Genomic DNA, 144,179 nt, shown 5'->3' with positions numbered 1-144,179 from the left:
CCCGTTAAGGTAAGCAATTCAATTACCGCAGGATGTACAAAGTGAAACAGCAAACCCTTGGTGTGATGAGAAGGCACGTAACGTGGTGGCTGTGAGGAGCCTGGTGGAATCAATAAAGTTTATGAAAATGAAATTAGTTGTGCATGAACATGGGGAACAAATACAGAACATGTTCTGCATTTAAGAAATGAGCATAGGGCCTTTTATGGTTGGCGGGCTTGTCTGGAGTTTAAAAAGGGCTAACTATACTCACATGTGGCTGGTTGTGTAGCTCTGGGGTGAAGCACATGGCTAGCATACATGAAAACGGCCCTGGCTTGGTCCTCAGCACCACAAAATAAACAAGCAACAAAAAGCCATATGCTGCCTAAGTTGTTTTTATTATGCCCAGAACTGTTTGTTCTATCATGAAGGCTCTATTTTTGTCCGTGTGTCTGTTACCTGTCCCTCTGCCTCCTAACGGGTCCCATTAACACCACCTAGGATGCTTCCTGTTATATCTTCATCAGTAATTAATTGCTTTCCTCATTGCATTCTGAAGACAATTTTCGTGTTCTCAGAACAGCGGCTCACCCTTTCTTAGTTCCTGGTTACTTGATATATAATTAGGCAGCAACTACATCTTTTTTCTACTTGCTGTGCTCTCTAAAGGGTAAAACATTATTGTAGATAAGAAAAAAAAGTTACGCAGTGGGTACTCGGTACTTAAAAGGATAGAAAATTCAGTGGATGGGTGGATGGATGGATGGGTGGATGGATGGGTGGGCGGATGGATGGGTGGGTGCTCCTTAAATTCTAAATCAGTAGAATACACAAGACAGGAGGGGAAGAGTTAAAACAGGAAGGGTTAGAGCATGGCAGTACTGTTGAAAACCTGCCCTCCTCCAGCGATATTTTTTTAGATTCCATGTTTGTCTGGGGGTACATTTACTATTCTAGATTATGAAAAAGATGCTGCTGCCCCTTGGTATAGTCAGTGGAAAGGTTACAACATTAAGCCTGTTTGATTCTTCGAAGCCCTTTACCTGATATGTCCAAAAGAGGCAAACGTAACTGGGACCATGATGCTGGGTTGAAAACTCTGCCACTGGGCAACAGCAGGAAAGCTTCATGGTGTCTCATAGCACTAGGCAGAGATGTCTAAATTTCTCCACATTCTTGGACTCCATTCCTTGTAGACAGATTTGATGGATTTGAAGGCAGATGCTCCTGCCGCTCTGAAATCTCCCCAGGCGTTTCTAATGGGCAGTCAGGGCTAGCTTCCAATCAGTGCCCTAGAAGTTTGCGCTCTGATCCAGACACAGTGATAAGGACCACAGTGTATACAGGACACTGGCAACAGAACACAAACACTGTCTGCCTATGAAGAGAGTCATGTTGTATAGGCATTAAACCCACTGACGTTTACGGGGTGCCTATGATGTGCTAGGCCCATGCCTGCAGGGTCTGGACCAGAGGGATAGGCAGTTCTCACCGAACTTATAAGTATACACAGGATCTCAGGCATTAAATAATAAACATATATATAATTACAAATTACGACACATTCTGTAGAGGAAAGGACACGCCCAACTGAGACACAGCAGGGCCAGAAAAAGAAAAATAAGAATAAAAGAAGTACTATTTGAGTTAAGAGTGAAGAATGAAATGTATGTGAGGAATTGGAGGTTAATATTTAGGTCAAACCTCATGAACTTGCTGATATTTAACCATTTATGGCCATCACAGTGGCACCGTGAATGGTTTAGACTAATAGGCACGAGCAGAGGCAAGAGCTTCAGTATTCTACTTCACCGGAGCAGGGAGGAGCAGCTGTCAATGAGAAATATTTGTAGACCCGGCAAGATGGTGTCATAGGTAAATATGCTTCCCACACAAGCCTGATGACTTGATGCCCAGATCCCACACATGAACCATGGTGTGTGCATGCCCACACTCTCACTAGTCTCTCTCTTCCTCTCCTGACTGCCTCGCTCCCTTTCTCCAAGTAAAATTAAAACGAGAAAGAAAGAAATAAAGAGAGAGAGAGAGGAAGGGAAGGAGGGAGAGAGGGAGGGAGGGAGGGAGGGAGGGAGGGAGGGAGGGAGGGAGGGAGGGGGGAAGGGAGGGAAAGAAGGAAGGGAGGGAGGGAGGGAGAGAGAGAGAGGGAGGGAGGGAAGGAAGACAGAAAGAAAGAAAGAAAGAAAGAAAGAAAGAAAGAGAGAGAGAGAGAGGGAGGGAGGGAGGGAGGGAGGGAGGGAGGGAGGGAGGGAGGGAGGGAGGGAGGGAGGGAGGGAGGGAGGGAGGGAGGGAGGGAGGAAAGAGAATAGAAGAGAAGAGAAGAGAAGAGAAGAGAAGAGAAGAGAAGAGAAGAGAAGAGAAGAGAAGAGAAGAGAAGAGAAAAACTGTAAGAAGGGGAAGAAACCCGTGCTACTGAAGTCACTCTGGGATTTGGAGCTGTACTTTTTGTCTCAATTATCCTTTAGGTTCCAAACACGCATGCTCTCAAATCACTGAGTGAATGATAGACCCTTGCTGCTCTGAACGTTTTAGACTAAAGGTGGGACAGGATGCTGTGGCGTGGGTCTTAGAGGTGGGTGTGTTCTTCCATGAGTCAGTGGGCTCCACTGTTGGGTGACTGCATGTGCTGGGCATGGAATACACTCAGGAACCAGGTAGTAGGACTGGCCACAAACCACCCCAAGAGCAGCAGTACAAAACAGCACCCATTTGTGCTCCCACGGCCAAAGGTCAGTATTAAAAAAAAGCATGCCACGTTACTCTTCTCTGTCCTACTCTGGGACCTAAGATGGGATGCTCTGGGCTGTCAAAGGCAAGAAGAGTTGGAGCTGGAAGTTCTGCTTCTGAGGTGGGGGTTCACTAGGTTTCTGGTGCCTGCGCTGGGATTCGTAGAAGGCTGGTATACTATTTGGGCTTTTTATTGCTCTGACAGAATCCCTGATGGGAAAAAATGAAGGGATGATGGATTTTTTTTTCTGGGTCAAGGTTCAGAGAAAGGCACTGTGGTAGGGTGGGTCCTGGTGATTGTGGCAGTGAGAACATAAGTAGTTTGATATATTGCAGTAGCAATCAGAAAGCAAAGAATTCAGATAGAAATGAAGAAAGCGGCCTGTAAGTCCCAAGCCCCATCCTTGCAGACCTAAGTCAGCCAGCTTGTCCAGAAGACCCCACCCCCCAAATCAGCACCCAGTGTACAGACGTAAGAACCTGGGGTGAGGATGTTTCACAATTAAACCACACTAGGTGATTCAACTGGGACCAGAGCCTGGAGCACTCTCCATGGTCTGCTCATCCCACAGCCTGACAGCTGAATTCTACAAAGGGCCCCAAGAGGGAGCCTAGGCAGAATGAGTCTCGAGAACAGTCCAAACTGTGTGGCCTTTGCACACTTAATTCCAGAAGTCACATCACTTCTTTGCTGTACTTTATGGGTAGGAACTATATGGGGAAAATGTGTGAATGAAGGCCACCCCTCAGTGGGCGGAGTGCCAAGGTGACATTGTAGAAGACCATGAAGGGTGGGGTCTGTTAATTCATCCAATCTTTGAGAATGCAGCCCCCCATGGACTGATTAGAGAAAAACTCCCCTGAGGCAGCAGGTAAGTGACTTGCATAGAATGTCAACACAAAGGGAAGTGAGGGTACCCCTGTTCTAAGGGGGCAGTGACTTCTGGGAAACACCCACCCTTTTCCTGTCAGACATGCAACAAAATGTTTGGCTCTTCCTGGGAAGATGGGCACACCAGTTTGGAAAGACAGAGACCTTGATGGGAGAGCACAGGAGAGGGACAAGGCCTAAAGCAATGGAAGGTTCTGTTTGGAAAGGTTGTTCTCCAAGCGAGTTGCATGAGCGGTTCTGCGTGTAGTGACCCCAACAAGAAGCAGATGTCCACACTTGGACACTGAGAGAGCACAGTTTGGAAGGAGGGAAAGTAGAATACATACTTGGATCTTTCTCAGGTCTTGGCAGCCAATCTTCCCCTGGCCAAACCAAACCAGAGCTAAGGATCAGGAAGCCAGTGATGCAATACTCAAGACCAGCTTTTAGAAGCACAGAGAGCAGAGGAAGTGGAGAGTGATGTCGCCTCAAAGTCCCTATGAAAGAGCCCCAGACCTGAAGACCCCTGGGCCAGGCAGAGCCCATCCAAGGACTGCATCACGAGTTGTCAAGGTTTATTTATGCCTGCATTTGCTAAGGCGGTAGTAGAATTCTACAGAGATCTTAGTGGGCACACATTCTCAGCTCCTGGTCGGTGCCAACAGCGTAGGCAGGGCTGCACAAGGTTGAGATGTGGGCTCTGGAATCACAGTCAAGGGTCAGCCACTCTGTGTGTGACCCTAGGTGAGTTAACTTCCCTGGCTGGGCCTTCAGTTCTCTCATCCAGACTCCAGAGGCGAAGGTTCTCCCTGTGGGCATTCTAAGGGTGGAAGACCCGTGTGGTGTGCAGTGGAGTTGCCCCTGGGGAGCATCAGAGCTCTCGTTCATGACAATGTAAAGTTGCTTAAGACATATTTTTCAATGTCACTTTAATAATATGACTCCTAATCATAATTTAACATTTACTCTTAATAGTCTCAGATGGACAAAAACCTTTGGAGTCAAAATTTCCAGTTTTGATTCAGCAACTCTAAGCTTGGAATTCTGTTTCAAGTTGACTTGATTTCTTAGAGTTGTTTTAGATTCACAGTGGGACTGTGCAGGAAATACAGAGGTCCTTATATGCCTGCCCCACCCAGGCATCCCTCTCTACTGCCAGGACCCCCACCAGAATGACCCATTGACTATAATTGGTGGACTGTTTGAATGTATCATTCTCACCCACAGTACACAGTTTAAACCTGGGCTCACCCTGGGTCCTGCACATTCGTAGACATGGCAAACAAATAATGATGAGTATCTATCAGTATCATATTACACAAAATCGTTTCACTGCCTGAAAATCAAATGTCACCTTTTCAGCCCCGGTCACCCAACACCAATCCCTGATAATTACAGACCTTTTATTCTCTGTAGATAAAGTTTTGTTTTGTCAAGAATGTCAGATAGTTGGAATCATATAGAACATGGCCTTTTCAAATCGGCTTCTTCCACTCACTAATATGCTTCCTCCACTTCTTTAAAAACATGTCATGCCTAGGCATGGTGGTGTATACCTTTAATTCCAGCAGTTGGGAGACACAGACAGGCATACCTCTATGAGGTTGAGGCCAGACTGGTCTATGTAGAGAATTCGAGAACAAACCCCTGCTATGAAACAATCTTTGTACACTGTAAAAATGTATTACTCTCATTGTTAATAAAGAGCTGACAGACCAACAGCTGCACAGAATTAAGGCTGGGGAGGAGAGTCAAACTGAGAATGCTGGGAGGGAGAAGGGTGGAGTCCGTAGTCACTAGCAGACTGAGTTCGAGGCCAGCCTGATCTACAGAGCGAGTTCTAGAATAGGCTCCAAAGCTACAGAGAAACTGAGATATTGGTTGAGCATTTATAATTAATATTAAGCCTCTGTGTTAGTTATTTGTAAACTGGTGGGCAAGAAAAAAGCGTCTACCAACAACCTCCCCATAATAAGCAAAAACAACAAACAAGAAACGTTTTAAATTTTATTCTTTCTCTCTTTCTCTCTGTCTCTGTCTCTGTCTCTCTCTGTCTCTGTCTCTCTCTGTGTGTGTGTGTGTGTACCTGCATGTGTGCACTTGCACAACACATATGTGGAGGTCAGAGGACAACTCTTAGGAATCAGTTTTCCCTTTCTCTCTTGGATTCCCATCGGGCTTGAGTCCCAAGTGCTTTACCTGCAGAGCATCTAACAGCCCCTTCTACTTCTTTTCTTAACTTAGCCCATTTCCTTTCCGTAAGAAGAACTCACATTGCCTGCTGTAGATATAGGCTTATTTCTCACATTACTTGCTGGAAAATATATGTTTTGCTTCCAAGCTTTGGCACTTATGAACAGAGCTGCTACACATAATCGTGTACACATTTTTGTATGGGCCACAGTTCTCAGTTCATTTGGCTAAATACCAAGGAACACAATGGCTGAGTGACAAGGTCAGAAAACATTTTGTTTTGTAAGAAACTGCTAAATCGTCTTCCAAAGTGGCTGTGCCATTTTGCACCCCTACCAGCAGCGAGGGGACACTCCTGTTGTTGCACATCTGGCCAGTGTTTGGTGCTGTCAGTGCTCTGGATTTTGAGCATCTAAGCCACGACTTCTTGGTTTAATAATGATAGATAGTGTGAACCATGTTTTCATATGTGTGTGGGTCATCTGTACATCTTTTTTAGGCAAGCATCTCTGAAGGTAGATGCAAAAACAATAAACAAAGCAAAAATTTGGCACATTTTCCGATCAGGTTGTATAATGTCACACGGTTGAGTTTGAAATGTTCTCTGCACATTCGGGCTAATAACACCTTATCAGACAGGGATTTCACGAGTACGTTCTCAGCCATGCCTTCCTTTCATTCTCTTGACAGCATCTTTTGCAGAGAAGAATCTTTTAATCTTACTGAAGACCATTAAAATTCTTCCTTCCATGGCCCCCGCATTCGGTATTGTATCTAAAAGTCATTGCCATATCCAAGGTCATTGAGGTTTTCTCCTAATATCCTTGAAGAGTTTTACAGCTTCATGTTTTATAATGCTGTGATTTTTAACAGAGATAAAATATGCACAAATACATTCTCTGAAGTTGATTTATAATTCCAAAAGATAAGGAACAATCCAACTATCCAAAAATAGGGGACAGTTAAATTACAGTACAGAGAAGGAAGCAGGTCTATACAGTCTCTAATGGGTTTAAAAAACAATAAAGCCTAAAGTTAAAAATGCAGAGCCCACTACTTGCCCCCCATTCCTGTTTTTCAGTACAGTGACACATTCTTACATCCAACTAAGTGGAGGAGACTGGGTTAAAATCTACTGCCAGTGCTTTGCTCAGCTAGAGAGCCACCACTGCCCACTGCTGCTCTCCGCCACCATCTATTCTGGCATTGCCTACAGAGGAGATTAGTCAGGGAGCGAATGTGACGTCTAGTGAGAGGCAGCTCCTCCTGGGAGACTGGCAGTGTGTGCAGGGAGTGTGACTGGCAGTGTGTACAGGGAGTGTGACCAGCAGTGTGTGCAGGGAGTGTGACCAGCAGTGTGTACAGGGAGTGTGACAGGCAGTGTGTGCAGGGAGTGTGACTGCCAGTGTGTACAGGGAGTGTGACCGCCAGTGTGTGCAGGGAGTGTGACTGGCAGTGTGTGCATGGAGTATGATGGCAGTGTGTACAGGAAATGTGACCAGTAGTGTGTCCAGGGAGTGTGACTGGCAGTGTGTGCAGGAAGTGTGACTGGCAGTGTGTACAGGGAGTGTGACCAGTAGTGTGTACAGAGAGTGTGACTGGCAGTGTGTACAGGGAGTGTGACCACAGGGAGTGTGACCAGCAGTGTGTACAGGGAATGTGATATACTTCTGGATGTGGGGATACTCCGATGACCACACCTGCTGTCCACCCTGGCTCAGGCCACCAGCTCCTCCCTAAGTAGGTCTTCTGTGGGACTGTCCTTGAGCACAGCTCCACTCAGCGTCTCCCAGCAGGGAGACCACCTGCTTTCCTCCATCTCTAATGAGGTCCCTACCTGACTTAACAAGACACCAGCGCTCTCCCCGTGGTTCCTGGAGTCTTTACAAATCTTTGCTTTGCAATCCCTGGAGAGAAAGGAAGGTGCCTCTCACATCATTTTGTGTTTGATGGGGTGCCTGTCCAGCATCCTCTCCGCTCCCCTCCTTTTCCACATAAAGAGAGGCGAGCTTTACAATTCCTCTAATTAACAGTTTGTTTTTATTCTCAATATCTGGTCGTTGATTTAGCTTAAGGTCCATGGGGATTTACGCTACCTGGATTAAAGGGGAGCAGCTGGAAGTGGCGAGGTTTCTGCAGTTTCTCCTCTCCCTCTAATTGGTTGCAGCGCATGCTCTAACAAGGTAAGTCTAATTCCATTCTGCTGAGGGAAGAGGAAAGTTTGAGTTTTATTATCTGTCCAAGACTATCTAGCACATTGGTTTTTTTTAAAAAAAATAATTGTTAACAATCAGAAAAGTTCTAGTTTCTTCCCATTTCTGAGATAGAATCAAGTGTGTAGGGGGCTATCCACTGAGGAAACAGACAGGTCCCTTTGGTCAAGACTTTGCCTTGCTCCAGAGTCCACTTTGGCCTGTTTTATCTGGAACAGCACAGGTTAGCCACCCTATCTTCCAACATCCACAAGCTAACAGCTGTCTAACTGCTCACATGTGCTGGACCAGGCGAGCAGGTCTCTGTTTCACACAGCTGTCTCTTCCACCTCCGGACTAGTCAGCCACCTGCCCACCTAGTCAGTCAGCCACCTGCCCACCTAGTCAGTCAGCCACCTGCCCACCTAGTCAGTCAGCCACCTGCCCACCTAGTCAGCCACCTGCCCACCTAGTCAGTCAGCCACCTGCCCACCTAGTCAGCCACCTGCCCACCTAGTCAGTCAGCCACCTGCACACCTAGTCAGTCAGCCACCTGCCCACCTAGTCAGTCAGACACCTGCCCACCTAGTCAGCCATCTGCCCACCTAGTCAATCAGTCACCTGCCCACCTAGTCAGCCACCTGCCCACCTAGTCAGTCAGCCACCTGCCCACCTAGTCAGTCAGCCACCTGCCCACCTAGTCAGTCAGCCACCTGCCCACCTAGTCAGTCAGCCACCTGCCCACCTAGTCAGTCAGCCACCTGCCCACCTAGTCAGTCAGCCACCTGCCCACCTAGTCAGCCAACTGCCCATCTAGTCAGCCAGCCACCTGCCCACCTAGTCAATCAGTCACCTGCCCACCTAGTCAGTCAGCCACCTGCCCACCTAGTCAGTCAGTCACCTGCCCACCTAGTCAGTCAGCCACCTGCCCACCTAGTCAGCCAACTGCCCATCTAGTCAGCCAGCCACCTGCCCACCTAATCAGTCACCTGCCCACCTAGTCAGTCAGCCACCTGCCCACCTAGTCAGCCACCTGCCCACCTAGTCAGTCAGCCACCTGCCCACCTAGTCAGCCACCTGCCCACCTAGTCAGTCAGCCACCTGCACACCTAGTCAGTCAGCCACCTGCCCACCTAGTCAGTCAGCCACCTGCCCACCTAGTCAGCCATCTGCCCACCTAGTCAATCAGTCACCTGCCCACCTAGTCAGCCACCTGCCCACCTAGTCAGTCAGCCACCTGCCCACCTAGTCAGCCACCTGCCCACCTAGTCAGCCACCTGCCCACCTAGTCAGTCAGCCACCTGCCCACCTAGTCAGTCAGCCACCTGCCCACCTAGTCAGCCACCTGCCCACCTAGTCAGTCAGCCACCTGCCCACCTAGTCAGTCAGCCACCTGCCCACCTAGTCAGCCAACTGCCCATCTAGTCAGCCAGCCACCTGCCCACCTAGTCAATCAGTCACCTGCCCACCTAGTCAGTCAGCCACCTGCCCACCTAGTCAGTCAGCCACCTGCCCACCTAGTCAGTCAGCCACCTGCCCACCTAGTCAGCCAACTGCCCACCTAGTCAGCCAACTGCCCACCTTCGAGATCTTCGAGTGTCACCTCTCCGCGAAGCCTCAGCAGCTGAGCCCAGGCCATCGGGCTTCTCATTTGCTATGAATCCCTTCCACACAGCAGCATGACATTATGCTACTGGGACTAATTCTGCAGGTGTGGTCACTGCTGCACGGATGATACGCTTCGCACTGTCACAGGCGCACACTGCACACTATTAATCCAGCCCTGAGGTATCCCGGACACTCCTAACCTGCCAGTTAAAAAGCAGCCAGTTCTAACCTCCATGGAGGGCAATTTGGTAGCATGAATCCTAAAACTTCATATTTTGTGGGCTCTTTTGCCCTCCCTTCATCCCTCACCACACCCCTAGAAGTACTCAAGGAAAAAAAATGCATGCAGGAATGTTCACTGGGAGATTTAATTCCTTCTGAGTGTTGGAACTAATCCAAATGCCCAACAATAAGAAAATGGCTAAACAAATTATAATACAACCATACAACAGGCTATTCTACAAGCATTAAAATATTATAAAATTATATTTGATGACAGAAAAGATATTTGGGTTACATTAAGTAAAAGAAAAAAACCTTCACATTAATGGCAAATTTTACTTTTAATCATCTATCTCCAGCTTATAAGAGCTAAAAATGGAAACAGACAAGTCATAAAATTAGAAGGCAGAGTTCCTTTGATGGCAATAGCCCCTTTCCCACATGTTAGATGGGGGAAATTAAATATAGATAATGTTCTGGGTAGTTTTATGTCGACTTGACGTAAGCTAAAGTCATCTGAGAGGAGGGAACCTCAATTAAGAAAATAAGATAGGGCTGTAGCGCATTTTCTTAATTAGCAGTGGATGGGGGAGGGCCAATCCCTGGTGGGTGGTGCCATCTCTGGGCTGGTGGTTCTGGGTTCTCTAGGAAAGCAGGCCAAGTGAGTTAGTAAGTAGCACCTCCCCCATGGCCTCTGCATCAACTCCTGCGTTCAGGATCCTGCCCTGCTCAAGTTCCTGTACCAACTTCCTTCAAAGATGTACTAAGATGTGTAAGTATAAGCCAAGTAAACCTTTTCCTCCCCAGTTTGCTCTTGGTCCTGGTGCACCAGCAGATCCATAGTCACCCTAACTATGACAGATAAACAAAGGAGAGGAAAAACTGTCCGGATGCTTCTAGCCACCTGTAAACACAGTGAACATTCTGACAGTCCTCCCTGTTCTTGTCATCTCCGTTGCTATGACAAATAACCCTGACACGAAGCAAAACATGGGAGGAAAGGGATTTTGGACGGTTTAAAATTTCAAGTCCATCAATAGGGGAGTCAAGATGAGAACCCAGGCAGCTATGCAAATCAGACCCACAGTTAAAAACACAGGAGAGAATCAGTTCACCCTTGCTTGTTGTTCTTTCTCATCTAGCTTTTTTTTCTCTTTTATATTTTAACTAACTTAATGTGGGATTCCCTTCTGTATGCCATGAATATATTTTATTACCTTTAGTTATTAAAGAAGTTGTTTCAGCCAGTGGCTGAGTAGAGTAAAGCCAGGTAGGAAATCTGGACAGAGATATAGAGAGGAAGTAGGCAGAGTCAGAGAGATGCCATGTAGCTGCCAAAGGAGAAAGATGCCAGCCACCAGCAAGAACCCTACCAGTAGGCCACAGCATTGGTGGCGATACACAGATTAACAGATACGGATTAATTTAAGATCTAAGAGTTAGCTAGAAATATGCCTAAGCTATTGGTCAAACAGTGTTATAATAATATAGTTTCTATGTTATTATTTAGGTCTGGGCAGCTGGGAAACAAATAAGCAGTCTCTGCCTATAAAACAGCACCCTACACGGGACAACTACATCCACATAAAACCTGAGAAAGCTTGGGAAGGAATTCTAGACACACACACACCCCAAAAATAAAATAACAGAGTTAAGGATGGCTTCATGGTAGCAACATTTTCTCAGGTGGTCTCTGTTTGCTAGACTCAAGTAGAGGCACAATTCCTTTAAGAAAAGGCTTCTTGACTCAGCAGTAGCAGCAAAAAGTGTGTGGCTACTTTAAAAAGGCTTTCTTGTTCGTACTAGCTGCACAAACAGCTCTGGCTCTTTCAGGAGGCCAAGCACTTGAATAGGACCTGTGGGCAGTGAGCTGCAAGTTACTTGGTGGCAGCATGGACCAACTACTTCCCAGAGTTGAGGTGATGGGCATGATTCCCACCCTACAGTCCCAGAGCTAGCGGTAAATGTACCACAACAGCTTCAAAACTGATGGCTCAGATGGACTAACCACACAGGATACCCAATAAAAGGCCCAATTAAAAGTACCCCCAATCAGCAGGAAGTAGCCTAAAAAACTTTGCCCAAATTCTCAAATATTGTTTATAAAAGATTGATTTCACTTAAAGGGAGTTGACTTTAAGTGATTAATAGTTGCAGTCAATTTCTGTTAAAAAAATAAGGATGATATGATATAGAGATAAATACTTTGCATTGGTATGAATCTTGGTCTATTAATATAAATTTAAGGTCAATATGTATATGAATTTCTGCTCTTATTTAAGGTATTGTCTTTGTGCAGCTCATTTAAAAATGTAAAGTATAGTTAAGAAATACAGATTAATAGGTAGTCATCTATAATAGTCAAATTTGTAGTCATATTAGTTAGGTTTTCTAGATGTACAGAGATACATTTCAGATAGATAGGTATATTTAACACTTTCAAAGACCTACAGAATATGACATTTAAATTTTTGTTTTGTTTTGTTTTTGTTTTTGTTTTTCAAGATGGGGTTTCTCTGTTGTTTTGGAGCCTGTCCTGGAACTAGCTCTTGTAGACCAGGCTGGTCTTGAACTCACAGAGATCTGCCTGCCTCTGCCTCCCAAGTGCTGGGATTAAAGGCGTGCGCCACCACCGCCCGGCGACATTTAAATATTTTAAAAACTTAGACTTGTCCTATCCTCCTGCAACCTTGGGGGAACTCTGAAACACACCTTGCTACAATACCTGAGGGGACTAAGAGGTGGGTGGCGAGCCGTGTAGTGGGACACCCTACTCTCTAGGACGTCTACAGTAGGACAAAACGCTGGGCCCCTACCCCAATGGCCTAGGCTTCTCTAGCTAGCCAGCAGGAGAGTTTCCTACAGGTAGGCTGCCCTGATACTCACCCCCATCCACCAGACCCTACAAGCTACTAGCCCCATCCTGCCCCCAAACTGTCCTATCCTTCTGCAACCTCAGCAGAACTCTGAGAGACAGCTTGCTACAATATTGAGGAACCAAGAGCTTGCTACAACACTGAGGGGACCAAGAGAGTGAACCAGGAGCAGCCTTAAAAAGACATCAGCGGCTGCCTGAGACACAGGCATTGACAGTACAGAGCAGACAAAGAACAATTCCCAAAGACTCAGCCAGCCACTACAAGGATTGGACCAAGACATAAAGACACTGCCAGCCTCATCTGAAGAAAGAGACAGGTAGGTGCCAATACAAGAATTCATTTAATAACCTAAAAAGCAACATGGTAACATCAGAACTCAGTGGTCACACAACAGGAAGACTTGATCATCCTCACCCAGAAGAAGCAGAAGAAAATGACTTTAAATGTAACTTTATGAAGACAATGGAAACCTCTAAAGAGGCTCCCTAAAAGAAATGGAGGTAAAGACAAACAAAAAATTAGAAGAAATTAATAAATCCTTCAAGGAAATCAAGAAAACTAAGAAAAAACAGTCAAACAGGAGAAACAAACAGTTCAAGACTTGAAGACTGAAATAGAGGCAATAAAGAAAATACAAACTGAGGGAATTCTGGATATGGAAAATCTGGGTAAACAAACAGGAACTACAGAGGCAAGTATAACCAACAGAATATAAGAGACAGAAGAAAGAATTGCAGGTGTTGAAGATTCTATAGAGGAAATAGATTCATTGATCAAAGAAAACATACATCCAACAAATTCTTAACACAAAACATCCAGAAAATCTGGAACACCATGAAAAGACCAAACCTAGGAATAATAGGGGTAGAAGAGGGAGAAGAACTCCAGCTCAACGGCACAGAAAATATATTCAACAAAATCATAGAATAAAACTTTCCCAACCTAAAGAAGGATATCCCTATGGAGGTACAAAAAGCTTATAGAACACCAAATAGACTGGAACAAAAAAAGTCACCTTGCCATATAATAATCAAAAAGCAAAACATACAGAATAAATAAAGAATATTAAGAGCTGCAAAGGAAAAAGGTCAAGTAACATATGAAGGTAGACCTATCTGAATTATACCTGACTCTCAATGGAAACCACGAAAGCCAGAAGGTCCTGGGCAGATGTGCTGCAGACACTAAGAGACCATGGCTGTAAGACTACTATACCCAGCAAAGCTTTCAATCACCATTGACTAAGAGACCATGGTTGCAAGCCCAGACTACTATACCCAGCAAAGCTTTCAATCACCATTGATGGAGAAAACAAGATATTCCATGATACAACCATATTTAAACAAAATGTATCCACAAACCTCACCTACAGCAAGTTCTAAAAGGAAAACCCCAATCCAAGGAAACTAACTGCACCCACAAAACCCAGCAAAACCCAAAGAAAGGAAACAAACAAACACTACTACCAGAAAATAACAGGAATTAACAACCACTGGTCGTTAATATCTCTTAATATCAATGGTCTCAATTCACTTATAAAAAGACACAGGCTAACAGGATCCAGCCTTCTGCTGTATATTAGAAACAAACCTAAACATCAAGACAAATCTTACCTCAGAGTAAAGGGTTGGGAAAAGGTTTTCTAATCAAATGGACCTAAGAAACAAGCAGGTGTAGCTATCCTAATATCTAACAATATAGATTTCAAACTAAAATTAATCAGAAGAGAGGGAGAAGGACATTTATACTCATAACAGAAATAATCCATAAAGATGAAGTCTCAATCCTGAAAATCTATGCCCCAATACAAAAGAAACCCCATATGTAAAAGAAACATTACTAAAACTTAAATCGCACATCAAACCCCACACACTAATAGTAGGAGACTTCAACACTCTACTCTCACCAATGGAGAGGTCAACTGGACATAAATTTAACAGAGAAATCAGAGAACAAACAAATGTCATGAATAAAATGGACTTAACAGAATATTCCACCCAAACACAAAAGAATATACCTTCTTATCAGCACCTCATGGAACCTTCTATAAAACTGACCACATACTTCGTAACAAAGCAAACCTCCATTGATATAAAAAAAAATGGAGTAACACCCTGTGTCTTATTGGATCACCATGGTTTAAAGTTAGAATCTAACAGCAACACTACTTTCAGAAAGTCTATAAACTCATGGAAATTGAACAGTGAACTATTGAATCACCCCTGCGTCAAGGAAAAAATAAAGAAAGAATTTAAAGACTTCCTAAAATTCGACGAAAATGAAGGCACAACATACCCAAACCTATGGGACATTATGAAAGCAGTGCTAAGAGGGAAGTTCATAGCACTAAGTGCCCACATAAAGAAAGTGGAGAAAGCTCACACCAGTTACTTAACAGCACACCTGAAAGCTCTAAAACAAAAAGAGGCAGACTCTCCCAGGAGAAGTAGAAAGCAGGAAATAATCAAATTGAGGACTGAAATCAACAAAATAGAAACAAAAAAAAAAATCAAGGAATCAATGAGAGTTGGTTCTTTGAGAAAATCAACAAGATAGACAAACCCTTATCCAAACTAGTCAAAAGGCAGAGAGAGAACATCCAAATTAACAAAATCAGAAATGAGAAAGGGGACATAAAAACAGACACTGAGGAAATTCAGAAAATCATTAGGTCATACTACAAAAACCTGTACTTCACAAAATTGGAAAAAGTAAAAAAAAAAATGGAAATTTTTCTAGATACCATATACCAAAATTAAATCAAGACCAGATGAACAATTTAAATAGACTTATAAACTGCAAGGAAATAGAAGCTGTCATCAAAAATCTCCCAAGCCCAAAAAGCCCAGGCCTGGATGATTTTAGTGCAGAATTCTACCAGAACTTCCAAGAAGAACTGATACCTATCCTCTTCAAAGTGTTCCACATAATAGAAACAGAAAGAACATTGCCAAACTCTTTTTATGAGGTTGCAGTTACCCTGATACCAAAACCACACAGAGACTCAACCAAGAAAGAGAATTACAGACCAATCTCACTCATGAACATGGATGCAAAACTACTCAATAAAATACTGACGAACCGAATCCAAGAACACATTAAAAAAAAATCATCCACCATGGTCAAGTCAGTTACATCTCAGAGATGCAGGAATGATTCAACATATAAAAATCTATCAATGTAATCCATCATGTAAATAAACTGAAAGAAAAAACCATATGATCATCTCATTAGATGGTGAAAACTCATTCAACAAAATCCAACACCCCTTCATAAGTGGATACTAGCTATAAACAAAGGACAATGAGCCTATAGTTCATGATCCTAGAGAAGCTAAGTAATAAGGTGAACCCTAAGAAAAACATGTATGGGTCCACCTGGAAAGTCGAAGTAGGCAGTATCGCCTGGCAGGGGGTGAGGGGGAGAGAGCAGGTTGGAAAGGAAAGAGGAGGGGAGGAGAGGGGCAAGAAGAATTTGAGGGAACGGGATGGCCGAGATGGAGGAAGGACAGAGATGAGAGCGGGGAAAGAGATATCTTGATTGAGGGAACCATTATGAGGTTGGCAAGAAACCTGGCTCTAGAGAAATTCCCAGGAATCCACAAGGATGCCCCTAGCTAGGACCCTAGGCAATAGAGGAGAGGGGGCCTGAACTCACCTTGCCCTGTAGTCAGACTGATAAATATCTTAAATATTACCTAGTACCTTCATCCAGCAACTGATGGAAACAGGGCAGAGACCCGCATCGGAGCACTGGACTGAGCTCCCGAGGTTCAGTTGAAGTGTAGGAGGAATGAGAATATGAGCAAAGAGGTCAGGACCATGATGGAGACACCCACTGAAACAGTCTACCTGAGCTAATGGGAGCTCACCAACACCAGTTGAACTGGGAAGGAACAAGCATAGGACCAAACTCATCCCTCTGAATGTGGGTGACAGTTGTATGGCTGGGGCAGACTGAGGGGCCACTGGCAGTGGCACCAGGATTTGTCCCTACTGCATGTACTGGCTTTTTGGGAACCTGTTCTCTTTGGATGGATAGCTTGCTCAGCCTGGATATAGTGGGGAGGGCCTTGGACCTTCCCCCAAAGCAATGTGCCTTGCCCTCTCTGAGGAGTGGATGGGGGATGGGTGGGAGTATATGGAGGGAATGGGAAGGGAGGAGGAAGTGGGAACTTGGATTGGTATGTGTAATGAAAGGAGATGCTTTGTTTTCTTTTTAAAAAAAATAAAAATAATGAAATTAAAAAAGAAGAAAAGGATGCATGAGAAGACGTCAGGAAATACTAAGGTGAAAGCAGATGTCTGAAATGTCTTGCTGAGTGAGGCCAGACTTTCTGACATGGTACTTTGTGATGAGACCATATGGATTTTATAGCTCATATCACAGGGTGAGCCTATAGTAATGAATTTTTTTCTTTGCTAATAATATCTTGTTAATTCATAGAACTCAAAGAACTGCTACTTTAACCTCAGGCTTCTTTGTTGTTTTATTGTTTTTCATATCTCTCTTCTCAGGCAAGCTTGAAGAAAGAAACTTCACTTTAAATAGATTTGGGGGAGCATCCAACAAAATAGTGTAAGCCCACAGAAATAAAAGCATAGAGGTCATTAGAGGAGCAATACAATAATCGGGCCAGACTGAGAGCAACAAAATTAGTTACCTAAATGGAAAGAAGCCTGTGGCTACTTTTGCTTTTTACTTGATGGCTTATCCTAACTCTCACCTGCTGACCCACTCCCTGACACTCACAAACGGCTGTAACCTGTGCTTTTGGGTCTCTGAATTTCTAAGTCTCCATCAAAGCAAAGTCTAAGAAGAGCTTTAGACAGTTTCTCTACAGAGGGTCTCATGGGGGTTGGAGGTAAATTTCTCATGATGATCTCCTGCTGTTGTACATGTCAGTAAATTTGTTTGAAATAAGTTGAGATTATTTATTTGGTACCAATGCAAACTGAATTAAAGGATGTAATCATTAATAATAATAAAAAAAGAACTCAGGCTTTTCTCAATAAGGAGACAGTCTGTTCTGGCAGCACCAGTTACTTCAGAGAGGCTGATGGGCATCAAAGAAACTCTTTATGCAACTTGCCTTTAACTCTTCTTGCCTAGACTGTTCAATATATGCTGTATAACCTTCTGGGGTCTTTGATGGAGTTGAAGAATAGATATATTTATAGTTTTCCTTAGTTATGATAAAAGATAAAGTAGATACAAATATTGTAACTGTAATTCTTGCTTTATATCTGTTTTGTATATGTAATTTTACTATGTTAAAGTTAAAAACCTTCCTTTTTATTTAGAAAGAAAAGGAGAGGTGATGTGGGATTCCCCTCTGTATGCTATGAATATATTTTATTACCATTGGTTATTAAAGAAGCTATTTCCATCAATGGCTTAGTCGAGTAAAGCCAGGAGAGAAATCCAAACAGAGACATAGAGAGAAAGTAGGCGGAGTCAAAGAGATGTCATGTAGCTGCCAAAGGAGAAAGACACCAGACCCTTACTGGTAGGCCACACCCTTATGGTGATACACAGATTAATAGAAATGGTTTAACTTAAAATGAAAGAATTAGCTAGAAATATGCCTAGGCTATTGGCCAAACAGTGTTGTAATTAATATAGTTTCTGTGTTATTACTTGGGTCTGGGCAGCCAGGAATAAATGAGCAGTCTCTGCCTTCATTAACTCAATGATTTATTTACTGAAATGTGCAGTGGAGATCAGGCTGGGCTCAAACTCACCAATATCAGGACTGCCTCTGCCTCCCGCATACTGGGATTAAAGGTATGTACCACCACACCCTCAAATTTGGGGTCCAGCCCACAAAATGGTGCCACCTACATTCAGGGTGTGTCTTCAACAGTTAAGACCATCTCCCACAGATATAGTCACAGAACAACCTGATCTGGACAATCCCCCATCTAGACTTTTCCCAGGTGATTCTGGGCTGTATCAAGCCAGCAGTCAAAACCAGCATAGTCTCCATGTTTTTCCTGGTATGTTCTGGATAAAAGCCTGATGGTATGTTTACTGTGTTTTTAACCCTCTCCTAATAATGTGTTTAATTTACTTAATCTGCCCTTCTTCTTACATGATACTATTGCTGTACATTTTAATTGTAGAGATGCTAAAAATGTCACAAGTCAAATCCCACTTGGTGTTCTTTGCATCCTCTACATTCTATCCACTGTCCCCCATTCTTTTTTCATTTCCCATTGGGTTGATGTGGGATTTCTCTCTGTATGCTGTGATTACTGCTTTGAGCCTGCAGCAGAGCAGGGCAGGGTCAAGCAGAGCTAGGCCGGGAGGACTGGACTGGATTCTGGGAGAAAGAAGGGCTGAGCCAGAGCCAGATGGAACTTTACCTGGTAAGCCACAGCCACATGGCGATACACAGATTACTGGAAATGGGCTAAATTAAAATGTAAGAGCTAGCCAGTAAGAAGTTAGAGCTAATAAACCAAGCAGTGATTTTAATTAGTACCGTTTCTGTGTGATTATTTTGGGGCTGAGCAGCTGGGAACTAACTAGCGGCTTCTTTACTACATGGGGTTTTGAACTATTTTCCTTCTATGTAAAGAACATGCTTTAGTATTTTCTTTAATGATGGTCCACTGGTGATACACATAATTTTGGAATGAAAATGTACATATCTACCTTTCATGGGTGCAGTATTTTATCGAGTGTATGATTTTTGAACAGTTCTCTTCTGATATTCAAGGTCTGGGTCTCTTTAGTCCTTGGCATTTGTAGCCCATCTTGACTTTGTAGCTCAATATCTTTTTGGTTTTTGAAAACTCTTATCTACTCTCTCTTTGATATTGATTCTGCCCAGTCTTTCTCTTCTACTTTTGGGACTCTAGTTGTACATTATGTTAGACCTCTGCCACGAGATTGGAGGTTTAGCTCATAGGTAGGGCCCTGGGTTCACTCCTTAGCTCTGGGATGGGTGTGGGGAAGATCTCATTGATCTCTATTTCTCCTTCTTCCATCTTTTCCATCATTCAGGTTCACTGATCTTCTAATTAGCTAAGTCTAACCTTCAATTAGACCCACTCAATGAGGTGTTTTATTGTGTTTTTTGGAGACAAGGTCTAACTATGAGGAACTCTATGAAGGCCAGGCTAACCTCAAGTTCATAGAGACACACCTGCCTCTACCTCCCAGTGAGAAGATCTGATCTGCAATTCCACACACCAAAGCCCCAGGAAGCTCTGGAAAGCAAAACTGTTAATATTAATAATTAATACCAGCATTTATTCACTAGCTTAAAATACAGCTATTAATATTTAACATAAATAATTGAGATTGCTATTTTAATCTGCCTCTTGCTCTCCTCTCACTCTCTGTGGCAAGCGCTGTAGCTACCAGCCCTTCTGTCAGGGACTCACAGAATCTTACTGCCAGCACTGAATTTCTCAGCTACGAAGAGGACCTAATGTTTCTTTTTCAAAGGTCAAGCCTATCACAATTATTATTTTTCTATTTCAGCCGTTTTTAAGAACAGCCTTTGGAGGAGAGAGGCTGGGATGGCATTCTCAAACAGTGTTTCCCTCTGCAGTGCTCTGATGAACACAACGGGGTTCTGGCAGGAGGTTAAGGCAGCCTGTCAATGCTTCTGTGTCCTGCTTCTTGGAGGGTAGGGCACTGTGGACTCTTGGAGGAGAGAGCGCTGTAGGCTCTTGCTTTCTAATGGAGTATCAGATGCACTGGGTTTCCTGCATCATGAACCCTGTGTGAGTTAGTGACATTTGGGCACCTGCTTGACTCATGGGTACCTAAAAGCTTTCCCAGAACCCAGAGTTTCTAGGTCTGACAGCAGGCTGGGACTTCGAACAGTGCCTCACTCAGCCCTCATCAGAGAAGTTTCCTTTTGCAGTAGATAAAAACTAACACAGAGACCCACGACTAGATAACATGCAGAGAGAGACCTTGGAGCCTCAGTCCTAAATGAACATCTTCATTAAACCCCTCCCCTCAGGGCTCAGGGAACTACGAAGAGGAGTCAGAATGATTGTAAGAGCCAGAGGGGATGGATGATTCCAAGGAAACGGTGCCTTCCTGACCCAACAGGACCGACACACATATGAACTCACAGAGACAGCAGCAGCGCGCACAGGGCCTGCACAGGTTCAACCCACTCACAGAATTCACCAGCGTGTTGGCATTGTTTCCTGTCCATGGAGTGTAGACCTCTGTAACTGCTGAAATCTGTATATCCTGTTTTTTTCATGTTAAAGTCATGCGGGACCCAGACCCGCAGCATCACCCTCATCTGAGAATTAGAGACATTTTCAGCCTCTGCTCAGACCTCCTGAATGGAATCGCTTGCTCACAGTGGGACCTGGCTGCTCCCATAGCCTGCAGGTGGTGACTGTTGCTTCCTAAAGCTCAGCACCATTGCATTAGGGTGCGTTGGTCTGGCTTTTCAGCCCTTAAGTAAGTTCTGTCTCACAGCCTGAACTCACGTTCATCTTCCAGAAAAGCAATAGTGTCGGGGTCTCCAAGGAACTAGTACCTTTTGGGTGAAATACTCTTTCCTATGTGAGCCCCATTGGCGTACTCTGCGCACAACATCAAGAAGCACGCTTCAGCTGATCAGTACAACTCGGGATCCTAGGCCAGCCTGGGAAACGGGAAAACCCTGTCTTAATAATAATAATAATAATGATAATTTAAAGGAAAAAAGACAATACTGACTTTATTTATCAGCCACGGTCAGACTTTAGCACCACAAATAGTTGGGGGCGTGGGCGGGAGGTTGGGGAAAGAAAAGGGGCATCGAGGCAACAGGAAATAGGAGAAGATTTCTAAAAGCTGCCTGAGCCAGAGGTCATTTAGAAGGTGGAAGAATTTTCTTTCGGCGGTTTCATCTAATTTGAAGATGGAGGATGCTGGAAACAAGGAGGAAAATACCAGTTCCTCCTCTACCGGATTATCTGCCCCCAGTGAACCTGATTCACCAAGACATTTTGCGGGAATGGTGCAAGAAGCAGAAGCTGAGCAGCAAAGGCCAGAAATTAGAGACTTACAAACGACTCCTTGCAAGTTCTTACCCCAAACAAATGCCTGAATTAGAGAACATTCCTGACACACCGAGAGAGGCTGGGGTGAAGATATGTCGGAAAAAATTGAAGACGGAGACGGAGGAGGGACAAGAGTCTTGTCCTCAGGTGATAGTTCCTCTTGAAATGGTCCCTGTACCTGAGGAGCAGATGCCCGCCCTTACTGAACCTTGTTGGACGGGGACAGGTAATACAGTGGGCTGAGTCTGGAGGCTCCAGTCCCATCCTGTGGTCTTCTAGTAAGAACTGACAGTAATCACCAGAATAGTTACTGGGTCACCAAGCACTTTAGGTCTTTGGACATGGTTGAGCCTCCTCACAAGCCCCTGAGGTCTATAGGATCCCTTTCTGGCTTTATAGCTCTAGAAACCAAGGCTGAGAGAGGCAAGTGACTTTGACCCAAGGGTCATATGGACTTCAGCAGAAATCTGGGTCCAGGTATTTAGCTTCACCCCTCTATCTTGCTACCATTTTCATTCTCAAGTGACTCTGACCTAGTGGTAGATGAATGGCATCATGGGAAGGAAATAGCACAAGAGTTGCAGTTGCGCTAAGGATCAGTCAGTACCAAGTCCAAGCCACTTCTGGGAAGCCAGGGATGTGCCTGGATGGGGGAAGGCTGGTGAGGTAGGAAAACTGGGCAGATAGCAAAGGAAGTCAAGAAGGAAGCTCTGCAGAAAGAAAAACAAGAGGAGGAGGAGCACGGCCAGTCATGGGCAGCCTGTGAGTGCAGGTGCAGAGTTGGGGACCCAGCCTCTCCAGGATAGGCCAGAGGGGACCAGGTCACAGGGGAACAGTGGAGGAAACAAGGCACCAAGGAGCAACACTGTGTTCACCCCACTTTCAGCTGCGCAGCAAACTATAGGAAGGGCATGGAAACTCAGGCCCAGGTTTCCATGATTTCATGTCCCAGACGACTGATGCATTCATCCTGGGATTTATAATCTTCTAGAAATGCTCAAATCCCTGGAATTCTTGAGAACTTAAAATCTTTCAGTAATTTTTAAACACTTATTTATGTATGTGTGTATGTTCGTGTATGTATGTGTAAGTACATATGTGTATATATGTGAGTATGTGTGTATATATGTGTATGTATACATATGTGTATGCGTGTGTATGTATGTGTATATGTGTGTATGTATATATATGTTTGTGTGTGTGTGTGTGTGTAGTCAGTTCTTTCATTTTCCCAGCTGGAGCCCAGGGGGATCAAGCTCAGGCTGTCAGACTTGGCCTCAGGCGCCTTTGCTCACTGAGCCATCCAGCTAACCCTCAGTATTAACTCTGAAGCGGTTTCTTGCAGGCTTCACAAACCCAGCTGTGCTACACAGTGTGGTAAGGAGCTATAACAGAGGTCCAGTGTCTTATGGATAGGAATGCAGACAATTTCACCAGTTAGACTTTCTCTCCACAGGCTCCCAAATAGTTATGTCTGTGTCTTAAAAAAAAAACCCTGAAATTAACTGACTGTTCAGGGGCTGGGCTTGGTGACAGGTGCTTTAAGTCTTGGGGAGGCTGAGGCAGGAGGAATGTGAGTTCAATGCTATCCTGGACTATGTAGCAAGACAGTTTTTCAAAATAATAATAGTAATAGCAACAAAAACAATAATAAATGTTTTATTCACCTTATTCTCTTTCCTGCCCTAGAACAGATCTGGCAGTAAACAATTCTACAAACCTCTCAACTTCCTTGGCCCAGACAGGAGCTTTCTTCCGAGTGGTGCTGGGATATCATCTGTGGTAATAAAGCAAGCTTAGATTTAGGGGTGCTTGCCCTCCTCTTGGAGTCCTCTGCCTCCTTCTTGAGAGGTGATGGTCCTTGTGCAGCTCATTTGCATATTACTCAGCAAATCTGAGTCTGGTCCTGAGCTGGCCTGTGGTAGGATGGGAGGATGTGGATTGTGGGACGCAGATTCCAGCTCTTGAGAACTTGGTTTGAAAAAGAGCCACGAAGTCAGGCATTGGTGTGAGCTGAAGCCAAAAGGCAGTTATGATGGAGAAAGTGCAGGGAGAGTCATAGCTATGGCTGCAAGGTAGCAGGAGCCCTTAGATTACAGTCAGAAGAGAGTGTGCTGGTCGTTGGCTTGTTTTCATTATATTGGCACAAGCTGGGTCACCTGGGAAGAGCGACCATTATCTGAGGAATTGCCTCCATCAGACCAGATTATAGGCAATTTCTATGGGAGCATTTTCTTGATTTATGACTAATGTATGAAGATCCAGCACACTATGGGTGGTGCCATACCTGGGAAGGTGATATTGGGTTGTCTAAGAAAGGGGCAAGTCAGGGGGAACAAGCCAGTAAGCAGTTTCTCCGTGGTCTCTGCTCCAGTTCCTGCCTCCAGGTTCCTGCATTTGAGTTCCTATTTGGACTTCCCCTGGTGATGGATTGTAACCTGTAAACCAAATAAACTCTTTCCTCCTTGAGTTGCTCTGTGGTGTTTTATCACAGCAATAAAAAGTAACTAAGACAAGAAGAGAGTGGGGCAAACCAGGAAGAAAAGATGGGTACAGAAGACAGTCAGTCCCTAGAGCTGCCTAAAGTCTTGCTTTCTGAATCCTTGTATAGCCCATCAGCAAATCTCTGCATCTTTAAGTTTCTGGTTTTCATTTGGTTCTGCTGACCAGCTTTCCGAGAAGGGGCAGGGTTGGGAGAGGGAGGAGGGGAGTTGAGGTGTAGCTTCCAAGAGAACAGGGACCATCTAGGGACTGGGCTGTATTGAAGACTCTGAGCCAGCATGCTCGCGAGTGAGGCCACTCCACTTGTTCCCAGATTAAAGAGTAAGAGGTTTGCTGACACAGAAGCAACACTGATGTTCACTGGAAAAGGAAAACAACAAAACCCCAGTGCAGTGAGGGCAAAGTTAACAGTCTCTCCAAAAAGGAGGCAGCAAAGAGTAAAATAAAGTTATACTGCCAAGTGTTTTCCTTTCCTGTGGCATTTAGGAAGACAATAGAGGCAGGTGCTCAAAGAGACTTGATCAGACTTCAGAAGCTTGAAGGGTCTGTAGTATCTTAAGGCAAATCTTTTCTGTTTTTCTATTCCCTAGAGTTGAACTCTTAGGTGTTTATATAAACATATTCTCAGATATCAACAAAGGTTTTTTTTTTTTTGTTTTTGTTTTTTTTTAATTTTAATTTTAATTTTTTTTTTTTGGCTTTTCGAGACAGGGTTTCTCTGTAGCTTTGGTGCCTGTCCCGGAACTAGCTCTTGTAGACCAGGCTGGCCTCGAACTCACAGAGATCCGCCTGCCTCTGCCTCCCGAGTGCTGGGATTAAAGGCGTGCGCCACCACTGCCCGGCATTCAACAAAGGTTTTTAAAAATGGCATGCACACCCCCTTAAAAAGTTTGGTTTGGGCTCATTTCTATGGCCCTCAGAAGAAAGAGTAAGATTTCAGTAGCTGGTGGAGGAATTGGTGAAAGCTAGCAATCATTCTAGATTTGGAAGTCGGCTTCCTGATAATGGAGTTTCCAACAAGCTGCTTTCCATTGCGGCTGAAGCCTCTCCTTGAAGTCCCTGGTGCAGACATTGCTATTCAGAGGAGGGGGTTGACTCTTGATGAACGACTGAGGGCAAAGGGTAACATCAGCTTTCCTTGCTAAGATTTTCCCATTCTAACTGTAAGACAACAGCACACCCCAGGAAGATCCCTAGAGCCCCTGAGGGGTAGAGGTGACAGCGAAAAGGGAAATAAAATCAAAGGGCGCATTACTGCAGACAGCAGGACCAACCCTAGGTCTGACCTGAAGAAATCCAAGGTAGCGTATACAAATAAAAGCTCTAAAGTCAAACCCTTGGTCATCCTGAGGGAGAAATAATAACACATGTTTTGTGTCCATGGTATCTTCTCAGCGATGGCCTTCTAACTGTAGTATAATAATTTGCTAGTATTTATTGCCCATGATAAATTAGGAGTCCCCCCCCCCATGCTTTTTACTGCCTCAAGTAGGCTGATCGCAGCTTTCCCAACTGTAAGTGACTTTGGCAACTACTTGGAACAGAAGGAAGTGAATTGGAAGACCCCCTCCTGCAGCCCCCTCCCCACATCTCCCACACCCACGGCCTAGAGGGTCAGATTTTACTCTCCCCTTACCCTGGTACTTATCTGCATAGGACTCTTGGCAGGAAAGCAGGTTTTACCACACCCTGGTTAGCAAGGACTCATAATAAAAGCTTCCCTCCCTCCTAGAGCAGTCACTACGTGGCAGACCTGTGCCACGCAATGCAAGTCTTCTTCCAGGTGCCCTGTGGGCCACAGCCTGCCATCACTTTTTTGTTTCTCTGCCTTTAGTAGGACGGAGGCTGTAGGTCTGTTGTATAAAGCCTTTATTATGTTGAGACACGTTCCTTCTTTTCAAAGTTTCTTCAAGATTTTTTATCATGGAAGGGATGTTGGATTTTGTCAAAAGTTCCTGTGTTTGTGGAGGTCACTATGAGATTCCTGCCTTCAAGTCCATTTATACGGCTGATACAGTACAGAAACAGTACAGTCTTGATTGGGTTCATTTTCTTTGCCAGTGCAATAATTAAAGACAGAAATCTGAATTGCAGCAGGTAGCAGCAACAGAATCTCAGACAGAATCAGCAGGTAAGAAAGGTTTGCTGGGGATGGGGAAACACATATAATCAGCAGACACAGAAAATAATACCCTCTGGGAAGTGGAGGGGGTCCTTGGGAAGCAGAAAAATCCAGTCTCTTCTCACTGGACGAGTGGCTTTAAGGCCTTAAACAGTCTTCCCTCCTACATTAGGGCCATCAGGTTGAAGACAGATAGAAGTTGATTGGTCCAGAACTGTTGAGTGGCATGCCCTGATCTGGCCTCAAATTTGTTGAGCCGGTCCAACAGCAGTTGACTTGCTGATGGAAGACAAAAGCTGCCAGACTTTTATTTAAAGTCATGAAGCTGAGGAAGAAACTGGCCATCTTTATTACCTAGCCAAGGTCCTCTCCCTATCCATCTGCCCACTGAGGAGTCTAACACCTAGTCCAGTGGTTCTCAGCCTTCCTAATGCTGCAGCCCTTTAATACAGTTCCTCACACCGTGGTGACCCTCAACCATAAAATTATTTTCACTGATACCTCATAACTGTAACTTTTCTACTGTTATGAACCATCATATAAATATCTGTGTTTTCCAACAGGGCCATTCAACTCCTAGGTTGAGAATCACTGACCTAGTCTCTCATAATTATTCGTATATAATAACTTCAGAAGACAAAATGAAGCAAAACCTCTTTGTCCTGTCACTGTGGGACTTTGTTCTCAAGTTGGGCCAGCGCAGTGAATGCTGGCGTTATGGATAAGCAGAGTCCAACTGCCAGCATTCGGATGTCACTCTGACAGTGGGACACTTACCAAATACCCTTTACAGATCAGAGGTGGCACTAGCAGCCTTGCCCAGGAACTGGGTATTTGGAGGGAGGGGATTATCTGGTGCCTTAGGCCTTTAACAGCAACAGCCTTATTTCTAACTCAAACCCTGGGATAAGGCTTCCTTAGAGCTGGTAACCCTCATACTTCTGAAGACTGGGTCAAGCTGCCTTTCCATCCTACCACTTTTCCAGAGCCACTAACTCATGGCCACTTTGACTCTTGTTCTTTTTTCTAACAAGACAAAAGAAGGGGAACACAAAAAACAACAACAACAACAACAACAAAACCAAAACCCAGAAACAAGAAAGGAAGAAAGGAAACATTCCAAATAAAAATTGGAGGTAACAAGACCATTGTCCCTGCACTATTGGAGCTCCTATCTGCCTCATGATAACCTGTGGTGAAGTTGCAGGTGATGGTAAGTTGCAGCTTTTTTGGACGTGTTCACCTAGAGAACTTGTCCCAGGCAAGGGCAATTTATCTGTAATAAGCAGGAATGGGCCTACAACAAGCAGAGAGATTTGGAAAGGTGAGCTATTAAGAAAAGGTGGCATCCTTTCACGAATATGTCCAAAGGATGCTCAATCATACCACAAGGACATGTGCTCAACTATGTTCATAGCAGCATTGTTTATCATAGCCAGAACCTGCAAACGACCTAAATGCCCCTCGACCAAAGAATGGATAAGGAAAATGTGGTACATTTACACAATGGGTACTACACAGCAGAGAAAAATAACGACATCTTGAAATTTGCAGGCAAATGGATGGAGCTAGAAAACATCATTTTGAGTGAGGTAACCCAGACTCAGGAAGACAATTAATATATGTACTCATTCATGAGAGGTTTTTAAACATAAAGCAAAGAAAACCCGCCTACAAATCACAATCCCAGAGAACCTAGACAACAATGAGGACCCTAAGGGAAACATACCTGGATCTAATCTACATGAGAAGTATTAAAAGACAAGATCTCCTGAGTAAATTGGGAACATGAGAACCATGGGAGAGGATTGAAGGGGGGAGGGGGAGAAGAGAAAAAAATGTAGAGCTCAATAAAAATCAATAAAAGAAAAGGTGGTGTCAGAGAAGGCATCAGCATTGAGCTGCAAAGCTTTTCCCCAGCCCAGGACTTCATTCATGTTCCCGTGACAGAGGATTCTCATGACCCATTTTTCCTACAGGTGGTTACTGGATCTCAGGTGAACGTAACTACTAGTGGAACACAGTCTCTACCAGTCTTCTTTTAAATTTCAAAACCCAAGGGGAGAATTTTCCCTAGTTACTGATGGGAAGATTATCAATAATCCTAAAATTCAAGAATACAAACAGGTGCACGTGTTGACACACACCCACAATCCCAGCACTTCCCCTACCAAGCAGGAAGAGTTTCGAGTTCAAGGCTAGCCTATGATAAACCAGCCTGGTTTCATTTTAGGCTCCAAAGCTATCTTATAACCAAGACAAACTGGACTCATTCCTGTTTATGATTAAGCCTCTGTTCTGGAAATCCAGGCCTTGCCACCTCAAGCAAATTGCTGCCACTTGTCAGGAGCTTCAGAACCTGGGCTTAAATGGGTTAGATTCCCTCTTCCACCAGTCCACTTTCTGCTGTGCAGGCCTGGAGGTATGCAGGGAGAGGGCAGAGGCTTGTCTGCATTTAGCACCACGGGGTTCCTGGCCTTCTGAACACAGCACGACTCCAAGGACAAGCATTTGTGTATAAATATTTGTGGTCGGAGTCTGTAGGCCATTTGCCTTTTCCATTACAATTCAGATTAATCCCCCTTTCCCTCTCAAACAACGAGAATGGAAGAAAACCCTTGTGTGTAACCTGGTAACTCGGGTGGAACTCCTGTTCTGCTTGCTGTTTACTGTGAGTCAAATGAGTCTTCTGTCATCATTTTCCCATTAACAAGGGACAACAAGGGACTTATTTCATATACATATTCTTTTCCTTTCCACGAGATAATTATGTAAGATTTCTAGCTAAAATAAAAATAAATAAATGGCACTCTTTCTGATCTGAAACGGGCATTGGTCATTAAAGTTGAAAAAGTGACCAGGGGCTCACGGACTCCTATGCAAATCAGTCCTGATGAGCCCTTAACTAATCTGTTTACAAAGCAGGCCTGCTAGACAGGCCTCAGTGATTTCCTATCAAAGCAGAGCAGGGCTCTTTATGGGCATCTGGCTGTCCCTGAATGGGCAGTTTAAACAGAGACTCTTTCCTTCCAAGTAGGATCAAAGGCTTTATTACTCCTAAACGAGTGCATTGTTCCCCTCACTACCGTCTTGTTTGCAATTTGTGTTTATTAACAGCACTGTCTCAGGTTTACTTTGTGAATTACTGGTTTCTGAAAACAGTATGGCAGTTTTATGGAGCACAGTATGCATTCGTGGAGATTATGTGGCATATAACACACAGAATGGCCCATCAGATAGGACATTAGGCAAAGAAAATCCTCTGCCAAGATGGCAATACCTGACCATGCAGAATTCACTTAAAAAGGAAACCATCTGGCCTAACAGAGCTAACACGAGATCCTCAAACTGAAGGGGCTGGGGTTTGATAATGCTTCAGCTTCCCTCGGAAGACTCTTCTTTGATGTTGTGACTTGATTTCTCCCCAAGAGTCAGAATGTAAAGCTAACCAGTAGATGAGGGATGTTAAAAGGACACACAGTTCAAAAAGCAGAACCAGGTATTCCCAGGCAGAGACAGTCGGAGGGCCAGGAAAGGCAAAATTCTATCTCCTAACTAAGGGCACGCCACAAATCCTTCTCTTGTGGTCCTTTGGCTGCAGCTTTATTTCTCTCTCTCTCTCTCTCTCTCTCTCTCTCTCTCTCTCTCTCTCTCTCTCTCTCTGTTTTGTTTTTTATTTTTATTTTTTTGTTTGTGAGAAAGGGTTTCTCTGAGTAGCCTTGGCTGTCCTGGGCTTATAGCTTTCTTCTGTGAAACACAGGCCTCCGCCTCCCACAGCCCCAACACTGAGATTAGAACCATGTCCTTCACACACACCTTCCAATTCATCGCAGGAGGATGAAGCTGCCAAGAAAATTGCATCTTTTAAGATTTGTGGTGACACAGGTATCCAAGCTTCAGGATGTCACTGACCTATAAAAGGAGCCAGGCCAGACTGCTGTGAGCAGAGGACCCAGCCTCCAGAGGGGCAGCTTTCAATGTTGCTAGATGGAAATGCGACAGCCAGGGAAGGCCGTAATCAGGGACCATGCCACTGTTCAGGAACCATCACTTCTTCATGCCTTCTCTTTTGACAGGGAAGCAGGCATAAATTCATGAGGGTAGAGAAACATTCGTCAGACCCCATGGACAGACTCATCGCAATCCAAAGTGAACGGGGCTGAAAGTGGCACACCCCACCCTAGGGAGAGCAAACTCGCCATCAATGTAGGTCTCTAACTGCTTATCACTCTCTAAGTGTCCTTGATGGCCCAGTGTCCTCGTCGCGACGTGGGGGGAAAAGCCAGACCGAGTTCAAATTATAAAGGTTATAAATAAATAAATAAACAAACAAACAAATAAAGCAAGCATTTCTGCCTCCTCCAGACAAGATTTGAACTCATGCTTCTGAAGTAGAAGGGATAAGACCAGACCTCAAGGCACAAACAGCAGCCATCAGAGATGAGAGGATTCCTAGAAACCACGGGAGGATGATTGGAACGGTGAGCCTGCCAGGCCAGCACAGCGTCCCCTCACCCAGCAGGGGCTCTCCCCTTTATTCCACCTGAGTAGCCTCTCTGCCTCTCTCCTGTTTACCTGAGCTGTTCCCACGGCTTTGTCTAAAACATGGACTTTTCATCTCGGAGACAGCCCAAATAAATGCGTTAGGAGTGAACTCAGCAGAACGGCTTTCGTTAGTGCAAATAAGCCACCGGGTCTCCCTGGGCATCTCGGCTCATTAAAGGAACTAAACTAAACCAAGCAAGGAGAATGAATCATGTTTGGCACTTATGGAGAGCAGGCCCGGGGTCAGGGTTAGGGTCATTAGGAGGAGACAGAGTGAGGGGGACGCAAGATGAAAGGGTCCATTTGCTCTTAGCATCTCCGAGATTGGAACTCTAAGGGGAAATTTCTAGATAGTCAAATAGTCTAAAATGACCCAAGGATGCTTCAAATTCTATCCGTCGGTGGGCTGCAGTGAAGTTTAAGAGGCTTGCGGACGGCAGGCACGGCGGAGATGGGCATTAACTCTTCCAGGGCATATTGCTATCACTAATGAAGCTAGGGAAGTCTTCCACTTTCCCAAAACCAGACTAGTCTTTTTATTTTTAACAAGGAGCAACAATTATGTCCCATTTCATCTGATTAAAAAGAAACTAGTGAAAGATTTTTAATTTTCCGACTTGACAATTTTAATTTGAAGTTTTCTGCTCTGAAATACCGCTTCCGACTGAAACAATATTTGTTCTAAACCTCCAACAACCCAAATGCTAAAGTATTTTAGGCATTTATCATTTTTAATAACCATGGCAAATGCCAAGTTTTGTCCTTTTGAAGATAAAACGCTATACTCAAAAAGTCACAGGATTTGCATATACAGCCAAGGCTGAGAAACTGGCCCCAAACCTGCCCTTTGGTTTTATGAGCCTGGCTGTGAAGAAGGTTTCCATAGCCTCCCCTCTGCCAATGTCATTACTTTACAGAGCGGGGCGAGCGCAGCTCGGAGCTCAGCTCTGTCAGGTTTATTCAAGTGGCTCCTTCTGGATGAGTTCTCTTGCCACCTCTGTACCAGGCATGACAGAGTATCATTAATAAAAATCTATTGATCTGGGAATCTATTCCTGGCTATAAAAAAACTTCTAATAAATGGGATGGCTATATGAGCCATAAATAATACGGAACAAGAGAGAGGCCAAGAACTGTCAAGAAACACGCCTCATGTTTTCTTAAATTCTCAAGTTAGAGGACTCAGAAATTTAAAGCTAAAGCAAACCTTTGCGAGCCACACAGTACTTCCCTGGGAAAAGCGAGAACCAGATTCCCAACATACACAGCTCAGTCGTGACCTTGTGACCTCAGACCGGACTTCAAGTCTCTGGTCCTCTGGTCCAGGGATGGCTCTTGTATCCCCTACAGGCTGGCTGCAAAGGGCTTCTGTTTTGTTCTGGTTTCCTCTGAACGTTTTGAAGGAATCTAATTCCAATCCGAAGAAGTCTGTTTTCCTTTTGAGGTACTCTTGAATTATTAAATGATGAATACAATTACATACTAAAAGGTCATCTTCCATCTGTCTGCTGCCAACAAGAGACAATTCCACGTGCGTCCAGTACGACAGACAAGCTAGTTTATGGGTCTGACACCTTGCATGGAATGTTACTAATCCCTATGATGTCCTTAAGCTCCTTCTTCAATTGAACTGAAAGATGGCTAAAAACCCTACTTGGGCTGATGACTCCCCACTGGCTAGCCATTTGAGAATGCTCCCGGGTGCAGTTTCTGCAGCTGAGGCAGGCGGTAACTGTGGCCGTTTTCCTGAGCACAGGCAGCCTTCTGACAGTAGCCTGACTCAAATTTATGAACACGGATAAAGTTGCTGGATTCACCTCTCCTTGCTCAGCATGGACACATCCTACACGCTTCTGACTGCTTAGGAAGCGAGTGAAGGTAACACACGCACGGTGGGAGCAGCCAGAGAGGCACCTTGTCTGCAGGGCAGCCATTCCGGTCAGGACTCTTCTATGTTGGACTCTATGGTGTCAGATCGGTAGGACAGGGTGTCTCAGACGCAATGCTGTAGAGTCCCTTAGTGAGCGAGTCTGTGCTAGCATGAGATTACCTGTGCACAAATCAATGGTTAAAGCCACGTAGGAGGGACTTGCTACCAGAAATGCATATCTTTCACTGTAAAAACTTGATTCAGTTTTTATAAAAGTCAAAGGTTTACAAACTTTGGATGAAAAAGAAAAACTCTGTGAAAGATCCAAATTCTGTAAGATTTTTTTTATTTGGAAGTTGCGTGCTAGGAAGTATAATCATTAATAAAATAAGCGTGGACCCAGGCAGCTGCAGCACACACAGTAAAAACCTAGAGATAGAATTTAGAGTTCCAGCTAAGACCCTAAGCAACAGAGGAAAGAGTGCTCGAACTGGCCTTGCCCTGTAGTCAGACTAATGAACATCTTAAATGTCACCATAGAGCCTTCATCCAGCAACTGATGGAAACAGAGGCAGACACTCGCAGCAGAGCACTGGGCTGAGCTCCCAAAGTCCAGCTGAGGAGTAGGAGGAGTGAGAATATGAGCAAAGATGTCAAATCCATGATGGGGACAGCACTGAAACAGCTTACTGAGCCAATGGGGGCCACCACCTCCAGCTGGACAGGGAAGGGACCAGCATAGGTCCAAACTAGTCCCTCTGCATGTGGGTGACAGTTGTATGGCTGCAGCAGACAGCGGGGCCACTGGCAGTGGCACCAGGATTTATCCCTACTGCATGTACTGGATCTTTGGGAACCTGTTCTCTTTGGATGGATACCTTTCTCAGCCTAGATATAGTAGGGAGGGCCTTGGACCTTCTCCAAAGCAATGCGCCTTACCCTCTCTGATGAGTGGACAGGGCTTGGGGTGGGGTGGGGTAGGTAGAGAAAATGGGAGGAGGGGAGGGAGTGGGAACTGGGATTGGTATGTAAAATGAAAAAAGATAGCTTGTTTTCTCTTTAAAAATAAAATAAATTATAAAAAAAAAAGAAGAAAGAAAAAAAGAAATTAGGATTCAACCTGAAAAGCAGAAAAGAGAAGCGACCAAGCCACTAGTCTTACCTCTTCCAAGGTTGGGCAACTGCAGACTAAGCAGAATAAACAGACTAGGCAGCCAGAGCCTCTCTCCCTCCCATTTTATATTCCCTCTAGTGCTGGGATTATAAGGCACCACCACTTGGGTTTGTTTCGCATTGATCTTCTGTAGCCCAGGGTGGCCTTGAACTCACAGAGAATCCATCTGCCTCTATCTCCCAAATCCTGGTATTAAAGGTATGTGCCACCACTGCCTGACCTCTAGTGGCTTAGCTTTTCCCTTCTGATATTCAGACAAGCTTTATTTAATAAAACATAAATAAAATATCACTATAGGCAGTGGTGGTGCATACTTTTAATCCCAGCACTCGGGAGGCAGAGGCAGGTGGATCTCTGTGAATTCGAGGCCAGCCTGGTCTACACAGCTAGTTCTAGGACAGCCAAGGCTATACATAGAACAAAACAAAACAAACAAATATAAAATAAACTTAGCACTAAGCGAAAGTCTTTAAGGAAAACCGTTTGTACAATTAGTGGTTTGCTCAACATACACACAATGCCCAGTCTCTACTCGCATATACGCAAACCCTCACCTCAACTCCTCACTGATATCAAGTGCTAAAGCTGACAGGACACATTCTGCTTCTTCAAAGAGCTCCCACCCCAGTGTGAAAGGGAGCAAGGCAGCAACTGTGACGAAACAGGCAGCTCCCCGGATGGGGATGACTGTCTGAGGTAGCTGCGGAAAGCTATTTAACAACAGTGGCACCTGAGCTGGTTACTCAGGAGGGGAGGGAGGAGTACTGGGCAGGCACGGTGGGGGAGAAGAGCTTCTGCAAAGGCACTGACTTCTGACTAGAATGTGGGGAACATGGAAGATTTGGGAAATGGCAAATTCCTAAATCTGGGGAAGCGGTGCTGATGGAGTTACATGGAAGCCAGGGCACCGACGGGCTTGAACATCACTTAGGAGTTCTCCGGCAGTATCCCAAGCTAAAGGAGTTGAAGTAGGGGACCTGCATTAGACTGCCATCATGGAATGACCTCTTGCAAAGCAGTGTGAAGGAGAAACTGAGGAAGAACTAGACCAGCGGCCAAAAAGCAGCTGTGACTCCCAAATTAGTGGCTCAGTGGCCGCAGAGAAAGGGACAGCTGGACCCAAGGGACTTCAGTCAAGGATGGAAGTGTTCTAAGCCAGGACTGTGGCGGTGTCTATGTAAGCCTGACTTAAGGAAAAGTGCACCGGGGAGCTTTCGATTTTATGTCAATTCTACAACAGTGAAACTGCTTAAAAAACTAAGAGCAATTGTGGGGTACCCTGGGTGCAAACCTGTGGACAAGTCTGTGACAAGCACTGGGGACTTAGAATCAGCACAGATGGAGAAGGGTAAGATGCTCTGAGATCTGGATGGAGCAATGGGCAAGAGAACCAGGTCTGTCAGGAAAAATGGGGATTCTAGGCATTGGTGTGTGGTCTGAGACCCTGTGGCCCCCTAGAGCAAGGTTCTCTGAAGCCTGCATTATGAACATCTTGGGTAGGCTAATTCTTAGGTACTGTCCCGTATTGCGGGATGCTTAGCAGCTTCCTTGGTCTCTCTCCACTAAATTCTAGGAACGTGGCAACCAAAAACATCTCCAGATATTACCTTATATTCTTAAGAGGATGGGTGTATTTTCCAATCGAGAACGAATTATCAGGAAAAAGAGATCTGCCTTCTTACACACTTACACACACACACACACACACCACTATATTAGCAGTTAACTCCCCAGTTCCCTTCTCCTCAATCCTTGGCAATCACCAATCTACCACCCATCTCTATGGATTTGCTTTCCTGACATCTCATATACTTGGCAGCACAGATCACATGGACCTTTCTTTCCTGACATCTCATATACTTGGCAGCACAGATCACATGGATCACGTGGACCTTTCTTTGCATCTAGCCTTTCCGTGGGCCACACTTTGCTCCTTTGATGAACATCTCTCCTTATGCTGAGACCACACAGAGTGCGTATTACGCGCAGTCCCAAGATTCTTCAAAACGTCACTAATGACTTCTACTTTGCCAAATTCAAATGGTTAATGTCCAGCCCCTGTATCACACCACTTCTCAGCAGCTTCTTAAACTGACAACTCTTACCTCAAAAACAATTTTCATGCAACTCCCAGGCCCCTGCTCTTTTTCTCCTCAATGGAGAGAAATGTCTCCCTTTCTCCACCGTGAATGATGCTGCCAGGGGCACAGCCACAAGGCTGTTCCCTGCACACTTTTCCATCTGGGGAGCACGGAGACCAGAACAGCCGACAAGGTGCTGACTCGTAGCGTAACTTCAGAGGGACTTCCAAGAACTATCTCTCCAAGTGCGGGTTCCCGCTGACGTCCCAGCAGCAGGGCTGGAGTTTCCCTGAAGCACAGCCACTCTTGCCATGGTCCTTAATGCCTATTCCTTTATTTCCAATCGAGCAGGTGCAAGCCCTTCACAGACGAGACTGATGGTAGGAGGAGTTGTTCCCAGGGTCATGCTAGAGGCCAGTGAAGTGCATCCTTGATTAACACTTATCATTCACGTTGAAAAGCATGTAAGTAAAATTCCACTCTCAGCTCCATGGAGGACCACTGGTACATGGACACTCTCCTCCCAACTCTCAAGAGCCACGTAGCGAGTGTCCCCTCTCCTACCATCACTTCCCCACTCCCATCCATATTTGCAATCTTAGAAATATGTCTAGCCTTCCCATCTTGCCACTGAATAAACTTCCCATTCCACATTCTCTGCCAGGACCCATCCTGTCTCGCCTCCTCACCTCCAATTCCTCTCCTCTCCCTCCTTCATTATTACCCTGAACTCTAAGACTTTTCAAAGCCACCAGTGACCTCTTGCCAAATCCCAACGACTCATTTCTACTCCCTGCTCACTCAAGTTATGAGCAGGTTTTGACAGGTAACCATCACTCCCTTAAAACCCCCCTGCCCTTGGCTTGCAGGATCCCATTCCCACCTTTCTCCCTGCTTTCCTAGTCCTCCAGCCTCACCTTCCCACCCACACAGGGCTCAGTCTTGACACCTTTCATTCTTTTCTGACATCACTAAGCACCTCAAACGACTACCTTTTTCCTCCTAAACATCCAACCTCTGTCAGACCCCCTTTCCCAAAGACACAATTCCTTCCTTCCACTTCTCAAAGTTATTAGTTGCCCTTGATGCTTCTGACCCCACCCTCTTGTCAGTGACTCCATCTTTATGTTCCTTGTCTCTGACCTCGCTGTCACAACCCAGCCCATGTTCCACCATCCCTTGTCTGCATTATCACAACTGGCTCCTAACTGGCTCCCCTGCACTTCATAACCCATACCCATGGCCTGCAACCTCCTCCCCATACAGCATCCACCATGAACCCTTTAAGAGAGGTCAGGTCATGTCACTCCTATGAACAAAATCCTTCACAGACTCACCTTTATGAAAGCCATTTGCCAAATGGCTACCATGATGCCCTTCTTTGTATCCACATGGTCACGTGTTCCCTTCCCAAGGAGACGCTGGCCTTGCTGTGTGACTTCTGCCGACCTGCCAGATGACTGAAAAATGCCTGTTCATGGGATGGTTCTCTGTTGCTTCAGGGAACACTTCTGTTACCAGGTGAAAAGGTTCAAGCCAGCTTCCTGAAGAATGAGGGTCTTCTTTGAGAGAAGCCACTATCATTTCAAATGTCCCAGCTGAGTGACCCTTCAGCCCCATTTGGGTAAGCCCCAGGCAGAGGAAAAAGTCACACTATACAATCTTGAAAAATGGTAACTTTATTGTATTAAGCCACTAAATATTGGGGTGGCTTGTTACCCAGCAAAAGCAAACTGATACACCATCATCTCACTCAGAAGGAAAGTTCATATCCTGCCACAGCCCCTCTTCTGGACCACTTCACTTAGAGCCTTCCTGTCTATATTCCTCGCTGTCCCCTAGGGGCAACATACTTTGTTTCCTATGCTTGCTCCCTGGCTTTAACTTTCATCTGTATCAGTGTATCATCCAAGAGAACGCTTATGCCAACAAGTACCTCTGACACACCCCTCGTCAGCTTTTTAGTTCTCATGATCTGACACATGTTACCCTTTGTCACACCAGCTCCCAAGAAAATGCTAGAATCTCTAAGGGCAAGGACTTGGTCTCATTTATTAGTGTATCTTTAGCACTTTCAATAGGGCCAGAAAAATGATAAGCACAATAATATTTCTACCAACTCGGTGTATAGATTTATCACAATGATGTTTCTTAAGGACTGCACTCCACACTGAGGTAAGTTACATTTGATGCTGAATTCTGTATCACTTACAACCTAGCAACATTCAAGCACATATCTGTCAAAGTCTTCAGAAGATCAGCTAGAAGCTGGCCTCTCAATGGCCAACTTTAAGTTCTGTACCTTTTGACCTCCCCTCTTCCTTTGTTCTTTTCCCCTTTCCTACATTAACTTGTTAAAAAAAAAAATAGAGACAAAATAAAAAAGCTCCAAGAAAATGTTATCAGCATAGAAATTTATTTAAATTCAAAATAATATGACTATAGTTAGAATAATGTAATAATTATCTAAAGGAATTATCATCATTGGCTCTGAAACAGTCTAAAGATGTAATTCTTCTGGAGTCAAAAATATGTAGTAAGAATATACAGGAAACAGAAATACAGAAGCAAGTGGGTTGAGCGTGGGAAGTTGTAACAGGAGGGGCACACTTAGACACTGTAACAATTCAAACAGGAAGACACTGTCAACAAACCGTCTTACCTGTCAATCCCGGACAGTAAGTCAGCAACCCAGAATGAAGGAATAAACCCATCTGGTTAGCAGGAAAACCTTCCCTCTAATTTGTCTTTGCAACCAATTTCTTTCCTTTTTACCATGGGCTCTATCTGGTTTTAATTGCAAAGTGAAGTAAATAAAATATCCTGATCAGTGTTCAATTTTGTTGAAGGTGCTCAAGGATCAAACTTTTAAAAAGTCAACTGAGCTAGTTAGCGGGAAACCATCAGGTATGTTTGCTAAACAGATGAAAGCAGCATCATTTAAAACTGGGTGAGAAATCCCATGGATTACTGTAATGTAGACAATCAAAAGCAGACAGACAATCTTTGATTAAACCCATCACTTAGAATGAGCTAGAAGGAGGCTCAGGACAGAGTCTGGTTCTCAAGTGTCCATGTACAGAGGGCACATCAGAAGGTCTCCTCCTCCCGCAGATATTGGAACACAGACGAGAAGTCTTTCTTTGAGTAGCCCTTGGCACACATCATCCTGTATATCTGGTGGGCCAGACTTCCTAGAAGAATTGGGCTCTTGGTGCTCGTGGCAGAGTCTTGAGCTAATCCCAGATCCTAAATCAAACAGGCAGGAGAAAGCATGTTAAGACACATTTTGAAACTAGGCTGCTTGCTGCTAAGGGGAGGAAAGGAGGAGGAAGAATAGAATCTGGAAAAAAAAATCTTACATGCATTAACTGTATGAGTGTGTGTATGTTTTCTCTCTTTTGATGCTAAGGATCAAACCAAGTGCTTCATACAATGGTAGGCATGCATGCTGCCACTGGGCCACGCCCTAGCCTGTATTATTTTATTAAGTGCTTTCACATAGCTGGAAAAGTGCTACAAACAGAAATCTTGACTTCTAAATATCCAAACAGAAATCTTGACTTCTAAATATCCACACTCCTGTCCTTCAGGAAACCCATTCACTGTGTCTTTAGATAGAAATACTGTGTAGGCAGGATTACATAAAGATGATTTCTTCAAGCCAGGTTGTGCTGGCACATACCTTTAATCCCAGCATTCAGGAGACAGAAGCAGGTGGATCTCTGAGTTTAAGGCCAGTTGGTCTACAGAGTGACAACCAGAGCTACAGAGAAATCCTGCCTCAGAAAACCAAAGAACCAAACAGAGAGAGAGAGGTTATCAAATCTGTAGAGGTCTACATGACTGCTATAAGAAGTGCTTTCTAGCATGACGGTAAACACATGCAGACATTCTCAAATAGAACTCTATCCACAGGCAGAGAGTGCTGAGGATGAACAGCTGCAGCCTACACAGACTCAGTCTGGAGACCGACAATGAAGAGGGACTAGTATTCTTTAGGAGAAACAGTACCAGAATGGGAGCCTAGGAGGTAGAGTCCAGATCCTGGGTAAAGCCTTCCAGAACAAACAGATGGTTAAGCACAGAGCTAAAAGATAGGTGTTAGTTAGGTAAAAGCATCTGGGATTGAGGGGAACATGGGCAGGGAGAACAAGCCTGACAGAGAATAGTCAGTGGAAAGGTCAGGAGCAAGGGAAAAAAAGAACAGTGAGTTCAGCACAGCTAAAGCACAGAGAAGAGCAGAACAGGGAAGGGAAGCAAAGGCCACATCATCAAGGCCTTGTTAGACTAGCTGCAGAAAGAGACATTAACCTACAAGAAGCTGCGGGCTATTAAAGGCAGTACCAGAAGTGACACACTTGGGTTTTACATTCTAGCCTACTCTGATATCATGCGGAAAGCAATATGGAGACGATCAGAAGGATCAGTGGGGACGTCTGGGGGTGTATGCAGATAAGACACTGCCATGGTTTTGGTGGAGGGAGGAAAGGAATCTGAATGAATTCAAGACACACTGAGGAAGAAGAATGGACAAGTGTCCTGGGGAATTCACGAGAGCAGAACAAGCACAGCATTTGGGTGAATGTGTTACCACATTTGAATGGGGTTGAAGGTGGTGAGCGCTATGAGAGGCCGGAAAAATCTGCCGGCTTAAGTGTTTTTTATAGTTGAGATGACAAATGAAATGAGGGCAATGAGTTGCCTTTTAAATGAGCAATTTGCACACAAATCCCTACGTACACTTAAAGCAGGAAGATGCACTCGAAACCCATGCATACTTTAACACAAGAGCATCAACAACCAGGGAATCCCACTACTCCCACTCTAAGGAGTCGGTAAGTTAATGCAAGTTTATAATGAAGGAAAAATTTCACTAGCTTACATTATAAACAAACCCAAGCTCCAGAGAAAAATCTTAGTCCATCCTGGCTCAGAAATAAAATGAACAAGGTAAGTTTTTTTTTTTTTAATCAAAGCCAAATTTACACTAATTTTCGTGGGAAACTGACTCACTGTTATAACAATTTTGCCTTCTAGGATGGGTGCGTGTTTTGTTGAAAGGGTGTGTGTGTGCCTCTGTGTGTAATGGTAGGGATTAGACTATTCAATATTGCTTTTCTCCCTCTCAGTTAGTCTCTGCATTTAACATACCTTAGCCATGAGTGTTGTTCCAAATCCACCTTGGTAGTTATTAGATGAGGGGACTCCGTCCATCACCCCAGGCACAGGATTGTAAGTGTCACTGGACCAACATCGTCCCGAGCTCATATTCAGGATTTTAGCCAACAATTTTGGGTCAAGCCCTGACCTTTCAAAGGTTAAAGGAAAACATTAAATATCAGAATGTACAAGTCACACCCGACTTACTAACAAGTAAAGGCATTCCACCTGTTTGTTTATCACTATAAAACTAAAGATCATACAGAGCTGGGGGGCAGAAGAGTCACTGCAAGTGGGCGCCAGCTTGGGATATAAAGTGTCAGAACAACCTAGGCTACAGAGTAGCAGCCCACCTCAAAAAAACCCAAAACAAAGGCCAGGAGTGGTGGCTTACACCTTTAATCCCAGCACTCTGAAGAGAGAAGCAGGAAGATCTCTATGAGTTCAAGGCCAGCCTGGTCTACACAGTGAGTGCCAGGATGACATAGAGAGACCCCTCTTTCAAGCCCCCAGTAAAAGTAAAGAAAACTAAAACAACAACAAAACACCATCCATAAAACTCGAAACCAAGTGAAGAAGCTATCTTCAGTTATGTGCTATTAAGAGCTGCTGATTAAAGCCAGGTGGCGGCACACACCTTTAATCCCAGCACTCAGCAGGTAGAGGCAGGAGGATCTCTGTGAGTTTGAGGACAGCCTGGTCTACAGAGCGAATTGCAGGACAGCCAGGACTACACAGAAAAACCCTGTCTCAAAAACAAAACAAAATAAATTCCCCCCAAAAAACAACAACAAAAGAGCTACTGATTAATAAGGTCACTCCTGAGAGAACCTGCGCATCTTCTCTAAAGAGGAGGAATGCATCACCTCATCACAGTGTGCGCAGCTTCTCACACTTGCAGGTTCTGTAGCCTTCCAGACGATACTGCTTCGTCACTTATGAACTTTCAACCAGTCTGATAATCTACATTCTATATCACATACAAGTGATGTATGTCAGAAAGAAATATTGACAACTCTGGAAAGTCACAGGCGTCTGGGTGGAAGCACTTACATGTATGTTTATTCCTTTGGTTTTTAAGAGAGTAATTGCAAGAGATGAATGATGAGCTGTAAAATGTGCTTAGGAAAAGTTATCATTACAAAAAACAGTATTTCCTGCTGCACACTTTTCCTTATTTATTAAGCCTTCATTAGATAATCTTGCTTACGAAGCAAGTCTTCCCAGAGTGGTGACATATGCTATCTATTCAGAGACATGCGCTAGAGTTCTGGGTCACCTGCTGATAAGGTTACTGATCCTGATAAAACAAAGCTTGCCCGAGCGGAAACATCATTTGTTCTCTCACTGGGCTGATGGCATAAACGGCTGCTCGGTGCAACCCTAGGAAGAGCAGCAAACGCTCATCAGCTCAAGCCTAAGGACTTTCACACAGTTTGGGAAGCCCAGTTTGTTAAGTATCACTGAATCAAGTTTCAAATAAAACTTCCTACTCAGCCATTTATTGGCTTCTTTCCTGCAAAGGACCATTATAAAACAACTGTCATAAAGCTTTCTACTTTGTCTTAAAATCAATCTCTTCTAGAAAAAAAATTGAAAAGAAACACTTACATAAATGTTAAACAAACTCCACCTCAGCATGCTTAAATTGATTACTGTATAGTCTGTTTGCTGCAAAATCTGAATACCCAAACAGCAAGGCATTTTTACTGATGCTAAAGCAGGGAAGAGAGCTGAGAGCCAGGAGTCACACAGAACCAGTGTGATACAAGATGCAATCAGGTTTCCGAGGTGGTGGTAATAAATAGCACACTAAGTGCCACACAGGTTGAGTTTGTAAGCTGGCCCATGTTATGATGATGGGTCTTTTATTAAGGATTCTATCAAACATAAAGATTCCAAATCAGCTATTACACATTCTGTCCAATAATAGACAGAAGCACAACAGTTTCAGTCTTTTGAAAATACCTGAGTTTGGAAGAGCATGGTAGTGTATACCTAATCTTAGCAAGTGGGAGGCAGAAGCAGGAAGATCAGGAGTTCAAGGCCAGCCTGGGCTACATAGCAATTTCCAGGCCAACCTCAGCCACATTAGTCAGATGTTGCCTTAAAATGCCAAGGAGAAGAAAAAGACCCAAGTCTGCTGTCTGTGTACTTGCAACAGACACTTTCTTCCCAGTGTAAATAAAATCAAGCTATCAGTATGACAGAAGACAAAGACAGCATTCTTAAGGAATAATTGTGAAAAGAAAACTCACAGATTAGCCATTAGCTAACTGCTGTAACCACAAATGTATTCTCTAAGCAAAACATACACCCATAAAGGCAGCACATTTCCAAACATTTTAGGGGCATCCTATTGTCTTAGATTCCAAGATGCCAACACATCTAAAGCAGTGGACTTCCTTCTTTAGAACGTTCTGGGTTATGCTGGCTAGAACTTCACAAGACTCTTGACTACAAGGGATGTCCACACTCTGCAGCATTTGTTCAAATGGCAAGTTAAGCCTATTTCCCTAACTTTGGAACACCCTCTGCTTCCCCTGAATAAAGCAAGCCAGGGAAAACACTGGCACTGGCTTAGGAACATGCCACTATCTAGAGGCATCGAACGGGTACATGCACACATACAAAATCAGGTGGGAGCTGTTTCCCCGCTCACTTTCCAAACCTGATGCTGCCTGTCGTGCAGACTCCTTTCAGCAGCCTCCTGCTCCCTCCCTGCCCCCACTCTGCAGCAAAGTGTATCATTAAAAAGAGCAAGTGAGGAGTGTTTTGCATTTCCTTTTCCTGAGGCTTCTTCAGCTGGCACATACAGAACTGACAGCTAGAATTAGACAGGATATTAAAATCAGTTACTGAAGTCCTCTGTCTTCCACTGTGCCCAAGGCTTGTAATGGTCTGAAACCAGCTAGAATACACAGTAATTGTCATTCAGAGAGTCTACCCTAGAACGTCATGCTTCACTGGAGAAGACTGAGTTTCCATTTGAAATCAACAAATTAATCCAAGACAGGTATCTGAAAGGGCAAGTTTAATAGGAAGCAGCTACTGGGCTCTCAACCATGATAAAATGTTATTGCTGCTTCCCTGTAAATTGGCTGGGAACATATGATACTTCTGCATAAGAGCCCCATCGCTGCTCAGGAGATATACAGCTCAAGCCATCAAAAGGATGACAGTCTGTCAGTCCCCATAATAACTTGCCACTGGAGGTGGTTCGAGAGTATGTGCATGCATGCTTGTGGCTTTACAATTGCTGGCATGTTCTCTGATATAAACAGAATGAATTCATTGCTCTGACTGCATATATAATGCAACTCAAATAAACGTCACGATGTCAAACCCACTCACCTCTAAAACACAAGAACATTAAATGAACTTTTGGAAGTAAAACCAATGCATGATAAACTTTAAAAAAACGAAAAAGTATAAAAATTCTTTGCCTTCACCATGACCAAAATCTTAGAGGCCAAAAGTTTGTTCACGTTCTACCTTTTAAGTATCTACTACACTGGTATTTGGTAAGAATAACTGGGGGTTGCTATAACAGAAGCAGATCTGGAAAGAAAACATCTAAAACCGTGCTCATTTTAATCAACTAATCACTAACTCACTCACACATACTCAGATCTGCCATGTGTCAGTTCCAGGCAGGAGCCAATGAGACAACAAAGAAGCACAGGCTGTACCCTGCCTACCAGGGCCAGGGGAAAGGATATCCATACCCAAGGGCCGTGCAGCCACCGCCCATCCTCTCTCTCATTCCCTCCCGCCTCTCCTCTCCACTTTGTCAAGTCTTCACTCTGAGTGACTGCTATGTTTTCTTTTTTAAAAATTATTTATTTTAATTTTATGTGCCTTGGTATTCTGCCTGCATGTATGTCTGTATGAGGGGGTCAGGTTCTCTGGAACTGAAGTTACAGATAGTTGTGAGCTGCCATGTGGGTGCTGAGAATTGAACCCAGGACCTGTGGAAGAGCAGTCAGCGCTCTTAACTGTTGAGGCATCTCTCCAGCTCCATAAAACACACACACACAGAGAGAGAGCGAGCTCGTAAGAAAGGTTATGAAGGAAAACTGTCCAAATAAGAGTCAAATCCTAACCTTGGATATCATTAAGTACTACGTGCCAGGAATTTCTTTTAAAAAGCTAACAGAAGCTGGGCGGTGGTGGCACAGGCCTTTAATCCCAGCACTCAAGAGGCAGAGGCAGGCAGGACTCTGTGAGTTCAAGGCCGGCCTGGTCTACAAGAGCTAGTTCCGGGACAGGCTCCAAAGCAACTGTCTCAAAAAAATAAATAAAATAAAATAAAAAAATACACCCCCCAAAAAGAAGTTACAAAAATTTATCAGCCATCTCAATAACCCATTGGGGGGGTGGGTTGGTAGCATTATCACTTTAAAATGAGAAAGGCAGACATCTGTATATAGCTGGATGCAAGTTAGATAGACTCTAATCAGCCTGAAACTTGCTGTGTCATGTGGTGACATGTGCCAGTCAATCAATGTGTGGCACTTTATCAGTTAAGAAATCCTATCAACATTTTGATTATTAACCTCCTGCAATTGTTCTATTGATTAGGATATAAAAATAAGAGTTTTGCCAGGGAGTGGTGGCACATGCCTTTAATCTCAGCACTCGGGAGGCTGAGGCACGTGGATCTCTGAGTTTGAGTCTACAGCGTCCATTCCAGGATACACAGGGCAATACAGAGAAACCCTCTCTCGAAAATCAAAATAGTAAATAAAAGTAGAAATAAAAGCTTTAATCCTTACATAAGAGAAAAGGCAAAACTGAGGTGCAATAATCAGGAAACTGAAAGTATACCTGTGGGAAAAGCTCCCTTTGTGAAGAGCTTTCAACCGCACCAGAAGCAGCAGTGTTTATGATGCAAAACAACACGGTGGCTGCAGGGGGGGAGTGGGCTTGACTGACCAGCAAATCACTTGTTACATCACCAGTGTTTCTTAAGAATCAGTTCTCAGTGGAGCACAATTAAAAATGAAACAACAAAATGTACATTAACAATGTCGTTTGTGTGTGATCACAAACCTCTCTCATGCTACAGAATGACTTCGAAGTCTTAGGAATCTAGTTAGAAAAGAAAAAGATCTAATAAAAAGGACTCTCAAAGTCTATTATGCACCAATATTTTTTGCACTTTATTTTTTTAACAAAATTTTAAAATTTCACTAACATCTATAAAGGCTCACTGTAAAAGAGCAAAGGGTCAATTTTAAACTGTATGGTTTTATTCTTCTATTAAAGAGAAACCATATTACAGAAAAAAACAAAAACACTGACTTATGAGAATGAAATTAATCAGAAATGATCATGTCACTGGAACAGGCGACTCAATTTGTAAATGTTGACATTAATACTCTAGAAAATTCTACTTGTGAGTGAGCAGAATATAAATGCAGCTGAACCACTTTGATGCTGTACTACTCCGTGGGAATTACTACTTGGGAATTTATGCTTGCCGATGCCAATTTTCCCTTTCACCTTGCAAAGCGCAGTAAATCGTGGCCGCTCTCTACACTCTATTAGAGAACAATCCTGTCACTTTAAACCGTGTCTGTAAACTACAAAGACAGACAACAGCAGAAGCTCTCATCCCAGGCTGTCAGAACACTAAGACAGACTCTTGTTAGGCAATGTGGGAAACAACTCAGTACAATCTAAAACATTAGAAAATTATATATTATTTTAATAGTTAAAACAATCAAGTTTCTGCCTTGTTTTTTGACTTCTTATGCACATTTTATTTATATGTACAGGTCTTTCTCCTCTCATTTAATACACACACACACACACACACACACCTGTATATATTTAGAGTTTTGATAAAACTAAACATTTAAAAGTTTCACATTTTTCAGAGTCAGGAGTGCTAGGTTCTATTACACCATGGAACCATAGAAATGCTTCCTATTCCCAAACATCATTTTACCACACTGGGTCATGGCCAAAATAAGATAAACCATTTTTCTGTTATTCATGTCCCTATGTGGATTTATGCCACTTTCAATGTTTTTCTTGAGAACCAACCCAGTGCAGTAGCCAAGGGCTTTCCCTTCATCACACATTTTGGTCAGTGGATATTCCTGTTATTCTTTACTAGCTGGCATCTGGAGAATTTCCACAAGGACTTACCCTAGATGTAAGTTTCACTTTGATTTTTTTAAATTACATTTGTGTGTGTGTGTGTGTCTGTGTGTGTATGCACGCGCATGTGTGTGCACTCACTTGTCATGGCATGTGTGTGCTCAGAGGACAACCTGCAGGAGTCAGTGCTTACCTCCCACCATGTGGATCCTGGGGATCAAGCTCAGAGTGTCAGGCCTGGCAGCGGGTGCTCTCGTTTTACCTGTTAAGCCATCTTTCTGTCCTCAAAGCTTCACATTTTATTTATTTTACTCATTTGTTTGTTTGTTTACTTATTTGGAGACAGGGTCTCACCATGTAACTCTGGCTGGCCTGGAACTCACTATATAGAGCAAGCTGGTCTCAAAGACACAGAGAGATCTGACCGCTTCTGCCTTCCAAGGTTTGGGATTAAATAAAGGCATGTGCCACCACATCCAACCCAAGGGTTTGCTTCAGAAGAGAAATAATCACAGTTTTTTTTTTAATTTTTTTAGTATTTATATTTAATATTTAAAATGCATACAATATTCTTTCTGCGTGTATGCCTGAAGGCCAGAAGAGGGCACCAGGCCTCATTACAGATGGTTGTGAGCCACCATATGGTTGCTGGGAATTGAACTCAGGACCTTTGGAAGAGCAGGCAATGCTCTTAATCGCTGAGCCAACTCTCCAGCCCATAATCACAGTTTTGACAGAAAAGTATTCAAGAAATGCCAGAAGACACAATGCCTAAGGAGCATCCTGAGCCAGGGATGCTCAGTGAGGAGTAGAAGCAAACTCGTGAGAAAGGGGCATGTCAGGAATCTAGGAGAACCTAGGTTTACCCAGACTTTTACTTTTTATAGTTTAGTCCCTTATTTCCAGAAAAATAAGAATAAAATCATACATGTAAATTGATGGATATTAATTATATTTTTAGCAACAATTAACTTTATAAGCAATCCAAATTCCAGAAAGTTTTGTTTTCCTCTTCTATGAAACTGGTCTAGAGAACAGATGTGAAAATAAATATGCCAGTAACAAGTTTTTCCATAGCCTGAAACTGGCCATAGCACAGATATGATGCTCTAAAGGGCTCCCACGCGCAACGGTTTTATTAAGGCTTTGTACAGACATGCCTTACCATCTTATAGACATGGTTCTAAAATGTAAATGGTATGGGATATTGATAAACCAATTAGCGCTGATGCAAAGCAAATTCCTCTTTTATCTCAATTACAACATGACAACTTAATAGGTCAAGATAGTTTAACATCTGAGACGGGCAATTCAATAAAACAACAGCATCTTGATATGGTAATTAAGAGGAAATGTGAATCCATTACCATGTTTTAAACAATATCTCAAGCACTTTGGCTCTTTTTATTGCTTTTATCAAGAGCTGTGGTCCAAGTCACTCCTCTACTTTGTGCTGTATCTATCTGATAAGCAGCCCGGGGATATAAAGAAAAGCTATGGAAAAAGTGGCCTGCACACATTAAAGACGTTCTCTAAAATAAAAAAAAAATGTGTATTTATTATATTCATGAAATACAGAACATTAAAAATATTAATTAGTCGATTAATCATATAAAGCATTCCCAACCCAAAAGATTAAAGGTTAAAATTAAGACATTAACCTTAAGCATTCTAGAGAATTATCACTGAAAAGAAAAAGAGAATTTCTGATGCAATTTAAATAAACAATTAGTGAACATTGTATTTTAAAGATCCATCTTAAAGTAGAGCAACCGAGGAAGTTAAAATGAAAGCTTCGTACGTGAATCGTACCTTTAGGAATGGAAGCCTGGTTATTCTGACAACAGACCACCAAGAACCCTGCTAGTGCAGATTCTGAGAAATACATTTAAAACAGGTATATAAAACTAGTAACACGGCAAAACACTTGAATTCACTACACATTAAAAACATGTTTCATTCAAATTTGTCCTAACATTTCCAAAATATGTTTGAATTTTATAGTTTTTGCATTTCGGTATAATAGAAAATATGAGGCTTCCATATAAAAAGCATAATATAACTTCAGTGTAGAGTGTAATATATTTTATGGCTGTGGCAAAGAGTGTTGACATTCCCTAGGGTCCTATTGCTTGTCCAATAAGCAAAGTCTATTAAAATTCAATAATGAAACACTTTCAATGTGCTCCTGAACTAACTCATTTATCTCTCATGAACATCATCTTTTAACATCCAAAATCAAATAGGGAAGACAATGAAAATTGTTAATATATGAAAATGTTCTCTTCTACAAACCTGATTCCAAGATTCATAGCTTCAGCGGTTCCAATCATACTTATCGCCAACAGCATGTTGTTGCAGATCTTTGCAGCCTGAAAATAGAGTGCATATTAAGTATCTTTATTTTCAAGTTATAATTTCTAAAAGACTTTTCTTTACCTGATTCCATAAGGTTCTCTCTTGAAACAAACAAACAAATAAACATTCAATGGTGGATTCTCTCTAAATGGGTAAGGAAATGTGATTCAGTGTGTCTCCCTCTGAGCCTGACCCACTGGCCTCAACAGAACCTGGGTGTCTCTTCCACTCGGTTAAAAAAAATGACACTCCTACTGTGGCCTCAACATTAAGGACGACTGATCCACGTGACACCATTGCTCTCAAAGGGATCGATTTACATTTTAATTGGGAAATGGGAACGATATGCTATATGTACAGGGACAGATGAGCACACTAAACAGTGAAGTCCATGGAGGAGACAGCAGGGTTCAGGAGGAATGGAGTGAGTGTGTGTGTTAGGAGTGGGGCAGGGACAATTCAGTCTCTGAGTTCAGTACTAGTGATCTCATCACTGAAAACAGGGTCATGGAGGACGTGGAACCAGAAATCATCTCTCTGAAGGTCAGGACAGGATGTAAATAGGCAAGAAAAAGAAGGGCATCAGGGTAAATGCTAAGTATATAAAAGGACTAGGTACACAGAAGCATGGGATGAGCCTGGGGTTATAAGAACAGTACTCATATATATGACTTAGGGAACATGGAGGTATTTGATAGTTAAGGCTGTCAAGTGGGGTAGAAAGTTAAACTCTGACATGGTAGAAGTAGGGATCTATTGGCCCTCTGAGCAGCAAACTTGGTTCAAGATAATGGAAGGCTACACCCAGGTAATGTGTGGAATGAGCAAGATGATAAACAGGTGAAACTCAATACAGATTACAGAATGCTAAGTTTAAACTAAACAAGGAGTCCTAACGTGAAAGCCTTGAGCTTTAGTGACTGGGCAAAGCATTACAAGGAAGAATGGAATATGAGCATGAGTTAGGAGCAGGACAGGAACAGCCAGTTCAATTCAGAGTTCAGTGCTATCTATCAGTCATCTATTTCTAAAGGAAATGCTTGCTTTTCAAGAAGATTAAAGTGCACAGGTTACTTCTTTCCCATCGAACTGACATCTACACAAGCCTACCAACAATGATGAAAAACCAGCTCATCCCAATTGAACATAAATCTAAGCAGGGAATCCACAGCATGAGCCAAGGGGGGAAAGGTGTAAGAACGTGGTCAGAAGAACATTTTACATTGAGTCATGTCAATCATGTGACAACATTACCTGCCCAGTCCCAACAGCACCACAGTACATCACATTGGAGCCCATGCACGCCAGCAACTCTTGGGCAGCAGCAAATTCATCTTCAACTCCTCCCACCATAAATGTAAGGTTTCCAGACCGAGCAGCTCCTACACCTGAGTTATTTAGGAAAAAGAGATTGAAGCAAAACTGCTTAGGTAAAATACCAAAATGAGAGAAAAACCTAAAAACCAAAAGGATTTATTTAACCCTTGCCTCAAAAATTTATTTCTGCCAGGCATGGGAAGTTTCTCAAATCTGCAGAGTTCTAGTAACCTAGCATTATGTAGCTTCATCATAAACCCCAAAGACATACGCAGCCATATACACTTAGAGTTTCCTGGAGCCCTGACTGGCACCACAGTATACAAAGGAACCTGCTCTAAAGGCAAGTTCACAAGCTCCTTCTCCAAATCCCACCTACTGATGAGATCTGGAGACCTGGGTCCTGGGCCTCCAGTACGCAGGCATTTGGGTGGCCAGGCTCTTCCTGAAGGAGAGGTGGCTGCTCATCTAGATCACTCTCACATGCATTTTCCAGCATCAGCAGAGTGTTCTCATCTTTCTCTCCTCCTTCCACATCTCTGAGCAACTCTTTTCTGGTGGCATGAGCATGAACAAGAAATAAACTTCAGCATACTCTGGCTACTTCTTAGCTTTGAACCGACTTGATGAGTTACCAGTCTCTGGTTAAAAGGATCAGCGAAACGACTTCTAATTTAGGCTTGTCTTCACAGAGAGAAAAGGGCCGCTTTACTACAACTTTCTTATTAACTATGAAATAAAATTTAAAAACTATGCTTTTAACATTGACAAGTCTTTGTTCATAATTTTCAAGTTACTGTTAAAAACAGTAAATATGTGCATAAACCATATAAGCGTAACTTCTGTTTTGTAATTACTTTACAGCTCATTTGCAACCTAGAAATAGGAAACCATAGCTGTACCACGATTAGACCTGGCCATTAGAACAGACAGCTACAAGTGATGCCTGCTTTTCAATTTAACTTACTCAAGACAAGGTTTCTATGTTGCCCTGACTGTCCTAGAACTCACTCTGTTCAGGCTGTCCTCGAACAGAGATCTGAGTGCCTCTGCCTCCCAAGTTTGGGATTAAAGGAATGAACCACAATTGCCTGGCTTAAATTGTCAATATTTTGCTATTGTCAAATCAAGTAGCTTTCTCTTTCCTGTATTATATTATTTTTAACCATTTACTAAAAGCAAAAGTCAGTGTGATGTAAGTCAAATGATCTTGGGAGTGCATTCCCTGTGTAGGGAAGCCTACAATGCTCAAAGGAAGTTAAGTTACATCATTCCATAATAGCATTAGACACACTTTGGAAAGAATTATGTACAAACACCTAATTATCTTAACATTTGATAATCACATGTGAGTGACTACCATTTTGCTAGCTTCTTTTTTTTTTTTTTTTTAAATACGGAAGGCTTCACGAGTTTGCGTGTCATCCCTGCGCAGGGTCCATGCTAATCTTCTCTGTGTCGTTCCAGTTTTAGCATATGTGCTGCCGAAGCGAGCACCTAGCTTCTTTTTTTTTTAAATATTTATTTATTTATTATGTGTACAATATTCTGTCTGTGTGTATGTCTGCAGGCCAGAAGAGGGCACCAGACCTCATTACAGATGGTTGTGAGCCACCATGTGGTTGCTGGGAATTGAACTCAGGACCTTTGGAAGAGCAGGCAATGCTCTTAACCGCTGAGCCATCTCTCCAGCCCCATTTTGCTAGCTTCTAATTTACTCTATCAAGATGGTAAAGTGTTAATACTTTACAATTATTTTGCTCAATTTTCTTATTCATTCTTATTCAAAACACATAACCACCCTGTCTCCTAATCCTGTTGCTCTAACCTGGAGAAATTAAGTAGACAATTTAAGTCAAAGCTTACAAACAAATCCAGCATTATCCATCATAGGTCAGCAGCTCTGTACCTAGATTACAGACTGCTAAATAGCTTCAGAGAGTCATTTATTGAAGAAAAAATTAATGCTGACAATGGTTCTCAGCTGGTTAATCTTTTGACAGGTGCACTTTCTCACTTACTCAAACACATATTTCAAAAAGAAGAAATAAGTTACTTAAGCAGGAAAAACTCACAAGAAAAGAATTGTTTACCCTTGATTCAGAAGTCCATGGCAGTCTTGCCCTCCTCTCTCAATGTGACAGTGTGTTCATCTCTAACCTTATCTACATCCATACAGTGTGGGTCTGATCACACTGAGCAATTCTTGGGACCAAATCCTTTCCTCCCACACACACTCCTTTCACATTATCAGGCGCACTCCCAGATGCAGGAGCAGAAGTAATGCCTAAGCTATCCTAAAAGAAATGCGACCAATGTGAACAGATGAGAAGGACATCTGAAAAGCTGGAACTCAAAAGCTTCCCAAGACCTCTTACAGACTTCAGAAGACACCCCATGGTATTTTAAGTCTATCGGTAGTAAGCAATAAATGTACTGCCTTGCCATGCTATTTTAATTCATCTCTTTTCTAGAATAGGATAACAAAGAACTAATGCATGTTCAGGTAGCTAGCACTGGGAGAAATAGTTACAAGTTGATCATTGTTTTTGTTTTGTTTTTCTAGACAGGGTTTCTCTGTGTAAACTTGGTTGTCCTGGAACTCTGTAGGCCAGGATGGCCTTGAACTCAGAGATCTAACTACCTCTGGCCTCCTACATCCCCCAGTGCTGGAATTAAAGCCGTGTACCACCACTGCTCGGCAGCTGAACACTCTTAATTGAACAATCTAAACTCTGTTTTCATCCTTTTAAAATCCAACCTTTTTTGAGCACCAACATGAAGCCACAGCAGAAAATTTGAGCATCTATCCTTAGGCAATGGGATGTAGTCAAAATGCAGATACACTAAAACTTCTATGTAAAAAAAAAAAAAAATTACCTTCAGCTATGAGTATAAGGTACACATAAAACAGAAACAAATCCTGTGTTTAGATTTTGGTTTCAACCCCAAGATATTTCCTTATATATACTCAAATATTCCAACATCCAAAAGTCCTAAATCTGAAACACTGGCCCATACCACTTCAAATATTAAGCCTGTATTTTAGTTTATATTTTAATAATAGTTTACATAAAACCAAACACAGTTTTAGTTCTACTATAAAACTTATCATACTTTATTAAAATCTTTGATTTTCTTTATCTGATTTTCCCTACAAGGTCAGCATGGGGTCTTGCTTATGTCAGTATTCCTATTATGTAACACCCTCCATGGCATTCAATAGACGATTGTTTGGAGAATGAATCAATAAGCACGGAGGGAAGAATAAAAGCTCTAGAGATGTATAACTGGTTTTCAGAGAGACTTGCTGGCTGTGTGATTATAAAGAAATAACTCGGAGCTAGTGAATAAAATGAGAAAGTAGCCATGCACACCATCTAAATAGAAGGTTTATAATCTGAGTTTGTAATCTGGCATTTTATAATCTGGTTCTCTAAGTCACTGTCTCTTCTAGGGTAGTTTTAGCCTTGCTTGCTAAATATTAGTTGCTGAGGGCTGACCCCATAAACAAGAGAAGCAGGCTGGCCCAGGTAGTTCTAGAGTGGTCCATGCCTGGTTGATGCTAAGATTACATCACTGTGAGCTGGCTGTGGTGCCACATGCTTGCCATCCCAGAACTTGGGAGGTTAAGGCAGCAAGACCATGAATTCTGACCAATTTAAGCAGCATAATAAGACCCTGTCTCAAAAAAGAAAAAGAGAGGGGAAAGGAGAAAAATCACTGTCAAGAACTCTTGGGGGAAAAAAATCAACGACAGCTTAGGCTATCTTTTAGATAGAGTTGAAAAATCTATATTTGTTTGTCCATTCAACACAATCTGCCAGGACCCAGTATGTATCAGCGCCCATGGTTAGCTCAAGGGTAAAGGCTAAATTACATACCCTTGCTTCTACTAAGTTATGCACCTGTGGCCCGGCCACTCTTTTTCTATAACCCTGGTCTGAGTATGGACTATGGCAACAGCACTTCCCTCCCACTCGTTCTCCCTTCTGCCCTGGTCTCTAACATCGATTTTCTACACAGCAGCCTGAGGAACCCTCCTAAAACATAAATCCAGTTCACAGTTTTTCTTTACTCTCAATCATCCCAAAGATTCCCACCATGCCTAGTATAAAATCCAAAGTCCTACAAAGTCCTAAAGGGCCCGCTAATAAACCATGGCTTCCTCTCCTGTACTCATGCTTCCTAGTCACTTTGGCCTCTGGCTAACCCTGAAACATATCAAGCATGCTCTCCTCTCATCCCAAAGCCTTGAATGTCTTACTCTTTTCAGTTTGATACATTCTTCTACAAACTATTCACAACTAATTTTCCAATAATTGAGAACTCTGCTCAAAATGTGCCTCTTCAGAGAAGTCAGACCACACTTCTTTATCACTTGTTAACTTTCCTGCCTTAACTTTCTATCACTTCCTGCCCCGATTTGTTTCAACACATTTATTTCTGATCTGCATTCTTCACAGGAACATTATTTCTACGCTCCTGACTTATGAGGCACATACCCACAGAACCTGGTACAAAAGAGATGTTCAGTTTACCTAGAGAAATTCAGAAAGAGATGCTATGGCTTCAATGTGTCCTCTACAAAGCAAATCATCCCCAAGACAACAGTGCTAAACAGTGAGACCCAACGAGAGGTAAGCCTTCATCAAGTATGTATTCATGCAAATACAAGGACATGGGTTTCTTACAAAAAGGCAAGGGTGGCCCCTCTCATACTCACCCCTTAACCTGTTGCTCTAAGTCATGAAGGCTCCTGCCAGATGACAGCCCTTTATTTTGAACTTCCCAACATTCAGAACCATAAGAAGTTATTCCTTACAAATTAGCAAGTCTCTCTCTTTCTCTTCGGGTGGTGGTGGCTGCAGTTGCTAGGGAGACCAGGACCTTGAGCAGACTACCCAATTACTCTACCAACTGAACTACATCCCCAGCTTCCAGTCTCTCAAGTACGGTTACAGTATCGAAAGGGGACTAAGACAGGAGACAACAGGTTAGAAACACTGAGATGCAGTAATGGGTGAGACCTGTTGTCATGGAAATACTCAATGATGGTGAGGGTTACCCACCTTTTTCATTATTCTAGTATGCCATTAAATGCTTCCTGTTTTATCTACTTCCAATCTATGAAGGCAGTCAAACAACCTTCAGTCAAATAACCACAAAGATACTACTAAGTTTTGAAATTCTATGATCATCTGGAGTTTTCCAATTCACGCGCATCCACATTCAAACAGGTATAACATTAATACACAAAACGGAGGTACACCTGACTCTGCACAACAGTTCCATATTAGAAGAAAGGCAGATCTTGACAAAATACAAATGACAAAAATAGTATACTACTTCTCATGTATGATGTAATACTTGAAGATGTATACACTTTGTAGAACGGCTAAGTCAAACTGATGAGCATTTTACCATGCACATCTCTAATCCTAGCACTTGGGAGGCAGAGGCAGGTGGATCTCTTGAGTTCAAAGCCAGTCTGGTCTTCATAGTGAGTTCCAGGACAGCCAGGGCTACACAGAGAAATCCTGCCTCAAAAGTAAATAAATAAATAAATAAAATAAAATAAATGTCTTCTAGCTCATTAAGTTCAGACACACCCTTCAGTCTCCTTTATTGCTTCTTGTCCTTTGGCTAAGAACAAGTGCAGAAAAAGTAATTATTTTTTTCTTATATAACTATGCTAACTAAAGCTATAAGCCCAAATCCTGTGGCTCCCTTTAGAGCTCATCTAGCCCTTTTGTGTGATAATGTCTTTAGAGATTCTCTTCCATAACCCTAGAATAAAAACAATAAATTCATTTGTACAAGCAAATGAAAATGCAAATGCCCACATCATCCAAAATAGACACAAATACTCTGTTCTTAAAGGTCACAGACATGTGTGAGGATTGTCAAGTCCCCTGGAACCAGGGTTACAGACAGCTGTGAGCTAACATGTGGGTGCAGGGAATTGAACCCAGGTCCCCTGGAAGAACAGCCAGTGGTCTTAAACTCCTCCAGATCCCTAATCAAAGTCTAAGTTATCAACTCTTCCCTATTTTAAAAACTGAGACTTACGAGTTGACACAAAGAACTGACAATTGGAGACCAGTCATTCAGTGGTCTTCAACCTGGCAATAAGAAACAGCTCCTACGGATCAAGGAGTATGAGCTCTATTGTGTGGGGGGGTGGGGGAGGGACAAGAAAATCCATACAAGAAACAAAAAACAGATACAAGTTGAAGAGTATAAATACAGATGTTCACAAATTCCACCAGCAAGTTACCTCTTCAGTACAAAGATTCAATGGTAAATAGGTTTCCCGAATCAAAAATCAAGTCCTGTTTTCTGGCATATTAGGAGAACATTTAAAACATGAATATTCCAGGAAATCCAAAATGTGAGGTTCAAGGGAGACACAGAACTCTGTCTTTACCCTCCAGTACCCAAGGATAACATACATACAACTTACTCACTTAAGGTTCAGGGATCACAGTAGAAGAGAGGTAGAAGGATTCCTGGAGCTAGAGGAACAGGGAGTTTGCTCTGAGATTGTGTGTCCTAGGCGTATCTGAAGCTCTAACCATAGACTCACCAGCATGGCTGCCTAAACATGAGCTGAACAGGATGACACAACAGACATGCTAGAAAGTACGAGGGGAAGCTCAGCAGGTCTCAGCCCCATGGAGAACAATAGGGAGCAGAGAGATACAGAGAGTGCGAGAAATAGTCTTTCCCAGGGAAAAGCACACCAACTGGTTATCCCATACCAAATGGTCAACCATGAAAAGATAAACACAAGCAACATTATACACACTGAGGGGGCTGTATTTATGTATTTAAGGAAATGTATGTATGTATCTATGTACCAATCAATGAAAAAAAGAGGCCATGAATTGGAAAGAGAGCAAGGCTGGGTACTTGGGAAGGTTTGGAGAAAAAAAAGAAAATGGGAAATAATACGATTATATTATAATCTCAAAAATTAAAGGTCTAAATCATAACTACAGAGAAGAGATGTGTACCAGTAGTGTGCTAAAAAATAGCATTCATTATCTGATACCTGAATCAGATAATGGATGGCAATCACAACTAAATCCTGGTTCCTTCTTTCCTTCAATTTTTTTCACTTCTACTGTTGAAAAGGCAAAAAAGGGAACAAGAAATTTCCAGACAGGTACATGGGATCTGGTGACATAGTGTCCTGTGTTCCAAATGCACGTGCAAACCTGGTTCAAGCAGTTAAAGCAATCGTGAACTGAGCAGTGTGGGATGCTCCTGAGTGCTCACCAACTCCCCTTCTTCTCCAACCACACAGAGACCCCCAAGAGCTTTAGATCTGCTTATCAGAACAATAAGTTTAGAAATCAGAAAGGCAGGAATAAGAAGGGGAATGTACAGGAGCCCATTGTACAATATGATGCCTATTGTTAGCAATAATGAACTGTATTTCTGCCGACTGCTGAGAGTAGATTTTAAGTGCTCTCATGACTAAAATGAAGTATGTACAGTATAGTACTTTAGACAGTTTGACTTAGCCATTCTACAAAGTATACGTATCTTAAACTAGCACGCCATATATGACAAGTAGTAGACATTTTTGTCATTTAAAAGTCAACTAAAAGGTTAGGGATATGGCTCAGTAGATAAAGCTGTTGCTATGTAAGCAACAGGATCAATGTTCAGATCCCCAAGACCCATGTAAAAGCCAGGCAGGTGTGGCCAGGCACCTGTAATCCTAGCACTCCAGAGGAAGAGGCAGGGATTTCAGGGGCAAGCTGGCTAAGCTAGCCAAGTCTATTCAATGGAGATCCCGCCTCAATAAAAAAAGTGGAGAGCCGTAAGAGGATGCCTGATGCCAATGACAGTGTTCTGCATACACTCCTATACACATAATTTGGAGTCCATACACATTCACATATGAACACACACACAGATCAAAAGGAGAAAAAAAAAGGGAAACTCAGAATTAACAAATACAGTGCAAAACACTAAGATTTCACACACTCACACAAAAGTTATCCTTAAAGTAAGAGCAAACTTCATTTGGAGAGGAATAAAGCAACCTCAAAAAATGAGTTTTTCTTTGAAATGAGTTATATATTGTAAGTTTACGTATTTTTCAATGCTTATTTGGTACTTTACATAAAATAAAAAAATGGTATAACGAATACTGTTCTTCATATTTTTATGTTAAAAGATTGTTTGCTCCAAGTGAACTAAGGTAAACAGTTTGTCCCTTCTTCTGGCTGAACTTGGCCTCCTACCTGTAAAACAGTAAACATCAACCTAAACCATCTTGCTCTAATGGTTATGCTGCTCTGTCTCCCAGTCTTGGGGCAGCACAGGCTGGTGTCTCAGACACCATTCACTATTACCAAGCCAGCCTTGTCCCCCCTACTTTTTCTGAAGAACTTGTACATTGTCCTCAGCAAAGGACAGACAACAGAACTCTTGCTCTTATCTTCCTTTGGTCTTAAGAGTTGTAGGAAGGCCAGGCGGTGGTGGCGCATGCCTTTAATTCCAGCACTCAGGAGGCAGAGGCAGGCGGATCTCTGGGAGTTCGAGGCCAGCCTGGTCTACAAGAGCTAGTTCCGGGATGGGCACCAAAGCTACAGAGAAACCCTGTCTCGAAAAACAAAAAACAAAACAAAACAACAACAAAAAAAAGAGTTGTAGGAAGCAGTGATGTTTTTCTTCTCTCACCTTCATCTTTCTTGTCAATGAATGCTAGATATTTCTACCCCCACAACAAAAACCACCTCACTGTGTACATTGAGAACTATGGGTTTCTGTGCATTCATGCTGTTCCCTCACGTGAAATTCCCTTCCCATCCCCCCTTGCCTGAGCAGCTCATCTCCAAGATGGTACTCATCCTGAGCCCCTCACAGCCCTGGCTTTCCGCCACTCCTCCTGTGGGATTCTGAAGGTCGCTGGTAAAAAGTACTCCTAATTACGCAAACCCATGTTTTTCTTCTGATGTGTGTTAAGATCTTTACGTACATGCACTCTTTGAATCTTAGTGAGTAAAGTTTCACCTAGCTGTTCACAACATATACACACTACCGAAACACGTTATAATAATAAATATCGTTTTTATTTATCAATTATATACAAAAAGAAAAACCTCAATTTTGGTGCAGTGTGATTCTCTGTATGTGCACTAGCATTTTCACTTATTGCCATACAAACTTAAGTGTGTGTGTACAGGGATATTATATGAAGAGTTAATAAAAAAACACGTGATTCAAATTAAGAGGCCTAGATGAAATCACCACTCAAGTCACACCATTTGGACAAATCCCAGTTGTGTTAAATCTCGGTTTCTCTGTCTAAAAGGTGCCGCACTTACATGGAAGCAACAAAGAGTATAAAGGAAAAGTATTTTATATAGTAATATACAAATGCCATGAAACTTAAATGTAGTAAGTAAATCTACTCAACCTAGGCACGTCAAGGTCTTTGGCCTAAGAACCTCAAAGAGCTGAAATCTGGAAATTAGCATTACTAAATAAAGCGGAACCAAGTGGGGGTAACCTAAAATAACCTCTTAGGAATCACAAATGAGCTCATTTCACCCACGCCTATCGGAAAGAGGCCTTCAAACCCAGAGATTGAGAGACAAAAAGCTAAAATGTACACTGGCTCCAGCTAGATCCTCCTTTAACACTGTAAAAGCCAAGCTGCCAAAGCACCCCCAGGAAAAGCGCAGTAAATCACCTAATTTACTCAAAAGAACTTAAATGTTTTAACCAGTCTGCCATCAAAAGAGATCAAGAAGAGGGCCAATGGGACTTGGGCTGCAATGTGAGCTGTCTTTAAAATGCAATTGTTCTAATCATTTTCTACAGATGCAGCCTCACAAGGGGCTGCTGTCACCGGGACCATTTACGACTTGTTATGGTGTCTCTATTGTTTACCAGCGTCATTCCCCGAAAAAGGGCGACAGCTGGGACAGAAAGCTGCTACTCAACGAACAATATAATCCCGTGAAAGTAATCAACAAATTTAAGGGTGTTAATTAACTTTACACTTTATCATGTTCAATTAGTTGTCCTTTCTAGAAAAGATTGCCGTGCACAATCAGCTTAGAGCGTGCCATGTTTGATTTGTAAGTGATCACTGTTTCTGTTTCGGAGCCCATGTCAGATGTTCTCCTGGGTTTTGGTGACACAGATGGATGGCTCTGCACATGTTAGGGGTGATCTGGTTTAACATAAGCCAGCATAACATAACCCCTTGTTAACACTACTTCTGGCATAATCCAAGCTGGAAATAAGAAAGCCAAAATATTCACAGCACTATTCTAGAGTCTGATAAACAAAGTTTGGTTAGCCTTTCCTGATATAAACACAGACAAATGCATGGCAAAATAAGCAATTTTTCATCATTATTTTTCAAAGTAAGATTTCTCTTTCAGGGGCATGTTTGGGATCATTTCCTCCCAGCAAGACCTCGAAGCTTGGCCACATTATGCACAAAGCACTGCTGGAGCCTCAGACTTTACAGAATGCAGATAGGCTTTCCATAGCAATTGACTGAGTAGTGGGAGTGTGTTTAGAACTGGCCTATATTAAATTCTAGATTGCAATTATTAGATCCAGAAGCTGCATTCTGTAAGTGTAGAAAAGCTGCAGGAAAGTACATTAATCTATGAATGCAATTTGTTATTGTGCCTACCTTTAATGCACCTGTTCCTACTTACTAATAGGACAAGGAGACGCTCATGATGGAGTGACAATATATTCACTATTGCATTTTAATGAAAGCTACAGCAGCTATTCCGAATTGATAAATGCAGCATGTATCAAATATTTCAGAGTCAATGAAGGGGTGAATAAGACCTAAAACTGAGGTCTGGCAAGAGGTGTCCATCTTTATGAAAACAAAAGCAATGGGCATGCGCTGGTCTCTTAACAACAACAAAAAAGCTCTCGATGAAGGATTCTGAAAAACGCTGTACTAAGTTGGACCTTGCTGTTCTAGACTGTCTCTTGCACGATGTAGAAATTAAACAAATCCATACAAACAGCTACAGCTGGTTAGCTGGTTATAGCGCTCACAAGGACAAAGCCCAACTTCTTTAAAACAGAAAAGTTGTTAACTCTGAAAGCTAATAATGTGCTAAGTTAAATATTAAAGAAGGAAATTATAGGCTATATCTGAAACAGCTGAAACCACAATACACAGCAGCAGAACACATTTGTTTCCTGCAGAAGATCTGCAGGGAGAAGAGAAGCGGTCGATAGATCCTTAAATTGGAAGCAATAGCCGTTCTTCTAGCCCAAGTTGGCAGCTGCTACATTTGCAGACCTGGTTCATTATTTACCCATAATGACCATCAAGCTGCAGTCAAAGTCAGATCACAACAACTGTCAGCAGCTCTTTTAATTAGCCTTGTTTGAATTCAGATAAATATCACAATAGCCCTGCTTATGCTGAAAGAGCAACAGAATGTTCTGTGTGGAGCTAGCTTGGCTTGAGAAGGACCCACTGTGCTACAGAAAACCAGACAAATGCAGAGTGGGGTCTAACCGGTGGGGAATCAAAGCACAGAATGGTTTACCTTCATTTTGAAATCACTTTAAAAAACAGCTTCCTGACATTTGCCCAGACTGGGACGGTTGCTCAGTGCTGAACTGCAATAAACTCTAGGCACCTGAAAGCTACATATTCAGAGCCTACAGAGAATCAGGGCGATGACTTTGGAAAGCACAGAGTTTTAAAATCTGTCTTGGGGGCAGAGAGTGGTAGAGCATATTCTAATACCATACAAACGAAAACTCATCTTGTAACTGTCATACCTTTGAACTTTAAAAACAATTTAAAAAATGAAACAAATCTTTTATTAAGTAGCTTGTAACTTTAATGCACTTTTATTTTACCTTTTAAAAATTTTTAGGAATTTATCCTTCTGTGATAGGAATTGGCGATTTTCCTATGAATTTCATGTCTTCTTCTCAGCATTAATAATCAAAATTTAAAAGGCTAATAATCAAATTTGAGGTAATCCAGTTACTGCCATTTTCCACATCTGTCTGGACCCCACCCAGCCCATCTTGCTATAAAAGAGAACATGATGATTGCTTTCCTTTTATTTTATAAAGAATGCGTTGTAGCTTTAAAGGAAGGGGAAAGGAAACCACTGCTGACAAGTAGGAGAGGATGAAGAGGAAAAACAAGCCGAGGGCAAGGCGACCTGATGGTAACGGGAGTAATGGGATCACAAGCAACTGTGCTGGCGAACCAGGAGCTCGTCCCACTTGTAAAGCCTTGGAGAATCTGAACTCTGGATTTCAAGGTGGAAGGCCAAGCTGAAGAAGTCACCTCTTATATTATGAGATGCTTTCCTGCCATTCTTGCTAACTCCTCAGCCACTGTGTCTCATTCCACAATCATTCCTAGTGACACACGGCAACCTCAAGGAAGGACAGCCACCATCTTTGCATGAGGGTAAACGACACATCACTGTTTACAGTTTGCATGCACTTGGCAATCTCCTCATTGAATAAAAAAGCACTCCTATGGAAGCACTAAAGAAAGAAAGACTGCATTTATAGTCAGCTTCAAGTACTAGCACCCACGGGACAAAGGCGACTGTTTCCTTGAGGGCTGCTGTCCAGTGAGCAAGGAGAACTCCATCTGGCTTTGTGAGAATCACAGCAGAGCTCTACTCCCTGTCTTGCTTTCTTTAAAGTGAAGCGTATGTAACAACCTGCCATGGGAAATGGCCTTTCAGCTCTTCACCCTTTAATACACCACACCTCTTTCAGCTCTTCACCCTTTAATACACCCTACCTCTTGACTACACACACAGCCAAGAGCAACAAAAACGTGTCTGTCTCGTGTCGGCCCTCACAGGCACAGCTCAGCAAGTTCTAACACTGACCCTCCATCTTCTCCTTCGGCCACACCCACACTGGCCCTTCTTCAGGCCTGTCCACTCACAGTGGACACCACCAGGGCCTACAAGCACTAGGCGCTGTAGAGCAGCATTTCCCAAGGTCAGCCCTCAGATCACTTCAGGACACTGATGAGATTTACAGAGAGAAATTTACAGTTATATTTTGTTTCTGACTAGTATAGTTCCCCATCCTCCTCTTTCTGGTAACAACTCCAAATAACACGGGCAGAATACCCCATCCGAATGGCAACAAGACCCAAAGAATCCTGCTCAAGAGGCCAGAGCTCACAGGCAGGATCTGCATCAGAGAAAACAGGAGCAGAAACATTACTAGGACTGGAACCCTGGTTTCTTTCAACTTGAGAGCGACCCCAGTAACTTCCTAACATGAGTCCCACCCCTCACCCACAAAGAGTTCCTTAAAGGGTTAATGGTCAAACACATATGTTAAACAGATGCTTAATAACATAAGCTTATATTATTATGCAAATATATACCTTGAATTTTTCTAAAGGCTGAGAGAGAAGCTTTCTAACTTATTTTTAGAAAATTTTTACTATTGGGGCTTGAGAGATGGCTCAGTGGTTAGGAGCAGTTTGCTCTTGCAGAGGACCTGGGTTCACTTCCCAACACCCACATGGTGACTCACAACCATCTGTAACTCCAGTTCCAGTGGATCCAATGCCTTCTTCTGATTTCCACAGGCTCCAGGCATGCATATGGTCCACACACATACATATAAACAGATAAAACACACAAATTTTTTTTTAAAAATCTAAAAATAGCCGGGCGGTGGTGGCGCACGCCTTTAATCCCAGCACTTGGGAGGCAGAGGCAGGCGGATCTCTGTGAGTTCGAGACTAGCCTGGTCTACAAGAGCTAGTTCCAGGACAGGCTCCAAAACCACAGAGAAACCCTGTCTCGAAAAACCAAAAAAAAAAAAAAAAAATCTAAAAATATATTTTAAATTTAGTATTATAATGATATGTATATGGGCACTTGGTCTGCATAAATGTCTACATAAATGTGTGTGCTTGGTACCTGTTGGAGACAGAAGAGGATATCAGATCTTTGAAATGGGAATTAGAGATGGTTGTGAACCACCATGTGAGTTCTGGGAACTGAACCTTGGTCCTCTGCAAGACCAAGCAGTGCAGTCTCTCCAACTTCTTACTAAATTTCTTTTTCAATGTATCTCCAAATTTGTCCTCTTCTGGGGATGTTTCATGAAATGTTATGTTAGAGTCACATGATTTCACCTTCTCCTTTTTTAGCCACTAATTTCTGTTGACTGTGAAATTTCATTTTTAGTTAGTATTTCTCAGTGAATAATCTTCTGTGTTAAATCTCATGGCATTGGTTTTTCATTTCAGCTTTTAAATAGATGGTGTCGCTCATAAGGACTAGAAGGCTAGAGTTTAAAAAATAGAACTGATGAAAAATGGGTTTAGGCTGTTTTACTTTCTGAGTTAGTTATTTAGAATGCATTATTTTGTAGCTACGACTCAAGTTCATTTCACCGCTTTTGCGTTCTTGCCTCAGCTGGATAAGCTTTCTACTTTCTATTTCATTTTTCCTTCTTTATGTTCTCATAACGATAATCTCAAACTGTAAAGCATATATCATTAACTATGAATGTTCTAAATAATGTCTGAAGTTGTGTTGGTATTTCTAAACTGTTGAGCATGACATGAACTCTGATATGCTGTAGGCCTGGGAGTAGCATTATACTCCCCACCCCTTACACACACAATTAAAATCTTATTGCTGATAGTTCTAGTTTCTCCTTTTAATTTCTAAATGTACACAAAAGCAAGTTTTTAAGGTAGCTGAGTTTTATTTTATATCATTTTGTGTCTATGGCTATTTATTTATATTCTAATTAGTTCCTTAGAAAAACCTTCCTTTATACTGAAATATATGCAGTGGTAACTTATGTAAGATTGTGTTGACTTTTTTTTATATAAACTTTAGAGTTTTTGTTTTCAAGCTCTCTTTTTCTCTGTGTGTGTGCCTATCTGTCTCTCTGTTTCTCTCTCTCTTGTCTGTTTATATACCCAAAACATCTGAGGCGGGGACTTCAGACACGTCCTTTGTGGGAGAGATAAGTTCCTCTGCAGAGCAGCCATATTCTGAGACGTCTACCATGATGTGTATCTCCTTGCACAGCCACTATCCCAGCGGTGCTCTGCTGCCACTTCCACACATTCACTGTTAACCAGTTTCATAAAGAGATCAAATCCTCATGAATATCCCTTGGACGTGTCTGCCAACATTCAATTACAACAGTAACTTCTTGTCCAGAAATTTCTCTAACTCAGGAAGGTGGTAGCCCCTGCTCATGTGTCTCCGTGGCAAGGCTATGGTTGTTTTCTTGAACTCATTTCGAGTGGAGTGATTTTTGTTCAGTCCCATTCCTTACTCCTCGTCTTTACCACCCATTCTTATCTGTCCTCTCTGTGACTTTACCATTAAATCTTGGAGCCTTGCAATCTTCTAGTTTAGGACCAGTTCTTGGTGTGTTGAAGCTCCGGCTTTGTGAGGGTGTTGCAGATCCAGCCATGAAGTAAAGAGGTGGCTTGGTTTGATGGCTGTCTTTATAGCCACCGTGTTTCTTTAGTCACCAGCCCCTGGCACCAGTCAACAGCAGATTTCAGCTAGTTTCCAGCCTTTGAAAGTGGGAATTCCTGAATTAGTTACATGTTCCCTGCTAGAGAAAGGTCTTTTTCTATGCCATTTGAGGCTGTAGTCCATCATGGCAGGGAAGACACCGAATCCAGTCAGGAAGCCTAAGGAGGTTGAGTTCAAGAGCCTACCCACAGACTGGCGCCATCTACAGTTAGGATGGGCCTTCCTACCTCAAATCTAGAAACTTCCTCACAGACATGCCCAAAAGTTTGTCTTCTAGATGATTCTAGATCCTGTCAAGCTGACAGTCAACACTAACCAGCACAGGCACTTATTCACATGGAGGAGTGTGCTGCTCTAAAATCCAGGAACAACACTCCCAGACACTGCTGCCCCACTCTGGACCCCGAGCTCAGCTGCTGGACCAGCACTCTGAATTCCTCTCCTTGTATTTACACTCCATTTTGGCTCATAGAGACATTATCTTGGAGCACACTATTAATGGTTTTCTGATTTTATTATTATATCCTATTACTTTTATGCTCTCAGAACAAAGCGGAGTTTCAACAAAACTGTATCTTTCTTTTCTCTAATTCTGTTACTATCCTGGTTTCAATCTGTTCATTTCTCACTTAAAAGTATTGTAATTGCTCAGCTGTCTTTCTCTGCTTACACATTTCCAATTCTTGCTCAACTACCTTATAGGGTGTGCAAGGGTCTTCACAGTTTCCCACACTTGTGTCACTAAACCTGACACAATAGTTAAACTAGACTTTTCCTTTTCTTTCCATAAAGAATGACCAGCTCATCTTCCCAAGTGGTCTTCTTATCCTGAAATGTCACCTCATCTGCACTACTCTGACACCCACCTTGGGCTTACTCAGCTGGCAAAATTGTGTCTATTCTTTACAGTTCTGCCTACTGTCCCTTGCAGACCTCTCTCCTGCATCATGAACTTGCTAAGCCCACCTGTGCATCAGTCTCATGGACATTACTCATCCTCTCATCCTTGGTCACAACATCGGTCTACTTCTGTTGTCTACCTGTTCACTTTTTCTGGATCATGAACTCTTTGTATAATACTTGCTAAATAAATCAATTCTAAGAAACTGACAAAAAACATAGGCAGGAGAAAAGTAATGTAGAAAATACCTTAGAGAATTGATTAATTTTAGTAAAAAGGAAAAACAAAAGGATGTTGATGGAGTTTTCTGTCACACCTGGTCCCACAGTCATTCAGTCCCAAAGAAACCACAGAGGTCTACATTAATTATAAATTGATTGGCCTAGTATCTCAGGTCTCTTATTAACTCTTCTAACTTATATTAGCCCATAATTCTCGTCTGTGTTAGCCACATGGCTTGGTATCTTTTTTGGCAAGGCAGTCACATCTTGCTTGCTCTGTGTCTAGCTTCCTCTATGTCTGGTAACGACTGTAGACTGAAACTTCCCTCTTCCCAGAATTCTCATTGCCCCGCCTCTACTTCCTGCCTGGCTACTGGCCAATCCGCATTTATTTAAAATACAAGTGGCAGGGTACAGACCATTGTTCCATAGCATTTCCCCCTCCCTTTTTCTTTAAATACAAAAACTCCGAATCTAATCTCCTTTGGTTAACTTTTCTCTTGACCATTATCCATAACAACTTGTAACCAACATTCTAAACAAAGGCAAACATCCATAATCCATATTTTGGGAAAGTGGGTATAGTTTTCCAGGCTACTTCCTGCTGATTGGGGGTGCTGATAATCTTATGGGGACCTAAAGAAAATTTAGAATTATTATCAAGTCCTGACTGGAGTATCCTATGAGACTTGATCATCTCAGGCAGCAGTCTTTGAACTGTTCTGAATGTAGAACTCAGACACTTGGGCCATTCCTCCTATTGGAGATTTCTTAGGGGGGTCTTCCTTGGTCAAACCTGATTTTTCTTAATGCAGAATGAATCCATAAAAGGACTTTTTCTTGATTTGTTATTTTAAAAGAACATGCTGAAGAATCTCAGAAATGAGCATGAACTATTTATGCTTATGAGTTCTGGCCACTGTAATACCAAGAAGAAAGCTATTACAATGCTTTAAACAATCAAAGAAGGGGACAAAAGGTTAATCCTTGGACTAAAAAGAATACATCTTGATGACATAAAAGACCCTTTTACCTACAGAACAGTATATATCCACATGACAATAGAAGGGCAAAAAAACTGTCTCAACCAAGCTCTTTTATAAGGTCACCAAATCCCAAGCACAAATGGGAAGAGAGCCCTCATGACCCAGTTACTACTCTATTCTTTGTGAAAAGGGATTGAACTCCTCTTTGCATAAGCTAGGCAAGCACTCCCATACACAGCCTCCCACACAGCTCTTTAAGGTACGATCTCTTATTACCATATCTTAGCCACTAAGTTTCTGCTCCTGTATTCTGGAGGACACACATACAAACCATAGCACCTGCATACAAGAATTCTGTTACTTGAGTATTATATAAAATTTGCTTCCCCTAAACTTTCTTCCCTGGGTGTCATGGCATATGCCTGTAATTTGAGAACTCAGGAAGCGGTTGCAGGAGCGTTACAGGTTTTGAAGTCAGCCTGGGATAGATAGAAAACCCCTGCCTCAAAAAACAGTGCCAAACCGAATTAAATTCTTTTTGTTAAAAAATAAGTGTGGTGGACACTGAACACTGTGAGCACTGCAAGCAGGTGCTTTACCACTGAGTTATGATCTCTGCCCCTTTGTTCTTCGTTTTAATTTTAATCCATCTGAGTGGTTTTTAACGTAGACCTCTCATAAACCACAAGCAGTTGGACCTCCTCTAATCCAATTAGAAGGGCTGCAGAGATGGCTCAGCAAGCAGTTAAGAACATCTGTTTGTTCTAATTTTCTTTTTAGTGCTGTGAGGAGGAAAGGTTTATTTGACTTATTTATCTCAATCACAGTCCACTGCTGAGGGAAGTCAGGGCAGGAACCTGGATGCAGGAACTGAAGCAGAGGCACTAGAGTAATGCTGTTTACTAAGATAAAGGTTGGTACCAGGGACTGGTATTACCTATGTCCAATCATTTTTTTTTTTGGGGGGGGGGGAATTTGGACTTTGGGAGTTTGGGTTAGGAAAGAAGTAGAGTACTTTAAGCACTGAGTAATGGGCCATACTAGTAGGAGCATGGAAGACAATGGTACTGAGAATGATTTAACTGTGGGTGTCTGGTTTAAGAGGTTTCAGAGAAAAATTTTAGTATATGGTCTAGAGACTATTCTTATGGTATTTTGGTGAAGAATTTGGTTGCTTTTTGCCCTTCTCTAAAAAGTCTGCCTGAGGCTAAAGTGAAGAGTTTTTGGATTAACTGCATGTTGCAAAAGGAGCGGCAGGCTGTGTTCCCACCGGGATCCCGGCTCCCCGGCTAGTTTACACCCGAAATAATTACATGGAAACTGTATTCATTTAAACACTGCCTGGCCAATTATATCTAGCCTCTTATCGGCTAATTCTCACATCTTGATTAACCCATTTCTAATAATCTGTGTAACACCTCAAGGTGGTAGCTTACCGGGAAAGATTCAGCATATCTGACCTGGTAGCTGGCTCCATGGCATCTGCCTGACTCTGCTTCTTTCTCCTAGCATTCTGTTCAGTCTACTCTACCTATCTAAATCCTGCCCCATCAAAAAGTCAAGGCAGTTTCTTTATTAACAAATGAAAGTAACACATAGACAGACGACCCTCCTCCATCAATTGCACTAGGAAAGGAAATCACAGAACAGCCCAGTGCAGACACTGTCCTATGGTTACTAGTGTTCACTCTTATCAACATTATAATAATGAAAAGGAGCAAACTGAACAAGTAAAAATACAAAATGTACAGATTGAGGGGGGAAAAAAAGAGGAACCAGGAAGTGGAATGGAGCTAAATCCTGTGTTCAAGGAGATAAACAGATTAAAGAAAAGTCTGGCTGGGTGGTGATGGCGTACGACTTTAATCCCACCACTCGGGAGGCAGAGGCCAGGTGGATCTCTATGAGTTTGAAGCCAGCCTGGTCTACAAGAGCTAGTTCCAGGACAGGCACCAAAAACTAAAAAGAAACCCTGTCTTGAAAATATTAAAAAAAAAAAAAAAAAAAAAAAAAAAGAGGAAAGTCTGATGTTAAATGGAACAAAGGGAATGGTGACCTCTGGGTAAAACCTCATCCAGATAAGCTTCTGGCAAAAAGGAATTAAAGAAAACCTTGGGTCCAGCAATGGTGCTACACATCTTTAATCCCAGCACTCAGGAAATGAAGACATGCAGACTACAAGGCCAACCTGATCTACAGAGCAAGTTCCAGGATAGTCAAGTTTAGAGAGTGAAGAAAACCATGGAAAACAAAAAGTAGTAAAGATGTAATTGAATGAGGGGGCCATGTTCCAATACCAGCAAGCAGCAGAACTTGGCAGCTTCAGCTACATAGTTCTGGTTTTAGAGTCAAGGATACAAGAAGGGGATTATGGAACCTCCCTGTGCGACTATGGAAAGCTGCTAAGGCCAGGCATGTGTCAGGGGTGTCCCTGCATGGAGGCCCAGATAGGCCATTGTATGAAAACTGTGAAGGTGAAGCAGAGATTGCCTTGGAGACCCTAAGCTGTTAGAGATGCCAGAGCTGTAGGATACCTGCAAAGAGAAGCTGATAACAGAGAGTGGAACCACCCCAAGAGAAAGAAACGTGTTACAATCAACAAGGCTGAAATGACCTTGTTGATCTGAAGAGCACTTTGACATGGAAATGCACAATTTGGAGTTTGCCCAGCTGGTTTTCGGTCTTGCTTTGGTCCAGTATTTCCTTACTATGCTCCCTGTCGTCCATTTTGGAACAGTAATGTTGGAGGCATGTGATCTTTTTTATTTTGATTTACAGGGGATTACAGTTAAGAGATTGCATGAGTCTCAGAAGAGAACTTCGGTTGAGACTTTTGAAGTTGGGCTGAAAGCATTTCTGCATTATATTATGGCTACATGCCTTTGGGAACCAGGGAGTTGAATGTAGTGGTTTGAATAGGAATGGCCCCCACAGACACATGTATTTGACTGACTGGCCCATAAGGAGTGCACTATTAGGAGGTGTGGCTTTGTTGGAGTAGGTGTGACCTTGATGGAGGAAGTGAGTCACTGATGAGGTAGACTTTGATGTCTTATATGCTCAAGCTATCCAGTGTGACAGTCTCCTTCTGTTGCCTACAGATCAAGACATAGAATTCTTCGGCTCTTTCTCCAGCACCAAACGTGTCTGCCTGCATGCTACCATGCTTCTTGCCATAATAATGGACTGAATGTCTGAAACTGTAGGACAGCCCATTGAAATGTTTTCCTTTTTAAGAGTTGCTGTGGTCACAGTGTTTCTTCATAGCAATAGAACCCTCACTAAGTTGCTCTCCCTCACTTGCTTTCCTACACTACCAGGGACCACTTGTCTAGGGGTGGGTGGCACTACCTACTGTGAGCTGGGTCTCCTAAATCTATCATTATTTAAGAAAATGCCCCACAGATATGCCTACATGCCAATCTAATGAAGTCATTTTCTCAACTGAGGTTCCCTCTCAACAGCTGACCCCAATTTGTTATCAAGCTGGTAAAAAACTAATCAGCATGTAGCTGTTCCAGAGGACTGAGTCCAGTTCTCAGCACCTACACCAGGCAGCTGTTCCAGAGGACAGCGTCCAGTTCTCAGTACCCACACCAGGCAGCTGTTCCAGAGGACTGTGCTCGGTTCTCAGTACCCACACCAAGCAACTTACTATGAACAGCCCATAACTCACGCTCCAGAGAAAGAGAAAAAGAACGGGAGGGGAACAGAGTGGGTATTAGAAGGGGAGGAATTAGGCATGGTAGTCCAAGCCTGTGGTCCCAGTATTTGAGAAGAGTTGAAGTTCAAGGCTAGCCTGAGTTACATAGAAGTTATTTCTGTCAGAAAAAGCCAAAACTTTAAATAATATTTAAAATAAAAAATTCATTTTAATAGTTTCTATATTCTTAGTACTGAGACTTTCTACTCATTTTTTTGAAGCATGGTTACAATAGCTGTTTCAAAGCCTCTGCCTGATGGAAAACATCTGTGCGATCTTGTGGTTGGCATCTTGATTTTCCCTTGGGAATTTATCAGCCTTTCCTGGTCTTTCTGTGTCAAGTAACTCTTTAAAGCAACATAGACATTTGGAACATAACATGTTATGAAACCCTCAAACTTGCTCAGATTCTACTAGAAATAGTGCACCTTGGATATGTGGGGTATATGTTTTACCTGACACCAACCAGGACAGAGGCAGGCTGCAACATTCCAACCTGCTTTCACAATCTTCCAAAGTACTATTTGCATCTGCTCCACATGCAAGTCCCCCAGAAGACAGTTTCTATTCAAGACACAAGTCTATGGTGTGCTGTTGGGGATCAGAGCCCTGCTATACAGCCCAGGAGTAGACCCAGGTATGCATACACATTATTATTATTATTACTATTACTTCCTCTTGGACCCCCTACCACTCCAACTAACCCTTTGACTAGAAAATTTTGTGCTTCGGTAACTAAGGCTGACCCTGGGGCCAAGCAGGAGGAAAAGAAGAAAGAAAACTACAATATATTTCCTCAATCTGGAACACCGTTCCTCTGAAGCAAAAGAACTCCCCTCGCAGGTTTTCATGATCTGCTTGGCCATTACCCAACTTACACTTCAGGAGTGAGACTCTGATGGAAGAGCTGTGAGGGGGAACAGAGAAATAATTTAGTCCCTCCCCCAGCCCACCCCCGCCTCCTTCTCTTTTATAGGAACCTCCTTCCTGCTCTTGGCTAAACTTTTTCTTCTGGGGGCATCTTCCTATGTACAGTTGCAGTGGGCTGTGGCAGTTAGGACAAGCTGGAGTGCTCGCTGCTGGAGTGTTTGATTTGCAGTCCTGTTCCTCCTCCCAGGCATTACTGTTCAGAGTCCTCAGACAACTGCTGCACACATTCTGGCCAAGAGCTTTAGTCACATGCAACAGGAGGAAAAAGGAAGAGCACATTTTTTACTTCATTGTTCCAGAACTGGAACCTCACCATCATCTTGAAGGCAACTTTTGCTGGATTGTATTCTAAAATGACAGTTAACTCAGTCTTTTGACAATAGTGTTCTACTGTCTTCTGGCTTCAATTATTCTTATCATGTTTATTACAGAACAAAGGACCACATACTATATGAACCCTGCACTCACACATACATATTCATAAAATATTTATATTATAGTGCAGGAAATGCAGAATTAAAGCCACAGCCAATAAATCAGTGTTTAGCTAGGGCTGGAAACTTGCTGGAGAACAGAAAGAGTCTGTGTGTAACAATGACTGCAGTTAAACAACCATATACAACAACTTCACACTCATCAGTCTCCACATTTAAAACGGCTGAATTTCATTATCTACCACTCAGATGATGCACATATAAGACAGATGATGGGGCAAGGCAGACAGGCTCTTGCTACCTGCTTGCTGTCCTTTGTAGATGATACTGTCTTTTCTTACTGTTTTAAGTACTGTATTGGTTACATGAATATCTATAAATTCTGACAGTCCTAGATTGAAGGATTTTCTGCAAAGAGAATGTTCACTCACTCTTTCTATGAGTGATAGTTCACACTAACTCAACTTAGAAGCCCATAAAGCCAATGGTTATTTTCCCAATTGGGTGAATAATTTACATTTAAACTCTATATCCGTTAATTCAGAGCTGCTATTATAAAGTTACAAAAGAGTCTAATACATTTTTCTCAAACTTTGGCTGGTGTAGACAGACAGATTCCCTTGGTAGTCATGACCAGCAGGCAAATTATCTCTGGATAATCCTTTCTCCTTGAGGGTATGGCCTGTGTGGGGCTGTTTAGGCTTCTACATTTTTGTTTAAAAGGGGCACAGTGGTTAGCTTTCCCAGTTTGTATAAGCACACAGTTTAGGTTCCCATTCACCCTGTGATCTTTATCCAGGAGTACTAATTCCCAAAGTCTCTGACTCCACAACTAGCAACGGTTCCAGTGCAGCTAAACTTCCTGTGTTCATCCACAGTTTTGATTTCACATTACTACTCAATGTCTTGATCTTTGACCATTTCCCTTATCTTTCGAGGAATGTGAAATGCATTTAAAAGCATGTTTAGGAAATGAAGTGTGATGGCCCACGCCTGTAATCCCAGTACTAGGGAGATAGAGGAAAGATTAGGAAATCATGTCCAGTCCAAGTCACAGGAGTTCCTGTTTCAAAATCCCCACAGAATTTGTAGGGCTGAGGATACAGATCAGTGGTAGAATCCATGTATGGAATGGATGAGGCTCTGTGTTTGCCTCTACTGACCCCCACCCACCAAAGTTTATGGTAATTTATACTGAGTATGGGTTCTTTATCACAACAAGGTATTTGAATATATCTTTTCTTTTTAGAATTTATTTCATTTTATTTTATGTGCTTTGATGTGAAGGTGTCACAACTCCTACAACTGGAGTTAGACAGTCTTGAACTGCCATGTGAGTGCTAGGAAGTGAGCCCAGGTTCTCTGGAAAAGCAACCAGTGTTCTTAACCTCTGAGCCATCTCTCCATCCCATATTTGAATATATGTAGGTAAAGCTCTCTCACATTCCTATATATAACTCCCCACCCATGTTCTTGTAACAATCCTAATTAAATTCATTATATCACCAACACACGAGTGTACGCATGAATGCATACAGAAGCAAGAAGATGGACTAGTTTAGAAAACAAAGTAGATAGAACGGTAAAGAGAACAAGAGGGTAATGAGGGTATGATCAAAACACATTATATACATGCACAAAAATATCATGATCTCGTTGGACCTACACAGCGGGTTGAAGAGACTCCTACAAGTTGTTTCTCTGAGTGGCACATGCACACTCATGAACATATACACACAATATAAATACATGTGATAAAATTATTTTAAAGTCATTAAAACCATTAGGTATAAATAATATATACTAATAAAGTTTAAAAGAAGATTTATTTGGAGACTGGTGAGAATGGTCACCAGTTAAATAACCTGAACTTAATCCCCCAAACCCAGATAGAGAATAATGTTGTCCTCTGACCGCCACATGCATGCCATGACATGCAAGTAAACTATAAACATCATGTATACATACAACAATAAATAGATAAACATTACAATTTTTTTGTCTGTTTTGTTTTAAGATGGGGTCTCAACTGTGTAGCCCTGGCTGGCCCGAGACTCTCTATACAGATTAGTCTGGCTTCAAACTTGAAGACCCATCTGCCTCTGACTCCCAAAGATGTGTACTACCACACCCAGTTTTTTTTTTATGAATTTTTGTTGTTGCTAAACACTAAAATTTTTTACCTAGTCCTTTATACTGCCAAAAGTAGTACATAGCCATGTGAAGAAACAAGTCATGTTTTTGGTATCAGAAGAAAAGACTGACTGACTTCCCCTACTTTTATACTAGAATATCTCTGTATTGATAGTAAAATAAGTTTCATCTTTACCATTAGGACCAGCATCAAACTAAAACTTTACAAATAAATGCTTCATTTATGGCCTCTACTTCATATGAAATCAAGACATAGAAGTCAATCTAGCTGATGAATTTCTATGAATCAAAAAGAAAAAAAATTAGATACTTAAAATTGCAAGATCACTTCAAGTTAAGTATATGTTCTTGCCGGGCGGTGGTGGCGCACGCCTTTAATCCCAGCACTTGGGAGGCAGAGGCAGGCGGATCTCTGTGAATTCGAGACCAGCCTGGTCTACAAGAGCTAGTTCCAGGACAGGCTCCAAAACCACAGAGAAACCCTGTCTCGAAAAACCAAAAAAAAAAAAAAAAAAGTATATGTTCTTTTGGAGTCTGTTTTAAAAATCTCATGTAAAATATTTATTTTCTACAAATCAAGTATTTACCAGATATCTTCTGTATATACACAATACACTTTGGGTTTTCAGATCATACAATAAAATAATTAAGTCCTGATTTTGGTTCAAGTTGAGTTTGTGATCCAGACAAGAGTTACTGCACTATAAAATAAACCTGAATGCAAAGAAAACTGTCATTAAAAAGTTAAGATGGTCAGAATTCAAATAAGTGAAATGTCACATCAGATTATAAAACTAAAAAAAAATCAGATTAATGAAGCCATCAAAAACGATCTAGTATTTCATTGTGTTGACGTGTGGGCAGAGAAGGAAATTCCAGGTGAAATAAAACTGTGGGTGCTTCCCCCCCCATTTTTTAGAATATAGGAAGTCCTGGGCTCACTCTGCCGCAACACAGTAAAATCTGGATTAGGTGGCTCATGAAGCAAAGGGGAAGTAGAAGCAAGGAAGAAGCAGTGATGGAGAAGGGTCATCTTTCTAGCTGTTGCTTTCATTGGTTAATTAAAGAAACTGCTTGGCCTTTGATAGGACAGAAAATTAGGTAGGCGGAGTAGACTGAACAGAATGCTGGGAGAAAGAAGCCGAGTCAGTGAGTCGCCATGATTCTCCTCTCTGAGGCAGACGCAGGTTAAGATCCTCCCTGGTAAGCCACCTCGTGGTGCTACACAGAGTATTAGAAATGGGTTAGATCAATATGTAAGAGCTAGCCAATAAGAGGTTAAAACTAATGGGCCAAGCAGTGTTTAAAAGAATACAGTTTCCGTGTAATTATTTCGGGTAAAGCTGGGTGCCAGGAACGTAGCCCGCCACTCTTGTTACAACAAAGCAGAATCACAAGTTCAAGACCATTCTCTACTACAAAATGAGTTAAGCAGTCTGCTACATGAGATCTTGTCTCAAAAACCAACAGAGCACGGAAGAGGGGGCAGAAACAATGTAGCAGTCAAAGGCGAGGAGTGGTAAGAAATGCTATCTGCTTGGCATGCTGACTCACAGACACAGCAGCTGGTCACCTGCACAAGGGCAGTCACCACTGTAAGAGGAAGTACTAACAGGACCCAGGTGCTCATGAAAGAATGAAGGTGGGAGATATGTTGGGGGCTATGCAGGAGTGAGTGAGACGGAGGAGGAGGGGTTACATGTGATCGAGATACATTGTACACATGTATAAAATTGTCAAAGGAAAAACATTCTAAAACAAAACAATAAAAACCTGTTATGATGAAATGAAGTAAACTACAGACCCAAATTAACAACAGGAAACTGGGAAAATGGCTCAGGGGGTAAACCGCTTGTTGCACGAGCACAGGGTTTGATTTTGGATCCCCTGCACCTACATAAAAGCCCAATGTAAGGGCACATCGGTCGGCACGCAGACCAGGAGCTCCCGGGAGACAGTCTAACCAAATGCTCTAGGCAAGTGATAGTATGAGACTCTAAAAAAAGAGTGGAGAAAATGGTCAATGTCAAACCACACCCCCCCACACACACATACACACTGAGGTGGGGGTTGGGAATGGTAACAAGGACACCACTGAGACCAAAACATAAAACATAAAGACATAAATATAAGAGATTTCTTTCTCCTTGGCCTGCTTTCTCCAATGGATCTCAGAAATCACTTTACACAGAAACAAAGATATATTGGAAAAGAATGTTTACAAGGAAAGGTGTATCCCAAATACCTACCTTTTTGAGTTATAAACAAACAAAAAAAATCTTACAAGTCAGTTTCTATGATAACAAAGTATGTATGTTCTTCAAGGAGGAAAAAAAGAATGTATTATGCATGTCTGTTTCTAATAACAGGATCTATATACTCTCCTTACTCACAGGAAATAATACTTGAAAAGAATTAAAAATACAAATTTGAGTTCAAAATCCACAAATCTTCCATATTTTAATTTTTACCAAATTATAAGAAATTTGGAGCATTATAAGCCAATATTTTAACTAAGCTCTCAGTTTCTTCAAAATAAACTATACAAATGCTTGCGTTTCCAATGATCTGAGAAAGCAGATAGCTAAGGAGGACAAAGTTGTAGATTAACCATTATTCTCATGTGATCAAACTAGCAAAGGTCTGTCTCTTTTGGAAATGAGAACTACCCTACAATTTTCACTAATAACACAACTACATCATTACGTAGATGCTTTCAGAACAGAGCCAGGTACTATCAAGCAGGTCTTGCATAAAAACTGTTAGTGCTTTTCTTTTCCAAGACTCTCTGGACTTGACAGGTTCACAGTGTAGCTGAAGCACAGGGGCACAGGCTTAGGATGGGGGAGAGGGGTAAGTGGCTCACAGTGGGTCACCTCTGCCTACGGGCAGGAATAGGCAGACAGGGCTTTGTTAGGCTTGTAAGTTTAATAGCTAAATAAGGAAAAATGAAAGTGTCAATTTAAAAATGCATAAGGAACGCTGTTCTTAAGCAAGGTATACTTTAAGGAATAGTGGCTGGTCCTTTTAGGCTAGAACTTAAGATTTAAGTAAATATCAATAGAAAAGGAGTTAGATCCAGAGGGGAGGCCTGGAGTGGCAGATTGGAAAGACTGAGGTTTCTGAAGAGTGCATCGAGGTGAATGTAAGCACAAAGTAACCCCCCTGAAGGTGAGCTAGCAGGTGTAAGTACAGAAATGCAGGAGCAGTGAAGGCAGCGGCAGCAAAGCCAGCCAGTCTGTGCAGCAACATGTGATGTGCCTACTATCTAAGCAAGATTTTTAGAACAGAACTGCGCATATGTTTGGTTCTTCCCTTTAACTGAGAAGCCTTCTATTGGAAAACCTGTCTACCATTTTTTTTAACCACCTAAGTGTGGAAATCTGCTTCTTGCTTCTCTTCTCTTAAGCTGAACAAGCATAAGAGAGCTATCGTCTCTCAGCAGCAAGAGCAGCTCCAAGCTTGCTGACAAGCATACCCATCCTTCTGCAGGCTGGCTCAACTCAAGTTGCTCATCCTGAGATTCCTTTAACATATTCAGTGAAAGTCATTCTCCTAGGCATTCAGTCAAGGTTGGAAAGATTGAGAAAACAGTCACTGACTAACTGAAGCACATTTAAGTGAAAAGGGAATTCAAAGGAGGGAAAAAAGAAACCAGGTGAGAAAGAAGAAAACAGAGCGGGGGCAAAAGAAAACGAGAGTGAAGCCTGAAGACACGGGGAAGGGATCCATCGACTGCTACACTAGACAACTGTCACACAAACACAATGCATATTTACACTTAAGCTTTTGTTTTAATTGATTTTTATTGAGCTCTACATTTTTCTCTGCTCTCCTCCCTGCCTAGCCCCTCCTCTTCAGCCCTCTTCCAAGGTCCCCGTGCTCCCGATTTACTCAGGAGATCATGTCTTTTTCTATTTCCCATGTAGATTAGATCCATGTATGTCTCTCTTAGGGTCCTCATTGTTGTCTAAGTTCTCTGGGATTGTGATTTGTAGGCTGGTTTTCTTTGCTTTATGTTTAAAAACCACCTATGAGTGAGTACATATGGATAATTGTCTTTCTGGGTCTGGGTTACCTCACTCAAAATGATGTTTTCTAGCTCCATCCATTTGCCTGCGAATTTTAAGATGTCGTTATTTTTTTTCCTGCTTACACTTAGGCTTTATATTTAAAAGAATAAATGTTTGGCCCATGAAAGGTGTGGAAGTGGTAACAAAGTTAATTATGGTTTACAATTGGTAATTAAGATTAGAAAACCAAGCCTTCTGTGATGTGCTACTCGAATGACGGAGGACCGACATCTGAAAAACGTGATAGTGTATTAGCATAGCCACATATGCAAAGTGCACAGAACCATTTCCAGTTACCTTGTCGTTGAATGATTAAATATGAATTTATAATTAGAAAAACCCACACTGTAATTTACTGGCTCCTGATTGTTCTGGTTCATCAGCAGTTGATTACTAAACAGTGACCTCTAGTGGCCCATGACTTTCTAATGCTGTATACTTCTCAAGAGCAAGATCTAAAGAACCTATTTACCCTAAATAAAGCAATTACCTTTCCCAGTAAGGGGAAATACTTCTCTTTCCTGCTTAAAATAATTCTTTATGACAATAGAAAGTCCCCTAAAAACTATGGCTTCTGCTCAAGTGACACGGCAATTCACTAAATTATAAATGAGTGTCTGCCTGAGACACTGGGCAGAGTGTTCAAGGTAGTTTATAAAATGTAAGAGCTGACGTCACTAATTCTTTTTAACCCAAAATTAAAGCAACAAGAATAGTATTGTCACAGTACCATCTATTCACTGTGCATACACACAAACATGCAAAATGTGCACTTTAATTTTAAAAGATACTAGGAATTTCTGATTCACTACATTCTGAACTACTATTTACCTTACATGGCAAATGACTAGCAACTATGAAACAAATCTAACAAGCTAAGGGCAGAACTCAGTGACAGAGAAAACGTGCAAATACATGACCCTGGGTTTAATTCCCAGCATTAAAAAAAATACAGCTCTGTCTCAACTTTTAGAGAGGTTTTGATACCCTGGACAAGGGTGTTGTTCAAGAAGTCTATCATATGTGTGAGCTTTCTTAAAGTGAACACAGAACCCATATGTTCACATCAATTGTTTAAGTTACATGCAATTTACAAATCTGTTTAGTGTGCTTGCTTTTATTACTTGCAACTCAGGTACATTCATTCATTAAGATAAGGTTTCAGAAAGACTACCAACATAAAGAGAAGACTTGAACTGTTACAAGAAGCATTATATATTCTTTCATTCTCTCAGGTCAGCCAAGCTATTGATTCTGGTTTTCTACAATAATGGCAAGGCTGGAGCATCCTTTAAGATATGACTCAGCTTATAATAGATCTAAGACACAAACAAAAGAAACTTACATGTTTCCCTTATGTACCACTGCTACATAACACATTGGTGTGGGCACTGGTGGTTTTCCCTGATGATTTAATGTGCTAGCTGGATAATGAGTTGACCCTTCCGTAACAACTGAATCACTATTTAATACTACTATCAACAGTTCATGACCCACCAACAAGACATGTCAACCTGATTAATCTAAATACTATGACCTTATAAAAAAACAAAAACTGCCTTACAGCAGCACATCACTACAAACATCTACTGTTCTTGAGTATGAAGATCTAGCAGCAAAACTGCTACACTGAGACAACACCTAAGAACTAAGAAGCTATTTAACTAACAGAATTTATAGGGTTTGAAAAGAACCGGCGACATTAGCAAGTGTCAAGTTTTGTTACAACTAAAAAAACATATTTTTGAAATTGCACATTCTCTAAGTTCAGCATATTATTTAAAATATTTATTTTCTCAGTATATAAATTAGTATTACAGTAAGATAACGTTTAATTATTAAATTTGTCTTATATATATTTCAAAAACAACCAGACTAATCAGATCTACTTCTTCGTATAGCATTTCATTCTCACACACACGGAGAACATTCTCTTGCAGTTCATCCTGTGTTTGTTTTGAACAGTGGCCACTTTTGAAAGGATGTAGACCTTAAGGTGGCACATCAGAGAGAATCATTTAACACCGCCACTTCCAGATTCTACCAGGGACAGAAAACCACAAATGCCACCATTAGGTTTCAGAAAGGCTTCTGCAGCATAAAATTGGACAGCTGACTTTTACTAAAAGCAGAACCAAAATTTCTTATCACAGTAGCTAGGTTTCTTTACCTGCAAAAAGTTAACTCAATCTCAGCTTCCCTATCCTTGAGTGAGGCACTGAGACGCCCAAGAAAAACCTTTGAGATCATGAAGATCAAGTCAAAAGTTTCTACAGCTGAATGTCACTCTTTTTAAAACATAAAGCAGGTTCTATATGATTACTAAAAGATCTAACCTGAAGCTAATAATAAGGAAACAGACAAATCCAGATTGAAGAGCAACCGACAGGGCTCTAAAGATTTTATTATCATAAAAATTTTAAATGGATGGGGCATTCGAACTGTTCTAGATTACAGACAAATGACAAAGCAACACCAAATGCAATTCACTAACTGCTCCTGTCAGACTCTGGATTAAACTGTGGGGCCACATGAGCAAAGTCTGAACTCTACCCAATTGTTGTTGGATATTTGTGGACACTCCAAGACTACCAATAAAGTTTACTTTGAATCAGAGGGCAGAATTAGCCATAGAGGTTTGGGAGAACTGACTATACATATAGAAAGAGGCAGGAAGTAGTAGGGAGGGACTTAGAAAGATTTACGGCCTTTTGGATGGGGGAGACAGGTCACTGGTTGCTTCTCTGATAAATCAGGTTCTTACCCCATATCTGACTCCTGAGTTTTATTTAATAATAGAATGATATAAGCAAGTGATTCACTCAATGACAGCAACTAACCAGTGTTGCAGGATATTTGATCGCAATATGAAACTCTGTGACTGTGTTAATAAAATTAGCCTTGGATTAGGGTGTAGAACCCTAGTTGACAGGAATTAGCCAAAGGGAATACGGAGGAGCCAGGAATACAGATAGAGAGACACAGGAAGAGTAGGGGACTTAAGAGATTTGCAATCTTTCAGTTTGCGATGAGAGGAGAAACACTTTTCTTGCTGGGTCTCTGGCCCAAGACGATCCCCCTCCCCCCCAAAAAAAGGAAGGTCAGCTGGCTGCTTCTTGGCTTCTCCGATCTAACAAGTTTTACCCCAACATCTGACCCCCACAGTCTTTATTGGTAAATAGAACAAAAGAGACTTAGTTAAGACCTCATTTGGTGGCCTCCCAGACTGGAAGTCCCAGGGCGCGACAGTAGTTAAAGTATCAGTGGATTCAGATGCAGCTGCTAAGCTGACAAACAAATAAACCAGCAAATTTCTTGGGTTTGATATTAGTCTTGGAGTTACACAGAAGAACCTCTTTTGAGGAAAAATAGGCTGAAAGTATTTCTTGTTTTGTTTTGGTTTTTTGAGACAGGGTTTCTCTGTGTAACAGCCCTCCTTGTCCTAGAACTCGCTCTGTAGACCAGGCTGGCCTTGAACCCACAGAGATCCGCCTGCCTCTGCCTCCCAAGTGCTGGGATTACAGGTGTGTCCAAGGCAGAAAGTATGTAAATGTGGCAGTCAAGTATGGAGTGCACATAACCTGAACAAATCACTAGACAGCAGGAGGCTCTATCATACTGTTCCATCCATAATGATATATTCATAAAATCTGAGTATAAATGGTTTTATGCTCATTTAGATCCTGAATTCCGTTTTACTGTGACTTCTAAAAGAGCAAGAATGTGGGGAAAATCGTGACCCAAAGATGAACAAAAGTAAATTAAGTATCTCTTGATTTACACATCACTTTTCTGAAACATCAGAGTCATTTTTTTTTATTTTTGATGTACCTTGGGGTGGTCTCAAGTCTGGATCCTGTTGTTTCAGCCTCTGAGATGCTGGGACTCCTGGTGTGTATCAACACACCTGGCAAATAAGGTTGCCATTAGTTTACTTTTTTGTTTTTTTCAATGCTAGGAACTGGACCTAGGAATTTCTGTACGGCGTCAGGCACAGCACAGAGCTGCATCTTCAGTCTACTCTGAGTCAAATTTCTACAGAGTTAAGTACTCATCAGTGCACCTCACCTCACAACGTTACTCTAGATATCTACACAGAGAACACCCTCTTGAGCTCATTTGAAGGTGGTTCAGCAAATAAACTTCAGCTACCAAGTAAGAAGCTGGTATTAGCTGATATAGTGAGAAACAAGATTCTAGACAGATTCTACAGCACACTGTCATGCTGAGTTAAAGCTCATGAAAACCCAGGGCTTCCCCCTCTATCCAAACTGCACCACATGCATGCTGTGTACGTATATCCTCAAGTAGCAAAGAAACAGGATTGTATAACTGTACTTCCACAAATGAGGACTTGTGAGAGAGAGAGATAAGGCTACATTTAAATATATTGAATACTTTTTACAATGATTTCCCCCCCCATGAAACAGAAGGGTCAAAGAAACAAACATGCTTCCTGTGACTTTTGTTTTGTTTCTTTGAGACTGGGTCTTGCTATGTAGCCCAAGTCAAATTTGATTTCAAAATCCTGCCTCTAATTCCACATGTTAGGATTACATGTGTGCGGAAATATTCCTGGCTTCCTGTGATTTTAATTAAGGAAATGCAATCCATTACAATGTGATCATAATAAATATCTCTCAATACAAAAATCATCATGCCCTATCTTTTCATAGATGAGAAACAGTGATGGAGCAAACCGTTAACCAGGACTTCTAAGAGACAGTAAGGTAAAAGGACAGAAGTTTGGGTTTGTACAGATCCAGAGCTTAATGGCTTAGAAATCAGAAGACTCAATTCCCAGGAGCCAAAATGTGTCCCAGCAACTAGAGCTGATGTTCAAAACTTTCTGACAGTGATCTCTATAGTAACAAGGTAGTGGGCTCTTCAAGCCAATAATTAGAGAAATGTGTTTTTCTGTTTCCAACTTGAGTTTCCAACTGAGTACAGAACACAGGGAGAGACAACTTACTTATGCTTTATGCTCTTCAAGGCAGATACTATAATTTAAGTCTTTTCTTTCTAGAAAGATTCACCCATTTACTTATTCATTTATCTGCCCATTCTACACAAGCAGGTGCCTACTATGAGTGGATACTGTTACAGGAACAGATAATACATCAATCAGCATAAATAGAAACAAATTCTGGCTTTACTGGAATTTACAATCTAGTAGTGTTGGCATCAATCCCAACTATGTATCAAGAACAACTCCTAGAGATTCTGATTTAAACAGGGAGACAGCAAGAGAGGTGACAATCTGAAATAGAGGCTGACCTTAGAGATCATTGACGCCATCCCATGACAGAGGAAGGCAGAGGATATGCACACAAAGGCATGGAATTAGTAGTCTTGGTGGTGGGTTGTGTGAAGTGTCTTTCACAAATGTGAGTATTCTCTAATGGAAGGAGGAAGGCCACCAGCTGACATTGAGAAACAGTACCAGACATCTGGAGACAGAAGAAAGTACGAGACAATAGTGCAGACAATAGAATGAGGGAGAACTTGTCCAGCAGCCCTATGGTCCCACTTGCAATCAGGGATCATGAGTTTAAAAGCGAAACCAAGATGGCTAACTCTTCCTCGCAACACATTCACCCACTCAAGGGCAAACAGCAGCTGGATTTGACTAACAGAGAGTTAAATTCAAGAGGCAAAGAACATAGAGCTGAGGCTATGTAGTCATGCAGAGTGGAATGTGCGAGCAGAGTAGGGGAGGCAAGGCGCACATGAGGAAGGGTAAGAAAGAGGGTGTCTCACGTCCCTGCCACCACGTTAGCCAGTGATTAACTGTAACTGTTTACTATCCTAACACTGAGATTCTTTTTCTTTGAACCCATTCATTTTCCTTTGCAAAGGGTAGGATGTCTTTCTCCTTAACTTTATCACAGTTTAATTATCAAATAAGAATTGTGTATTTACAGTACATGTTATTGTGGTGAACGAGCACCTTTGACATCACATACACATCATTTTCCTTGATTGCTCTGGCTCAGGAGTGACCAACCACTATGTTCTTAGTGTCTGTCACGGATCAGGAGAACTTTGCATTTGTGTATCTTTAGTGCTGCAAAGACCACAATACCAAATAGCATTTTTCCTTTACTCATTTGACAACCAAACTGCTTAGGATTAATATTCATATATTATATTTCAACACAGAAATAGTGTATTGATTACAGAGGGTTGCCTTGGACTCTGTTGGAATTAATGTGTAACATAGAGTAAATACAAATGCTGCCTATAATTTAAGAACAGCTTACATGACTTCACAGTGTTAGGTAAGGGAATATTGTCCTATAGAGGCTCTTTTCTCTTTTCCTATTTTATAAACAAGAATTTAAACTTCTGACTTAGTGTTTGCTTCTGATTACTGGCTGCTTATGATATACCACGTACTCACTTTTGTCCACATTATCTCAATTTAATTGAATATTGTGAATGAATCTTTACAGCCTAGATATCTGGAAGTATGTCAACTTTAAGACAGGCCATTTCTCCCCCCAAACCCACTAGGTTTCGTAGGGTTAGGAGCTGAGTTAGCTTGTTCCTTGTGCCCTTCTTACTCGGGTCATGCATTAAGTGGGGCAGAATGGCAAAGCTAATTAGCTGCACCTCACAAGGCCCAGGACAAGTACCCCAGCCTCTTCACAGACCATTTTCACTTCAGTGAAATGAATGGTATTTAACTCAAAAGCAGTTATGAGGATCACATGGGATACAATCTGTAAAACACTAAGCAATTAAACACTTTTTATTAACTCTTTCAAAATTTAATACATGTATTTTTTTAATCATATTTACCTCCTTCCCTCATTTCTCCAAGATCTACCTTATTTTCCTACTTTGTATTCTCTTTAAAAAAAAAAAAAAGTACAATTTGTGCTGCTCATACACTCTTGGATGTGTGGCCTTCCACTGGAGTTTTCTACCTGCTAGGGGCCACACCCTTAAAGAAAACCGACTCTTCCTCTCCCAGGATCTATCAATTGCCAAGAGCTCCTTAGCTAGGCACTCAGTCTAAGACTTTTACTGTGCAACTGCAGCCTATTAAATATTAGTCTACTTTACCTTTATTTATAAGAGGTATTTACATAGTGACATTTCCTTTCTCTATTACAGCACACAACTCTTTCATCCCTGTAGTAAAATGAAATTCATACGCTATAATCCTCTTGTTGTCAAAGAGGTCTCCCATTTTACTTTAAGGAAAGTTTGTGAGGTGCTGAGTGCTACAAATTGTAACTTTCATACAGAATTTTACAACTAAGAGACGACAGGGAAATATATATACTAAATGGTTTCAGAGGCCTCACTAATCCAGTCAACAAGTCTGAACAGTGGTTATCATTGTCCTAGTTTATAAAATAGTAGAAAAGAGGATCAGGCTGAGTAGCCTAGCCAGTGTCACAAAACTAACACAGAACACTGTCTTTGTCAAAAGTCAGCAGGAAGGACACAGTATCTCATGGTGCACCATAACACTTTTCTTTCATTCATTTTCCTTTGACAGCGCTGGGGATCAAGCCAGGGCTTTGTGCAACATGGGCAAGCACTTAGACACACTCACTCTTAGACACACTTACTCTTAGACACACAAATTCTTTTGCCCCTTAAAAAAATTGCCCCCCCCCCTTTTTTTGAGATAGGATCTTACTAGGTACCCCTGCCTGGCTGGGAACTTTGCTCTGTATACTAGGCTGGCCCTGAACTTGTAGCAATCCTCCTCCTTGCATTTCTCAAGTGCTGGAGTTATAGGCATGTGCCACTAATCTTGGTTTACAATGCCTTTTACAAAACATTTTCTAGCTTCCTCTCCAGAGAAAACTGCTTAAATCTTACAATAATTATGCATATCAATTATGTACAAAACACTTAATATTACTATAATCTTATTATATATTTATAATAATTTAAAAAATTGAGTAACAAATTCTTACAACCTGTTTTCACAATGTAACAAAAATACAGTAAAGTTGGAGACCAGTCTGGGCCAATGAGACCTATCTCACAAAACTATTTTTTTCATATCAAGTATTTATTTACTTAAATTAAATCATAATGCAGATTAATTAATGCAAAAACAAATTAAATCATAATGAAGATTAATTAATTCATTCTTATTGGACACAAGCTATTTCTAAGTCATCACCAAGTTACATCAACGGTTCCTAAATCTTCTGGGTCTTGGGATCCCTACATTTTATTACTTATCAGTGAGAACCCAAAGCTTTTGCTCATATGGGTCACATACAGCCCGTCGGAACTTACAATGTTAGAAATTAAAACTGAGAAAAATATAAAATATTTCTCTTTAGTTACTTAAAGTAAGCTAACACATTTTTATTTTGCTGTGCAAAACATTACAACTGCACTGTCTTTATCTCTGGGATAATGGAAGGCAGCTGAATTCTTAAGGCGGGCAGGTTAAATGTGGATCTAGGACGTTCTCAGCTGAGTAGATAAGGAACACAGATAACACTAGAAGAAGTGCAGTTCTTAAACAGTCTTTCCAGAAAACTGGCTAGTCTTCCGTGACACAAACCAAAACCTGTCGCATGTTCTCTGCCGGTCTAGTTACAACATGAGATCTGAAAGTGCTACTGGGGACTTTCTGTATGGGCACAGTAAAATCAACAGTCTATTTTACAACTCCAAATAATGACCATTTGGAATATATTAAGTTAGTAATTATGCAAAGCTTCAAAAATTCCCAGTACAAGTACACAGTATGAAGAACTTGTGAGGTTTTTTTTGTTGTTGTTGTTGTTTGATTTTTTGAGATAGGGTTTCTCTGTGTAACAACAGCCCTAGCTGTCCTGGAACTCGCTCTGTAGACCAGGCTGGCCTCGTACACTAAGTGATCTGCCTGCCTCTGCCTCCTGAGGACTGGGATTAAAGACCGGGTTAAGACTCTGTGTTCTTTAATAGCACTTGCAGGCAGATCAAAATCATCTTAGATCTCTCTCAAAATCGAGTCAGATATGACAGTTCTAAAAGTCTAATTTTTTCACTTGAACGAGCTGGTTTTACAATTGATAACGAATATATCAACATTTTTCCTTGAAATTAAAGGCTCTGTTAGGTCTTTTTCTAAGACCTCATTAGTCATTTTTACAAGTAAAATAATGTTCTACAAAAAACCCAGCCAGTTTAATTTGCAATTATACGTTGTATCAAGCGCAGCAGATCTTAGTGCACATGTGCCACTTCATCAGAGAGAACAATGAAAAGATGCAGAGTCAAAATTTGATGAAATAATTATTATTTCTTCATCGAGGATATTCTTAACTGAAACTGTATCTGAATGGTCAGCAAGAATACAGTGTGGGGTTGAGAATGTAGCTCAGCTCATCGAGTGCCTGTCTAGCATGCATGAGGTTCTGGGTTTGATCCCTTGGATCACATAAACCGGACATGATGGTGCAAATCCCAGGACTTGAGAGACAGAGGAGGGAGGATCAGAAGTTCAAGATCACCTAAGGCGATGGAGCAATCCTGGAATACATGTAATTCTGTCTCAAACAACACCAAAACCTTCATAGTAGCCATCTGCTTCATGCTTGAAGGTAGTGGTACCTACCAGTCCTTTCATGAGGGTTAGTGTCTCATTAGGAGAATGGTCTTGACTTTATGGTCCATCTGGAGGGAAGGCTGTGGGTGGCACATCAGGAACCAGTGTTCTCAGAGATAGAGAAAGCAGCTTAGCAGTCAAGAACTTTTCTAGCATGTGTGTGGTCTAGGGTCTTAATGCTAGAAAACACATGCTTATCGATAAATATTTATACACATTCCTAATGTAGTGATAATTTCTTAGAAACACAATTACTAGGTATATTATGTGTACAATTTTTGTTTTTGGCTTCAAGACAAGGTTTCTATTTGTGTGGCTCTGGCTGTCCTGAAACTCACTCTGCAGACCAGACTGGCCTTGAACTGAGAAATTCACCTGCCTCTGGCCCCCAAGTGCTGGAATTAAAGGCATGTGTCTGTATAATTTTTAAAAGCATTTGATGCATACTATCAAACTGTTTTCTGATTGGTCTAAAATATTTGTGATTCCCAAAGTTGCCTATAAATTTACATATTTCCTCAGCCCTTGCTAAGAAAAAAAATGCCTTCTTCAATTTAACGGTTTAAAAGTTGTGGCTTTTTGTTTGGATCATCCTTGCTGTCATCTGTGCAAACTGTCCCACAACTGCCAGGCAACTCTGCATATTTGCTTCTTTATGTCCCCATTTTATCTTATTAAAACAGAGATTTTACTCTACCTTGTCTAATTCACTAGACTATCATACAGACTAAATAAAATACGAGAAAAAACTGAACACACGCAGACAGACAGAATAGTTAGATGACCGAGGGGCAGATGAAATGTTAACTGCATTCTAAGGAAGTATATAAAATTTTTTGTCTCACAGAATTTTGTTACATCAAAAGGAAATAAATTTGGTGGCTTAGATTAACAAACTTTTCACTTTTAAGAAAAATCTAAGTTGTTTCCGTCCCTTAAAATAAGTTATAATATCCTGTCACATGACATTCTAGAGGCAAAATTTCCAACTGAAGCACACATGTAGTTTATTAATGGCAGACCCAAGGCCAGCCTTCTTCTAAGCCAATTCTGATCTGAGAAGATGGGTGGGTTAATTCCTCCACACAAATGCAAACCACCCAGACACAGAGGTGGGGAAAGTCACCCAAATGAACTGAGGACCCCAATTCACTGTGTAGTTAGACTCTTTAAACATGTTTTTCCCCCTTGAACACTAGGCCTTTGTTTCAAATATACAAAAGCCCAGAGTGACCAAGTGGAAAGCAACTGTCCTCTTTAGAAAGGAAGGCTGTCACTTCCAGGAGGTGCTAGCCTGTGGCTCAATAGTGGCCATCTCTACTTCCCTGGGACTTCAGCTTAACAGCCCTTACTGGTACTTGTGACATTTTCCTGCCAGTCCTTGCAGGTCCAGTACCCTGAAAGGCCATTATGAAAAGGCTCTCTAACAGGGCCACTGGCTGTCAGAAGCTACCAGCTGGCCTGCCACAGCCCTGCAGTCGCCAGGGTCCAGCTGCCAGTCTGGGCGGTGCTGTCCATGCTGAGCAACGTGCCACCCAGCTGCTGCGTGGTCACATCCATCTGGAGCTCTCTAGCTAGACAAATCTCTATGCTGTCAGATCTCTTCGGCAAGCCTTGTTATGCAAATCCAATTACTCAAGTGTGCCCTGTAACTGCTGGCTAAGTGCGCCTAGAACCCATCTCACACTGACAGTCAGTTCACGTTTGTTTGGTTTTTTCTCACCAAAAAGTGCCTCATTTATTCTTCCTCTGCTAGGCCCATGTATCATTAAAGCAGAACAACTAAACTCCACGGTATTCTAACCTCTCTGCAGTGGGTTCCTGTTTTCTACACGGAGCTCAGAGGAAAATTAATTACAAAACAAAACCTTCTAATCAGACACAGCTGCAGATTCCCTACATTTGATGGAAGTGATTTTACTACTAGAAATATGAGACATTTCAGTGATTTGGACAAAAGTGGAATTATTACATAAGGCTGTAGTAGTACTTTTTACTAATAACCAATTTTATATTATAAAAAGACGACAGATTTTATCATACTAGGCTTATGTTGATGGCCCTTTCTGAATTCCTTTCTTCTCTGTACCATCTCCTGGACATGAACTCCTATATGAATCCCAATTCACCCCTTACTTTTTCTCTTTCAATAACTCATTCTAAGCAACCACTGATTTGAAGATTAGTTGGGAATTAAATTTTTAAAGTCTAACTGTTTCTATTCCAGTCAACTGAGGAAAGATACCACAGTGGTATAGCTGTAATTTAAAAAGTCTCACCCAAGAAATACCATTATAAAATTAGACACTTGAATAAATTGAGAAGGGGGAAAGATGAGTGTATCAGCAGCTGTCCTTTCAAACTTGTAGTTTCCAGGATTCGAGTCTAGCAGTTAGGAAGAAAAGGCCCTCCATAAACACCTGTTTGTCAATTGCAGAATTGTATGAACGATGTATAACCAGCATTTTAAAAAGTGTTGATATCTAAACCTCAGTCTCTCGAAGCATGTAACTGGAGTAGGAATGTTCAGGATCTTTACTCTGAAGGTCACAATTCACTGCTGGCTGCAGACATGAGCCAGATTTGCACACTCACACACTCACACTTCAACTAAAGATTCAGGGACTAGTCTGCTTGCTACATGCTGCTTCATGGTTTTAGGTTTGCTTCATTGTCTATAATTTGATTTGGAAAATGGGTAAGAAAGAACATCAGGCAAGAATTATGATCTATGAGAATATAGCATCTTAAAATATACCAGGAGACCACTTTGTTATTTGCTAAGACATTTAGTTTCACTAATTTATAACTCTCTAATTTTATTTCTAAAAATAACTAAAATTTCTTCAAATTATATCTGTTACTAAAAAGCACAAGAGCTCATATTCTTTATTTTACCCTGATCCTGGTCAAATGAAAGAAATGCACAGTGGCTATAAAATCCGTCTTAAGCCCAAACAAGCTATTCAACAACTACTTTTCAAGCGCCCAGCTTTAAGCAATTTTAAAGACACCATCTTTTAACTCTTCAGAAACTAAAGTTTAGTAAGAATTATATAAGTTGAAATTGAAAGCAAAATTTTCAAATGTATTTAAAAGCATAAGTGTATTAATTCCCATTTGCATTATAGGAATAAATACCTGCAGCGCAGGAGTGACACTTTAAATGTGGGAGTGTGACTACATGAAGTAACGCGGGAGAACTGAAAAGGCGTGCTTCTAATCCAATGAACTGCCTATACCAGCATGTGACGTTTCTACCTACATACTCCTATTCACAAAAAGGACAAAGTATATTTCCATTGCAGTAAAGTATATTTCTATTGTTATCCTTATTTTTTTCTTGTAAAGATTTATTTTTGTGTTCCTACACAACAGACGGCATCAGATCCCACTATAGATGGTTGTGAGCCATCATGTGGTTGCTGGGAATTGAGAACTCAGGTACTCTGGAAGATAGGCTAGTACTCTTAACCACGGAGCCCTCTCTCCACCCCCTCTATTATTATCTTTAAAATCACAAAAATACTTCAGTTTAGAATAATTTAGGATTTTTCTGTAAACATTTCTTCCCAAACTTAATTCAGAGAGGGGTAAATTGGTCTCGGAAACTAACTAGAGTCTCTGTCTCTCTCTGTCTTAATCTCTCTACTACAGTCCACGCAGGTCTTGACCTAACTAATGATGCTCCTGCCTCACCCTCTGGAATCCTAGAATTACAGGTGTGAGTCACCACACCAGGCTCTAGAGTCTCAGTGTAAGCAACCACTCACTATGTCCAATTCCCTTTCCCACTGGAATGAAATCCTTTGCTGTCTGTAATTGGGATTTATTGCCTAGGCAAATTTCCTAGTTTCCAAACCATCTCAACAGCTTCTTCTTTATTTTTTCAGAAGCAGTCAAAAACAAAAATTTCCCATACAAAACCAATCAGCAAAAAACATGCACTATGCACAACAAACTAAACTTTGTAGATTTTAAAGCATCTGCCCTTTGCTAGCTCCCAACCATCCTCCTCAGCACTCTTATTCTATCTAGCTCTACCTCGGCTGTAGCCTTCTGGAGGCGCCACTAATCCTTCACAAGCCCACACACAGGCCTCATTTTGCTCTGTAAACCAGATATGCCCCTTTCTTCAAGTCCAGTCATCATAGCAGCAACTGATATTAGAGAGCAATCAATCACTGGGGCTGAGGGGTGCCCAGCGGTTACTTACTGTTCCTGTGGGGGCCCTGGACTGGTTCCCAGCACCCACACTGGGTACCATGCAACTGCCAGTCACTCCAGTCTCAAGGGATTCAACATCCTCTTCTGACCTCCTAGCTCTTGCAGGCATACAGTCAGAAATGTAAAAATATTAATAAACAAAACTTTAAAAAATGGAAAGTAATAACACTTAAGAAAATGCCATAATGTATGGTTAAGTAAAATTTTACTTCCAGCCTTTCAATGAGGTACTCTTCAGTTTCAATCCTTGAATGTAAGTAACCTCAAAGAAAATTCAATGAGAGGAAAACACAGTGTATATATACAGATATATATATATATATGTATATATATATATATATATATGCCAACACTGCAAAAGATCCATTGTAAGTTTTCGTTTTATAAATACATTCCTTCATATTATGATATAATATGGTCTTATTGAGGTCTTAAATTTAAATTTTTAAGCTTAGCATTAAGTTTTTCTTAAATGGAGAGGTCATATAAAATAAATTACAACACAATACAAAACAACAACAAAAAACATCTCACACAAGCCAGGTGTGATGGCACATGCCTTTAATCTCTGTACCTGGGAGGCAGAGACAGAAGGATCTCTGAGTTTGAGGCCAGTCTGACCCACATAGTGAGTTCCAGAAGCTGGGGCTACGTAGAGAGACCCTGGTTCAAAATCCAAGACAAAACTCTTACAATACGATGAAGAGTGGCATATAGCAAATATACACAGATTAAAAATAAAACAAGTCTTCAAAAAGGAATAAAGAACAGAAATCTAATGAGAAAAGAGGAATCTGATACTTCCTTGGATCAAGAAACAAAAAGAAGAGAATTCTAAGTCAACATAAAAGCAAAGACAAGTGGCACTAACCCACAGTACCTACACTGAGCTTATTTAACCTGCAATAACCTTGTTGCATTTTATAGGCTACCTAATACCTAAAATAATTCTAGGAAAACAAACGAAAAATCATGTTATCACTTCCCATGACTAGCATGCTTGGGCTGTTACAAGAGACTTCCCAGGCACCCCATATTTACTCTTCCCCTCTATCGGAGGCATTTCCCACACCATAGCTGCTATCATCTTTTAGAGATTCTAATGTGATCACACTGCTTACAAGTTTACAGCTTCTCGCTACTCTGGGCATGAAGAACAAAATGAGCAGCATGTCTAACAGGGCTTAGGCCACTCTCTCCTCCCCTTCTGACACTAAGGTAGACTTAGTTTTGTAAACATGCCAATTTTCTATAAAGTCCGTGAAATCCCAACAAAATTGGTAAGAGGATGCTTTTAGAAGAACATAATAAAATCACTCCCACATTGCTTTGGAACAAGAACCAAGTAAAAGTTGTTTGGAAAACTTAGAGAATTTCAGGGGGAAAAAAAAAAGACTATCCCTTCCAGATAATAAAACACAGCAATATAAAATAAAACTGTCCTCTAGGAAAAGGATCAGCCGTGACCTATCAACAGGATCCTATAGAGAGCCAAAGAACACCACCAAATATATATGGGAAATGAGAGCATGAAATTAACAGAGTATTTGAAATTAATGAAGGAAAGATTTTTATTTCATTAAGTGGATTTTTTTAAAAAACATTGTTTGTTTTATGTATACAATTATTTTGCCTCTGTACCACATGCATGCCTGGTTCCCCAAGGAAGGCAGAAGGTGTTGTGCCCTCTAGAACTGGAGTTACAGACAGTTGTGAGCCACCACATCTGTGGTGAAAATTGAACCTGGGTCTTGTAGGAGATCAGCCGGTGTTCTTGACTGCTAAGCCACCTCTCCAGTCCTCATCAAGTGGGTTTTTAAAAGAAAAAGTAATCTAGATCTCTACTAGATTCCCTCCATCAAAATAGACCACATACAGACCAAAGGGTTAAAGCCTAAAAAATAAAGTCCTAACATAACTAAAATAAAATTTGCATGAATTTTAAAGTCTTATAAAATGAAGAGGGCAAGGTTTTTTTTAAATAGGTCATAAAACTACAAAGCCATAAAGGCAAGACAAAACAAAACAAAACAAAAATCCAACTATATATGTGATTCAAAATGTCTGTGCTTTGAAAGGTACCATAAAAGACAGACTAACAGAGAATAATTTTAACATTTATATTTTCGCTTACATATTCATACCCACAACAATACAACCTCCATAGAGAAAGTGGTGTGTGTGTGTGTGTGTGTATGTATGAGTATGTGTATATATCTATGCGTATGTGTGTTCACTGCTATATATATATATATTTTTTTTTTTTTGGTTTTTCGAGGCAGGGTTTCTCTGTGGTTTTGGAGCCTGTCCTGGAACTAGCTCTGTAGACCAGGCTGGTCTCGAACTCACAGAGATCTGCCTGCCTCTGCCTCCCGAGTGCTGGGATTAAAGGCGTGCGCCACCATCGCCCGGCTCACTGCTATATTCCTAGGCTTCTAGGCCTAGAATAACACTAAGTATATGACATATACTCTGTAAGTAATTGCTGAATGAATGAATGAATGAATGAGCACTTGATATTTTGATCTCAGTTAGAAAGGGCCAATGCTTAAAATACCTCCTGGCACACTGAAAATTGAACCTAACAACAACAACCAAAAAAAAAAAAAAAAAAATAGAAAAGGAAAAAGAAAAAAATAACTGGAAAAATAATAAAAACAAAAAACTTCACAACTAACTAATAATAAACATTCTCTCCTATCTATGTATTTTGTTTTTGTGTTTATGTGCAAGTAAGTGCACAGACATGCAGAGCTGAGAAGAGGATGTTACAGAGTTGCTCTCAACCTTACTGCCTTGGGACAAGTCTCAGGGTGAAAATGAAAATGTTTTGGCCAGGCTGGCTGGCTTCCTGCTAGTTCCCAGGACCCACCTGTCTCTACCTGCTAATGCTGAGGTTACAGAAACATACAGCCACATAGAGCTTTTTAAAATGTATGTGCTGGAGATTCAAACTCACGTCTTCATTCTTGCAGACTTTTACCCACTGAGCCACTGCCTACCCTCATTGACAAACATTCTTAAAATGCCAATTACCTAACTTTTTAACCTCTCAGACTAGAAATGTGGAGATAGTTTCCAACAGCGAATAAATCCTCTCTACTACTTGGTGCTGCTACAATTAATTATCTGAGATGGGGTCATGTATAAAGGACAAAAAACTTCCTGAGATTTTTTGGAGGACAGAAAATTTAAGATGGAAGCACCAGCAGGTTTGTGGTTAGTAACGGACAGATCTCTGCATCCTATAGAGGGAAAAAATGCTATGCCATCCTCAACAAGGCAGGAAGTGGGAAGGCAGTAGGAGGCTAAGAGACCAAACTCCCCAGGTCAGACCCTTTCATAAGGGCACTAACCAATTTCCGAGCACAGTGTCCTCATAACCCAGCATCCTCTCCACCCTAGAGCACTGGGAATGATTTCGAGCACAAGAAATCTGAGGAGCACATTCAGATCAGATCACTCCCCTACACGACGAGTGTGTCAACTGTTGAAACAGCTGGCAATCTCTACCAAATCCAAAACACAGGCACTCTGCTAGCTGTGGCAGCGAATGCCACAGCATCTCCACTCAGAAGGACAGTCAGGGGGACCCCAAGTTCAGAGTCAGACTAATCTACACAGGCAGCTCCAGGTCACCCTGTACTACAGAACAAGATCCTATTTCAAAAAACACCAAAACATTAATTAATTTAAATAAAATCCATATATTCTTTGAGCTGGCAATTCCATTTTTAAGGAAAAACACATGGAAAGATGTATGCTTGTGAATATTTGGAGTTGCCTCTTTCACAACAGTAAGACTGTCCATATCATAAAATACTTCGTAGTATTGAAAGCGGTAAAACAAACCTACTACACAGTACAAGACACATTAAATAGAAAGTTTTAAAACAGAATCTAATTTTCTTTTTAAAAAAGTGTACATAAGGCAATCTTTCTTCAACTGCAACACACAGAAACATTTGGTTTTTTGGTAACTCGGGTTGGCCTCAAGCTTGGTGTTAAACTACTGATCCTTGTTTCTACTTCCTGGGAATGCCTGGTTTACATGATGCTGAGTTTGAATCCAAGGCTTCCTACCTGCTAAGGACTGTTCCTAACGATCCAGAAGCTTTCAGAACAGAGGTAGGGATTCTTCATTTCATTTTAAAAAGAAAAGAAAAACATAAGCAAAGAGGAAAAATTAAAAGATAAGCATTAAGAAAATCCAATGGCTATGAAGCCATGTTTATAATAATGTATACCGTTACTTCTGTTGTGCTTTGTTGTCCCTTTAAGGGACAAGCCACACCCACTCTGACCTGCCCACGCCATCTGACCTCTGACCTGCCCGCGCCATTTTGGCTCTCCTTCTCTCCTTTTGTTTCTTCAGCGTGGCCGCGCTCTCTCTGGTTCTCTTTCCCTCTCTTTCCCTCTCTCTCTCTCTCTCTCTCTCCCTCTCCCTCTCTCTCTCTCTCTCCCTCTATCTCTCTCCCTCCCTCTCCCCTTTCTCCCCTTTTAATAAATGCTTTTATGGCTACTTTCTGTGTCCATGGGTCTGCTCACAACCGCCGGGCATTGGGAACTCTGCGGGACCCACCGGAGCTTGCTGCTCCGTGAGCCCCCCGGGGGACTCCCGCACATCATTTTAGGAATAAGATTGGTGCTGTGACTCGGATGATTCGTGCAGCCCGGACTTCCACCCGGGGCCAGAGTTCCGGCTTTAGGCGCCGTCTGGAACTCTGAGCTCCCTCCCGGGGCAGGATCAGGACCCGAGGACCTTCTCTACACGACCCACGTGTTCCATCTGCCTGGACACAGCTCCTCCAAACAACACCGGCTTCTAATCGTGAGTGCCCCATTTTGGCCAGCTTAACCATCTTTTTTCGGTTTTTCCCTTCGCTGGCATTCAATTCGGCTTGTCTCCTGTGCTAAGCTTGTGCCTGGGACGGCGTGGCCTTAGCCTGCCCCTCAGCTCACCCGCCCCTGGAGGCCCGGGGTCTCCAGTTCTCACTTTTTTTTTTCTCTCTCGTTTCATTCCTTTTCTTCCTTCTTTTCGTCGTAACTGCCGCTACGGTGCGGCACGCCGCTACGGTGCGGCCTGACCTTGGCTGAATTCGACTCAGCCAGGTAATAGCACCCCCCCTGTGAAATCGGACGCCTTTTCACAGGGCCTGGGTGTTCGTGCCATCTACATCTCGCCTTAACGGGGAGCCGTTCCCCTTGTAGGCTTGAGATGCCACGGCTTTTTGCGGGTGTTTTCACGGCCTTGACCATGGGAGCCAAGCCATCCAGACCTATCACTCCGGCCTCATGCTTTAATGCCTTACATTTATCCGTCTCTGTCCAAATAAGTGGCCCCATTAAAACTATAGACAGCCGTTTTTCGGTTCCAGCCTTTTGCCCCTTCCCGCTGCAGCTTTTGTTATGGCATGGCTGCTCTCCAAGAGCAGATTACACGCGGCAGTCGCCATCTTGGCTGAGGGCCAGATGGGTCAGGTGACTTTTTCCCTCTCTCTACCTTTTTACAAATGTAAATCTTACCTGTTGAGAGCCAGTGTGGTCAAGCTCAGACCCAGCTTTCCAAACAAATTCTATACTATAGTTATACCTGATAAACAGCTCTCAACTGCTCAGAGATCTAGGGAATGTGATATTTAAATATTTAATTATTAAAAAAAAAACTTCTCACAACAACAAAAAGAGACAGGTTGGCTCCTAGCAGCAGCTCTCTGCTCCCTCCAAAGAAGACAGATGCGCGCAGAACAACATCCTTCTGCATTTCGGTTCGACTGCAGAGCGCTGACCATTGGGCAAACCTGCCTTTCGTCTAAAGTAAAGACCTCCAGACGTGGCTAGCTGCTCAGGTCAAGGTAGGCCTGTCTTCCTACAGATTTCTTAGCCCACAGGGTCTTCTGTAGCCTGATAGGCCCTGCGCTAAACAGCAAAGGTCAAATGCAACCTTCAGCGACCATGGAGGACCCAAAAAAGAGTAGCTCTGGGTGCCAATCAAGTAAGTTCTCTGTCATTTTTTAATCAGTAACTCAAGTAAAATCTTATCCTTCTCAAAGATCTCTGACAGTTTGACAGCTGAGAGGTTTCGCCAGGTTGAGGTTTTGCGAGGTGACCTCACCAAAAGGGAGCCGAATTAAGAAATCCATCTTAAACAGGTCAGATACCCCCTCAATTCCCTGGTCCTAAATTTTTTTTTTCTTAATTTAACTTTGTTTTTGTTCTGCCAATACCTTAGGGACACCAGACAATTTTCATGCCACAGACACCAGTCAAAGGCAAAGAGACCAGCCATGCCAGGATGTGACCAGCACCCAGCCTTCTCTCGCGCCCCCCCCCCAAAAGACGACGCCCACAATCAGCAGGAAGCAGTCTTGAGAGTTCGCCGCCCCAGTTCCTTTGGGCTGTGGTGTCTTGTCTCCTGCTTTTTATTATAAAGAAGACCTGGGAATGTTGTGCTTTGTTGTCCCTTTAAGGGACAAGCCACACCCACTCTGACCTGCTCACGCCATCTGACCTCTGACCTGCCCGCGCCATTTTGGCTCTCCTTCTCTCCTTTTGTTTCTTCAGCGTGGCCGCGCTCTCTCTGGTTCTCTTTCCCTCTCTCTCTCTCTCTCTCTCTCTCTCTCTCCCTCTCTCTCTCTCTCTCCCTCTCTCTCTCTCCCTCCCTCTCCCCTTTCTCCCCTTTTAATAAATGCTTTTATGGCTACTTTCTGTGTCCATGGGTCTGCTCACAACCGCCGGGCATTGGGAACTCTGCGGGACCCACCGGAGCTTGCTGCTCCGTGAGCCCCCCGGGGGACTCCCCCACATTATTTTAGGAATAAGAACTTCCAAACAGGATTTTAAGTTATTTTCAAAGATGGCATAAACATGTGGACTACAGCACTAAAGAGAGAACACAGATCTCTCAAATTTACCAGTACTGAACCAAGATCTGGCAGACAGTGAAAATGAGGTATTTTTTAAAGTAAAACATACAAGCAAAATGGAAATCATACAGAAAAGGAAAGGATTGGAAAATGATTGTTACTGAATATTAAAAATACAGCAGGCCTCCTGACAGACTATAGAAAGCTACATGTTGCTGGAAGTCACTAGTCTTCCAACAGCTTAAGGAGCTACTGCACTATGAAGCAAACTGCCAAAGTCTAACAACTTCTATGTGCTGTATCTCTAGAGCTATAACCCCAGTCAAAGAACTGAGTGGACTCCAGGTACCACCAAGACAATCTACCATTCTCTCTCTCTTCTCTATGATTCAGACTGACTAAACCCAGGGCTTTGGGCATGGTAAGCATATTGTGGGCCCATATTTCGATTTGGCACAGAAGCCATTAGCCCGGTCTGAGCTGGTCACATAGCTCTGCAGACAAACTGTCTCTGCCTTAACAAAAGCCAGGATGTGCTGCTCCCAGTTTCTTTTGTTAGAATGTAGATTACCTGAGAAGAGATGTTGACCGAAGCTGATGACTTAATAGTTTAGAGGTTCGGTGCTTCCCTTCCTTTGTAATTTGGAGGATGTCTTATAGAGATGCTAATTCACGGCCTACCTGCTATTTTAAGCACAAATTATTATGTCCCCTCAATACAGGTTTAAAGATGATTCCAAGGTCAAGGGCATTTGGGGATATATAATCTTCCCCATCTGAAAAAGCCAAGGGAAGGAGATTTTGCTCAGGGCTATGAGCTTGTCCAGCATGTGCAAGGGCTCTAGGGTTACATCATCAGCACTGGAAAAACCATCTAGCCAAAACAACAAAAAGATTATAAATATTGCTATTGGGTGGGGAGGGGTTCTCTATGTAGTCCTGGTTGTCCTGGGAACTCGCTCTGTAGACCAGGCTGGCCTCAAACTCAGAGATCCATCTGCCTCTGCCTCCCAAACACTGGGATTAAAGGCGGGTACCAAGCCGCTCAGGGGTTATTATCTTTCCTTTGTTGCTATTGTTGGCAGGAATATATAAAGCTAGAACATAAAATATAAAGAAACTTAAAGAAAGAGTTTCAGAGCCATGAACATTAATTGTTGATTGCCACTGTAAAGAAAGGAAATACTAAGACACATAAATGAAATGTGAGAATAATAATTTACAAATCACCTTACATACTCAACTGGAGCTATAAACTTGCCTTCACCTGTATCAAAGCATCTGAAGTATGAACTACACAAGAAAGAAGAAAAACTGTCTTCAGATAGCACGTCATTTGACCTCTTACCTGTTTTTACTAACACATTTACTTGTTAGAAGAATTTAATCAGACATGTATATCAATCCAATAGCTAGGTAGGAGCTAACACCTACAACCAACGCTGATAAACCAGGACTGCATAAAAGCTACTGAAGTGTACAGTTACCTTAAAATACCACTAGTCAGGCTAAGCAGAACTAAACAACAAAGACAGACAGGGAAGCATAACCTAGAACATAAGAAATGGTCACAAAGAAATATTTTGGAGGAATAAAACTAAGAAGAGCTATGCTGGGTGAATCAAAGACCTCAACATTTTGTCCCTGGACCATTCATTTTATAATATAAAAGATCCCTGGAACTCGCTGCTTTCTTCCTTCTTTGATAAAAGACATTTCTCCCTAGAAGTTCTGGTGGAAAAGGTTTGACTACCTCTACTACTAATTCTGTCTCAGACAAAACTGACCCGCCCATCATTTGTGGTCTGCATCCCTACACCGTTCTAAAGGAAACTAGAAGTATACGTGCTTGCTGATCCGACAGAGGGCTTGTTGGATAATTTGAACACAGTGATTCCATTTTCAGGAAACAGAAACTAATCCTTTCGGATCAAACTTCCACCTTAGGGGTTTTAGTACTACATTTATCATACCCAGCAAAATCGCCAGAGAACAGTTCATCTGCTACAGCAAAACAGAGGAAGATAAAGGTCTCCAAAGCCCTAATAGCACTTTCCCAAAAAGGGGCCATAAACTTAACACCACTGACAGCCAAATGCAATCTGCTCTTTGCAGACCTAGACAGGAATTGCTTCAATACTATCTTTCCCTTCTTCCTCACCATAAAAACTACTCATTCCTGATTGAGATGCAGAGATCTCCATCCCAAGACGCTTAGGAGATTAGGAACCCACAAATACCAACAAAGACGGGAAACGAGGACTTTGTTCCCACAGCTTTACCACCATTTCCCTTCAGAAATGACGCATCCACTGAATACTGAAAAGCAAAGCAGAAAGTCTGCACCAGCACAGCCAAGACAAAGCAGATGTAACAGCATCATCTCTGCCAGATAAAGGTTTAGTGCAGAACACCTTAAAGGGACACTGACTTGATCTTATGCATCCCTTTAGATCATCACTGAGAAGGAATAATTGAAGAGTCCTTCAGAAAGCAAGTATCGTACAAAGACATATTCATATACCAACTCCAGGCCAGTCAGAGTTGTGGTCCTGGCATCCAAACAAAAAAGGATCTTAAATGCCTTCTTCATGTATAATTTAATGTAATTTAAATAAGGGTTAAAAAGGAAAGAATATTTACAGAAAAACTGTTCTACAAAAAAAGAAAAAAACTACATGCAATTAGATACATTTCCCATCTTAAACTTTATTTTGGATCTTTTATACTTAAACTCTTTATTAATTTTAAAACTTCAAAAGGAAAAATTAATATAAACAAAACAATACAAATAAAGTTAAATAGTATTTACTCAAAATTAGTTTTTTAAAGAGTCTTCTCCCTAAAAGAATTTGCAAGGAAGGTTATATGTAAATGTCTGGTGGCTTTTTATTAATAGTGTGTATATTTTAATTGCATCATATAAAAACTCAAGAGCATTTAAAACAGATAAATAAAAGGTAAGCCATTCACTTTTTAATTGCCAGTGAAAATTAAATTCAGAGTTACTATGGTATGTGGAAGAAATAACAACAAAACCAATTTATTTCTCAGATAATAAAATAAAATGTTTTGGTAGAGTAATGGAAGAGGCAAGTCAAGAGGTACAGCCACAACAGTGGAAAGCATAGAAATGGAAGGTCATGACCCCACAGACCGCTCATTTCCTACTCTCCCAAAACTTCTAATTCCCAGAGTCACGTGACAGGCATATACTACAGATTAAAAGGTAAGTGCCAACAATTTATTTTGGTGTAGTACCAAAATTATCATTCAGAAGAACAAGTTTGATACCTGTAATCCCAGAACTCAGGAGACAAAGGCAGAATTCCAAGTTGAGACCAGCTTAAGCTACACAATGAATTCTAGTCTAATCTCTAATAGAAAGATACCATCATAAAAACAACAATAATAACAAAGACAGCATTAAACAGTAGAGTGGCAGTGTGCACCCCAGTCCCAGAGCTCAGAAGGCTGAAGCAGGAAGACAAGCTGAAGGACAGTTTACGCTATGTAATGAGGCAAGTACGGTCTATTTGGTGAAGCACTGTTTCATGGAGTTACTGTGGTTTAATACGGTGAGGCGCTATGTAACAGGGTTAGTGTGGTCTCTACGGTGAGGAACTATATAATGATGTAAACTAGTCTATATGGCAGGCACTATCTGAAAAAGCATAAGCCACTACAAGCAGTGTCTTCCTTCCAATTAAATTTTCACTCAAATATAGTACTCCAGAGCTCCCCAACTTTCTCCTTTACTCAACAAAACCAGAATTCCACAGCATCCCTCACTTTGCTCATCTTTATTACCAGTTTTCCCACATCATCTTCCCTTCCTGGCAACTCTGTCTCAGGTTCACACTCACACACCTTCTGGAAAATCACAGTCAACCTTCTTAAAGTTGTACCCTCTATCTTAAAAAATAATAACAATCACATTTTAAAAGATGCACCTAGCCGAGCGGTGGTGGCGCACGCCTTTAATCCCAGCACTCGGGAGGCAGAGGCAGGCGGATCTCTGTGAGTTCGAGACCAGCCTGGTCTACAAGAGCTAGTTCCAGGACAGGCTCCAAAACCACAGAGAAACCCTGTCTTGAAAAACAAAACAAAACAAAAAACCAAACAAACAAAAAAAAAGATGCACCTATTCTTTTTATTTATGTGTGTGCCACGGGGATTTCCATTTACCACATGTGTATGGTGTCTGAGAAGGCCAGAAAGCACTGAGTCCCTTGGAACTGGAGTTGTAGGTGCTACTGATGCGTGGAAAGATCAAGAACTGCCCTTCCCTGCCCATGAATTTGCTTGCATTCTGGCAAGAAAAGATAATATATATCACTGATACAAACTTGGTCTTCCCATAATCACAGAACCTACTAAATCAGAGGTTCTCAACCTTCCTAATGCTGCAACGCTTACATATAGTACCCCATATTGTGGTGACCCCAACCATAACACTACTTTTGTTGCTATTTTATAACTGTAATTTTGCTATTGTTTTGAATTGTAATGTAAATATCTGATACCCTATGACAGGGTCATTTGAGCCCCCCAAAAAAACAGGATTGGGACCCACAGGTTGAGAACCATCACACTAAAGCATCCTTACAATCCAACCAACAAGAAAGATCAAAACCATACAAAAGTATTCTTGACTGAATTTCAGGTCTCATCACTACTGAGTGAGTAACTTTCTATTCAGTAATAATCATTATTTCCTTGTGCTATCACCCTAGGAATCAGAATCTATTTATCTCAAAGTATTTAGGGGCTGGCAAGATAACTCCATAGTAAAAACACTTGCCCTGCAACTGTGTAGATCAGAGTTTGGATCCTCATCATATAAATGATGAGTAGGCTTGGCAGCCTGCCTGTAATTCAAGCCCTGGAAGACGGAGACAGATGACCCCCAGACAATCTGGTAAGCCAGGCTCACCACATCAGTGAGCTCTTAAGTTTGAGGAAGAGAGCCGGCAGCAAGGAATAAGACAAACAGCAATGGATTCCTGACATCCATCGTGGGCTTCCACATGCAAGCACACACCAGCAAGCACTCAGCATACACATATATGTGCACATGTAGACCGCCTTGACGGGTTACTCTGTCTAGGGTTTGTAACCTGCCTGGCTGGTCAGTTATTCCAGGGTCACGGAGAGGCACCACCTGAAAGACATAGGCTGATAAGGAGGAAGGAGGCTAGGCATATTTGTCGAAGCCTCTGTTTATTAGAGTCATGGTTACAGCTTATATAGCCCCTGGACGAGGAGCTTGGGGGGCTGGGGCACGGGACCTTGCCACGTGGTCCATGCCCGTCATGTAGTCCAAGAGGTTACGATCGGTCAGGTCACGATTCCTCTGCCAGGAGTTCACAAGTTGACACACCTAGTTCTCTAGATAGTTTGGAATGTGAGGCAGGTTCCACTAACAGATAGCTCCCTATTAACAGTTAATTTGGGTGTGGGATAGGCTTTGTCAATGAAACTATTCTCAATACAATTGGAAAGTGAAGCCCTCTGCAAAACTCCTCACGGCGGTGCTTCCTGTAAATTTTGGGGGGACACGGCTCCTGACATGCACACACAAAGGAAAGTTTTTCCTCCAGAAGTTTTTTGCTTATCTTCTCTCATCCTTTCCTTTCACAGCAATTTATATAATAAGCATTTCTGAAAATAACTTGATATATTGTAAACAGAAAACTCTGGAATGAAAAGCCTGTATATATTATTTCCAAAATAACCTGGGGACTCGTGGCAGGCTCTTTAGTGTTCCAAGCTGCAGGAATATTACTGGTTTGTTTCCCTTTTGAACACACAACACAAGAGGAAGAAGGGCCTTCTTGTTCTTTCCTGCAAGCTGCTACTGAGTTTTAGGAAAAATGTCTGCATCACAAAATCAGGCACATTAGGGTACTTAAGCACCTGAAATAAATCTTAGACTATGCTAAATTAAAGTTGAGCAGCTGTGTGCCTCCCCTAACCCCAATCGGAGGAAATAGGACAATCTTGGAATAAATTAAAGTGCACACAGTGTTAAGTATACTTAAAGCAGGTAAGTATACTTAAAACACTTTCCATCACCTTAAAAAGTTTGATAGAAGAAGAAAAGTCTAATGAGAAAAGTTTTGGGGTGGGGAAGTTGTGTACTTTTTTTTTAAATTTATTTATTTATTATGTGTACAATATTCTGTCTGTGTGTATGCCTGCTGGCCAGAAGAGGGCACCAGACCTCATTACAGATGGTTGTGAGCCACCATGTGGTTGCTGGGATTTGAACTCAGGACCTTTGGAAGAGCAGACAGTGCTCTTAACCACTGAGCCATCTCTCTAGCCCAAGTTGTGTACTTTTAAAATGGGGTCTGTTTATACTTTTGGCAAGCCTCTTGCCTCAGTGGTAAGACTCAGCTGTGAACTACCACTACATGACACCTGGATTCTCGGGTTTGAGTGAGGAAGCCAAAGGTCACTATGCATGGGCTGATACAATATGCACAGTCACTGTGACAGTTAGTTTGACTCTGTGGAGAGACATAGCAAGCAGAGGATCTTCAAAGATCAAAGCAGAGCTAGCAAAATTATTTCCCTTTGAGACAATGTCAGTCCAGGCTGGCCTCAACATTTTGGCAGTTTCCTATGTTCTGGATCTGGCATTACAGATGGAAGCCACCACACCCATTTTAGAACTTGTTTGGGCCGGGCGGTGGTGGCGCACGCCTTTAATCCCAGCACTTGGGAGGCAGAGGTAGGCGGATCTCTGTGAGTTCGAGACCAGCCTGGTCTACAAGAGCTAGTTCCAGGACAGGCTCCAAAGCCACAGAGAAACCCTGTCTCGAAAAACCAAAAAAAAAAAAAAAAAAAAAAAAAAAAAAAAAAAAAAAAAAAAAAAAAGAACTTGTTTGGTTACTAGAAAAAGGAAAAGGCTCTGTGGTATTTCAGCTACAAACAAAATTAGCAGAAATACTTTGTCATGTTCCACTGAATTGCCATTCTGTAATACCTTCTCTCACAGTTACCCTATTAAAACATGGAAAGAATTATTTCCCAACTAAAAACCCCATGTAAGTAACTTAAAACATTTTTATTTTAAGTGTTTGAATCTGTTCAACTTGGGGTGGGGGGAGTAGGAGTTGAAATGATAAAAAGATCCCCAACGTGTTTTATTTAGAAAACTTTTAAAACTTGCCTGTGAGTCAACGAGAATTTTAGTATGTGTGATTACAAAGATATACTTCAGTATTCAGCAATAAGACTCACCATTGACAGTATATACAACTTACGACTCAGTAAAAAAGTACACCACTAGTTGTAATTTAATATTGCAACTATTATCTTGTGGTTTACTGGACGGAAACAATGAGAAATTTTGATGTCTTCATCTCATCGATATATTTAACCCTCACTGATATACAATCTTCTGTGACATTACAAAGTCTATCCTAACAGCTTTAACAGGACCTTATCAAGAATGACTCTTTCTGTACTTACTTTAGTTAAAACCAACCTACTCGCCCACCTGCACTCTCCAGGGTATAATGGAAAAGAGATTTCTTGGAAGGTTTTAAGAGAATCTGATGTGTGAAACCTGCTTTGCCATTGTTCTGAATTTCGGAGATCAAGGGTGCCGAAGTTGGAAATGCTAGCCCACAGCTGGAAACACTGGAACCCCGCCACTTCCATTTTACAAATTCCAAAATTTCAGAGAAGTTCTTACTTTCATTTTCTTGGCTATTTTTATTTTTAAAGACTTGATATTTCATTAATCTTATTACTTATTTTGCCAAAAATGCAATTTAGATCAACCTTTCATTACTCTGAAGCTAAGTCTAGGGCTGACAAGATAGCTTAGTGGCTAATGATGCTTACCACCAAGTTCAAAGATCCTAAGAACACACATGGTCTTCTGACCATCATTCACACACCAGGGAACACACAACCCTGACCCACCTCATAAACAAAGAAACAAATAAATGAGAGAAGCCATGCCTAGAATTAAGTGGATGTGCACACCAAAAGTATATTTAAAAGTGGGTATCATTAGCAGGGCAGTGGTGGTACACGCCCTTAATTCCATCACTCAGGAGGCAGAGGCAGGCAGGGATCTCTTGAGTTCAAGGCCAGCCTGGTCTACAAAGTGAGTTCCAGGATAGCCAGAGCTATTATGCAGAGATACCCTATGTTGCAGGGGGGAGGGGGATGAAAAATAAATAAAAAATAAATAAATAAGTATATAGAAAAAATACGTTAGGTGCTGTGATTGTACATCTTTGAATCTTAATTGCAGAATTTGGCCAACTTTATTTATAAACATTCTCATTCTTTACTCTTATTCCCAATGATTTACATGCCACAAAAGTCCACTGGTTAACTTTCTGCATCCCAATTCACTTCTCAAAGACCCATCCCAACAGCCTACAGCACAAAGATGCCAGCACTGTTTATGCAGTCTTGAAAACAATACACTTCCCACTGCTGGTTAACTGACATCAGGAAGTTTTTGCCATTTTTAAGCCTCCTTCTCCCAAGCTAGAGCATCCTCACACATCTTTTAAATTATTCATTTTCATTTTGAAAACTTCTGGATGTTTATTATCTTGGCAGCTTTACTTTTTCTCTGGATGGATTAAAAGGTAAGTTTAAACAATTTCTGTCTTTCTTTTCCCCTAATGTATTTGTGAAAACCCAAATCCAGTGTTACAAGTACAGTGATAATGATCTTTTTACTATGCAAACTCACCACACTGGCACAGCTGCCTTGCTATCTGTAATTTAATTGTCTACTAAAATGTGACTTTGTACAGTTAAAGCCGGTTGATCTCTAATCATCTTTCCTAGCAGTGATACCTAATTATCTTACGTATTTCTAAAGAATCTAAAATCTATTTAGTACTTGATTTTACTGTCATCATTTCTTGTTTTATTTTTGCCTTTACTATTAATAAACATTCAGATCCAGTATGTCATTATTTTCTTGCCTAATATTTAAAAAATTACAAAAAATGCCTAATTTTAAAAATCAAATGTTAAAAAAAACTCTATAAAGCTCAATGCCAGTCAGTTTTCTTTCAAAGCCATGATGACCACCTCCTAACCAGTTAGTTCATTATTTCAGCTATCAGAAAAACAATGACAGGCATCTTCAATAACTAAAGCCATTTCAAAGGCCAAAATGCTAACTTTTAAACTAACAGATTTAACTGAGTTAAACATTTTTTAATCTTAAATCAAATGAATATACTTCTCATCAATGCAGTTTTATTGTGCAAAAACTTCCAAACAAATACAAATGAAAAACATTTCAAATCCCAAAATGTTTCCTTCCATCCTCAATGGCTTTAACACTCAACAGTTGATACAGCTTTCTTCCCGTCTCATCTGAACTAACCACCCCCAACCCATACCCACCAACACACACGGAACACAGATCATCTAGGCCAGTAGTATTTACAGTGCCCCTCCTCCGACTTTAGGCAGTCTTATCTTTATATCTATATGGATGTTCCCATGGCAACATTCGTCCAGGCCAATACTATTTCCAAGTGAAATGAGAGCAGCCAAAACGCAAAATGTTTCATTACAAAATGGCACACATGCTAATGAGTAAGGATTTTCTACCCATCGCTATTATTAATGAAGACAATTAATTTCTAGAATTCCAACAAAACAGTTAATGCTACAGAAATAATCAAGCACAGTCACTGTAGACAATTATTTTTTTATTACGCAAGATTTGCATTTACTTACTCTTAATACATAAATCTGACATACTGGGCCAAGAAACCTGCTTCAATTATAATTATGTATACTAAGTACAATTTTTGTAAAACCAGATTACTGTATCAAATTTGATTTTTTTTAAAATGTTGGCTACAAAGCTCACAAAACCTGAATGAGAAAAACTGACACGTCAAGAAGCAATTCATGGGCAGCAAAGGCGATTCCAGACATAGGACACGGAAGCTACAGAGGAATTACAGCAGCATTTTGATGTGAAGTAAGTAGAAATATTAGCATACAACAAAGTTAGGAAGCAGACTGTTATATCAAGTTTAAAAGTAAAATACGCAGGGTCAAATGTCACGAATATCCCTGCATAGACCACTTTCAAGTGAGAAGTTATAATTTTAACACAAAGAAAGTCTCTAGTAATATAGACTATATTTTAGTACAACACACATGTTAACCAATAATTCACAATATAAGAGAGACAGTAAGAGAGGGAAGAATTTTACTAATTCACCCTGTGAAAGGGAAGTGTTTTATTTTGTTGCTAAACGAGAACATCAAGGTGGGAGCTCCGGCCTTTACTTTGAAAACATATATGTTTCTTACAGGCTTTGCACATTAAGAAGCCCCAGAGAAGAGGCAAGGGTATACAGTGAGTAAATTTCATAATGCATGCTAATAAATGATCAAAGCCAAGTATTAGTCACCTCTCTGCACGGTAAGTACACACTGTTATAGAATAAAAATCCAAGGATTATACAGGGAACTGCATTTATTCCAACTGGTCATCTGTATTAAATAATTTAATTGTTTGGGTACTGTTTATTAACTTATATTTACAATGGCTCATAAAAATACAACATGACCTGGTCTACAAGAGCTAGTTCCAGGACAGGCTCCAAAGCCACAGAGAAACCCTGTCTCGAAAAACCAAAAAAAAAAAAAAAAAAAAAAAAAACCAAAAAAAAACAACACGAATATGTATTTTAATGAAAAGATCTCACTTTTATAAAATTTATAATGAAGCGCTTTTTGTTTTATATTATCACTTTTTAAAAATGAGCTGATTCAAAAAGCTATGAAGATTCGTTAAAAAAAACCAGTATAGAAAATTCATGAACTTACCTCAAAACAACTTTTAAGATGTGAACATAAACTGCCTAATGAGTTTCATAGGTAAGCTTGTGAAAAAGACCAACCTGAACCTTTTAAAGGCCTCGTCATCTTTTCAAAAATTTCTGTCTGTGCAGCCTGCTAGCATATTTTTATCAGGCATGAGCATGAGCAGCATGTGTGCACAGGCACGAAGGGATTCTGAAATATCTGTGGGCGTGTTTACAAGAAGGATCCCCCATCTATTGTCCAGACCAGTGCAACAAATAAATAAATAGCCAAACATTGTATTACAGTATCTATAAAACTCACAAGTCTACTCAGCTCAATGGACACTTTATTAACTATCAGTTGTATTTTTAAGCCAACATCAAAAGCAAAGCTCTAGGAAATGTCTTACATTCTCTCAAACAAAAACTAATGCATCTTAAAATCTTTCCTTCATCACAAGCAGGTTTGGATGCAATGCCCCCTGGTGGCACAGATGAACTCTGACCAAGACTTAGGTTTCCACAAGTTGGGCATTCCTTAGAGCACCAACTACCTCTTTTCAACTACTCTACCATCTTCCCAAAAGATGGTAAAATGGTTGAAAAATAATTTGTATTCAGAAATTTTAAGGTCTTTAAGCAATGAACTGCATGAATGCACAGGACAATTTCCTCGAGGTTTAAACCATAAAAGGAGGCAAAACATGTTTTCACAAAGCAATTTTGTACTAAAGTTTTCATTTCAAATAACAAAACGTTTAGGGAGGAGGGTGAGGCTGGAGTAACCAAGTTGCTTTGTAAAATTACACTGTATAATTAATTCCATGGTAAGAATGTTTTTATGGTGTGTTTTGGTGACCTTTTATTACCATCAAGTTCACAATGCTGGTGGGCTGCCTTTTAATCCCTCCGCAGACAAAAGCCCTAAATAAACACAGATCCCTTCCTGGGAAAAAGTCCTCTCGGTTAAATGGTAAGGAAATGAGTAAATCATTAGTAATCTTTAAAGCCAAAGCTATAAACTCAAGTTACCTTCAGCTGAAATGAAAGTGTCCTGCAAGAGTTTCAAAGTTCTGTCCCAGATAGAAATCTCCAGCTCTTGACTCCAGACTAGGCGCCAGTTGATAAACAAACAATTGAAGTCAAGAGCTGGAGAATTCCCAGCTTTTTCATTTAATGGCCCTGGCCAAGAATATTTATTGCCTCCAGTTTTATTCTCACTTAGCTCTAAGAGGGAATTTAAACTCATCATTATCTTAAAGCTCATACAGGCAGCAGGCAGCTCACCTGAGGCAGCTCCTCTTACCGGGTACTAGTTTGAGCCTCTACTAGAAGTGATGTAATATTATAAACTAATTAACCACAGTTTTATGTTGACTTTTTAACAAGCTAAATAAATTTTGTTCAATATAGTTTATATTCCCACTTGGGATAGTAACAATTCCAAAAAGTTTAACTTTATAGTTTTCAGAACAAACCCAGCAGCTGAAATGGAGGGGGACAAAGTCTGTCTTCACCTCCCAGCAAGCTTGTGCTTCTGCTCTCTCGCCACCCTACTCAGCCATCCACCGAGCGCACTCTGCATCAGATGTGGAATCCTTCCTGTCAATGTCAATGGCCCACCAAAGACAGTCTGTTTCTGAATGGAGCTGAGTCCAAGGTCTCAGTTCAAGGTAAATGTTGGATTATGAAAACATGATTTTATATGAGTATTAGTAAGAATATAAATAAGAATATCAAAACTCAGCCCAATTAAAGGCCATGAAATATCATCAAATATTTTTAAGTGCTGATTTAAAGTTGCTATTACAGATTCCTGTCAATGTCAATGGCCCACCAAAGATAGTCTGTTTCTGAATGGAGCTGAGTCCAAGGTCTCAGTCCAAGGCAAATGTTGGATTATGAAAACATGATTTTATATTAGTATTAATAAGAATATAAATAAGAATATCAAAATTCAGCCCAATTAAAGACCATGAGATATCATCAAATATTTTTAAGTGCTGATTTAAAGTTGCTATTACAGATTCCAAGTCTTGAAGTCAGTTACATGTTTGTTCTTATGTCTTTCTTAAAATTATCTCTGAGTTTTAGAAAACTCTCATCTCTACCCAGGATTGTAAATGAAAACAATTCTTTCAACAATCTGAATGCTGACAGACATTTAACAATTACAGTAAATAAACTACTTTCTTCAGATGCTCTCCTAACAAAAGAATGTGAAATGAGAAAGCTCTGCAGCCTAGCATAAAGGGTTCATATGTCATTAGCGAAAAAAATATTATTTTCCTCCCATTCCTTCATTTTCAGAAAGTTTTACAAAGCTATCTTGGCTAGAAAAGCCAATTACCTATTTCAGTGTCTGCCAAGACTTTTTGTACTCTTACTATATGGGCACTGCACATTAAAAATATTGGTTGCTTGAAAACAAGTATTACTCTCACACATAAAAAGAATTACAAGCAATGAAATTAATTAATGATAAAACTACTTGTATGCCAGGCCTCACACTGTTTTATTTTTTTAAAAAACCTCTCTAAGAACAATGCCCTCTGCAGGGCAGCCAGGGACGATGACCGCGATGACAGCAGCCTGTACAGCAACAGAACAACATCCACTGCCGTGTGTAAATTTCCCAGTGAACATAAGGAAAAAAGCCTCTATTTTCATATCCTTGATAAGTGGAGCTAAATACAAAACAACAGTCCACCATCAGGACAGGTTAAATCCCTGTAAGGCAAGAAAGAGAAGGTAAGACCACTGTTCCTGTTCCAACAGGAAAGAAAGGAACCGTCATGAAATCTTCAGCAAATTTAAAATGTTCCCAACTAGAACACTCAAAGGAATGCAGGAAAAACATATAACTGCATGGCAAATACAAAGAGACTAATTAAACTTAACTTCATGTAATTTTTATCTATCAACATCAAATTATGAAAATCAGACATCTGGAGAAAATAACTATTTTCATAGTACTTACAAGGCTCTGACTCTAATTAATCAAATTCTCAATTCCATCTTTTCTCTCACCCCTCCCCAAGTGCTACGCCCAGATCAAACAAAATAAAAACATGCAGAGCATAACAAGACTGTTTCATGCTGCTTAGAAATCAATAATGCTAAGTAATAATAAATTACACACAAGCAGCAGCTTCAGGTTTATTTATTGAGTGTACTTCAGTTTTACATAAACAGAGGTAGGCACTCCTAACCGTGTGACCAGACCCAACTGTGTCTGGTCTCACTTACATCCTGAATGGCAATTAAAAGACATTAAAAATACCCTAGGATTACTGCAGGCAGGACCCCTGCCTCACTGATGTGCTCTCCTACCTAGCAGTGTGAAGAGAACACAGTGTCCCCCAGCACAGGCAAGGGCCTGCCAGGAACAACCATTGTAGAGAGTGAGTTTCAACTGAAAATTACAAGGCAATTAAAATCTAGCCTTTAGAGGCAGAGATGAAGGAATCCCAAAAGAGAGAATATGTGAACAGAAAGGAAGTAGACCATTAGTAGCGGTGCCTATTATAACAAGGATAGGGACAGGAATACTGGAAACACTTTTTCTGTCTATACCTCATTCTCCCATTGTTTCCTTGGGATAAGAACTACCAGAGCTTTATCATTGCACTACCTCCTCCTTCACTGCATTAAGAACTGACTGACTGCAGCTTACAGAGGACGCTCAACTACAACAGCTGCTGCAAGGGAGTCTTAGCATGCCAGAGAAGATACGGAGAGTTTTATGGACGCCACTTCAGAGCTCATTTCAAATAAACTCTTGAAATGTATTTACAAACATTTCTGAACTACCTGTGTGAACTGTAGAAAACCTCGAGGCAAGATCCTCTAGACACAAAAAGGATACTTAATAGATACAGGATGACAATAAGAATCTCAGTGAATGAACTGACTAAAATAATTAACTTAATTGAGTGTATTCTACTAATGAATCTTAAGTAATTCCTAAGGAAATAGAGTAGACTACCAAAGCTTAAGTACACTAACTATTTAAGCTACTAAAACAATCAAAATCTGACCAAGGAGAGTATAGACTTCATTAATATTTTTAAAGAGAGTAACTCAAGTCTCTCATTCCAAAGTCAATGCTACAACATACTTTTACATTTCAGTTTGTAAATGATGAGAGCTTCCAATTAGAGAGTAACTAAAAATACACTACAACAGTGACGTAACTCTTTGAGAAGTGAAGCCTACTACGGTGTGGTACCTCAAGCTGTAATTCTGGCCCATAGGATGAAGCAGGATGAAACAAATTCAAGGTCAACCTGGACAATACAGCAAAATACAATCTCAAAGGAGAGTTAAAAAAAAGAAAAGAAAAAGATCTATGAAAATTTAACCAATTTATTTCAAAATAAAAATTACAGTAACTTTATTGAATGATAACTGATACACCAAACTTCATAAATATTTAATGAATAAAATGTGATCAGTTTGGAAATAAGCGTACGTTGTGGAGTAATCATTTTGTACATTGTGAAAATGTCTTTACCAATGCGTCTTCTGATTGGTTTAATAAAGTGCTGAATGGCCAATAGCTAGGCAGGAAGAAGTTAGGTGGGACTTCCAGGCAGAGAGAGAGGAAGAGGAGATGAATCTAGGTGTGAGAGAGAGGACAAACAGATGACATGGAGAGGAAACAGGAAGTGCAAGATGGAGAAGAGGCAGGAAGTCACAGGACAAAATGTAGATTAAATATATACGGGCTAATTTAAGTTATAAGAGCTAGTGGGACAAGCCTAAGCCATAGGCTGAGCTTTCTCATAATTAATAATAAGTCTCCACGTCATTTCTGTGAGCTGGCAGCCCAAAGAAAAAAACGTCTACACAAGCAAATACCCATAAGCCTACCACTGTTGGGCCAAAATTTATCTCAGGGCCTATACCTCAAGGCATGTAGGACAAAGACAAGCCTGGCTTGAGTTTGAATGAGGAAGAGACAGCAAAAACTAAGTAAATAAGGGAATAAGGAGGCTCGGGAAGCGTAGCATACCACCATTATCAAGGTAAAGAACATTTATCTTCCAAAGTTTCCTCATCCTATCCTATGTCTTATTGCTGCTGTTTTACAGAAGTAACACTGAAAAAGAGATCTGCCTTCCAATCATTTTTGTTTTCTTTTGTTTTTTGGTTTTGAGATGAGCTCTCCTCTCTGCCACCAGAATGTTAGAATTATAGGCCTGTGCCCCCATGTCTTCCTTAATAAGCTCTTCTTTTACTCGGTTACCTCTGTGTGTAGTGGGAAGGTAGGAGGTCATAGACCAGGGCTGAGTGGTGGGTGTCCGCCTCTGTCTCTTTTCACTTTGTTTTCTTGAGACAGGGTCTCTTACTGAACCCGGAGCTCACATTTTTCTTGCAGCTAGCAAGCCCCAATAATCACGTGCCCCCTCAGCCCGCAGGCCTGTGCAGGACCACAGCCAGCTGGTGGGAGCCACGATCTGAACTACAGTTTTCATGCTTGCACAGCAAACTCTCTTAACAGCTAAACTGACTCTGAGCCCCACTTTGAGAAATCCTCAAGTAGAGAAGGCAGAATCGCTAACAGTCAGCACCGTTGTGTAACAGCATCTCAAGAACTCACTTAACTTGCATAACAAAAATTCTTACTGAGCTAAGAACAGAATGTAAAGATAAGCTCAACAATGGTAGGTGAGACAGCACAGAGGTCAGAGCACTCACTTCCAAGCCTGACAACCTGAGCTTCATGCCCAGGACCACAGAATGGAGGGAGAGCAGCAACTCTCCCAAGTTGCTCTGACCTCCACAAGCAGGTTGTGACACTCATATCCAAGGACTCACACAAAATGAATAAATAAATGTAAAAGCATTTCTAAAGAATGAACAACATCATATACAACATTACCATGTAAGCAAACCATTTGTGAAGGCATCAGGAAAAGAAGTACTATAATCATCCTTCTCCCTCAGTGCATCAGACACATGAAATTTGATAAAAAGAATTTGCTTTGGAACAGAAATAGCAACATTTCAGCCTAAAGCCAAGTAAGACTGCCAAGTTGTAAACTTTTCTAGGAAAACGCTGCAACCGAAATGCCAACAGACCCTTAACTATAACAGCGCTAGGTGCCAAAACAGAAATGGTTTTTGGTTTTGTGGTCCTTTTACTATAAATTAGATACAGATCTAGTGGAAAAACAGTAGGTATCAAGTTCAGTAAGAGTAAAAGCCAAGATCGCATACCTGATTTTTAAATAAGAATGGAGACTATATGAAACTTTCATTGAGATATAACCTCTAAGTCTGGCAGTTTAAGGGCAACTCCTTAATAGGTTTCTGTGCTTACTGCTTCATAGTCTAAGAACACCTCAAATTACTAAAACATAATCCAGGCAAGTAGAATATAAAATCAGGTTTCCTGGTAGGAAAGTGTTATTCAAGCACACAAATTCATTTATTTAATTCTGACATTAATTTCTAAGTGAAACAATACGCTTAGCATGTCAATCATGCTTGGCAGCATAGGAAGCTGGAGCTAATTGCAAGTGCCACCTCAAGGCTGCTTCGACTCAAGTTCTCTGTGGAAACCTACAGACATATTAGGCAACAGGTGAGTCTATTTTTAATTATTCAAGCACAGCTAAGTATTGTAATGATGGTGGTGGAGCAGCTTATGAACCTGGTCATTAGTCACAATGATTTTAAATTTGCTTCATGTCAGAAATGAGTTATTAAACTGAACTACCACTGCGGGGGCAAATACAGTCCCCCCAAAAGATGTGCATATACCCAAAGTAGTGTGATGATTCTAAGTCTCACAAAGATGTGATTTGCCCAGAACAAAGAGATTATGACAGCATGCTTGAGATGGGTATCAGGGTTTAATTAATAGAAGGCCTGGTTAGCGTTACTTTAATAACCACAAGGTATTAAATAAAGACTGGTATAAGAAATGGTAATCAAGTAAAGGCTACTACTCAACCTATCAACCAAGTACCAGTAACATCTTAGTGATGAGAGTCCACAAACAGGAGACTGTACAGAGCAGTTGAAACACACCACTCTCCTAGGCCTCTACACTCACATCTCTGACTAAATGTCCCTTTTTCAGGAAGGCTAGCCATCACTCTATAGAAAAGGGCCCTCCCATTAGTCTCTATCTCCCTAATCAGTACTTTTATTTCCAAGTACTAATTACTGAAATTCCTGTTATTTGCTTACTCCTTCTATTCCCACTACACATATGCTCCAAGAAGAAAAATCCAAGCCCAAGTATCTGAAGTATACCAAAATGTAACAAGTACTAAAAAGACATTTACTGCATGGCCATGTCCCTTGTGGTCAAAGTATTACAGTATAATGAAGAGTAAGCGTATGCAAGCAGTAAGCAATATAATATATATCATAAAAATTATATGAACACAGTATTTTTAATTGCAAGACATTTTGTTGAAGAAAATGTATACATACCTTTTCTTCTCTTTATGTGTCTGTGTCAGAGAGGTATAGATTTCGCGTGTGCATGTGAGTGTGTATGTGCAGGTCAGCTGACACTGGAGGGCCTCAAGCACTCTCGCCTTACTTTCAGTTTTAATCTTGTTTTTTGTTGTTGTTGTTGTTCTTCATATTGTTTATTAGCACAGTAACAAATGCAGACGTAAGAAGTCTAAAACACATAACCAGTCCACTGAGCAGTTCCTATTTCACGCCTACAGTTAACAGCTTAAGGTATTTCACTACAGGGTTCCACAAATCCTGATTCAACCTTTAAAGTACTTGCATATGAATAAAATACATTAACTACTCGTTTCCTACGTGGTGTCTCATAGCCAGGTGTCCATTTTACATATATGAGGTAACGATCTCTACAAACTGTTAAATACTATTGTTTTCCTCTAAGAAATAAAAACAAATTCCAACTTTTTAAAAGAAGAAAATAGGACTTTGCATCAATGGCCAAGTGTGTAACCTATACAAATGTAAGCTGATTTTGAAATTACAGTAGACTACACTCAATGAAACCCAAGTGTCTACACGCGCATTCTTTCCTGTTGTACTAAAAGTAAGCTAATCTCGCAAAACTGACAGCTCTAAAAGTCACTATTACCAATTTGTCTACTGTAGCAAGATACCTTAAGTTACAACAAAATCTGAGGAAGTAAGACTGAATAATATCTGTTATAGAAATACCCTACTCTTTACCAATTCCCACCCTCCCCCACCCTTTCAAAATCATAAGCAGTTCTCTTTTGTGACAGACAGATAATGTAAGAACTGAAAACCCAGTTTATGTAGCGTATCTCTTGGTCCACTGTCTGGCCATTCTGTAGTGTTCTGCTCTGTTGGTCATGTACTGAGTGGCAATACTTCCCACCAAAGGGTCAGCAGGATTGCAGTCTGTAAGGAGTGAGCAGATAGAGAGGAGAACTTTCGAGATGGTTAGTGCTGGGCTCCAGTTGTCTTTCAATATACCAAGCAAATAACTCCTTGACTATTAATATTACAGTGATAAATTCTTGTACGAAATGTAACCTTTGGAGGCTTGAAGGGATACTCTGGTGTAAAAGTTATATCGAGGAAGAACACACCACCTTCATACACAGATCCCAGGGGCCCGAGAATGGTTGATCTCCACTCATGGATGTTGTCGCCTTCACGACCAGCACTGCAGTTTGGTGGAGGGTCTAAAGTGATGTCTGCCAGCTCCTTCTGGATCCTCTGGTGGAGAGGAGCTTCGAGTTTTTGCTCATGCTGACTTTACTCTCCTTCTTCTTGGGGGTGCTGGCTTCTTTCTCGGTCTGCTGGTTGGAGGACGAAGATGAAGAGGAGCTGGTGCTGGCCCTCGAATCGTCATCCGACATAGCGAATCCCCCACCCCACCCCGCGAACGGCCCCTCTCTGTGTCTGGCTGCTCCGTGCCGCCGCGGCGGCTGCTGCTGCAGCTGCAGCTGGGCCTGACCACTCGTGTCTCGCTCTCCTCAGTTTTAATCTTGTGTATGACATGTGTGTATGAGTGCCTGCGAGCCATGGCATACATACAGAAGACAATGCCGTGTGTCAATCTTCTACATCCGCCTTGTTTGAGGCAGATTCTCCAGTCTCTGCCTTCCTCGTGCTGCAGCTGTGCTGGGACTGCATCGTGTGCTGCTGCACACAAGCTGGGATGCATACGTGTGCTACTGCACACAAGCTGGGATGCATACGTGTGCTGCTGCACACAAGCTGGGATGCATACGTGTGCTGCTGCACACAAGCTGGGATGCATACGTGTGCTGCTGCACACAAGCTGGGATGCATACGTGTGCTGCTGCACACAAGCTGGGATGCATACGTGTGCTGCTGCACACAAGCTGGGATGCATACGTGTGCTGCTGCACACAAGCTGGGATGCATACGTGTGCTGCTGCACACAAGCTGGGATGCATACGTGTGCTGCTGCACACAAGCTGGGATGCATACGTGTGCTGCTGCACACAAGCTGGGATGCATACGTGTGCTGCTGCACACAAGCTGGGATGCATACGTGTGCTGCTGCACACAAGCTGGGATGCATACGTGTGCTGCTGCACACAAGCTGGGATGCATACGTGTGCTGCTGCACACAAGCTGGGATGCATACGTGTGCTGCTGCACACAAGCTGGGATGCATACGTGTGCTACTGCACACAAGCTCTATGTGGGCTCTGGAAATTGAGACTCCGGCCCTCAGGCCTTTGTGGCTAGTGTTTTACCTTGGTGCTTAGTTACCCTTCAACTACAAGCTCCAGGCTTCTAACATCTTCACTAACAGAGCTAACGATGTGAACTAAACAACTTCCTTCCTTTGTTTAAAGAATATTTCCCAAAGAACTGTTAAATCTAAACTTAAATTCCAGTGGTTCCCATGGGATATTACAGGAATTCATCTGAGGTTTCCAGAGTGTATCTTTAACATATATTTTCAATTTCCAAAATCAAAAACTCTTTCAGCTGCTGTAGAATCAGCTCTGTATGTTAAACCCACTGTTGGTTTCTCTTTAAATATCCATATCAGGGTATGAAAGAAAAATCAGAACAGGACTAGCCAGCCAGCTCAGGGTGACCTGCTTCTCAGGGCAAGTGGCCACGGATAGAAAGTGCTGCAGAGGAGCCCCTGTTCTGAACAGGGCCTGGGAATGCTGCTCGTCTGCATTCGTTAGCATTTAACAACTGTTTACAAATTATCAGTGTGTTTTTCTACATTCTAAACATTCATGTGAAGACTTTCTCTTGTTCAGAATACTACGCAGTTCAAAAATGAGGAATGACTGCAGGAAAACACAAAATATTTAACATTAATCTTAATATTTGTTTATTTATTTATCTACTTATTGCAGTCCTGGGGATTGAACTTGGGGCCCTGTGCATGCTAGGCAAGTGCCCTATCATCAGCTTAAAAAGGGCTGGTGATGTGGTTCAGTGGTAGAGAAAGTCATGTTTGATTGTTGTGAAACACTATTCTAACTATGTAAAGATGTGTTATATTTGTTTAACTATATAAAGATGTGTTGCTGTTTCACCTTGTCCGCCTAAGACACTTGTCTGGTCTAATAAAAACTGAATGACCAATAGCTAGGCAGTAGAGAGACAGGTGGGGCTGGTGGGCAGAGGGAATAAGTATGGGAGAAAACTAGGCTTGAGAAAGAAGAGAACGAGGGTGAAAGAGAGGGACATGCCCAGGGCCAGAGCAAGCCAGACAGACACAAGAAGCAAGAAAGTAGGACGTACAGAAAGAAAGGCAAAATGTTGATAAAGAAAAACAGATTTGACTAAGAACTAAGATGAGGCCGAACATTCCTAACTAACGCTAACTCTCCCGCGTCACGATTTGGGAGCTGGCTGGTGGTCTACAAGAAAGCCTGCTACACTTGATCCCCAGCACCACAGATAGGAATGAACAGGTAGCCTGGTCAAGCAGGAATAAAAGGAAGAACTGATAGACTCCTGATTCAATCTTATTAAATGTTCACAGAACTATACAATGGAGATATAAAATAAAAAACATTAAGGTCTACCCACTTCGAGTCTAGGAGAAGAAACAAGCGCATAACCATAACACGGTCGTCAAGCTCTGGCACAGATGTGACGGCACAGAAGACAGACATAGTAAGTTCACTGCTGCCAATAAAACACCATGTCCTGTCCTGTTTCTTTCAGGCACAATCTGGTTTAACTCCCAAGGGCTTACATCTTGGAGGAGATCATGTCCCAGGAACAGCCAATCCTGGTAGGGATACAGGGAAGACAGCACTTACTTCTTCCTCTGCAGCTTATTTGACTAAGCAGCAGCTAGGTAATCCCAATCAGGAAGGACTCCCAAAACCGGCTCTAACCCACTCTGTCTGCAGAACAGAGGTCACAGACAGCAAAATATGAAGCAATATCACACTCCTATTAGCTTTACCACCAACCATGTATGAGTTTGAGCTTAACTGACATCTCCGTGAATTCTTTTCACCTTCGTAAAAGGGTGTCTCACCACTACCCTGTCTGTTTTTCATAGTTGTTTTTTCCTGTTGAGTTCAACTTAATATTTTAAACATTTATTGAAGACTAACAATGTTCCAAGTATTATACTAGACAGACTGAAAGGGCAGGCTTCCATGATGTATAAAAATGAATGCAATTTTTTAAAGCCCTGGAAGTAATCCAAACATGCATCATAACAAAAAGGCTGAAGTGTGATTATTTATATAGACTATCACACAGAAGTTAAAATTAATGAACTACATTTAATAACCATGTAATGACAAGACATTCATGTACTTTATGTAGCCAAACAGGTAAGTAGAGGCTGACATTCAATCACACTTGTTGGCAGGCCATAAACCCCGATAAAGAATGACTTTTTCTTTGAGAAGAAGTCCCTCTGGAACAGAGTGTGTTGGGACACGCTGCAGTTCCAGTACTATGTGGCAGAGGCTGGAAGGTGCCAAGTTTGAGGCCAGCCTAGATTTTGTAGCAATATCTTATTTCAAAGACAAATCAGAGACTGTTTGCTTACCTAGGAGTTATTTCAATACTGAGAAGGCAGTTCTTTCTAATCCTCAGAAAAGACTGGAAAAGCTAATGCCTCTTCTAACACCATGGATGATACAGGAACAGAACAAAAAGCAACAAAGCAAGTCACAGAATATGCCCATGATTCCACTTCTAGAATGTTCCAAACCATGAAAAAATAAAACTACTGTTTGGAGGTTAAAAATACATAGTCAAAGGCTGGAGAGATGGCTCAGAGGGTAACAGCACTGGCTGCTCTTCCAGAGGTCCTGAGTTCAATTCCCAGCATCAACATTATGACTCACAACCATCTATAACGAGATCTGGTGCCCTCTTCTGGTGAACAGGCATACATGCAGGCAGAACACTATGCATAATAAATAAAGAAAGAAAATACACAGTCAACTATAAAGAAAAGCAGAACGGGATGTAAAATTCAGGATACTGTAGACATCTGTATCTCAAACACTGGGGAAGCAGAGACAGGAGGCTGCTCGGAACTTGCTGGCCCAGTAGGCCAGCTGAAATAGAAATCTCCAGGTTTAGTGAAAGGATCCTATCTCAAAAAATAAGAGGGGCCAGCTAGATTGCTTAGTGAGTAAAGGCACCTGCCATCAAGCCTGATGACCCGGGTTTTCACAAACTCCCAAAGTTATCTTCTGACCTTCAAATGCATGCAGGCTAAGGCACCCGAGCGCACCAAACAACCAAATAAAAACAATAAAGAGCAATAGAAAAAAAATACACACTCCAAACAAACAAATAAATAAAACAATAAAGAGTAATAAAGGAAAATATCCAAAGTTACTCTCCAGCTCTGAGACAGATACAAAGAAAGGAATACAATGGGAGAAAAGAATTAAAGGTTTTGTTCGAATGATCCAAAATACTCCATATTCCAAAACTGATGAATACAAAGCTTCCATGCCAGGCAGTGGTGGCACATGCCTTTAATCCCAGCACTTGGGAGGCAGAGGCAGAAGGATCTCTGTGAGTTCAAGGCAGCCTGGTCTACAGAGCAAGTTCCAGGAGAAGCTCCAAAAATACAGAAAAACCCTGTCTCAAACAAACAAACAACAAACATAGCTGGGTCAATTCCAGGTTACTAAACTGTACTTTCCCCCACATTCTTCCTCCCTAATTTTATTTGGGTAAAACATAATGATTTCTGTGGGGAGGGGTTCGAGACAGGGTTACTTTGTATAGCATTGAAGCCTGTCCTGGAACTAGCTCTTATGGACCAGGCTGGCCTCAAACTCACAGAGATCTGCCTGCCTTTGCCTCCCCGAGTGCTGGGATTAATTAAGGCGTGCGCCATGACGGCCTGGCTAAAACGTAAAGATTTTTAAAGTTGCCTATCTGACACACAGGTAATCCTTTATTTAACTGAGAGAACACAATCTTGTTGTTTTTGAGACAGGGTCTCTTTCACCATGTAGCCCATTCTGGCCCGGATCTCAGAGTAATCTGCCTGCTGCAGGTTCCCTGCTAATGTGATTACAGGTATGCTCAGTTTAGAGTCATTTTCAACAAACCATATTTACACATAAAATAACATGAGAATAATCCATCATATTAAGTACCTAAAAAATAACTGAGAGGACCATATAAATGTAAATAGGCTGCTATTATCTACTAATTAATCTCATAATGATTAAGTGTCAAACCAATTATTTATCACAAACTATCCCTATGCAAAGCTTTTCATCAATAACAGTACAAATCCAGTTGCTTTCGCTGTCATATTAGGACTTAAACATTGCTTCATGTAAAGAAAAGGATAACTTCAAGTGTTTCTGGCTCTTTCAGGTTGAGGAGACAGCTCAACCAGCAAAGTGTGCATTTGTCGCACAGTCTGACAAGTGTGATCCCCGGACTTCACCAGAAGATGGAAGGGGAGAACCAATTCCACAAAGTCATCCCCTGTCCTCCACACATCTCATACACACATACTAATAATCAATTTTAATTGTCTAAGTACTACTACAAATATTTATGCTTAAATTTTATGTAACTAATTCATATTAAGAAGAAGAGCTAACAATTATTTATTCCTCACCTACACTCAAAAATCACTTGAAGCCAGGCAGTGGTGGCACATGCCTTTAAACCCAGCATTGCCTTTAAACCCAGCAGTGGGAGGCAGAGGCAGGCAGATCTACAAAGGGAGTTCCAGGACAGCCAAAACTAAACAGTAAAACCCAGTCTCAAAAAACCAAAAAAAAAAAAAATTAAAAAAATAAAAAATGACTTGAACATGATAGTGGATGTCTGATCCCAGCTCAGGAGATAGGGACGGGGAAATCAAGGCCACCCTGGGCTAATACATAAGACCTATTGATGTGGGAGTGTCATATATCAATCTGTTGATTTCATTGGTTAATTAATAAAGAAACTGCTTGGCCTGATAGGTTAGAAAATTAGGTAGGCGGAGTAAACAGAACAGAATGCTGGGAGGAAGTGAGGCCAGATGCCAGAGTGAGAGCAGAGGGAAGTGGCCGCTTTTTTAAAGGGAGAGAGACCACACCCCAATGGGCTGGTATCTTAGTGGCTATTGGCTGAAGGAGCAGAAGGAGCTCCCGCAACACCTCCCCCTTTTGTTTAACAAACAAAATAACAAAAATAATAATAAAGGAATATAATGTTTTATAGCAAAACCATTTTATTTATAAAAAATAAAAACTGATTTAAATTATATTTCACTTATTTTTTAAAAATCCAAAGTCAAGTATAATATAATTGGATTGTTGCCTACTGCTACAAAGGTATACTTATCTTTCCATATGTATAGGCACAAACATACACAGAGTTTTTCCTATTACCCAGCAATTTTGGAAATGAAAGAAAATCACACCCCAAATCCTACCATACCCATGATCCTGACAAACCAGCAACCTGCTATTTCTACATGCCTGCCATCATCACACATCCCCACACACTCAGTCCTGCTATTATTTGATAGAAAATTAAATTTTAAGAATTTCATTAGTGAGTCCTTCGCTTCTCACAAAGATTATCATGTAACTTTTAGGCATGTTACACTGTGGATTACAATTACAGATTTTCTAATATTAAGCCATCTCTACATATAGGTAACACAGAATTTGTAATACTTGATTTCTCTTATTTATGGCTGGATCTGGTTTGCTAATTATGTTCTTAAGGACTGAACATCTACAGTGTTGACTGAAATTCACCTATCATTCTCCCTGCTGATTCTTACTGATTGAGTAAGAGAGTTACAAGGTCTTTTTGTAGAATGAGTTGGGAAGTGTTTCCTTACTCTCTACTGTCTGGAAACATTCACATGAAACTTTGATAATCTCTGCCTTATATTTTAATAACAGTCACCTGAAAATCCACCTGGACCTCATGTTTACCTTGAGGGTCAGGTGGTTTGGTTTTGTTCTTCTTTTTGAAATCTCTTCTTCAATTTCTTGAACAGTAGAGTCAGTCAAGCTGGACATCAGATATTCCAGGCTGGCCTCAAACTCCCTCTGTAGTGAAGGATGACCTTCAACTCCTGATTCTCCTGCCTCTGCCAACCAAAGCTTGGATTGCAGGCATGCACCAGGACATGTAGTTACAGGGTGCTGGGGATCAAACCCAGAGCTTCCTGCAAGCTGGGCAAGCACTCAATCAACTGAACTACAGCCTGAGATCCCAACTAATTATTCCCGGAACCAGTTCTGAAATTCCAGGTGATCTATCTTTATCATGCAATAACTCAACCCAAAAAAATGTGTGACTTTTACACAAATTTACAGGCAACGTACCAGTTTTGTTTTGTTCTTATTTTAATGAGTGATTAAGAATCTTTCCAGATCTAAGACTGCTACTTGTGACAAGCAGAAGTAGGTGCACATGTATTTTAGACAGCACTTACCACCAGAAACAGGGGCATCCATGAAAACAGCTCCCATTTTCTCAACTTCTTTTGCCAATTCTTTTGAAACTGAAGGATCAATAGTGCTGGAATCTATTAATAATGATCCTTTCTTCACTTTTCTAAGTATAAATAAAAATATTCAAGTTTACAACTCTGCGTAAGTACTTCATACAACTATTTATACAACCAGAATCAGCTAAAAACTGCTAGACTATCAAAGAGGCCTCTGGCTTGGTATTGAAATAGTTGAAAATCTCATCATTCATGTTCTAAATCAATTTCAGTTCAAAGTAAACCCATATTCATTTAGAAAAACAGTAACAAAATAAAAATCTAATAAAGTAATTGGTAAAGTCTGGTATTAGGAGAGATACACCAGCCTTGCTAACAAGTGAAGCTAATATATAAAAAAATTTTTAAAACCTAAGAATTTTAAAGGGGTATTTGACTGCATTTAAATTCTTATTTGTAGAGTCACTGGGTCTTAAAAAGCTTAAGTCTTTAGTAAGCTACACTGAAAACTTCCCATAATCATATCATTTTCACTAAGAATAAACACAAGCAACTGCTATTTGCTTCAAGAGAGTATATTCTTTTAATAATGGAAACATTTTTAAAATATTATTTTTATTAATTGTTTGAGAATTTCAAATAATGTATTTTGATCATATTCACCCCCTCCTCCAGCTCTGCCCAGATCCACTCACACCTGTCCTAATAGAAACTTTTTAAAAAGCAAAATATTAAACAGGCAGAAACAGAAATAAAGAGAACTTTCAAAGATGTTTTTGTGGCACTGATAAAGATAGAAACAGGACCACAGATATTTTACATAAATCTTTATCATTCTTACAGTAAAAGATTTCTATTTATGCTATGAGTTCAGGACATGTCCCTGAAATAGTTCCCTTAAAACTATAAGGCAGTGCTTATTCTAGAGGCTAAGAAACTCTGACCTATATTATAATTTAGCTCCCTGGTCTTAGTGGTCCAAGCCAACAATCTTAACTAGTGAGGCTGAAGTAGAAGTTCAGTATCTGTCTGGGTTACAATGCTACAAGGCCAACCTAAGCAATTCAGTGAGATCCTGTCTCAAAAGTAAGTAAAGAAAAACCATATAAATCAAGGATAATAGTTAACAATTATATGCAAATTCCCCAAAGTTCTTATTTATTATTAGTGCATGTATATGATGTGTGTGTGGCTGTGCACATGGAGGTTGGAGAACAACTCTGTGGAGTCAATGTACACAAGGGCCCCACCCAGAGCCATCTCACTAGCCATAAGTTCCCTCAATTTCTCCCTGCAGGTCTACTCACCCAGGGATGCACAACCGAGACTGGAAAATCAGAACTCAGTATGAGGAAACATTAAAAAAGAAAATGAAGAAAATCGCTGTTTTAAAAAGAAAAAAAGATCCTAGAGCCAGGCATGGTGATGCACACCTTTGAACCCAGCACTTGGGAGGCGGAGGCAGTCAGATCTCAGAGTTCATGGCCAGCATGATCTACAGAGCTAGTTCCAGGTTAGCTAGGGCTACACAAAGAAACCCTGTCTTGAAAACAAAAAACAATATAGACAGATCCAACAGAGTATTTGGGTGCACTCCACACAAGAGACAGGCCAAGTGCTGCTAGAAATCACCTCAGTACAAAGGCTTTCCTTCATATAACAGAGAAAATAGGAATAAAACCTACCAGTCTTCTATAGTAGTATTTTTAACAATCTTAAAAACAAGTAGGAAATCATCTCAAAATTACTTAGGCACTGGGTGTGGATAAAGAATCCTGATGGTAAGGGGGACCAGCACATCGCTGAGAAGGCAATTATAGTTTAATATGAAACCAAACTCTTCCTAAGCACTCCCTGAACAAAACACGTCTGGTAGCTGGCACCTCCTCCAAAGTAAAGTAAAGGATATTAATAAATGTTGTGTCACTCCACATGTTTTAGTAACTTCCTTGAGAGGTGAAGCAGGCCATAACTGAAGCAGGCTAGTAAGGAGCAGCCAGGATGCCTCAGGACCACACACACTGTGCGTCTGTCCTTTGGATCCATCCAAAATGAGTGCCACTCAACCACCCCTACAATCTAAACATTTATCTTATCAGTTTTCTGTCTAATATCCAAATGTCTTTTCCTTCCAAGTCTGTTAGTTTTCCAAAGTAATTCAATTTCCCCAAACCTCAAATTTCACATATTATGGTTTTCTAAAAGTAAACCTTACTTTCTTTTAGACAGCACTCAGAAATCAGCGTGTAGGTGACTCAAGTGTCTACATGGCATACGTCTTTGTCCTTCCTCTCTGCTGAGTTCAACAACAAAGTAAGTTAGAAATAGGAACCAGAAAGCCTAGAAAATGAAATCCAACCACTGTCATTCTGACATACCACAAGGGTTTGGCAGTAAGTGGTAATTCACCAACAGGTTTATAGCGCCAGGGAAGACAGACACTGGTAGGAAACACTGACCTAAATTATACTTTACTCAGAGAGCTACTGCTAATACTGAATTCCAGCTTCCCAAAGTCCTCACTACATATGGACTAACACAGAGGACATACAATAACTTTTTAATATATAATAAAATCTTAAATTACGGTGTTTTTTCCAATGTTTGGTTTTATTTTTCACAGAACCCCTTTTCTGGATTTCTGTACACCATAAGAAAGTTACGCTTTTAAGAGTAGTAGTACAATTTAAAATGCACGCTCTTAAACACGCTACCAATGAGAGCAAGTTTAATGCAAGAGTTAAAGAAAAGAAACAAAGTGGGGGTCTTCATTCCCAAAAGTCACACACTGGACTCTAGAGCAAAATTAACCCTTTATGGTGAGCAGGAAATCACCCTGTTCACTTTGTGAAATAAAAAATACACAGGAAGATTTTTTAACCAACAGAGCTGCAATGCCTTAGTAGTTCTAAAACATGTGAAACAGGAACTACAGCAAGAAATATGAGTCCTTGAGAAATACATACTTTAGAATCCCATTTGCTCCAGAATAAACTTCTATTGAATTCATACTGGTGGGCAGCATTGTGATAATTCTGTCAGCCTTTTCGGCTACATCTGCTGGGGAAGACGCTACCTTTAAAGAAATCATAAAGGAGAATCGTTTAATTCAAACATAAAGTTTCCAGACCTTAGATAGGACTGGCAACTATCTACTGACAAACAGTTCAAGATCATACACAAATAACAAAGCTCAGTGAAATGAAATTACAAATGGAAGCTGCTAAGAGTCTTTATCCCCCACTCAACTATCTGGAGAGCATGGGTTTCACAGAAAGTCCCCCATAAATGCCTATCCCCACATCACTGAAGTAAATACAAAGCAAAATAATGGCATGTCTTCTTCCTATTGAAGATCCATCTCTAGATCATTCCAAGAGAGAAGCCTGGAAGTCTATGTCAGAAAACTTCAGACATTCCCTTAGAAATTGAGAGTTCTCTTCCATTGAAAGAAAATTTAGTTCCATCTAGATAACTCCTTTAAAAGTTCCCTACAGGGTACTAAAACTTAATTCACAGATCTTAGGGTGCTACATATCTCACAGCTTTTTCATGGCCATGAACTGGCAGTGCTAACTCATCCGACTGCCAAGTGCATGGGTGGTTCATCGACCCCCTGCGTCCCTAGCATCGCTTATTGGGATGTTCTGGGTTGCCAGAGCACTGCTAACTCCTCAATTATATCAAGTAGTGTCAAAGTGCACAGGTCTGGAAAACACACACACTGATGGTGATAGCAGGAATGTCACCATTCTACTGGACACAACTGCTCACTATCTAATGACTGCATATATTTGATATGTTATAACAACAATGTCTGATTTGTACAACAAAGGCATGCTTCTTAGACACAGCATTCGAATAATCTTACCACTGATGTGATGGCTTTAAACTCTGAAATAATAACTGAAAAAATTTGGCCACAACTCAAAAGCTGAAAGAAACCAACCTCATTTCCAATCTGACAGTAGCCACAAAAGCCTTTATTTAGCAGCCAACTAATTAGAATCGCTCAATTACATTTGCTAATTAAGTAGGTAGAAAAGACAGCATGGAAGGAACAAAGGAACACTTATTTAGGGAAGCCAAGGATGCAGCTCAGCCAAGTAGTCAGGTATGATTTTGTGCAAATCCTTTAACTCCACTGGCTTCAGTTTCCCAAACTATAATAAAGAACAGTACATTGACTCCTATAATCCCAGGACTCAGGAGGACTTGTGTTAACAAGAGAATTGCACATCTGAAACCAGTCTGGAATGAAGAGGAGACGACTGCGGCTCTGCTTTTTAAAGAAATGACTCATTCTCCTCATTCTTAACCTGAATAAATCTTCTGCCCTCTGCCCCCACAGAGAACCCTATGTGCCCTCATTACCAAACAAAACAACAGCAAGACATCTAATTTAGCTTCTACCTGCAATGTAGAATGTGTTAATATTTAGGAACCTTCAGTTCCAGGAAGGCTGGCCACTGTAACAGGACAGTGAAGTCATCTTCCTTCTATCTGTTTACTTCTCACAAGGAAGCAGAAGGAAACCTGTCACTGAGTCTGTGCTGGAACTCTCTAAGTCCTCTGAGACCTTGTCCTCACAATATTCATTTCAGAGGACATTACCTCTGTTGGAAGGTAAGTAAAGATTATACACAATATTTTTCTGTAGTTCTCTATCAGAAATGAACTGTTAAGAGCTACCTGTCTTTTTCTTCTCAAAAATTAGCTTGGCATTTTATTTAGTCACATTATAGTTTAAATAGCATGTCACATGGGACATCTTGTCATTTTCAGGTCAAAGCCAACACATACAACAGATATTCAAGCTTTAGCTGTTGGCCAAAAGCAGAAAATTAACAAATGGAGACTGTGGCTCTGCCTTTTGAAGAAAGGATTCCTGTGCCCCCATTCTTAACCAGAAATTTATTCCCACAGAACTGGAAAGCAGCAGTCTGGGCCTGAAAGCAAGGTGTCAGCAGGACCACTTTCCCTCCAAAGGCTCTAGGAGAGACTCTTCTTCTTCAGCTTGGGCAGCAGCTGGCACTCCTTGACTGGCCAGAGCCTCCATCTTCATGGCACTCTGCTGTCTGTGTCCTTGCTGGGATGGTTGGTGCTGGCTGGCCGCTGCCACCAGCTACACCCCGGTTCTCATTTTAAATGTCTTTACTGACACACCACACAATTTTCCCACTTAAACTGGATAATTGTTTAGCTTTTATAAATTCCCACATAAAGTAACCATTACCACAGTCAGGTTTTCAGTCTCTCCAAAAAAAAAAAAAAAAAAACTGTATATCCATGAGCTGTCACCCTGTGTGCCCAAAGCTGCCTATCTTCTCCTGAGCACTAGGCAACTAATATGCTTTCTCATCTCCATAGATTCCCTTTTTCTAAGATTTTTCAGGTAATAGGAGAGTATAGTAAGTGGTCCTCTGTAACTGGCTCTTTAATTTAGTGTGTTTTCTTAGTTCACCTGTTACATAGCAAGTATCAGCGCTTCCTTCCCCTTAATTCCTAAACAGCCCATTATAGATGCAACACTTTATTTATCCATTCATCCGCTGATACTGCATGAGAGTTGTTTCCACTTAGCTATTATAAAGTTCTGTGTGGCTATGATTCATTTCTCCTGGGTATGGATGCAGGTTTGGTTTTTGTTGTTGTTGAGTTTTTGTTTTGTTGTTTTGTTTTGAGACAGGATCTCATTATGTAGCTCTGTCTGTCCTGGAACTCACTATTGAAAGACCCCAGCTTAGCTGCTGTAACGCCATTTTGCAAGGCTTTCACACAAACAAGTATAAATTCAAGGTAAAGTTGGTACTCCTAGGCTGCCAAACAGGATATCTGTGGTCAGACATCAGGCCTAGGTGGGGAACGAAAAGTTTTGGGAAGAACCACATGTGCCCTAGATAGAGCCAAGTCAGCTATTATCAGATCTTCATGTCCCCGAGGAGCTTGTCCCCAAGTGAACCCATCGCCTCATTCGAACTGACCAATGGGATCCCTGTAACCATACATCTGCTTCTGTATGACTGCTTCTGCCGCCTGTTTCCATATAAAAGACCCCTTTCCCAGCCTGAGGGCGCGCAAGTCTTCCAAATAGACTCTGGTGCCCACAGGTACCTGTGCACCGCTCAATAAAAAAAAAAAACTCTTGCCGTTGCAGCCAGTGGTCTCGGACTGTTCCTTGGGTTCAGGTGTCTCCTCCTGAGAGAAGGTCCTCCCCGAGGGTCTTTCACTATGAAGATAAGGCTGGCCTTGTAGTCACAGATATCTGCCTGCTTCTGCCTCCCAAGAGCAGGGATTAAAGGCATGAGCCACCAATGTCCAGATTAGATGCAGGTTTTCTTTGATTACTAGTTCAGAAACTGGGAGATAAATGGCTCAGTGAATAAAGTGTTTGCCATGCAACCATAAGGCCCTGAGTTTGGATCTCCAGCACCCAAATAAAAGCCAGGTATTGCGGCATGTGTCTGAAACCCCAGTATTGAGAGGCATACAAATTGTCACTCTCTGAGGACAGCACCTGACTTTTCCAGGCATTGGCTTTGACCTCTCCTGGTTGCTAAGGGCACTGCACCTTTTCTTTCACAGCCATACTTAAAAATGAACAAAACCAAAACAAAGAAACAAAATGCGAGTGCCTGCACTGCTTTTTGCTGTGACACAAACCCATAATAATCTAAACTCTTAGGAAGCTGAGGCAGAAAGACTGAGATTTAGGGGCCAGCCTGGGCTATACAATGAGCCCGGTACCCTGAAACAAATAAATAAGATACACAAAAAACTATCAAATGACCTGAGACACAGTAGTTTCTCACTAAATATCAGGTTCCTTTTTCTTCCTTTTAAAATGTAAATGTCTCCTTCATTCTAGTCTTTCCTAGAGCCTACCTAAAGTAGGCAAAGAACAGAAATGTTACTGGGGAATAGAAGTCACAGGGGTAATTCAGAGAATATAATAATTTAAGCAGAACTCTGGAAAGTTCTGGGGAAAACTGGTGTAGGAGGTTCCTGCCCAGAGCACCAAACAAGCAGGATGTGTTTTTGTGACCTATCCCTCTGACAGAGGTACCAAGCCTTGTAGCTAACATAGGTAAGAATTATGGGTTATAAAGGTCACCTTCTTCACTTTTTCTAGCAGAGCGAGTCACCACATCTTTCCTACAAAGTTACTAAGAGCCCCAAGGAGTGAAATGTCAGTCTCACATGTGCATGAGCAGCCTCGGATGCGAATCTGAAAAGCCCCAAGATCACGGTCACATTCTCAGGCAGTACCGCCAGGACTACAAAGCACAGAAAGCATGGACAGGAAAGACACAGGGTGTTCTGCTCCCAAACGGCTTCTGAGTCACTAAACCTATTTCTAGCTCAGGACTGCATTTCTCAGGATTTGCTTTCAATAATAGTCTGGAAATTGATTATTCTGTTTTACTTAGTTTTCAACTTTTTCTGTTTCTTAGGAAGCTTTTGGTATTCTTCCAGTTCCAGGATCATACATTGCCCTTAGTTACCCTTCTACAACTTATGCAAAGTTTCCCTCATATTGTAGAAAAAGCAAATCTACTAAATTCAGAGACTAAAACATGGTCTCTCATCATTTGAATTACTAACTAATAAAGTTTGACAAATCCAAACGGAATAGGACCTGCCTGGCAGATACTATTATCAAACATGATAAACTCTAGCACCACAATTCTTGAAATATGAATGGCAGCCTGAAGCAACACATTACAGTCTGGTCATAACTCAGCTCCATAGTATAGCCCACAATGTTTTTAGGTTGTCTCCTAGTTTATGGCCAATAACTAATTACAGACTCACAAAGCGCTGTCATGCAACATTTATAAAGTACATTCACATATATTTTCTCATCTGAGCTTCATAGTCTAATAACACAAGTAGTTAGTCATCATTTACATTTTACAGATGTGAAAGCCAGCTGAGGGGATCACTTCCCCCATTAAGATGAAATATAAGTGTTTGATCTGGAACTTGGACTCAGCTTTAAGTCCCAGAGAAGATTCCCGTGCTAAGACAATCATCCTTGACTTCCTCTAACAAAGTGGCTATTTCCCCCAAACAAATGCATCGTCAGTATAATCAGCGAAGATATTATCTAAGGAAATGACCAAACAGGACACCTAGCAGGAAACAGACCCCCTTTTCACACTAAGTGCTCTTTTGATTTGCACCCAAATATTGAATTAATTTTAAATTCAAAATGAAATAGAATTAACAACTGGGTTTTACAACTTTGTTAATATACTTTAAGAAGTGCTTGCTTCTTTGAAAAAGGAAAATAAAATTTATTTTTAATAACCAAAACCTAAAGCAAATCCAAAGATAAGCCTTACCTGTTCACCGGCTTCTTGAAACTCTTTGCATGCATCAGGGAACACGTCATAAAGAATGAGTGGATAGCCATGTTTCATGAGATTTTTCGCCATTGGATTTCCCATGTTTCCCAGTCCAATGAATCCAACTGGAGTCTTAGAAGCCATTGACCTAGAACACACTGATTTCAATACATTTATAAATAAAATAAATTTGTAATACTTTTTGAAATCCCGTTGGGGACCTATAATTCAAAGCAATGGCTTAGTCAGGCACAGGAGTGCATGGCTATAACACCAGCACTCTAGAAATGAAGGCAAGAGGACCCAAAGTTTGAGATTACCTTCACAATACTTCAGAGACAAACAGGGCCGGGACCTGAATTACACACCTAGAACCCTGTTGTGGGAGAGATTGTCCTCTGATTGTCACATTTCTGCGGTGGCCTGCTCATGCGCTGGCGCTCTCCCTCCCTCCCTCCCTCCCTCCCTCCCTCCCTCCCTCCCTCCCTCCCTCTCTCTCTCTCTCTCTCTCTCTCTCGGAAATAACATTAGATACAATTTCTCCATTTCACAATGGCTCTCAACAAATACCACTCAGTAAATGTGCACTGCATGAAATAATGGCAGGGTTTAGAGAGACACAGATACAGTACTTGCCCTTGAAAAGTCTACAATCTACTAATGGAAGAGAAACAACTCTACTTGTCCTTGCACTTGCAGGCTTTATTCTTCCTTTCAAAGACTGAGTCTTGGAGACTGTGGTGCGACAACTAATCACAGCCATTTTCAGTTTTCAAATCCTCTCAAACAACTGCTTCTACTCACCATGGACATATGTGAGTCTGATAAAATCCCAAAGGCAAATTATTTGACAATCTCGGCTTGACAAACAGAGCTCATACTAGGTTAAAGTATACTTAGTTCCTTTTCACAACTGACGCTACCACTTCCATTAAAGGTGATGCTCCTGTACAGCATCACATCGCTGCTGCTGTTTTACTACATACTCAGGAACCCTTGTCTTTATAGTCCATGAAGGTTCGATGACAGAGAAATGACACTAATTGAAATTGTATTTTAAAATGAAATAGATTAAGAAGTACATTTTATAAAAAAGCCCTAATAGCCATAAGTGAATTAACAAAAAGAGAAAATGAAGCACAGTAAGATCAGACCACTGTGTCGAGGTTGGGAAGCTGCAATCTAACCATCCAAAAGCATGACAAACAAGGAACACTGCGTGTTTTAAAGCAGTTAATTAACAGCAGCTACTGTAAGTCAAACAGGTAACAGGTATGACAAGGAGGAGTACGGATGTAGTCACACACTCCACAATCATTAAGTGGTCACTTCAATGTACTGTGTGCCAAGGTTGACATCAAACTGATCCTCCCATCTCTGTCTCCCAACTGCTGGCATTATAGGTTATAGGTATGCACCACTATAACACCTAGCCCCCGAACATTCAAATGAGATACAGTCCTTGGCTTCCAACGACTTTAAAATTCATGAAGACATAAACTAAACACACAAAATAAGTTAACACAAGACAGGAAAGGATAATGGGTTTTAAAAAATGCTGGCACAGAATTCATGGTTTGGAAATTTGAAGAAAGTACATTTAACTTGTGTATTCTACAACAGATCAGGTTTCCAACAGAGCAGGAAGAAGGGAATTGCATCAATAAAAGAAAGCATGAGTACATTCAAGAAGACATGAACAGTAAGTTAACGTGGCAGCTTCACCACATGACAGGCACTGTTACCTAAGCACTTCACTGATAACTGCCATCATGTAATATCTTTCCTAAGAATCTAGGAAAAATATTGTATGCTTAGGGAGCTTAAGTCAAATGATCACGGATATAGTCAGGCTTTGTATTTGTTTGATCTGGTTTTGGTCTTGCAGTGCTGGAAGCTGAATTCATGCTAGGTATGACTTCTGAACATACTCTGCCTTTGGGCTTCACAGAAGCTTGGGAATTCAAGCTTTTTATGATAATTTGACCTAGTTACATGGAGGAATGTTCTTAGTTTTCGGAGATGCATGCTGTAATAGTAGGATATATTATGGTGGCTGCTATTGTTTTTCAAATGACACACGCTGGATATGTATTTATGTGGAGAGAAATAAAGGAAATGGCAAAAATTAACGCTGGATATGTATTTATGTGGAGAGAAATAAAGGAAATGGCAAAAATTAACAAACTGTGGGCTCTACACAAAAAACTACTCAGAATTCCCTGTAGTATTCATACTAATTCCCATCTTAATTTTTCACACAGGAGAAAACTAACATATTTATACTTCAAAATATTATAAATAAAAAGTAACTAAGAAGAATCCTGCCAGCACTGGATATAAACAAGACTGTTTGATCCCCAAGTAACTTGAAAATCATGAAGAAATCATGAAGAATGACTCTGATAGGAAAAAAAATCACAGAATGACAACAGAAAATATGTCAATTCTCTTCAGGAAAAAATGAAAATATTTTCACCTTGTCATAAGCAGAGAAACACAAAACAAAGAAATATGGGGCTACTCTTCAAGTACTGAATGGACCAACTTTTGCGTCTTGAACAAAGATTATCAGCAACATGTAAGGACGGATGCAGATGAGCGTTCTCACACGCTATCAAATACATCAGATCAGCCTTTTTGAAAATCTATCTACGTTTTAATTTAAAACAACTGACTCAGCAATCTAACTTCCTAGAAATTTACTATTTACAAGGAGCTATAAACCTTGTCTTTAGAGGGTCAGCAGTAAATGACTTTCAGCTTTGTAAGCCATAAGGCCTTTTATAACAAACCTATTCATCTGTTCTAGTTTGAAAATCGTGATAGATAATAAACAGAAGTGCATGGCTTATTCTAATATAACATTGTTTAAGTATGATGTATACGTGAATGTTTACACATGTATCGTTACATATAAAGGCACTGGATGTCTTTCTAGATCCCTCTCCACTTTATTTACGGAGGCAGATCTCTTGAACTATGAGCTTATTGATTAGCTAACCTAGACAGACAGCTTGGGGTGGGGGGCAGAGGGCTTGTTATAACCACACTCACACAGGTTTTATTTGTTTGCTTGGAATCCAAACTTGGGTCCTCAGTGTTGAATGGCAAGTGGTTTATCTACTGAGCCATGTCTTGAGCCCTCAAATACAATTTTATTTGTAAAAACAGATACATGAATATGAGCCATCATTTGCCAGGTCCTATACACTAAACTCTGAACCACACAAACAGTTTATTATAGCACCAATTGTTACAGCAGAAAAATGTAAATAACTAATAACTTATCAGTAGAGTACTTAATTCACAATTCGCAGTAATTCATATTAGCCCAATGCAATGAAATATTACTCCCACATTTAATTGAAAAGAATGGGAACAGTGGAGTGGGTAAGAAACAGCTCGACGCTCCCACATGCAGCAGCGGGGGCTCCTTTCAGAATCCTCAATTGGGGTGAAGTTTGATTAGGATTCCTGACTGATTAAGAGAATTTAACACAGATCCAAGCACAGTGATCATCAGACAGGCACTCACAGAAAGGAAAAAACACATCAAGCTGCAGTTACCATGCATATGACTTTGGTGGCTCTCAAGTTACATCTTAAAGCTTGTTAACATCCCTCCCCCTTTTCCCTCTTTTTCATAAATGAAATTATAGAATGTTCTAAAGGTGTCTTAAATAGAACTGAACTCTATGAGGTAAAAACAGGGTCACAAGGAATACACAAGGGGTCAAGGCATGTCTTTCACTATAAACAGGAATACTATGAGAGTCCTTGAAAATTGTAGGGTTACAACTGAAAAAAGAAGAAAGATCACACAGAGGTGATTAATATGTTTAGGTCTTAAACATGACGGCCATTTAAGTCTTATCTGAAACATTTCTATATAAAAGGAACATTGTCTCTTATAGGTAACTAACTCACTAAAAATGTTGATTATGCTAGATTTCTTCTTTTTTAAGAAAAGCAACATTTTCAATTTTTGAGAATTTCATGCATGAAGATGATATTTACATCATTTCTACCCTTCCTTCTCCCCATCTCCAGCTCCTCGTGTGTCCCCTCCACTCACTCAAGTTCATGACTTCCTTAACTATGTTGCATGCACGCATGCACAGTCGGCTGAGATCATTTAGTGTTACTCAGGTGTGTATGTGTTACTGCCAGCCTATCCGAGGGCTCATCCCTGAAGAAGCCTGGCTCTCCCTCTTAGCAGACATGAACTTGCCTACAGCTCTTCATGCAGGACTGGGGCCTTCCAAGATTTCCCACATCAACTCAACTGTCAAGAAGTTTAGCCAGTCCGGAGTGAGGAGAGTCTTTTCCCTCCCGCGTATCCTTAACTGTCTTTCTATCCTGCCCTACCATGGTATACCTGTTTAAGTCAGAGGGAAAACCTTCAGGATAAATTACCAAATAAAACACAGGAAGATGCAGTGCATTAATACATGAATATGCATCTCTATCTACCCTGTTCTACTGCAGCCTACCTGTCTAAGACAGAGAGAGGAAAAGCCTCCAAGAGAAAAACCAATAAAAAATAGCAAGATGTAGAGTATTAATAGAAGAATATGCAGAGAAAAAAATATAGATGAAGTTATTTTCTGGGGTTTTGTATGGGTATATTAAAAAAAACAGTAGTTACAGCTCAAATGTCGAGTCATGGGTCTGATTTAAAGAAAAAATTTTTTTAGTAAGAATCTTTCGTTTATACCATATGCATTTAATTTTTATAACTACATTTGTGAGAAAGGGAAATAAATGAATTGGCACAGTGAATGTTAAGTGCTATGTGAATTAATTCTAACTAGAGAGGTTTCACTAAATGGGCACATGGGGATACAAACCAGTTCTGAATCAATTACAGACTAACAGTAGTGATGAAGTGGACCCAGCAAATGTGAGCTGTGTTGCTACAACCATTACACAGGTTAACCCTCCAGCATTCTTCATCCCAGATTCAGATCCCACCTGTCTAAACAATACTAGTAATGCCCTATTGCCAAATGTCTGCTCCAGGGACTGCAAACCCCGCCAATCAACTAGAAATGTTGTGGAAAATGTAATAAGGAATGAACAAGGGAGTAAGAAAAGCAATGTAAATAGTTAGCAAACTTCTATAACTCTCAGTATCACTATCTAAGTGGCAGCCAACTACGTGTTTATCAGTCAAGACAGGTTGTCAATGATGGGCTCAGTTCTCTTCATTTCATTACTGGGGCAAAATGAGAAAACGATGGTATTAAGTAAGTATAAGTGCTATACAAAGAGAAGTAACTCACTGTTATGATAAAATTTAATTCTAAGTTTACGAGATCCATGTGAAGTCACCTTTCAGATGTATAGCCCTTGAAGGGACAAGTTACTTAACTTCTACATGTTTTTATCAACAACAGTACCTACAACAATAGGTTACTGTAAAGATTACTTGAAAAAAAGATATGTAAAGCATTAAACAATGCCTAGCACCTGACACTCACTACACAGTAGCTACTCAAAGACCCTCGGGGAGGACCTTCCCTCAGGAGGAGACCCCTGAACCCAAGGAACAGTCCGAGACCACTGGCTGCAACGGCAAGAGGTTTTTTTATTGAGTGGTGCACAGGTACCTGTGGGCACCAGAGTCTATTTGGAAGACTTGCGCGCCCTCAGTCTGGGCAGGGGGTCTTTTATATGGAAACGGGCGGCAGAAGCAGTCATACAGAAGCAGATGTATGGTTACAGGGATCCCATTGGTCAGTTCGAATGAGGCGATGGGTTCACTTGGGGACAAGCTCCTCGGGGACATGAAGATCTGAAAAATAGCTGACTTGGCTCTATCTAGGGCACATGTGGTTCTTCCCAGAACTTTTCGTTCCCCTCCTAGGCCTGATGTCTAACCACAAATATCCTGTTTGGCAGCCTAGGAGTACCGACTTTATCTTGAACTTATACTTGTTGGTATGAAGGCCTTGCAAAATGGCGTTACAGCAGCTAAGCTGGGGTCTTTCACTACTTTTATTAACAAGGCCAAGAGGCAGCACTGCCAAACAAGTCCTACACCAAAGGGCCCTTTTGGCCTAGAGGGTTAAAAGGAAGAGAAAGACTAAAGGTGACAGAGATCATTTAGGGGACTACAAGCCTCCAGTGATGATGGAGCTTCTGAAGGAGTACCTGACATACAGAACTGGCTCCCAAGGCTACAGGGATCCAAAGGAGTTTAGTGGAACTCTTAAAAAAAAAATTTCAAACCTACATGAGAAATGCATCTTCCTTAAAGCAAGTTTTGACAGATGTGTGGAGACAGCAAAGTGACAGATAAAAATCAAACTGAAAAAAAAAATTTCAGCCAGCCTAAAGGTGATACTGGTTGATTGGTGAAGAAACTAATTGGAAAACTTGACAACACTGGTTTCTAAACTTACAGATTATGATCTCTCAAATGTAATATGAGCAAGGTTATATATAGCTTGGTAACTGGACCTGCTACCAGAAATCAGTATACTATCCGTAAAAAGATTATTTTACGTTTTCCAAAATCTTCCTAGTCAAAGGAACATACTTATTGTAGAGTACCGAAGAAAACATGCAAAGCCTCTGAACGGACTTTTACTGTGTCATAAGATATTAGAGTATTCTTCCCTTACCTGAAGGAGATACAGTTCAAGACTGGTTGTCTGAAGTTACAGACAATGTCAAACTCTACGCATATTTTCCCGCATATATGTTTGTGTACATGTGTTTGTGTACTCACGATAAAGCTTAATTCATAAAGTAGGCACAGTAAGACACCAATAGCAATAATCATAATAGAGAACAATTATAACAATATACTTTTTGAAGTTATAAAAATGTGGTCACTCACTCCAAAAATACCTTTCCACGTAGTATTTCCAGTCTAAGAGGTATCATTTCCAGAATGGTATAGCCTCTGGGGACTAGCTGGAAGGAAGGGGTCCGGGGGAATGGAAGAGGTGTGACAGAGGGCAATGGAGGCGAATATTATCACAATATGCTGTATCTATGCGTGAAACTGAAAAATTTTACATCTAAACATACAAAAAGTACAGCCCACATATACAAAAAGAATCAGTGATTTGTTTTAAACTTAGTATTGCAATTAAAATACAATACTATTTCATTTTTCCATCCCACCTTTGGTCAGGCGGTCTTTAAAAATGTCCTGATGCAATTTTTCCATGTACATGTTAAGGAGTCCCAAAAAGTGAGTAGAAGAGCCTATATCTGTATACTTTTTAACCTCTCTACGAAAATAGATCTAAAGCTAAATATAATTACCTTTTAAAATAAAATATAAAATTTTCTTATTAAATGAGTTATGAGACAGGAAAGTAATTATTTTTTCCCATTTCTTCTAGGATGCATTTGTAAGTCTCATTTTTAAAGGTATATAGATCTTTATAACATTACCATCTACAAAGTCAGTCAGATAGGCTCTGGCTACAATTTTGAGGACGTCCAAAGAGTTGTGGTTAATAATTTGTCAAAAGTCCACCACTTTCAGGCAGCACATAATGGAGTGAGCCCGGCTTGCTGGTCAAGGGTGACAAACTTTGCCAGATGCTAGGATACGGCCATGCTACGGATAAGGGTGATTAAACACAACTCGGGCCTTGCAGTTGGAGGTAGCGCCCGCTTAGGGTGAAGCCGGGAAGCTGGAAGGCTAGGGGTCGCCGAGGTGGATGTGGCGGGGTCACCCCTGGAACTGAGTCCTTCAAATGTTCTAGGAGCCCCAACTCCAAAGCGCACGCCCCAGACCCAAACACTCCTCCCCTTCAAGAACCCGTCGAGGACACCGAACAATCTGGAGTCCGGCAAAGTGCAGGAAGGGAAGACTGACACCTCAGGAGGCAGTTGCAGAGGGGCCCCGGGCCTTGAAGACCGCCACAATCGTCGCTTTTACCCTCAAACCAACCGCAGCCCTTGGAGCGACAAGCCCTCTTCCGATGGCCCGAGGAAACCGCGCAGAAGGGGCGCTAGGTCCTTACCCGCTGCAAGGCTGGCCGCGGGCCGCCGCCGGCCGCTCCAGTACCACAGACGGGAGGCTGCTCCTCGGAGCCCCAAGGAGGCTGCCATGCTGCCCCTGCCCCGCCTCCAAGCCGTGACCTCGGCCGCCACACACACGGCCTGCGAACTGCGAGTGTGCGCAGCCGGACTAGCCGGCTCTACGCAGAGGACAGCTCGCGCACGCGCCCTTACTGCTCTGGATGGGCTCCGCCCAACGAGGGGCGGAGCACGGTGTCGAGAAGCGTGGCCGGAGAGGCGAAACGGACCAATCAGGAGTTCCAGATCCTCAGACGCCCTGCCTTGTGGCCCGCTGCAGCAAAGTTTACCACCTTCGGGGTAGAACACTTGTTTACCCCAAGCCCAGGGGTGTGTGGAAGGCGGCGGCTGTCACTACCGCCTCCTCGGAGTACCTGCCCTGGGGAACTGCCTCTTCCTAGGGCTGATAACTGTTTTTCTTCCTAGAATGCAGCTATTGCAGTATTTAAAGAAAGAGCAGAAATTCCTTGTTTACTAGTATAGGGACTCAGT

The 144,179-nt window shown here is 41.4% G+C and overlaps 1 protein-coding gene, 1 non-coding gene and 1 pseudogene across 2 annotated transcripts; all 3 read right to left on the bottom strand.

Annotated features, from left to right (window-relative positions):
- Positions 1–38,391: 38,391 nt before the first annotated feature.
- Hibadh (3-hydroxyisobutyrate dehydrogenase) lies at positions 38,392–143,802 on the bottom strand. Its single transcript, XM_057766521.1, has 8 exons — positions 143,633–143,802; positions 135,636–135,796; positions 130,254–130,363; positions 127,273–127,394; positions 50,902–51,035; positions 49,585–49,661; positions 41,170–41,326; positions 38,392–39,264 (listed from the first exon to the last, which is right to left on the bottom strand). Exons 1-8 carry the CDS (start codon positions 143,718–143,720, stop codon positions 39,106–39,108), a joined length of 1,008 nt encoding a protein of 335 aa, XP_057622504.1. The 5' UTR covers positions 143,721–143,802; the 3' UTR covers positions 38,392–39,105.
- LOC130890033 (U6 spliceosomal RNA) lies at positions 52,355–52,461 on the bottom strand. Its single transcript, XR_009058677.1, has one exon. It is a non-coding gene; the product is annotated as a U6 spliceosomal RNA (small nuclear RNA).
- Positions 119,611–120,229, bottom strand: LOC130872505 (ubiquitin-conjugating enzyme E2 E1-like; annotated as a pseudogene).
- Positions 143,803–144,179: the final 377 nt, after the last annotated feature.

This window comes from Chionomys nivalis, chromosome 1 (genome assembly GCF_950005125.1).
Source record: "Chionomys nivalis chromosome 1, mChiNiv1.1, whole genome shotgun sequence".
NCBI lineage: Eukaryota > Metazoa > Chordata > Mammalia > Rodentia > Cricetidae > Chionomys > Chionomys nivalis.
Note: the sequence above shows the minus strand (reverse complement) of the source record. Positions and strands in the feature narration are given on the sequence as shown.

Coding starts and splice junctions, on each gene's coding strand:
- Hibadh (XM_057766521.1), bottom strand. CDS start 143,720: ATGGCAGCCTCCTTGGGGCTCCGAGGAGCAGCCTCCCGTCTGTGGTAC. Junction 127,395..130,253: donor GGAGCAAATGGGATTCTAAA/GTATGTATTTCT, acceptor ATTTATACTTAG/AAAAGTGAAGAAAGGATCAT. Junction 41,327..49,584: donor GCTATGAATCTTGGAATCAG/GTTTGTAGAAGA, acceptor AACCTTTGAAAG/GTCAGGGCTTGACCCAAAAT.